The 144,179-nt window shown below is 40.9% G+C and overlaps 1 protein-coding gene and 1 long non-coding RNA gene across 4 annotated transcripts; both read left to right on the top strand.

The window, feature by feature from the left end:
- Positions 1-2,416: 2,416 nt before the first annotated feature.
- Positions 2,417-11,278, top strand: LOC117435953 (uncharacterized). Its single transcript, XR_004549486.1, has 3 exons — positions 2,417-2,527; positions 6,883-7,082; positions 9,950-11,278. It is a non-coding gene; the product is annotated as an uncharacterized lncRNA (long non-coding RNA).
- A 37,898-nt stretch (positions 11,279-49,176) lies between these two features.
- SGK1 (serum/glucocorticoid regulated kinase 1) lies at positions 49,177-124,092 on the top strand. Of its 3 annotated transcripts, XM_013130458.3 has the most exons (14): positions 49,177-49,674; positions 74,919-75,134; positions 99,671-99,746; positions 118,634-118,712; positions 119,145-119,220; positions 119,634-119,738; positions 120,188-120,271; positions 120,375-120,506; positions 120,791-120,903; positions 121,111-121,234; positions 121,579-121,674; positions 121,788-121,943; positions 122,054-122,143; positions 122,884-124,092. In XM_013130458.3, the coding sequence occupies exons 1-14, from the start codon at positions 49,606-49,608 to the stop codon at positions 123,049-123,051; spliced, it is 1,584 nt and encodes a 527-aa protein (XP_012985912.2). In that variant the 5' UTR covers positions 49,177-49,605; the 3' UTR covers positions 123,052-124,092. The 3 variants fall into 3 exon arrangements, with proteins under 3 accessions (XP_012985912.2, XP_012985913.1, XP_005154808.1); XM_013130459.3 differs by lacking the exons at positions 49,177-49,674; positions 74,919-75,134; positions 99,671-99,746 and adding an exon at positions 115,794-116,099; XM_005154751.3 differs by lacking the exons at positions 49,177-49,674; positions 74,919-75,134; positions 99,671-99,746 and adding an exon at positions 118,344-118,523.
- Positions 124,093-144,179: the final 20,087 nt, after the last annotated feature.

The following is a 144,179-nucleotide window of genomic DNA, read 5'->3' as shown; positions in this document are numbered from 1 at the left end:
AAATGCTCTTCCCACAACGTTGGTATAGTCACCTGTGCAGGGGAATGAAGTAGAGCTTTTAACAGCATGACAAAGTACTGTGAGTTTGAACGTAAACTACAGTGTCTCCGAAAACATGGGGGAATGCAGACAAAAGGAAACTAATAACTCTAAATAGAATTTGGTCAGGAAATTAGGCTGACTCACTCTTCTACTAATTATATTGTCTTCTTCTAACTTTTCCTACAAAAGATTTAAATCTAGTGGCTTACAAGATATTGTCTGGTTTTAATTGTCGTGATATGCCCTTATCAAGCAAGGAAGCTGGCATTTGAAATTACTGTGCAACACAAGGAAATATAAAATACAGAAAAAAATCCTGAAATATCTCTTTCTGTTGTGTCTGTACCTATCATCTCAGGATCAGTGCTGCTGCCACTTGATGCAGTGGCAAAAACATCTCTCATGACAACATTTCAGTGTTGGGCCCTGAGGTTTCTCTTTCCCTGTCATTCTGCTGTTGGGATGAGCATCTGCTTGAATGCTTCTGTACACAGATGTGCACAAACTACAGATAGCAATGGCAAACACCAAGGTGATTGTGTCACAAATCTCTCAAAAACTATGAATGACCTGGAGATATAGCTTACACAGTCTTCAAAGCTGTTTCCAGTACAGCACACTCTTCAATATGCCTGTGTACATTGGCTTAAATCTTCCAAGCACTGTCATTGCAATGTGATATCTATGAAAATGGCTGGATTGCTAATATAGCATTTTGTTCTGTATTGATAGAGTCCATGGCAGTGATGCGAACAGCAACCTGAAAACATATTATCTTGGTGCCTGTATCTGAATGAAGTGATTCAGTTTGTTTGTTTGGAGCAACTTTGTCACTGAGCTGTGAAACTCTGGCTGCAGCTTCTGATACATTTCAGATGTTTTAACTGCAAATCCTTTTAATGTACCAGCCCATATGCGATTCAATTCACTTTGCAATGTATCAATCTTTAAATTAAAACAGTTGTGTATAACTAGAAGAAATCGCTATATCTTTATGATGGATAACAGTGAACAAATGAAGAAATCATAACAGTTTATACAGTGTTTTAATTAAACTTCATCATCTGGATGTGTATTCTTGAAAGTAGTGCTGTCGCTAGATTGTTAATTTAATATAAAAGACTTTGTAGACAAAGACACTAAGACCATTTAAGGCAGGAAGACTGTTAATCTTAGATTTAGGAGCCCAGTCAGATTACCAGAAAGGAAATTGCTCATCCTTGCTTGTGGGGCTCTAGAAATAGCCCAGACCTGATGTAAGTGGTGCTTAAAAATAAAGCCGTTTGCATTGATTGCAAACAAATCGAGCTGTCACTAGGAAAGGAAGAACCCTTCTGAGGCATCCACTACAGTCTATACCCGGTATGACAGAGGGACTTCTATACAGAGACTGAAAAGGACACTACATGGTCCAGCTTGGCTACTGAGGAGCAGCAATGTTAGAATAAGAAACAGATAAATAAAAGTTGCATCAGTGCTATTTCTGTGCAGCACTTTTTGGGGGATGGTGGGATTATACTGAAATAGATCGGCTCCTTGCACACTTGCTGCAGAGAGGATGTTTACTATCACACACTGCTCTCCCAGGGCATGTTCCCCATCACCAGAAAAGAAGTCAGCTATTCACGTCATGTCCTTTCATACCATTTTTAATCTATTATTTAGTTAAGCAAAATATTTAATTAGAGATTTCAATATAAAAGCAATTAACAAGCTTCCTATGCATAAGCCATAATTATGATTTAGCTTAGTAACAGAAGAATGACTAATGAAAAACATTTTGTTGAAATTCTGTTTAAAGACTTTTGTGATATGTTTTAACTGCTGATTTGGTTTTGATTCCCCAGGCTTGCTTAAAAACAAACAAAATCTTCCCAATTCTCTTATTTTGGGTTGCAATTCTTCTTGCTTTGCAAATGCCAGCATGTCACTTTGAAACACAGTGACATAACAACAAAAGAGCATGTGGCAATGGCATCGCATGCCTACACCATAACACTGCAAAATAAAGTTTTTGTGAGCAAGAAAACAGTTTCCAGAATATTAAAGTGGAATTGAAGTTTCCAGGATGTGGACTTGCCTTCGTAAAATCAGGCTGATCCTTTATGAAAGCAGAGGCTTCCGCCAAAGCACTTATTTGTAGCAGCATACTTCGTAACAACAGAACCAGATAAACAGGAAACACTCTCTCTGTCATCTAAATAATAAGCATCCTCACCAGACTTCTATTTGTGTAGAAGTCTTGTAATTAATGATTTATGATTATTGGGTTCAGGTGAGAGGTAAGAAGCACTTGGTCTGACGAGTGAGAGGCAAGGGTTTGCAAAGTAAATTGAGGAAGGAGGGATGGAGCTGCTGGAGGATGGGACAGAACTAGGAGGGAGAAACAGCAAGTGTGGAGGGAGCGGCAGCTGGCATGCAGGACCTGTAAGCTGTGCATGCCTGTGGCTTCGTGTGTCACTAGGAAGGCGCAGCAAAGAAGCAGGTAAGGAATTCAGCTCTGCGTCATTTACTTTGTATCCGGTAGCATCCCAGAAAACTCTCCCCTTGGAAACAATTTCAAAAAACACTTAACAGTACTTATATGCGATATCTTAAGGCAATTACAAATACCAATTTATAAAGGAGCTAGGAGACAGTCAAAAACCCTACAGAACTCAGAGACAAATAGATGCCGGCTATCTTCATCTAAGTTCTGCCTCCAGAAATTAGGTTGTCCAACCACTACACATCATTCCAGTCTGCTCCTATGGCCGTTTTCATATTCATTTTATCCAGGGGATAGGAAAGATATGGAAAACCATTTCATTTGCTTCACATCTAAAGCAGGAAAATATTACCTGAATAAAAATTATTCAATTTCATCCATGCAATCAACAAGACTGAAGAGAGACAGAAGCTGAATGCTGTGCTCCAAGCCTCCCCCACGTTGCTGTCTCTCCACCCTTGCCTCTTTCTCTCGCACTCCTGAAACTCAGGCATCCCCAGCAAAATGTGAGAAATGGTCTCCAGTAAGGTGGTAAAAGACATAAGATGGTCACTCTGCCTTTATCTTCATAGACTTCACCACCCATAGGTACGTACCCTGGTTAAGGTAGACCAAGGTCAGCTTTACATATATCCTACCCAGTTTTCACAGCTGCCATTATAAAGTGGATTTCTAGAGAAGCTATAGACAAAGTCTGTCCTTGTGGGTTGATATTCTTTGTGCTATAAAACAAGAAACTATCAGCTTCTTCTGTTCTCAGATGCTCTTTCGTTATCACCTTCACAGAAGGGAACTAGACAAAACTGAATGTAGGTAAAGCTAAACATGTGCAGGCAGAAGAGCGAATCATTTGTGTGCCAAATGCTCATGTATTTAAGGCTTCCTATGTTTGCATGGTGCTCTTGGATGGAGTCTGCTACAGAAGAAAACAGCCATTTCTTGTGGCTCTGGGAAAGGTATGAGTGAACAGGATCACTTTACTTCAAGGAAATTATTTTCATTTCAGTGTTTTAAACAATCTGAAAGTCTGCTAGGAATAAAAAATAAATACTAAAAAATGTACCCTATTGTATCCTGCACAGAATTGGTTAGGGTATGTTTCCATTCCTGGGTAATATGCTTAAGTAAGCTTCATTTTGTTTAGAAGCATGACGAAATATCCTGGAAAAGGCAGCAGATACTCTGTGAAACTGGGCTCCTTTCACAGTTTGAGCCAAATCTCAATGAAGCCTCAGTAACATTTGGTTTAATTGGGCTCAATATCAGGGCAAATTGGTATAATTTTTTAATAAGAGATCTAACACTTAGAAATTCCTCCTAAGTTTACTGGGGAGATGGTATGTCATAGAGTTTGTATATGTCCTATAGTGCAAATCACCCTTTCCACCTTCAGCTAAGTACAAAGCTGATCTCCCCAGTTTGCCCTTAACATAAAAGACTTACAGAAATACAAGCTAGAAACAAAGACTTGTAAGGAGAGAAAAAAAGGATTTGTTTTTGAAAACTCTTAGCTCACAGGAAAAATAAATGAACCAGGGTATTAAGCAATGGCTGGCTGGTAGGTAGGCAGATTATCTGACAGGAAACTTTTGCAGTTCAAATCTATGTATCCAAATTCCAGTGAAAAAGACAGTACAAGCCTGGGAACTATGACAGACTAAGTACTATTAACAGAGAGAGTATACTCAGTGTGACTGAGAACACTGAGAAGTATGGACTAGGTAAAGAAGAACACCTTAAGATTGTGTTTAATAGAGAGGAATCTGCTGTCAAATCATTAATTTTGGGAAACTTAGCAACTTCTCAGGAAAAGAGGAGTACTGCTGTAGGGCCAAACACTGCTTCCACTGATATTAATGGCAAGAAATTTCATTATTTCAATGGGGAAAGGATCAGGACATTAGGTGAAGGGATGAAAATGTATCTACGTATTAATGAACTAGTATCAGCAAGAAGTAAAAACTGTTGTGTGGAAAGAGCTAATTGCAAATCCAAGTCCAAAAGAGATCCTGCATTTATGTTTGTAAAAAACAGGAAAGACATGAAAAACAAGTCTTTTAGCCAAAGAAAATGGGTATTAATATAGTTCCCCAGCTAGGGCACCTGTGCAAACAATACCACCCCCAGGCAGTTATAACAGAGAGCTCTGTGGCTAAAGTGTAATGTTAATTAACACCTGACCATTTCACAGGCAGAGAACAGTAGAGCTGGCAGATTTGCAAAATGAAAGGATGTCACCTAAAAAGCCATTTCACACTCAATACTTCTACAAGAACATTCTAGATTTGAATAGCTTTCCTCATCCAAAAATGGAACATGTAACTGTGTGAGGTTAGGAAAAAAGTTTTGATTTGGTAAATCTAAATATTCTAAATGAAGCTAAAACTAGAAAAATATTTTGACACAAGAATTTTAGCAGTTTAAGAACATTCTCCTAATGTTTTTATAAAGCAGAAATTTAATTAAATCAACTGATGTTCATGAGTAATTTCAATATCAACTTTTTTAAATGTTCAGTAAAAATCTTCTTATCAGATCAGCTCTGCTCCAGAAAGTTCTTGGACAAGAGGTTTAGGGTTCTTTTCCAACCCCAACTATTCTACGATTCTATACATGGTTTAGTGTGAGGTGTCCCTGCCCATGGCAAAGGGGTTGGAACTTGATGATCTTAAGGTCTTTTCCAAGCCTAACTATTCTATGATTCTATGGTTCTATGAAAATCAGTTACGAAGCCTGGAGACCTCTCTGCAGCAGATTACATTGTGCCAAGATCTTGCAGGTGGTATGTGTGGCTTCTTTGGAAGACTAAATTTGGAAGTGGCCCTTAGAAACATGTAGGAAAGTGAGACAATCTCCTCCACCACCTCTCATTTGAATATTTTATTTTATTTTATTTTATTTTATTTTATTTTAGAGCAGCAAGTTTCCTTGCCCAGGAGCAAAAACATGCTTCATTTGTGTTCGCATTCAGCTCTGGTGGTTCCACTCTGGGAGAGAAATGAACACCATGTGTTGGTTACTGGTACTAAAAAAAAAAAATCCAGTATCTAAAAAAAATAGCTGAGAGGGCTGTTCTTATCCTATTGCTAGGAAGAGTAGAGATTTGTGGGACCAGAATAGTTCCTATCTTATATTAAGGTCTGTAAATAGATTGACAGGAGTTAAAGTAATCAGAACCCTTTAGATGTTTTTAGTATCATGCATATATATCACCTACCTTCCCTCAGACTGACCTCAGTTTAAGGTAACCTGAAGTTTGTTGCAAGCTGATTTAAAAGAAAAAGAAAACCAAACCCCAAACTATTAGGTAACTGCCGACAGCTGAGCAGGGCAGCTGCCTGTCATGCAGACTGGGGCTTTTCTGAGCCTCTGACAGGCAGCTCATGCCATTCCTTGGCTGCTCGAAACAGTCTATTCACAGTCCAGCAAAACACAGACGGTTTTTATTTACAGCTTGCCAGTATCATCCAGACCAGCGGCTAATTGAGACTGTACTATTTTCATGCTTGATCTTTGCTGAGCTATAAATGATGGACCCTGAAAAAGTATTTTCCCTCATATACAGTGCACCTTAAACTTGAACTCCTCAAATTTCCAAGTAGTCACTGAAGAGCGCCAAAAGCTCATTAAAGATGGACCACTGAATCATCATGAAATGATGTTTGAGTGATCTAGGAAAGTATTTTATATAAGAAACTTTGTGGATTGAAGGGGAAGTATATAAGCAAGCCCTTTCAGCACAGGCTTGGACCTACATGTAGGACATTAAGCTTAGAGCTTGGAAACCATGGTCATTTCAATTTGTTCCAATCCCAGCTTTGCTGGGTGAGTCAGAGAAATCCTGGCAAGTAGCTGTGTGAGACTACCCTCACAGGATATAAGGATACACTAAATACCTCTATCAGTTTGGTTTTGTCACTGCTTAAAAAGAAATTGCAGTGCAAGACCCTATCCCAGCTTTTATGTGTTCTGACTTCTTGTAGGACTCTGCTGTTAATTAGGTTTGCAGAGTAGGATAGAAGAGAGAATTTATATAAGGCTGTGAATATGGAGATTGAAAAATTTGAATTGGGTCTCTGGGAGAAAGGAAAGAAAAACAGGACTGAGTAATTTTTGTGCTAGAAAAGTCACTATGTAGCTGCATACGGCTGCTTGTGGAAGATAAGAATACAAAACATGCTTAGAGTGAAATAGACACAGAAGGAACCCCCTATAGGAGGACAGAATTATTTTGCTTCATATAGGGAGAGTTCTGGGGCAAGAATTGTGCTTCTGTACCATTTGCTATCTAGATGAGAACATAAAACTCTGTTGTCCATTCTATTTACATACTTATTATTTGTGTTGTTAAGGATCAACTGGGAATGGAGATCTGTCCTAGGCACCGTGTGGGTGAGGAGAAGGAGACAGTCCACACCCTGAATTGCTTAGAGTCAAAACAGACAAGACAGCCAAAAAATAGGGAAAGGAGATGAAACACAGAAATTCCATGGCAGCAACCACGATGGTACTTTCACAGCCCTGGTTTCACTGGGGCAGGGACAGGAATGTGGTAAGTGAAAGGGAAAAAGCAAAGGAGGGAGAAAGAGAAGGAAAACAGGAAGGAGGGAGGAGAGTGGAATCATCAGGGGCAAGTCCAAGGGTAGCTGGTGATGAAGAGCCTTGGATAAGGCAGGCATCCTAGCAAACAGCTGCTTGGCACCAGCTAGTCAAAACTGTAAAAAAATATTATCAGTGTCCGTGAGGCTCATTACATGTCTTCTGTAGCTGTTGGCAGAAATGCCCAGTTACGCCCTCGATGGCCACACATTTGGAAAGGCAATAGATCCCAGTCCTACAGACAGATATGATTTTTCACTTACACTTTTCTAAATATGGAAAGAATTGGAAACCTTTTTTGTCTGTGTATGTTATTCTCCAAAAAGAGGAGGGGTTGGATCAGGCAAAATTGCATGGAAATTCCCAGGGAATTCATGAAATTGTTTCAGGTAGGGAAAAAAATAAAGGGATATGTTTATGTAAGTTCAAATGCTTTACTTTGATATTTTTAAACAAAAAAAAAATCCTGGATTTGTTTTTTAAATTAATTAAACTGTATCTTTATTTCATTGAGCTTCATATGATTTTTTTTTAATACTAATTAACTCTGAAAAGTCATTAAATAGCATCCTGGATGCAATATGAGCCTAATGCTATTTGCCAGCAAATGGAGGAATGCAATGAAAAGCTTGTGGTTGTGCTAAGCACAGCAGTCAGAATTTATCTTGAGTGCTACCTTTTAACATGTATTTTATGTTATACTTTGCTCTTCTGTTTCTTTTGATAAAATGATCTAGGCAAATGTATACCTGATCAGTTGATCCAGAAAATTCTCCTTGTTCAGCACCAGCTATGCTTGCTTACCCTGGCCTCGAAGCATGCACACTTAACTTTCAGCTTTGCAGACAACACCTTTTCCCTCAAACACTGAAGGAAACAGAACTGGCTACCTGTTATTCTGCAGGTTGGCTGGTTCAAGGTGAGAGGAAAGGGAGCTCTGGAGTTGAGATCCTTCTGTGGGAATTATCTTTCCAGAAACATTTTTTGCATAGAAAATGAGGCGTTCATATGATGCAACACTCCTCTATTTCCATGGTCTGACACAAGCAAAAACGTAGCCTTTAAGGAGCCATTTCCACATTTGGTTTAACAGTCAAAGACAATACCCTAATTTGCACCCAGGAGTGAAATCGAAACAAAGTGTAGCACAAACCGCATCCTTCATGAAAGCCTGGTCAGCTGGCTAGCAACAGCATGCACCCCAGCTGTAAGTAATCCTAAACCATAGCCAAAATATGCAGGGCCTAAACTGTGCTCTACACTTGGCACAGCAAATAGGCAATCTAATGGGCAAAGAATTTACAATCTAAATTTAGATGTGCTGCTACAATGAGAACAACCAACATGGTCATTATGTACTAAGGGACTATGAGAACCACAGTCTTCACTTCAAAAGGTAACTGCTTGAGTCTGTCGCAAATATCTTTGGACCTCATCAGAATAAAAACAAGCTTTACAGAGTGGTGGAAAGAGAGGGGGACAATACCTTTGTGAGTAAGACTTCAAGAGCCCTTCCGCTACGAAAAAGTTAGGGACAGGAAGAAGAGGTCACCCAAAATCAGATCAAGGACCCAGCTGTTGTGACATAACTGTGAACAAGCACAAGAGGCACTTGAAGTTGCAGTCTGGAGAGTTACAGAAAGTCTTTCAATCCAGTACAAGAAGTCTGAATGTGATCTGTAGGTTGTTAAGAAAAGGGTGAAGGATTTAAAGGAAAGAGAGGCTTGGATGAAAAAGACTTCTTTTTTTCCAGACCAAGAAGGAACAATGAAGAAGACCCTAGAGGAAACCACTGCAGTAATCACCCAACCACTGGTGCATTCCTACATCATATGCAGCACGGGTTCCTTGCACAGTCTAATCAGGGAGGATCCATGGCAAACATCCCTTTCCAAAAAGGGACCTGGGACATGAACTTGGCTCTTGCTGTGCTTGCTGCACAGAGGCAGCAAACATACATAACCAAAAAAAGAAAAGTGGCTTTTCCTTGCTATGAAAATTTTAACATGTTTTGTTTCTCTGCATGACAGAAGTCCAATAAAGTGACAAAAAGAGATGTCTGATGGCACTCAAACTCCAAACACACTAGCCTCATATCTTTTCATACTTGTTGCTTGAGGTGTACATATAAGCCTCTTGTTTAAGAAATATATGCATATACTTCTGCCCACCCACTTTCAAAATACAGAAGTATTTAGATCAGTCTAAAGATGCAAGTGAAAGTGAAAAACGGTTGGAGAAAATGAAAAAACTATGTACAGATACATTTAGTATTATTCTGTTCATGTTCTGTAGCTTCAGAAACTCAACTTACATTAAGCCTTTAGTTTATCTACTTCTCGGCAGGATAATGTTCAAAATGGCAGCTGAGAATGAAGTAAATTATTAAAATTATAGGAAATATAAGTCCAACATGCAAACATGTAACACACAAGATGTCATAAAATTGAAAAAGAAACAAAACATTACTTCCTGAGGTATTGCACAGTGATGTAGCTGTACTCATCTTCCATTCATGCACAGTGACAAAAAGAGTTTCTAATTATTCAAAAAGGAAAACTAGTTCTCTGGCAAAAGAATTGTGAATTACAAATATAAAATATTTGGTGGGGTTTACACAAGCTTATAAATGTGTAGAGATTCACCATGAAAAGTAAGCAACTGAAAAGCCTTTTCCAATCAAAAAGCATATTCTGTTCTTTCATTTTGCAATCTTCAGCAATAATCATGTGAGTTGAACTGCCATTGTTGGAGTTTCATGTTTTTTGGAGAAACATCTATCTTGCTTCTAGCTATAACTTTATTTCAATCTTTCTTTAGGACCAGATTTTGTCTTTCCTCTGTCAGAGCAAGAGCCCGGGGGATGAACATCTGACCTAAGCAAGATATCTACAAATGCTGTCATCTGCATCAGTTGTTTTAACTCACTTCAGAATTAATGGTGAAGAACAGGCAATTCCAGAACCTGATTTCCCTCATCCATAAGTAGACTTCTAAAAGAGGTCATCTCCACTGTCCCCTCAAAAGCAGGAAAGGGCTACTTCCTACACTGACTGAAAAAATGGAGAACACGAAGACTAGTTAAGAGATAAGAGAGGAGATAATAGTAAAGACATTAGATATTTAAATTTCAGCTATAAGACAGAGGCATGGTGTCTTGAAAAATAATTTTCTTCCATGTTTCAGAAGCAGAAATATTTTGTCCCTGACACTGTGTTGCTGTTATATTTTTTTTCCCCTGTAATATAAAATAACTCCACAGCATTAAAATAAGTCCTTTTGTTTTTCTCAGGGAGAACAACTTTTAGGATTACAAAACGGAGATGAAAAGGAATCCAAAACCTGGAGTAAATATGTCTTAATGATATAATAGGGCTTAGCAGAGAAATAACATGATCTAAAGAACACCTAATGACAATCAAATCCATGCTTGCAGCATTTTATTCATATATCTGCTTGGCTGAGAGAGAAAACACAATTGGTGAAGAATCTGAGCCCCATGAAAAACAAAAGGATTTTTTGTTTTTCATTGCCTTTTGTGGAAATTGGATTAGATTCTTGTTGCTCATAACAAAACATCTGGTTTATTAGAGTATCAGCTAATGAAAAGAGAAATACAATGTGAAGACACATACATTTGGTAAAACTGAAAGATCTTTACCCTTTTGCTTCATCCTCAGGGTCTTAATTTTGAATAACATTTAAAAATTTAAATTTAACATTTTTAAATAAGGTTTAAAAATTTTAAACTAATCTGCAAGCAATTATAATTCCCCAGGCAACTGCCATGTTGCAAGCTTTGACCACTAAATAAGTCTCAGAGGGCAGAAGAAGGGTAAAAGCAGATAACCTGAGTGAATGACCAATCTCTGCTTATTTATCAAGAATCAGAGAAAACATTTCTTGGACCATGTACATGTTGGACTTTGTGCATACTTACTACCTATCTTAATGCAGTTATTATATACAAGGTCATGATGGTATTAAATGTGAATTACTATGGTACCACACCCAGGTGATATCTCCGGCATTTAAAGGTCTGGAAATAATCTGCTGCTTATCAGAGTTTAGAGCAGGGCTGGACACTGAACTGAAGGAGGATGTGGGGAGCTGCAGGATATGAACATGAGCCAGCAGTGTGTGCTCACAGCCCAGAAAGCCAACTGTATTCTGGGCTGCATCAAAAGAAGCATGACCAGCAGGTCAAAGGAGGTGATCCTGCCCCTCTACTCTGCTCTTGTGAGACCTCACTTGGAGTATTGTGTGTAGTTCTGGTGTCCTCAACATAAAAAGGACATGGAGCTTTTAGAACAAGTCCAGAGGAGGGCCACGAGGATGATCAGGGGACTGGAGCACCTGCCGTATGAAGACAGGCTGAGAAAGTTGGGGCTGTTCAGCCTGGAGAAGAGAAGGCTGCATGGAGACCTCATAGCAGCCTTCCAATATCTGAAGGGGGCCTACAGGGTTGCTGGTGAGGGTCTATTCATCAGGGACTGTAGTGATAGGACAAGGGGTAACGGGTTGAAACTTAAGCAGCAGAGGTTTAGATTGGATATAAGGAATAAATTCTTTACTGTTAGGGTGGTGAGGCACTGGAATAGGTTGCACAGGGAGGTTTTGAATGCTCCATCCCTGGCAGTGTTCAAGGCCAGGTTGGATGAAGCCTTGGGTGATATGGTTTAGTGTGAGGTGTCCCTGCCCATGGCAGGGGTGTTGGAACTAGATGATCTTAAGTTCCTTTCCAACTCTAACTCTTCTATGATTCTATGTCTCCTGTGACCCCATGAAAGACACATTTGCCAACCGAGGCAGTGCTACTTGGATGGGAGCTACCAATTCTGAAGTCTCTGTGCCTTCCTGGTAAATCTATGCATTTTGTCACTCTACACAGGATAGAAAATGAAACTTCAGGCTACTTTTGTCAAACCTGGGCTTTGTTACCCTGTTGCAAACAGCATTTTGGTAAAACTCACTGTTTTCAGCCAAACAGACAGTGCAGTATCGTGGCAATGTGCGTTTTTTCCAGATTACATCAGCGAAGTGTGGGATACACTTCCTTAAAGCTTGGAAATGATGGGGATCAACACAAAAAATGTTTAAGTCTGAGAGTGCATCACTGTAATGCACTGAAGTACAGCCTAATAATCTGCAAGCAGGGTTGTTATAGTTTAGTGGTGATGTGAAATTTTCTAAACATTAATTAATGAAATAATATTTCTTTAAACTTCTGTGTGAATTTTCTTCTCATTTTGTGTGTGAGATTTAAAATTTTGGAAGAGAATGTTCTACTCTATGGTCACAGGCCTTTCCAAAAAGACATCTGCTTCCAGTTATTCAAATGCAATCTTTGCTTCCAACCTGTGTATTAAAGTTTGATATAGATAGAGAATAAATATGGAAAGAGAGGGTGCTTCAATCACAGTTTTTAACTGAATCACTTTGAGGATATAGTTCAGAATTTCATTTTAGTTCAGACTCAATTGGGATTAATTTTGTACAGTGTTTTATATGGTTTTGTGGTACATGAATGGATCATTCATTCTTATTTCTGGTCTGATAAGACAAGCAGTCATAAGAGATCTTGTCTTCAGATTAACAAACTGAAGTTATGTACCTTTCGTGGTTTGAATAATGCATGTCACTGAAGATGTGGGGACAAGTTCTTAGTGTCATGAAGATTTATATTGCTGCACACCACTGTCTTGACACATTGAAATCTACAGCACACAATATGTGAATGTTCTGTCTTTCACATACTGCTTATTACTTTAAAACTCTGCAAGACAATCAAGGAAGTGTGAGAAGTCATAGAGCTACCTTCTGCTCATTATACAAATTACTTTCATTTGTTTCCATGAATGGTCTATCCCTGGAGCAGTACCTCTGTAAATAAACACTTGATGGAGAAGTGAGAATTGTTTGAGAGAGTTCTGAAGTTTTTATATTTCCTGCAGATTTTTGCTGTTCAGAAAACACAAATCTGCTGTTCTACATCATGTCAGGCTTGCAGCAGGATTGAAAGGCCATCTGTTCTGTCTTATGTCATGTACTTTCCCTTCCAGTGCCCTAAGAGGAGACACTGAATGCTTTGTGGGAAGTTTCCTGAATTCCTAACACTCGCATCCTTCATGATTTTTCAGATTAAATAAATTATTAAATGAATAGTGCTCATTTTGACCATATGACTAAATTTCTCAAGCATTAGCAGAGGTATGTGTTCATCTCAATACACCTCCCTAATCAGGAATCACTGAAGTTTGAGGGTACCCCTGTGAAACACCCTGTTGTTTTGAGCAAATACTCTGAAAGCCTATCTTCTGAGTTCATGCTGAAGCCCACGTCCTCAAATGCACTGATGAGCCTAACTTCATGAAACTGGGGATTAAGGTCTAGGTGTTTATCCTGGCAGGCATTTATAGCCATAAACCAGAGGAGTGGGCACAGACAGAGAATTAGTTTCTTTTCTGCTTTTAGAAATAACCATTTGAGCTGAGGAGAGAAGCACAAGGGAGGTTCCCAAGACATTCTGAGTGTTTATCTGTTACAGAAAACCTAATGTATTTAGCCATGTTCTCAGCAAAACGCAGTCTTGGTTCTGGTCTTGTGCACTTTGGGAGTCCATGGCTTCATTTTTTTAAGCCCAGTGATCTGTCTGTATTTCTGCCTGAGGCTTCTGATGTGCTTTTGATAAGCTACAATTACAGGTGAACTGGTTAAACAAGAATTCAAGGGCATTGCTGAAATACTCGGATCAGCATCCCTTACTCCTCCCCTTCTACCACCACCTTTGTTTTTCTACATTAAGTACATAACAGCAGCTGGAATAAATTTGCAAAGACACATGCCATTGTCTGTCTACTTATCCGTAACTCATCATAGAATCTGACTACTTTCTATTTACATAAGAAAGGAAAAAAGAAAAGAATAATGCTAAAATCTGTTGAGAAATGTGAGTTAGATAACAGTGAGATTAATTCAGATAGCACAGTAATGATACCAATGGTTGGATGCATGGATGTATGGAAATGATTCTGCGTAGCATTTAGTTTCCAATGTGAAGCTTTATTTTTAACTCTAAATGTAGCCTGAAGAGTAGAAGAGGATACAAATTTTCCTGAGATAATACATTCCAGATAAGCCATAGATTTCATCATCATTTTAAGCCAGAAATGCACCAGAAAGATGCAGTCCTATCCACCCTCACATTCAATTTCTTGTTGCCACCTTCTTTCTCTTCTATTTCACCTCCACCTGTGCAGCATACACTAAACCAGGTCCCATGGGTGATATAGACTAGAACTAACTTGCAGAAAAACCGAGGGTGACACTCCCTCCCTGCTCCATCCTCCCAGTCTAGTTGGACATAGATCCATAGTGATTTTTCCAGCACAGAATGAGAGGTAGTAGTGGGCAATCAAAAGGCAAAGGAGGACAACAAAGGGAAAATGATTCTTCAAGCTATCTGCCTACATATCTGCTTACAGAAAGACCAAGGGAGGGTCCAAGCACAACTGCCACACTGTGACTTCTTTTCCAGCTCACCAGACCTCTGCAATTCTTTTTCTTACAAAACCAAAATACTTTTTGGTTTCTTTTTGTAGTTGTGTGCATATGACTATGTGTGGAAGTGCGGAAGTGTGTGTAGGAGACCCAGTATTTCAATGAGAAAGTAAACATTTGGGACCCCTACCTGGTGATAAGTTCATTCCAGTATCTCAGCAGGGTTGTTTGAGAGGTTAACTAGTCTTTTCTAGAATATGAGGGCCATTGCCAACTCCTTTGAAAGTAGGTGCTTTCCTCAGGAAAGCTGGGGTCATCATGATATCAAACTGTACAGTCATGCAGTTCTATTACACAAACATGAGGGCTCTTGTCCTTTTTTGCCACCAGCCCCTCCCTGCTTTGCACACATATTCCTTGTCATACGATGCGGCAGTCTTGTGACTGCACAGCCTTTCTTCTCCCCCACATCCACGCTCAGGTTTCACCCAGTTCTGTAACTTCCATCTTCACCAGCTTGCATAAGGTGAAAAGGATGCAAGTTCAGCTACAGTCCCAAATCAGCTCACTTGTATGATAATACAAAAATGGGAGCTTTGCAGAGCTCAGTCCATGCTGTCTCATGAATCCCAATGGAAGAGTCATTAAGGGGACCAGCTGGGTTCATTTTATTGTCACCTTTGGTGCCTTTTCATACAATCCCAGCCACAGTCAATGGGCAGGCAGTTTCTTCCAGGGAATGCCAACATCATTGTGAAGGCCTACCCTACTTAAACTACTCCTCGAAGGCTGAAAGCAAAGTATATCTGCATGCAAACACCAGGGGTGAAAGAGCTCAGATGATGCTGTCTGATTGCTTTTAGCTAAGTGATTCCAAGCAGGGTGGCCTGATAGCTTATTCTTGCTCTTCTAAGTCAGCAAAGAAAATCAGAAAGAATTTATTTTAACAGCCCTTGTCTGTGCTTGGTGTTTGAACTAATGAGAACTCTGAAAAAAAACATATTCCTGCTACAGGCAGGAATTGGCAAGGCATAAAGTGTGCTCAAAAATACCCATTCAGTGATATGAAATTTATGCAGCATTCTTGTTGCTACCTTGCTAGACAGACTGATACACCACATGAATAGGCAGGCATCTTGATAGAACAAACATTGTTGCTGATATATAAACATATGTGTATACGCATGAATCTAAACTTTTGTATTTACTGCAAACAGAGTTCTATAAATTATTTGCACTAAGGACTTTTCAATGCATATTATTATCTTCTGTTCACTGCTTTCCCATTAATGCATTTGCCATATGTTTCATGCATTCTTCAGTATTTGGACAAATGATGCCTAGTCAACACCTAAATTATGTTACTTCCTTGGAGCTGCCTGGACAAGCTATCCATTCATCCTCTAACCAAACAAGGAGCCAGACAAATCATGAGGACTCCAGATAGTAAGGTTGTCTGCAAAAGGAGACACTTCTTCAGTGCGGAGGGCCAACAGCAGTAGTAAACTCATGTTCAGCTGAAGTCATCTTCCTATTCAACCCCCTATTTAATTTACTTTCTCAAATCCAGAATCAGATAGGGCAGATATCCTCTACCTTGACACATGAGGAATCAGCCAAATTCCTTATAGCCAGGTGGGCTAGGGGAAAACTGAAGTGTAAGAAAATGAAATGTAATTTGTTAATTAAAAAAAAATCAAGCAATGACTACAGAAGAAAAAGCTTCTATTGTTTCCTCAGGTCTGTTTTCAAGTGCAGTTTCATTGATGGACTTGGTTACAGCACAAGCCACTCCCTGTACCCTTAAAGAGTGTTTAGGTCATTGCCTTGTTTGAAGTACAAGAGCTTTTTGAAGCAGTTTCCACAGCAATCTTGTTCTCTGATCAACTTGTCAGCTACATTTACAGAACTTGAGTGGCTGCAGAAACTGCCCACATGTACAGTTGTATCCCGAAAGATTAATCTGTGCTACTGAGATGACCTAAGTCAGCTTGCAATCTGTGCAGAATCTCGCCTTGCAAATAACAGAAAGAAGAGTTGTCAGTGCCTACGGTAAGAGAAAGAATACCCAGAAGTTGCTCTACAGCTGACACTGTTGGACAGGAAGTTTTCCATACAGTCCTCAGTTTACTTTCCCGCAAACGTCTCTGCAGCTAGCCCCACGAGCAGCGTGACAGACTCCCACCAAACCTTACAGCACCTCTCTCCCAACCCCAGGTCTGGTCCACAGTACACCACTGATGAGTCCTCCACCTTTCCACACATCTCTGTAATCCACTTTGTCCCAGTCCCACGAACAACCCTACAGCTCAACTCTCCTACTCCTGGAATGACTATTTCCCCTTTAGTGCATGCATGACTCTCTAAAAACCTTTTGACCATATCTCCCCAAGTCCTGTCTTATTCACTGTCTGCTCCCCAATCATGTCACTGGTAGAGCATCAGACAGGTGCCAGGATCTTGGAAGCTGTGTATCTCTGGCATTTTTTGAAGTCCACGATTCCTATGTACTTGGTTTCTGTGCAGCCAATTGAACGAGCCTCCAGTGAGTGGCCTGGGTCTGCTCAAGCAAAGCATTTAAAAGCATGCCTAGCTTCAGAAGCTGAAGTGAGGGCATTAAAGGCAACAGAACTATTCACAAACTCATAAATAAACATTTGCACCACTGCTTTGCCAGACTGGGGCTGATTCCATTCAAAAATCAGCCTTATAGATGAAACCCTTAATGTCTGAACCTTTCTCCTGCTGTTTTTAATAGAAAATGCCCTCATTTAGAAACAGGTCTTTCCCATGCACACCACAGGGGAGAGTAATTATATGTGATAGAAGTCATGACTTCTAAGAGGAGATACAAGGTATCTAATTCCCTGTCTTCTTCATAGACTTATGCTTAGATCATTGCTGGTTTAATTAACTCTTAAATTTTAATTATCTTGTGGACTATAGATCTGAATAAATGATCTGATAAGTAAAACGTGACTTTAAGGTCAGCATAGCAAAATTGTTTTTAACATTAGAGGTAGAAATTTCTCAATTTAACTAAATGTTTTCAAATCCCCATACTCTGCTTTGACCATCTGATTTCATTAAAACTCAGAGCAGCTCCCAGTGAAGCAAGGCCTATACTCAGGGTAAAGGGAGAGGCATGACTCCTTTGAGCCTTTTTGCAGTACCTGTATTGTCACACTTGGTCCCTATGTAATCATGCTGCCAACAACTGACAGGCCTTATGTGCTGAACACAAGTCTGGGAAATCAGATGTTTGCTTTTTCTCCCCTTTCCTCTCCCTTTCCTTTTCCCAAATGCTGAATACACCTGCAGAACAGTACTTTGGTACTGCAATCCCACCCATCGGGTGCAGCTGGTCAGTGGGTCACAGATCAAGTCAACCATCATGGTGATCTGAGATGTGTAAGAGATGCCCTGGCAGCTGGAGAATTACTGTCTGAGAGACCATGTGTCTCTGGGACCTTGCAGGATGTGGCAACAGCCAGCCACTGCCTGTGCTTCATGAGGTATGGCTTCACTATGCTGGGGTGATCTATGAGGCTGGATGCTTTCCCCTTTGGGTTGCTCCACAATGGAGCAGTCTTGGGCGTCTTGGGGCAGTGATATTGCCCTGATTACCCTTTCATACCAGTGTCGTCCTACTGGCCAGCGGAATAAAATCAAAAGAAGCAAGCTGCAGTCAAAGCTATTGTCTTTTCCTGTGCCATACACATTTATCTTGTCTGTATTTATTGCTATCCATAACAAGCTAAAGAGAAACAAGTGAACCACACATACTGAAGAAGAACTTCTTTACTGTGAGAGTGACAGAGCACTGGAACAGGTTGCCCAGGGGGGTTGTGGAGTCTCCTACGTTGGAGATATTCAAGGCCCGCCTGAACAAGTTCCAGTGTGATGTATTCTAGGTCACCCTGCTCTTGCAGGGGGGTTGGACTAGATGAGCTTTCGAGGTCCCTTCCAACCCTTGGGATTCTGTGATTCTGTGAATGCATGTGTGGATTTAGCAACCCAGCTTGTGTTTCCAGTGAGATTCAGTGGTACTAAACCTGCAATCATTTTGACATACCTGCCTTAAGACCTTACAAAAAAAAAGGCTGAAAACAAAATTTGAAAAACACTTTTAAATGAAGAGGAAGTATTTTTAAAAGTGTGTTTTCTTAAATGGGTTTCTCGAGCCATCTGAGGAAGAACAGCCTACATTCAGCTGATACGTGAAGGTCAGTGGCAGATACCCTGTTGAGGTAGCGGAGGCAAGGGGCATGAGGCTACATCTGGTGCCAATATAGTCACTGGGAAAGAGAAACAGGTGCAAGTGGATTTAAAGTAGAAAACTAGTGTGACTTCCTTCAGATTTGGTACGCAGAGGGTGTGCAAACCAGGACAGCTTGCACATTCAGGGACAAAGAAGTCAAGGAAAAAAGGATTTGTCAGAACAAAAAAGCAGCCTACTACACACACTTATGTCTTCTGTTTGCCTTGACCAGCATCTGCATTTTAACCATACACAAAAGCATGGTGCTACATAACACAAGGCCTGGCCAAGGGCTGAAGCCGTCATGCCTGTCCAGAATAGCTATGCCTGTGTAGGTAACCTACACACAGGACTGTGTTTCCTGTCATGATGCTGACAATTAGACAATGTTTTATGAGCCACTTCTTTCCAGGAGTACTGTCCTTGGTCAAGCTTTGATGAGTTCACAGGGAGCTGGGAGTGCTCGGTATTAATGCAAATCCATCCACTTTAGTATGAATGTTAATGCCTGTCTCAAAGAAACTCTGCTCAAAGATATGCGTAAGTTGCAGCTGTTCATTCCATTAGTCATTTTGCTGGGAAGTCAACCTAGTAGAAGATGAGAGTTAGAGCTGGGATCCTTCTTGCAGCTTTGTGCACTGGTCCTGCACATTCCTGCACACAAGAGAACCCTTCAAACTCACTTTGTCCATAAGAGACAAAAATGGGTGCCCCAAGACGTGACTCCCCTTGGCCCCAAGCAGATGTCTGCAATGGGATGAGGAGGTGCCAGCAGCCCCCCACTTGTCCCCATCCTATCCCTAGAGAGATCCTTGCAAAGGGCATATGAGCTCAGCCCTTTGTCTAACGCTTGCCATTATCTCCCACAGGGGGAGATAATGAGGAGTTTGGGCACTGCAGAAGCCCTGTGGAAGAGTGAGTAGCCCTGATGGGCCTTGAGCCGCTGCTCACTCCCTTTGCCTGAACACTTCTTTTTAATAGCTGATGTAGTTGAATACTAACTAAAATCACTGTGGCTGGAGGCAGGGATAAACACATGGCCAAGCAATTAAGTGGTTAAGACCAGAAAACAAAGCCGGGGCTGCACACTTCTGGAAAAGGCACCAGCATCCTGAAAAGCAGCTCTTCGTTCTCTGCCAGGCAGCACAGTCACAACCATGCCACAGCCATGCCACCATGTGCCGTGCTCTCTGGAAAACAAATCTCTGGCCAGGTGTTTATTACAATGTGCTGGTATTCCTATGATGGCTTTTCTTCCCCTTCCCACTTTTTGTGTTCATCCCTTCTTGCTGCACTACACCATGCAGGGACAGCACAGCATCAACAGGTAGCCCCAGCTGTCAGCCCCAGCAGCTACTAGCTTACCTGGCGGGCTGCCTGCAGCCGATGAGCAGCATGGCTCCTCACTTTCGATAAGTGCCAGCTTTTCAGCATTGCAACATTATTAGCTGTCTCTACCAGAGAAGCTTGTGACCAGTACAAGGGATACCTTTTATTGCAGCTGACTGTCCTTTACTCATTAAAACACCACCTTTTCATCTTCTTACTGTGCTGCTTGTCAAGTTGCTGGTTGGGGAGTGAAGGAAATGCCTACTTAGACATCAAGGAAGGTGACATGTCTGTCAAACATGCAGTCAATTCAAAATCATGGGGAGCCACAAAAGACAGAAAGGAGTGTGGATACATTGTGCCAAAAGTAATATTGCAGCAAGTAGGAGTGAAATGTTAAACTGATTTAAATTCAATTGTGTTCATCCCTGGAAATGCTGTACTGCCACTTCCATTCCCCTTTCTTCATACTTTGTCCCAGTTCTCATTTACTGCTGCAGCACTGAGGATCTCTGCTGAAGTTAAGGATTTCCCAGGCAGGAATACAGCATTGTGGAGCATCTGTGCAGAGTCTGATCCATCTGCTGTGTTTGTGTACTTGCTGTGCGTACTTGCTCTACAGTGAGTCAGACCTAAGCAGTAAATGCTATATATGACTACTGTGCATACATGAGATAATCTATGTTGCATGTGTGCACTTGCAGCTGTATGAAATCATCTGTGTGAAAACATACAGATATTCTTGACCCCTATCCAGATATGTAGATTACATTCACACAGCTAAGAATTGTGAAAGGACCCAGAAGAGGGAATATGAGAAAACTGTATTTGGCTTGTCTCTTTTTCCTTGCCTTAATAATGTAGAAAGCCATTAGTGTAAATGTAAATAGGGCCTGCAGAAATTTCCTCAGCAGAAGCCTAATTAGCACACTGCTATCAGACACACAGCTAGTCCTGAGCAAACACTTCATGCCTTAGTTGACATGTGTCACCCAGCTAATGTAAGTTATACGATTACCCACCAAATGGTTAACACTGAACCAATGGCTTGTACAGCAGCAGCTTTCATGGCTAATAACTGAAAATTGAATCAGACCTCACATGAGCTATTAACTGTGCACTGTAAAATTAATTTCTGTTACATAGTAGGATGGGTTATACCTACACCACAGAGCAGATACCAAACATAATTTTTGTGAAACTAAAATTACTATAATTATTTTAATTATGTTGTCTAGAAATTGAGATTTTTTTTTATTTCTGTAATTTAAAATACATATGGACACAGAAAAATTGGATAAAAAGATCAAATGTGTCATTTTTTTAATGTATGTGCATTGGCCATCATGAATGAATAAGGTCAGCAACAAGATTCTCACCTTGGAATGTTGGACATGAAACTCAATTATCACTTTGCAACCTCTTACATGTGTCTTTAATATGGGGTCAGGATATAGTAATTTCTATGCATGAAAGCATATTGCAGATATTTCTCTCCCATGCCTCTCTATGTGTTGATCAATTGACGCTTGTTGTCCTGGAACTATATTTCATCCACATGTTCCCTTCATCCTCACCCACTCTTCCCAAGAACAACAACAGAGAGCTCTGCATGGATACATTAATAGTGAGAAAGTGATGACTTGCTTACATGAGTCTGGACTTGCTCAGGCTCACAGCTGGCCAAACAAACCTCCCTGCGTGCTGTAGCCCGCTATCCTATTGATGAATCACAAGCAGCAGTTCAAGCATTTAAAAGCAATACACTAGTTTCTACTAGCCTGTGTTTCAACCTACTTTTTTAAGGGGGATATGTTGGAGTGGGTAAAGTAGCATGAGCCCTTCTCCTTTCATTAGCTGTGGCTGGTATCAGGTGGTTTGGTCATGGCTGCAGGGCTGATTAGCTTTCCCGTTTTTATCAGGGCTGCACTCTGCATACATTTTCCTTTTCAATAGGCACAGAACTTGTTGGCTGATTTGGACCAACTTTGACAACCCTCAGACATACTGTTGCTGAATAGTTCCTGCAAGGGTTGCAAAAAGAGGCAGCTATTTAAGGGGTGTGTAAGTGAGGCGCAGACTTTCAGAAACTATGGATATCTTCCACAGAAAGTAAAAGTCAGATGAAAGCAATGAGTACAAAACATGAAATCAGGTTTCTCACAGAGCTGTGTCTCTTGACTAATTTAACAGACCAATATTAAGGTTTTCTGTCCTTTCTCTAAATTCCCCTGCACTTTCTTCCAGCTTCCCTCCAGAATAATGTTCTAGCAGTAGAAACCTTTGAGGGTTCCATTCTTATCTAAGATTAATACAAACCAATGAGTAGGTTCAAAAGCTAAGGGGAAGCAGAGCTGCATATACATACAGAACACTTAGGTGTGTTTCCATTTTTAAAAAAGGCTAAAAATGTGAGTAAAATAAGCATACCAATAATTCTTGTTTCACACCAAAGATTAGATTTCTTCTTCTGCTCACAGAACAACCTAATTTGTGACAAAAGGTTTTGTAAAAACCCAAGTATTTCTCATGGGCAGCTTACAGAAGTGACCATATACTGAAAATAGTTTCAGGTTTCTTCTTCTGGTATAGCCTTTCTCTGTTTCTCTTATTTGGCTGGAAATTGCAGAAATCTTTAAGCTTCACATTCACAGAAAGACTACCATGCACAAGCTGAGTTATTTTCTAGTCCTGGGATAGGCTTTTCATACAGTGCAGTGGAGCACAGCATGCCACAGAGTGGATAAAACAAGAGAGAAGACAAGCTGATGGGGCTCTGACAACGGGCCCAGAACTCATGTATTACACTTCTCCTTGAAGGCAGGTGTCCGAGTACTTTCACTTAGTATTCCCAGGCCTTAATTTACATTAGAAAGGATTTGTCAGTGCTCATCCTTCCAATACACTGAATGGACATTACACTTGACTGATGGTGTTTACCGGCTTGTAAAATGGCCTTTTAACTAGTGTGTTCAAGGGAGTGTCAGAAGCAAAGAGTTCTTCCTCTGGAAATCTAGGGCTTAAATTCCCTCAGACAATTAAACTTGTGTCAACTGACCATAACTCAGATGGCTATGTTCACTCTTTACCATGTAAAGACCCTCTTCTTCTCCAGCTATGTTTTAAAAGCAACTGTCATTGCATTCTGAATGCAGTGTTTTCAGTATGGGATATTCTCAGAGAACCTGACAAATTAAGTTATTAAGCAGAAAGCGTTCCAATTTATTGGTCCTGATGGGGAACAGAAACGAGACAGGCTTCAAGCTGCTTATTGCTGCCATCCTGGGGGTTTTGCATGAGGAATACCAGCATTGCCAGGATGGATCAGTGGCTGAGAAGGTTTTTTTTGGGACTTTGTTTAAAATGTTAAACTTGGGTTGTCCTTTTATTGGCCTGAGAGAACTGTTTAAATTCCTGCATATCCCAAAGACTACAGTTATAGTAGAAGAAAAAGCTCTCCACCAGGTGCAAAGAGACAATCAGGTATCTACACCTTGAAGGCCTCTGGGACAATGAGGAATTCCAGCCTGCAAACTTCAATCCTTGCTGAAGATAAAAGAAAGGCCTTTTTAGGACCCCTGCCTGACTATCTTCTGGAGTAAAAAGCTTTTCCTACCCCAAATCTCACCATTGTCATGACCATGAGCATTAGAAAATGATACGCAAAGCAGAAAGATTCTGTGTGTCTTCTGTAAGTGGTCTAACCCTGACATTTCCAACTGATGACCAAGCAGAAAGTGGTAGGTGGGTAGGGAAATAATCAAAATATATCTTGGAGGCAGGCAGAAAGAATTCTTTTATAGCCTGAAGGTAATCATGTGAGGTCCTTACCGCTGATTGCAGGCTGTGATTTGAAGTTTCTCCCACCAAAGGACATTTATCAGTGATTGGATCTTGTCACGCCTTGGACAGTAAAAGTTTAAAAGCTCCCTCTTGTCAGATATCCATTCCATGTGTTAACACTTGTACAAAACACCCAAATCACCTCAGGGTTCTCTTTTTTCAGTAAACTGAATAAATTACTGTCTTTAGGTCTCCCCTCTTACAGTCAGCCTGGCAGCCCACAACCCAGCTTTGTGGCTCCCCTTTGAAATCTTTGTAGTATTTCCTCAGCCTCCACTAAGCCAGAAAAGCAAACCAGGTTGTAGCAGTGGCTAACTAACACCAAACACCCACACCTCCACTTCTGCTTTCTAAATAATTATTAAACACTTTTGACAGAGCACTTAAAGCACTCATTAAAGGTAGCAGCAATAGTGTTCCTGAAGGTAAACCTCCACTGCACTCTCAGTTACGCACCCAGGATTCAGGAGGTGATGTAGTTCAAACACTGGGTTTGGCATGTGCCTTTTGGGAAATCTTCAGAAATGAATTTGACCTTTCAGTGTTGCCATCATTCTTACCTCATCCCTGCTTCTGCAGGACATGTACAATACTTGCACTACTCTGTTTCCACCCAGTATATCTTCAGGCACATCTGCACAGATGGTAGCTCTGCCTGCACTCTGAGTCAGCCAAGTGAAAGCCTTCTACAGGCTGGAAGCTGTTTAGACATGTTACTGAAGGCTGTGCCCATGCTATTTTTCCTACTTCTCTATAGAGAAAAAAGGCATGTCAAGGAATTGAATTTACTGGTTTGAGTCTCCTCAAGTGCAAAAGTTACTGGTGCTTTCCAGCACACTGGGAGATGCAGGGCTCTGGTGCTGAAGCAGTCTTCAGTTGCACATTTCTCTTGTCCAGAATCTAATTTCTCCCAGACTGGGCTCATCCCGCTTTCCTCTTTCAGCACCTCCCCAGTCTTCCTGGACGGCTGCACCAAGATTGTGTTACAGCAGACAGATAGAGATCTCAAAACCAAATGGGCTGTCTCTAACCCCAGGTACTTAATTTCCCCCAAGAGCTGGGAACATGCTGTCCCTGTGCTGTTGTGGGGAAATGCTGTTGTGACGCGGCATCACAGTCCTTTCTGGTGACACATTCCTCATTCAGACCAAACTCTGGATCAGGTATCTTCTGCATGCCCAGCTGCCCCAAGAGTTCTCCTGAGAGTCACAGGTGTGAAACACCAAACCCCTCATATGCTGTTCCTTGCTCTGCAGTTGCAAGCCTTTACCTTGCAGTGAGTTTAGGATGAATTACTGCATATAGTCAGTCTATAAAATTACAGTTAATTACATGATCTACTTGCAGTGTTGGGGATTTATTACAGCTTAGTAAAAAAAATTATCATCTATAGGTGGAAAGAGTTTAAAAGCAATGAACCTTTTTCCTAAAGCTGTTGTTCTTACAAGTAATAAATAATGACAGTGTGAACTACAAGACTCCTTCTCCCACCATCACTATTAGTGCCGGAACAATGTTAAATGTATGTCTTTAACTTAATTAATGTCAAATGATAGCTAAGCTTCCTGAAGCACCTGATTTAAAATAGCCATAAGAGATTCATTATAATCTTTCAAAGTGTAGGTATACCCAGACACTTATACTGCACAGAAACAGAAATCATGTAACACTTCCTATGGCTTTCAGTACCTAAAGAGGGACTACAAGAAATCTGGAGAAAGACTTTTTATATAAGCAAGTAGTGATAGGACAAGGGGGAATGGCTTTAAACTGAAAGAAATTAGGTTTAGATTAGATATTCAGAAGAAATGCTTCACTGTGAGGGTGGTGAGGTGCTGGCACCGGTTGCCCAGAGTAGCTGTGGCTGCCTCATCCCTGGCAGTGTTCAAGGCCAGGCTGGATGGGACTTCGAGCAACCTGCTCTAGTGGAAGGTGTCCTGAGCCCATGGCAGGGAGTTGGAATAGATGATCTTGAAGGTCCCTTCCAACCCAAACCATTCCATGATTTGAGGATTCTACAATTTGCTGAGACTTCTCAGCATTCTGCTCGTACTCACTTCTGAGCTTGTGATAGCACTGCAACAGGGTTATGTCCCTTCAACAGTGGGGATCATAATTAAAATTGTAAACTGGCAAAGGAACATGTAAACTGGTAAAATTCTAGAGAAATGATTTTGGTATTGTTCCTGAAGCATGGCCCAAACTCATTTATTCTTTCATTTATCAATTTTGTCATTTATTTGTACTGTTAAATTTTTTAATATTTGCACAGGATTTTCTTAATTCCTCCAAGCAGTCAGCCATCAAATAATCTCTGTGATGCTTGTTGTTGTAAATATATGTCTAGACATAATTTAGATTATTTCACCGTAACAATGCTGTCAGTTTGAATATATTATAATGCAAGTGCATAATGTGCAGTTGAAATGCAAACTCTAAACAAGCTTTGCTCTGACCTGCCTGGCGTGTCTTAATATACCGTAATTATTGTAGTAGGAAAAGCAACAGGGAGCATGTTCTTCCCTCAGTTAGAAGGGAAAGCATTTAGAGTTGTGTGGAGTTCAATGGGCTCAGACCGTATATATTCAGGGACTGATCTTACAGTGTTGCATGGCTTCCCCTTTAATGACCACTGGTTGTCTTTTCAAATGGGTTATTGAGAAAAAGCAGTGAACATCTTTTGGTACTCATCTCCAACAGCTGCTCAAGATAAGTTGTCTTATTGTGCAGGTGTGACTGTCTGAGACACTTGGTCTTCGTATCCCAATCTTCAAAATTTCTTTCACCATTTAAGACTAATCCCTGGGTGCCTGGCTTGAAAACAGCATGGAGAGTGTGACAGAAGGCATCCTATCATGGTGTTTAAACATAACATTTCTGAGGTTCTTTTCTATGACACAGAAAAGTCTCTGTGTACTGTCTAACCCTCTTTACTGAACTGGTCTGAATGCATGTCTCTGAATTATTTTCTCGTTCTTCTATTATTTGACAAAAATAAGATCACAAAAGGGCAGCAAGCTGCTTTGTATCAACTCAAACCAGGGACAGGTCAGGCCCTGTGTCTGAGAAAATTACAATCTATGAAGTTTTTTATAGTACATTCTAATGATTTTGTGATGCTTCTGACAAGCTTAATGCTACAGAATGTGAGAAAGTATTATAGCATATTATGTCTGTATAGTACCCATCTAAAGAGAGTTTCATTGCCATACAACTGGAGAGTGTACATAACTGGCCACATGTGCAAGGCATTTATGACTGAACGAAAGAGACAATTAAACCCCTTTGTAGTAAGAGAGAATATGAGTTTCTAGAAGTTGTTGCCCCAGCCCAATGGCCACATGGCAAGCTATGGCCACAACTAATGCACGTAGTTTGAGACATCTCCTTGCACCTCTTGAAAGAAAACGGTAAGATGGTAAGAAAATCGTGGTCACCTTCATATAGGGTGCAAAATCAGAGCTTGTTGTGGTAAGAGTTCTCTGGAAAAGCTATCCTGGAAATGGAGGACAGGGAAAGGATTGGATGCTTTTTGCTCTGACTATACTTTTAAGGGGATAAGTTCCTTATACGTTCCCTGACAATAACAGGGATTACAAGGAAAGGAAATGTCTGATCTATATAGTCATTTTATACCCATAGCTAAAAGAACTTTGGGTGAATGTTAGCAGTTTATAAAATCATAGAATAACAGAGTTATATAGGTTTATCGGTCTAACTGGCAGATACGTGCATGTAGACAAATATATATGGATGTACATGTATCTACGTTGGCTCTATGGTATGACTTGATTCTCTGGGCTTTCCCAGAAGATGTTCAGTTTCCTCTGCTGCCATCTTGGTTAGCAGAAGATGTGGCTGCTTGCCATCTCCCAGAACCATGTCCATCCCAACTTACACCTTAGGAACTGGCAATTTGAGAGTGTGATACAAGCAGTGATGAAGTGAATCTTCCAGCCTGCTCTTGTCCATACTACAAGTCCTGTCAGCGTAAAAAGAAGTTTTAATATTCTACCTACTTGGAAGGTGGACAAATTTTACAATTTCAGAACAAATAAATCTGAGGCACATAAAAAGCTAGGTGAAAAGCTCCAGGCCACACCGGATCTCTCTGCTGGATATAGACAAAAAATTTAGGACTTAGGAATCTCGTCTTAATGCTTTGACCAATGTCCTTCAATGCTCTTTAAATTTCCTTGAAAGCATAGGGCTCAAAAGGCGTGAAGATTAAAGAAATAACAAGTGTAACTCACAACAGGAGGGCTTCTCACAGATTTCTTTGCTCTTTCCAAGAGAGATAATCTGTTCCAAATTAATTTTGAAGGCATGAAATCACTACTGGCTTTGCAGGTATGAATCTAAATAAGCAATGCATGCCAACCTTGCAGTACTGCAGACTTCTCACATGCCTGCCTACATAAAACCCTGCAGGTAAAAGAGTTACTTTACCAGAACATTTTGTAAATCATTAACCTAACTTAGCCTTGCATGAAACGTTAGTCTTACAAATGCTCTTCCCCTCATCTTTCCAACAACAAACAAATCACCCTATTAACTAGCTGCTTTTGGGTACTTCAAAAACATATTCCCCTTCCACATTTGGGTTGAACTTCTCAAAAATACTGCCTGTTTTTTGTACACTTGTCCTTAACTTTTCACTCCAATTATTCCATTAATTGTGGAACAATGAGTGTGTAGAAATTCAAAAGGAAATCAAAAAGCTGTATTATTATGTAATACTATATAATAATATATGGAGGCATCCAAAAAGACCTCGACAGGCTTAAGAAGAGCAAGCCTCATTAAGAAGAGCAAGGCCAAATACAAGGTTGTGCATGTGGGGTAGGGCCACACAGGTTGGAAGGAAAATGGATTGAGAGTAGGCCTGAGGAAAAGGACTTATGGTGCTGGTTGATGAGAAGCTCAACATGACCTGGCAGTGCGTACTTGCAGCCCAGAAAGCCAACCGTGTCCTGAGCTGCATCAAAAGGAGCATGACCAATACGTCAAAGGAGGTGATCCTCCCTTTCTACTCTGCTCTTGTGAGACCCCACCTGCAGTACTGTTGAGCTCTGGGGCCCTTGACACAAGAAGAATGTGGAACTGTTGGAGTGAGCCCAGAGGAGGCCATAAAGATAATCAGAGGGCTGGAGCACCTCTCCTATGAAGATAGGCTGAGAGTTGGGTTTGTGCATCCTGAAGAAGAGAAGGCTCAGGGGAGACCTTAGAGCAGCCTTTCAGTACCCAAAGGGCACTTATGTGAAAGCTGGAGAGTGACTTTTTACAAGGGCATGTAGAAATAGGACAAGGGGGAATGGCTTTAAACTGAAAGAGGGTAGATTTAGATTAGATATTAGGAAGAAATTCCTTACTGTGAGGGTGCTGAGACACTGGCACAGGTTACCCAGAGAAGCTTTGGTTGTTCCATCCCTGACAGTGTTCAAGGCCTGGCTGGATGGGGCTTTGAGCAACCAGGTCTAGTGGAAGGTGTCCCTGTCCCCTGGCAGGGGGTTCCTTCCAACCCAAACTATTCTATGATTCTAGGATTATGCATTATACATAAGGTGCAGGTTCAGTCTAATCAGATTACCACAGATCTATTTAATAAGTTCTTTTCTCTGTTTTTTGAGACATAGAACACTGTTACTGACTAAATCCTTTGGCTAGCACATCTAAATCCTATAGAATACTTCTGAGCAGTCTAAAACCTGTAAGTTTTCTTCATCACTTCTAAGCAATTATTTCAGATAAATACATTTTAGCATGAAATTTAAGAAAAGCCTTCATTGGGTCAAAACAGTGAATAGAGTAATTGCTGGGGATGATTGCTAACAGAAGGAGGTGAAGGGATCCATGGGATCCAGGCAGTTAGCTGTAATCAACTCATGTATTTTGTAAATGTGCAAACCTCTCTTATCAAATTCATGTTTGTAGAGAAAGAAAAGACATGGGGAAATTGCATTAAAATTAAAACTGGTTTGTTTGTTTTTTTTTATGGTATCTAGTCTTTTTAAGTTCTCAAACACATGGCAAACAGTACCAGAAGTAAAATTTTCACACAATTCCTGTCCTAGACATTTTCTTCACTAGACCAATTTTACAAACAAATGAAATAAGGCTTATAAACGCTGATCCTTCCGGTAGCTATGCAGTTGCTGAACATTAAGCTCAAAGATAATTACAACAACAGTCCTTGCCCAGTTCTTCATGTCTCTTTCTAGTGTTCTCTCACAAGGGACTTGATGGAATAATTACCAAGCATGACAGTGTATCAGATTGATACTCAGTCATCCTTTTTATGTCTCTTGGCATGCCAACTCAATAGGAAATGCTCTGGCAAGCAGCGATGGCAGAACTCTGCATGCTGGGGGTGGCCCCCGTAGACAGAGTTTGTCCCAGAACACTCCAAGAGCTAAAAGCACACAGTGATCTCTCCATACTATCACAGACAGTTAATCTTATTTAAAGGAACACATTTTGCCTGTAGACATCATAGCCTCAGGGTGTGACTGGGAGAGGGGCATGCAAAATAGAACAAGAGTGGCCGGAGGGGTTTTGCTAGTGCAGGGTACAAGGAAAATGCCTGGGAGAGAGCTGCCTGCTTACACCCCAGACAGGTTCACAGCCCACATCCAGGTAGGGAAAAGAGTACTTTACTTTGTCCCCTCATACCTCATGGCTCCCCCTTACCCTTCCACAAAGTAAGTGAAGCCATTCCCCTAGGGGAATTGCTGGGGGGAGCAGCTGTTAAAATGTCCATGGGCCTCAGTGAGAACAGGATTTCACCAGTATTTCTCAAAGAAACATAGTCTGCTACAGGGAACTTACTTTAATATCTGTTAGTAATGCTTTAGACCTCCCCACCCACCCTTCCCTGCAACCTTTCTTCTAATACAAGAGCCATGTACCCCACGATGCCTGCAAAATCAACCAAATTGTTACAGAGAGATTTCATTATCTAGGTGATTATGAAGTACTTACTAATTATAGGAACTGCATTAAAGTGTTTCAAAAGAATATATCAGCATAAAAGGAGAGATCTATTCCCAAGAAGTAACATATTAGGCCACAAGGTTTTTCATTTTTCTGCTTGCTAAGCATACTCCAGCAATATGCATTTACTCTAAAATTATTTATCTGAATACATTTGAATTGATTATTGTTGGTATACTTCCATCATGGGGAATTATGGTGCATAATTGTAACCCAAGCTGTGCTGCATGGTTGAAAGTAGTCAGACAAGATGCAGATTTTATGCCCTGAGTGAAGAATGCAAGTATTTCCATAGCAAAGCATTCATGTTTAAAGTAAAGTCTCCTTGAGTGTGGGTGTTTATAATTCCAAATTCCTTTAGAGCAAATATTTGTGTTTATAAAATTCATTTGCAAGAGATTTTACAGGATGTGTGCAGAAAATAAAGGTCAAAGCTATAAAAGTGTACTGAAAAAAATAAAAGTAAATTCTTTGGGGTATGGTGTGTGAGTGTTGGTATGCATGTGTTACAGGTATGGGCCATTTGGTAAAACATAACCATACCTGTGCGGCTGTAAACGTGCAGTTCAGAAAATAGACGCATTGTAGGTTGCTACTTCTACAGCCACAGAGAGTGTGTGTGTGCTCACATGCACGTGTGCAGAAAGGAGAAGGAAAATGAGTGGGAGAGAGATAGGTACAGAGCCAGAATCCCTTTTTTTTTTTTTTTTTTAATCTCCCATCAAGATGATTATAGTGTCCTTAGAAATGAGAGGGCTCTACTAAAGATTTTCACTTCAAAGAGAAGTTCTTACTGAAAGCTCATCCTCTCCTTCTCTCATTAGGAGGCAGATAAGTCTTTAACATAATTGATAATCTAGCATAGAAAAGTAGAGGATAGAACTTGCCTCTCAAGTCAGGCAAAACATTTCACAAGCATGTGACTGTCTGAAGTTAAAGAACAAAAAGAAACAGCAAGACTTTTAGAGGACTGTGAACACAGATGTGCGAGTATTAATGCAACTCAGAGACACTTCCGATTTCTTGTGAGTAACCTTTAGTAAGACTCCTCTGGTAGCTACCTTTCTGTTGTCAGTGTCAAGAGTCCTGTTTTCTCTACCAAATGTTTCTGGGTAGCATTTTTTTCTTAAATCCGTGTTTTGATTCCCCAAATAGACTGGCTGTGTGTGAGAGGGAAAATCTCTCTTACCTGCCTGTGTCTACATGGCTCCATGTGCTCCCTCACGTCCCAAATGCTCCTAGCCATCTGCTGAACATGCCTGCAGCTTTGGCACACTGTCTGCTGTTGCAGGTGTTCAGTGAGGCAGATCTCATGGCTGCCTGCTGCGTATCTGTGCAGTCTGCACCCTCAGTGTATAGTGAGGAAGAGGCACATCTGAGCAGTTGAAAAGAAACTCAAAAACCACTGAGCTCCCCAGCCCAGCTTATAAAATCATGTCCAGTAGCTCTCACTCCTACAGTGTTTATGAATGATTGGGTCTTATTCCAAATTAATTGAATCCATGTTGAATAAATATTATCATGATTTTAATAATCCTGCTAATTCACAGCCAAATCATAACCTAAGAGTTTCACTTTGGTCAGTACATCAGACCCTAGAGAATTTCCATAGCCTTTTGAATCATGGAATAGTTTGGGTTGGAAGACACCTTTAAGGTATATCTAGTCCAACACCCCTGCAATAAGTAGGGACATCTTCAACTAGGTAAGTTGCTCAGCCCCATCCAACCTGACCTTGAATATTTCCAGAGGCATCTACCACCTTCCTGGACAGCCTGCACCAGTGTTTCACCACCTCCATTGTACAATATTTTTTCCTTATATCTAGCCTAAATCTCCTCTCTTTCAGTTTAAAATCATTACCCCTTGTCCTATCACAGTAGGCTCTGCTAAAAGTCTGCCCCCATCTTTCTTGTAGGCCCCCTTTAGGTACTGAAAGGCTGCCATAAGGTCTTCCCAGAACCACCTCTTGTACAAAATGAACAAGCCCAACTCCCAGTCTGGCTTCATACACAAGGTGCTCCAGTCCCCAGATCATCTTCAAGGCCCTCCTCTGAAGTTGTTCCAACAGCTTCATGTCCCTCTTGTGCTGGTGGCCCCAGAGCTGGACACAGTACTCTAAATGGGTTTGGTTCAGGATACAGTTGGCTTTTTGGGCTGCTAGCACACATTGATATTTCATCCACCAGTACCCCAAGTCCTTCTTGGCAGGGCTGCTCTCAATCCCTTCAGCTCCCAGCCTGTATTGATATTGTGGGTTACCCTGACTGAGGTTCAGGACCCTGCATTTGTCCTCGTTGAACCTCACAAGGTGCCCACTTATTGAGCACTTCTTGAGAATCTTATCCAAGAGATTTCACCGGTCAAGTTTTAGTAATATCTCCAGTTGCACTTGCTCTCTTCTTTTTAATATGCTGTGCAAATGGACTTTGTGGCAGCTTTCTTTCCAGTACTGAATATTTTACAGTCCTTGGATTTAATTATCTGCATTTCCATGTTACTACACAGAGGTAAAAGCTACTATGTTGACAACAAAAATAAAGACTAAAGGAAGTAACACCCCCACTCCCCCTCCCATTTTCTTCTCCTTCAAGAAGACTCAGCTTGAAGAAAGGGGAGTTACAGGTCCTTTTACTGCCACAGCCAAAAGCACAAATCAGACACTGACATAATGAGCAATTCTGTACACATGGGAAACTGTCATTCAACTAATTTGCATTACAAAGAAGTCAGAGTTATTTAAGTGGACAAATATGAGTTGAGAGATACAAGGTCTAAGGTACTACTAATCTGTGTCAAGTATGAAATCAGCTGTCTAATACTGGACGCCAAGTTTCCCATCATAAAGCAGTGTGAATATGGAAAGACACTTTTCTCTGTTTTTCAATGTCATCACTGCGGTTGCCAAAATATATACAAACTGTAGAAATTTTATGCGCCAGAACAAAAGAATGAGGAAGGACAGGCTGATTTACTGCCTGTAGCAAGCTAGCATATGTATGGAATGAATTTTTATGAAATATAACAGGAAAATGTGACATAATTTTTCCAAAGCCACGTGTCTCGTAAACATACCATCACTCTTAACTTACACTGCTCTACCTTTTGCAGTACTTTTGTCAATAACATTGCAAAACCAAGTTGCAATTTACTAGTCGTATCTCTTTCCTATTTAGCTTCTGAAATGCTACCAGATCAAAATAATAGTGTGTTACATCTGTTTTAGTCCAAATGAAATGCTATAGAACTTGACAAAACAAAAAAATCCAATCCTGTGACTTGGACATGCTGACTGCTATTTAAGACCTTTACTGTATTTACTTTTCAGTTTGCATCACTACACAAGCTTATGCTGTAAATCCATAAACAAACAAAATTTTATTTCAGCCTGGGTGGTGTCAGGAGTCAGCTTGGCCATAGGAAAACTCTTGAGGATTCTACCATTTAAATCTAAGACTCACTGTTAGCAGTTATCTCAGCATGTTTACTGTATATTAATTTAGCTATTCTGATTTAGACTAGAAGAGGGAAATGATGCCTCTGTCCAGTCACCAGTCCCATATTGTGATAAATTTTGGACATTTGACAGTTACCAAAATATACCTTAAAGACTAATGAAATAAAATTAAAATAACAAAATATAAATAATTCTTCTGAAGTCATAAAGGACTAATAGGAAGCTATAAATATATTTCATTTCAGGCCTGTAAAACTGAATATTGGGGCTGGCAGAATCAAAAAGGATTATTTTGATAAACATACCATATCAAAGGTAGTTTTATTTGGAATTAATCCACTTTTGCAGGACTGCTATGTCTTATTTCACTTGTTACCATTTGGTAGGGTTATTTTTTGGTAGAGAACAACTGAGCACAACTGCATTTTGTCTCTGCTGCTCATAGAGTAGCTGCTCTTACTAAGCTCCCTTATTCACTCTTCTAAATGTGACCTTCTCAGGGTTCAACTCATAATTGCTTGCACTGAATTTCCATGAAGCTGGGCAATGATCAAGACTTAATTTTTCATGTAGCTCAGGGGGAGTGTCTAAAATTGGCATTGAAGCTAAGTACACTAGATTAAAAGAAACAGTCAAACCTAGTAAGTCCCAAGACACATTGTTGTAACATCAGAAAAACACTGAAAATAAGAAATCTTTCCTGAACTCTGAAGATGTTTATGGCTCAGTATTTATCATCACCAGGTGGAATTTTCATGCATAAGGACATGAAGCAGGCAGACTTCAGTATATTTCACCCATCCACATGCAGAATTTGGATTCTATTAAACATAACACAACATAGCATAACAGAATGTTTGTTCTGGATGAAACCTGAGCAGTTGCTGTTATTTTCTGCTGTTGCTTTTATGATCATTATGGCTCCTGCTTGCCCTAATGTCTGTATCTGTATCTGACACCAAACTCCCTTTTCATTATGAGGCTGATCTGGCCTTCTCTGATGCAAATTTTGGATGCCTGGTCCTGAGGCTGGTGTGATAAGATTTAACCTTTCAATACTGAGCACAACCTAATGCTAGATGGTTATCTAGCATTTACCTGAGATATACCAAAGCTTCTTACCCCTTGACCTTTTATCTCGAGGGAGACAGTACTGAGCAAAGGCCAGATCTATCCATATCAAAATTCAAGGGTAGGAGGTGGAACGGCAACTTCCAGTCAGAACCTTCTCTGCTTGTCCTCTCCAGATGGACACTCCTGGATACTGATGCATGGATGTGCACTCTAAGCCTCGGAAAGCTCCTATTCAGCTGCACACTTGAAATATTTTTCATATGTAACATGACCTCAAGGCCACAGAAAAGCTTGTGTAAAAGGAGACACCTGCGCAGAGGGCAGCTTAAGTGTAAGGACGAAAGATCCCACCACCCATAATAGCAAGTTGGCTGGCTGAGGTTGAGCCTCTGTACTACTTACGGTGAGGCCACAAAGCTGAAAACATCTGCATTTGCATTTGGTTCTTAGTATGTTGCTGCTGACTGAGGTGCTAAATTATTGACATCTTCAGCTCTGTTCTGAAGTTGCCACTGTAGCTGCATGTTGTGCTTACACTCCGTTTCATCCTATTCAGGTAAATGTCAATGTATTCCACAATTTATTTTTTGCACGATTTCCTAGCTGGGGGGACATGAAGCATCAGGACATTTTTAGCCACAAACTGGATGCTTGCAATCTGAAGAAAGCTGTTGTGGTGCCTCTTTCTAGGAAACAGTATACTGAAAGTGTGAATCTTTCTAGATAAAGTAATTTGTTTTCTGAGAAATTAAGTTGAATGAAGAATATGGTGCATTAAGAATCTGTGTGGTGTTCAGAACAGTACAGACGGGCCATCAGACAAACATACCAGACAAGGAACTGGATAATTGTTTTTCTAATGACAGATTAGGTAACTATTTATTTTCCTTCTTGCATATCCTATACAATCTATTGATTGTAGTTGAGTTATTTCTTATTTATTTTTCAGAAAAGTAAATTAAGATGGGAACTTACCTAAATTCAGCTTATCCTGAATGCTGACAGTTGGAGTCTGAGCACCCTCATTAACTTGCACATAAACAAACCCCCAAAACTATTCATCATCCCCTGCCTTATACCTGTCCATCTGCACTCAGAAGAGATGGAAAGTCACCTGTTACTGATTTTGCTAATAATTCCTATTAGCTCTTAAAGTGCCAAGAGCATTTCTCTCCCTTAGGAGTGACTTGTGGGAAGCTTTGGAAAGTTATTTAGTGGGTGGGAGTATTTTAGCCTAAATTCTACATAACCCCAATTCAAGCCTGCCCAGATTCTTCAGAAAACACAACCAGATCTGATTATTTTCACATTAATCCTGAGGTTTCCAGTATGTGTCTAGAAACAGAGACCTTGGTCAAAGTCAGAGTTAGGTTAATTCAGCTAAGTGTAGCCATCAGTAGGATGTGTTAGTGAGTGACAAGGTGACCCTTACTGGTTCTCAGCAGGGTGAAAGACTGATGATTTGAAGCCTTTGTTTCTTTCCTTGCTAGACATTTGAGAGGGTCAGATGTCAAACAAAAAAAGGACTAAAAGCACTGTCATGCAGCATTGTGGCCTCTCAACTGTCCTGTTGAACATGTGTGAGTCTTACTCCATTATTAAGTGATAGATCTGTATCAGTATGCTAATGATTCCCGGCTCTGCATGTCCATCTTTTCTGGCCCATGCCATACACCTAAATGAACGACATGATGCCTTGCACAGGTGTAGTGTCTGCCCTGCAATCAGCAGCTGGCTGAACACTCCCCTAGATAAAGCATGAATAACATTATGGGGTTGGTGGGACTAATGTTAATAGTTCCACTGCATTGCTGGTCCAGAGACACCAGCCATTTCTGTTTAGTGTCTGGTTCTTTCGAGGACTTTTGCAGCTGCTGCTGGTGAAAGGAGTACAAGCCCTCCTTGAGTCACTTCAAATGAGTCAACATGGCATATAGGGACATTGCTTTGTCTGCTCTTTGAAAAAGCCAGACACGGAAATGTGGACTCCTGGAGCTAAAAACTGAGATATATCAGTGGATAACAGGCATCTGCCAGCCAAGAGCCCTGAACGTGACTGTGCCTTGCCGGAACACACAGCAGAGGTGTGTTCAGCCTCACTCACCAGAAGTCTTAGTCACTTTGGGAGGAGGCTTTTTTCGTGCTCATGGCAAAAGCCACCCATCTGATTCCCTGAAAAATTGAAGCTGATACAGCAGATAGCTGCCTCTGACTCAAGTCTTAGTACATTGAACTAGTGCATTGACACTTAGGTTTGGTTGATGATAAGGATCTGTGTGAAGGTTAAGGTCTTGCTTTTATAAAGTAGTCCTGCATTGATTTCAGAGCTGATACTGAAGAGACATTTTCTTTTGGGGCATAACGACACTGTAGTCTTAACTAAAGACATCCAAGTAATCAGGGACTAGTTGAGAAGCTACCTGCATAGATGTTATTTTTAAAATTCTATTTGAATGTGCCCAAGCCCAGATCTGCTGTCCTTCTAAACGTGACATGAATTTTAACATTCCTCTTGGCATTTGAGAAAGCACAAGTCAAAAATTAGTATATTAAATGCTTTGCATGTGAAACACATTGATGGATCAACTGTCTATCACAGGATGATGGAGAAAGGCCTAATGTCATACAATAGCTATTTATATAATATAATAAGGTCTGGGTGGAAAGAGTGCAAAATGTTAAACATTTAAAACTTCTGTCTGAAAAGACATGCTGAAGAAAGTATGTCCCCAGATAAAGAATTTGAGGTTTTGAATAGGTTTCACAGTACTGGCATTGTCTCATGATTCCTAACTAAAACCAATGGTACAGTATACTGACATAATCAAATGCTGACATATGTGCAAAGGCTGAATGTAAAGCAGGTTTCTAATGTGAAGGAATATTCGAGATTTGGAAGATCACTCAGGACAAAGAGGGGGAAAAAAAAGAAATTGTGTGAGGTCATCATAATAAAAGAGTATCAAAATAGGGTTTTTTTCTGATAACTGATTTTTATTTTTAAAACCTTTTCCATTTTAAGGTAGTGAAAATTGTTGATAAAAAAAAATTCTCAGCAAAAAGACGTCCTTTAAAGAAGCAAAGAGAGGTATTTTGACAATTTGGAATCTAAATTATTCTGAGACATACTAAACCCAACCCTTTTCTGTGAACAGTTTCAGTTTTGATGTACGGAACTTTATAATGAAAAGTGCTTTTTCCTGGAAATGCCTGAATTAGTTTTACCTTTCTTTTCTTTCATTGCAGTGCCTGTCTTATGACATTCTAACATAATAAGAATTCTCTTTAGATTCATAAATCTCTCTTTAGATTCTGAATAATTTTCTATATATGAATTTGGTTTATAATAGATTACAATCAAATTTGCTAATTATATTTTTCCATGTCTCTGTGTGTTTGATCAAAAATGCAATTTGACATAATCTATTATGGGCTGTACCTCAGCACTAATGTTAATTGTTAATGGATATTTTTAACATTATATGAACCAAGACATTTCTTATAACTAATAAAGGAACATTTTAGCATACATGGAATTTCATGACATACTGAGAGATGCAGAAGCATTTACCATAAATTCAGTCTCTATGAATGCAGAATTAAGGAAGTAAATACAGGGTTGCTGAAAAATCTTCAGAGGAAAACACAAATCATAAGAAGAAATTTAAAGACAGATTTTTTTTATGGCACCAGATTCCCATTATGTAGAATTTCAGAAGATTGCAAATTCTGTGTAGGGATGAACAGACTTTTAGAAGTATCAGTTTCTCAGGTTAAGAACACTGAGATCTTCTGAATTAGTGACACATCTTGTTCAATGCTGTGCCCAAATATGTAGCAATGAATGCCTGTGTAACATGGATGACTTTTAACATGAGCAGTGAAACATGTTATTAGTATTTATAAAATTTAAACATAGGAAAAGATTCTAAACAATGCAGATTAAAATTATTCCACTTGACAATATAAAATATGGCAGTTTTCCCATCCAGAAGTGTGTCATACGCAAGAATTCATTAGCAATGCAAGCTAAATGTTAAAGCGTATTACTGCTGACGCCAACAACTGTTACTCAGAAAAATGCAAGTCTTATTGTGGAGGAGTGTTTAATATGAAAAGGCTGAAGTCATCTGGCAAAACAGCCTCATTTGGGGTATTACTTTTTTCATATCTTGAAAATATGTTTCATTTCCACAAAAGGATGCCCAGAAAGTGGCCTAACACATTTTCCTCATACTTTCAGACTACAGAGAATTGATTTTGAGGAAATGGAATGCTTCTCACTCCAGTGATATGAATATTCACATTTCCATCCTGGTGTCAAAGACATGAAAACAGCACCTTTTGTCTCAGCTGCAACTCACCTCCTTTAGACCACAACTCCACAGTGTTGTCAGTCACTTTATGCCCCTATCTGTCGACATTAGTTACAAATACTTCTTCCATCCCTGTACTTATATTTAATCACCTTAGAGTTTCTATGGAACTATGGGTGTTAAGTTGTTCCCCTGCCACCCGATAACTACAGGATTCCTTTGTAAGAGGAGAGGACAGAGGAAAAGTTGTAAACAAAGCACAGATGATAAACTTCAGGTTCTTAAAAGTATTGTTATGTATTATCCTATAAAGCTTTCAGGCCCATAAACACTGGACATAGAAATCCAAGAAAATCATAACCCCACTGCAGACAGTTCAGAGTCCGAAACTGTTGTCTCATCATTGCAAACACATATGAGAAATACAATAACTATAACATTCAAAGTTATGCCAATCACCACCTTGGTGGTGATCTTTGCAGATGAATTTAAAGCAAAACATGTTACAGGAGAGAGAAGGTCATGAGGAACATGATCTGTGTATTTAATTATCTTAGGAAAAAGTTCATTAAAGTCTTTCTAATGGTATTTTTTCATTCCAGATTTTCAGTGCAGACATGCACATACTTTGTAGGCAATTACTAGATACACTCTGGTAGGAAGTGGCAGAAACACCTTCTGCAAGGGAGCAGTGGTTTCTGTAAGAAGAAAAGCATTACAGGACATACCAAGTGCAGAAATCTGCTGAGTAAATTAAAAAGCATGAGCAGGTATTTCCTTTGGTATTCTGCACAGAATAGTCAGGACTTACCAGGCAACCCAAACACTGCATTTCTGTTTGCTTTTCCATCTAAAAGAGAGTATTTCCGTTGAGTTTCCCTGGATTTTGAGAATCAGGCAATATGAATCACAATTCTGGGAAAGCCTGAAGAGATGTGATGATTGCAGGATGCTAGTCAAGGAATATAAAACCTACTGCAGACACAGACACAGTCTGAAAACACAGCAGAAGCCTCTGAAAATGGAGACATTTTTCTGCCAGAGCAATTATGGTGTAATCAAAGTTTCATTATAAATGAAACTGCAATTCCCACATTGCACATATGAAACAATTAGTGACTTTAATTTGCCTTGCTATAAATGGAGGTTTGGTATAGCTGAGCTTACTGTGAAAATAAGAGTCAGGTAATTCAGTCATAGCATTACCTGGATGTTTTCAAGTTGCCTGTACTCAGGTATTTTCTGATAGAAGCCTCTTTTGTCTTTAAACAACCAAAAGCATAGTCTCCTGGAAAGGCAACTTACCCCCTTTCTCCCTAAGGATATGCTGAATGTTCATATGGACCCCACTGCTGCTCAGCCCAGGTCTTTGAAGCAAATACTAGTTGGCAGACCTGGAGATACAGTGCAAAAGTCAGACAGCACTGCCGCTCAGTTTGCCCTTTTGCAGAGCTAGATGATAATTTGGCTTATTTAGAGTGTGTGTCAGTGTCACCCTGTGCCTTGCTTACAAACACTCCTACAGAGACAGCTCATACCTTGGTTTGACTGAATGCAAGTCAGTGAAGCTACAAGTTTGGGAGAGAAGTGATGGAGGCAGGCTGGATCTTGGCTGTGTCTCCCCTGCATGACTGTAAATGAATTGCATGTGGGTTGTTGCAATTTTTAGACATTATGCACCAATATTAATAACGTATTTCTCCATGTCCCCCTCCCCAAGCAACTGAAGGAGGGAGTGAATGAGTAATCGTGACTCATCTGATACTTCTGAGGGATCAAGTTTCCTGGGAATATTTCTACATTGGTGTTGGTCCCATGAGAGACCTTCTCTCATCTCTGTATCAAAGAGTCATAAACAAGCCCTTCTGAGATGGACTACATCTGGATAGATTACTTCTCCTACAAAGACAGGCTGAAAGAAGTGGGGTTTTTCATTTTACAGAAGAGAAGGCTCCGGAGAGACATCACAACAGCCTTCCAGTACCTAACGCAGGCTACAGGAAGTCCGGAGAGGGACCTTTTACAAGGACGTATAGAGATAGGACAAGAGGTAGTGACCTTCCACTGAAAAGGGGTAAATTTAGATTAGATATAAGAAAGAAGTTCTTTACTGGGAGGGTGGTGAGACACTGGCACAGGTTGCCCAGAGAAGCTGTGACTGTCCCATCCCTGGCCAGGTTGGATGGGGCTTTGAGCAACCTGGTCTAGTGGAAGGCGTCCCTGTCCAGGGATTGGCAGGTGAATTGGAACTAGAGGATCTTTAAAGTCCCTTCCAACCCAAACAATTCTGTAGTGATTCTGTGATTATGATCACTTTGATTCTATGATAGTTACTTACTGTACTGGAGTAGCTGTAAAACTACCAATCTTGTTGATTCCTTTTCTAAATAAACAGGAAGAAAATGCTACAATACAGGGAATGTGGAGGCACTGACATAGAATACGCCATGAAGTACGCCATGAATACGCCAAAGTCCAGCTGACTAGGGAGAGGGGTTAGCAAAAGCTGAGAATGGTAGTCAGCAGGTTTCATTAGGGTAATTCAGTACAGTTCTTGCCTAATGGCTCTGTAGAGTGTGTGAAAAAGACAACAACACCCTGGGAAGTGAGCATATGAAAACACCACCTCATCTACAGACAAAACCAAAAATTCCCCCCAAAAGTGAAGGACAATGAGACCTCCACCTAACTACTGTGACAATGAGCAGAATGTTTTATGCTTGCTATAATTAATTTCTCCACCTGCTAGTCAGAATGAGATTTCCAGCATGAGAACTCCAGTATGCCAGCTGAGCCTGCTGAAGAAAATGAGCAGCATCTCCACCTAAGCAGGACCTGTGCATACCTGCCTGTAAAGCTGCCCTTGACAGCACTGGCAAATGTGGAGAAGATTATTCTTTTTTTACACAAAACGCACACTTTTAAACAAACCTGCAGTAGCAAGCTGAGACTATCAAACCCATGCTTATTTTCAGTGTCATCTAAAACCAATTAGATTCCATGGTCTGAGGTATCAGTGGTGGAAATGAAGACCAAGTCTTCTGTGATATTTGTTTTTAGCTATTGTTAATGACTTAAATCCTGTCCTGTCAAATAAATAAGGCAGCTGCTAACCCACCCCAAAACATCATGGGTTTATTGAAATCTGTCCCAGCTTGGACCTTTGTCAATGTCTGTCTGCTCAGGAGCTGCACAGGTCATAACCCCACACCCCTGCAAATGTTATGACATGGCCCTATCCTGGTAGATAGTAGAGGAAGTAAGTGTGAGTGAAACTGTCATGCTAAGACTTTTATTCACATATTAATGCTTTTTAACTTATCTTTGGACATTTATCAAGGCATTCTGGAGGGGTTTTATTCCTGGCAGGCGTCCTTCTACCTTACAAGTTCTGCCCTTTCTCTGGGGTCACACACCCAGCTGTCCCTTGCGAGCAGCTGGGAAAATCCCAGTGATGCTGGGCTGTGCCACACAACCACTGTGCTGAGCCAGGTAGTTGTGCCTGCCTGCAAGCTGCTGGTGAACAGGGGAGAGCTGCAGAGACAGTGAGCACAGAGAGCTCATTCAGCCTAGCGATGACTCTGGGCAGGCTCTGCGTGAAGATGCTGCTGGGAGGTTTCACTTTGTGAGTGGCTTCAAGGAATAAAAGAATGAGCTGGGGAAAATTATTGACTCGGCAAGGTTTCCATAATACTCCATTTTACCCTAATGCTTTTTGTCTCCCTATCTCCAAAAACCTTGCAGATCAATATACAGTTTGAAATCAAACTAAGTGCTTGCAGTGATAATGATGGCCATCCTCTATCCTGTTTTGTTGGGTTTTTTTTAATCTAGATTGGACTTCTCTGGGAAAAACAGATCTCTGGCACAAACACAGCATCTCTGTCTATTCCAGTGAAATTTTGCTTACTTTAGAACCAGATCTCTTTTGTCAATGTCAGTTTTATTTCATTTCACGGTTTTATGTATCATTTTATTTTCATCCCTCCTCTAAATAATACTTGAGGAAATGAGATGCCTGAAATAATCAAACAGCAGAAGTCAAGTATGCAAAAATTAAAACCAGCTACCCACTTAGGCTTTTTAGCTAAACCAACTGATCTTGGTCATGGAAATTTTCACAGTCTGAATTCTGCTCAGGTCAGCAGCAAGCAAAGCTTATTATTTTCTGGTGATTGTTTTGTGGCCTATAGAATATAAATGGATGTTTTCTTCCTGTGGAATAGGTTTTATATCTCCAGCTCTCTGTAGGCTAGAAATGGGAATTACATGTGGTTCCGCAGAAGGGAACTTCAGCTCACCTATGAAATACAGAACAATAGCTTCCAGGCCTGGAAGGATTTCAGACTATCAGACCTTCAAATTGCTTCTGGTATTGTGTATGAGCAAAAGCTGTTGTTGAAAGCCATTTTTAAGAAGTTGAACTGCTGAAGAGCAGCAAAATCTCCATTCCTATTCAGCCAGCATGGGCTGTGAAAGGCCTGCATAGTCAGTCAAGTCAAGAGAAGGAAGGGCTGGAGTGCTCTGGCAGAGGCCGGCCCAGTAGCCCTGGCTGTGCCATATTTCTGGGCAGCACTCTTCAGGGGGATCTTCTTTCGTCATCCATCACAGCTGAGGAAATACCCCTACACTTTTCATTCCTCCTTCCTACAATATGTGGGTATTATGCTAATTCAGGGAACTACTGTAATTTTCCTAGGGTCCCATCATGTTTAAGTTTGTCCCTAAATAAAACCAAGTTTGACTATCACAAGCCTGTCAGCACTGTGAAAAGCCCCTCAAAATACCTCTCAAATGAGAGAGTAGAAACTGAGATGATGCAGTGCTAGTTTTGAGCAAGCTTACAAAGTGCTAAACATGTTTTTCTTTCTTCACAACAGCTTTATTTATGCTAGTCTTTTATTGCTAGGCACTGTATCACCAGATTTAACTTCTGGTATGTGAACATGGTGGTTTGTATATTGGGGCTGTTACTATGTCATTCACTTCCCCATTCCTTGCAGTGACACAGAGAGCAAGGAGCAAACACAGATGAAGAACTGCAGAAAACCTGGCCAACAAGTAGCAAGCAGTCCATATGGTCTTGAAATGCATATGGTCAGGAGCAGGAGTGGAAGTGGACCACAGTGGCAAACACAAAGAGGAGCTGAGGTTCAAGTGCTCCTGCTGAGTGATACAAGAGCAAGAACACATAAGAGTCAACTTAAGGGGAGGTCCACATAAGGAGGTTACATTGTAGATGCTGACAAGGCTGGTAGCTAGAGAAGCAACTAACAAAGTGTGAAGAACTGCCCTAAGGCACAGCTGAGATGAAAGCCATATGGCGACACAATTAGTCTAATTTCTGGAGATGGAATAAGGATTGGAAGTGTATAATGCTCATTTTTCTCTCTTCAGTATTCATTCTTACTCTTTGAGCTGTTCCAATGGTACTCCGTGAAGCAAGCTGTGTCAAGATACTAGAAATGGTCTGCAGCATGCGGTTTTGTCCCATGCCAGAGTTGTAGGCAACTTTGAAAGCACATCAAAGGGAACCACATGAAGGGCTATGACACTAAAACCCAAGTCTTCACATTGAACATTCTCAGGCAAGGGAAGAAGAAAATTTAGGCTGTTAAGACTTTAGTTGACCAAACTCATCCATGTAATTTACTTTTTCCTATATATCCTGGACTGATTTACCACCAGTTACCTGTTGCATTGCACTTCTAAACATTGAAAGGCAAGGCCAATTCTTGGGATGCTGTGTTCATAAAAGGCACAGCAGAACTAGAATTCTGATCCATGCTTAGTACCCTCTGTATACTATGCTAAATTAAATTTATGCTACTCCTTCAAGAAGATCCATGATCAAAAAACCTCCATATGGGGCTGCCTCCCAGGGACTCAAATATTACCGTGTGGTTTGCAGCTCTCCAAAATTTTGCAGCTAGGGTATCTGCATTTCTTTCTTGACTGCCCTAATAAAAAACTAATTTTATCATTGGGTGAGTATATGACAGTCTAATGGAAACTGCTAAAGGCCGCTAAAGCATAAAGTACCTGTAGGACTTGTTTAAAGTGCTTGGTACATCTGGCAGGGTACCAAGTTGATGAAAGCCCTTGGTGACAGTCACAATAAAGCACTGCTAAGGGTGTTGGCTTGGCTGAAATTCTTTTTTCCCTACTCAGTTTTTATGCTTTTTGATTAAATGAGCATGGAGTTTAATGCTTATATCAGGTTTAATTATGAAGCCATGATTTTGGCACCATAATGAAGTGGAGCACTTTTTCTTCACACAATCTCTCCAGCTTTAAATCTTTGTCTGTTGGTGTAAAAACAGATATATGGTGTTTCTCTTTTGCTCCTTTTTAAGACTTTTGTTCTCTTGTGCTAGATAAAAGCTCTGCAGCCACTGAGTCTCATTTCTCTTATCTGTGGTAAAAATGTTTGCAAAAAAAAGAGTCTTTTAAGGCCACAGATACCAAAGGATTTCAGCTGAGAAGAATTCTTACTAGAATATGGATTTCCTGGAGAGGCCAGGAGTTCTCTACATGATGCAATGATAGTATCCTAGCTCATTCCCCTCGCAGTAACACACCTGCTTCAACAAACAAATCCTACAGTACTTTAAAACTTCCAGGTTACTTTAAAAACAGTTCTAGTTTTTTTCTCCATAATAGAAGTGTGCTTAACTTCAGTGTGCAGCTTGTCCAGCTGAAAAGAGGCTAGCACTTACATAAAATCAATAGCAAAAAAAGATCTGAAGGCCATGGCTCTGGCATTAGGATCCATGAGATACATTCACAAGGGCAGCCACCACCACCAGCAGTATGCAGGGTGCCAGGTCTGGAAGGCTGGAAGGAAAATGGTGTTTGAGCCAGCAGTCTAGAAGTCTTATGGAGGAGGCAGGGGCAATACAAATGCTTTCGTGAAAGAGAAGATAGTGCTGAGCCCTCAGGAGAAATATCTGAGGCTGAGAGAGATTAAAGCTGTGGCTGAATAGATCAAAGATCTCAAAAATAAATGTACGTGCTATGCATGCTGCCTGGTTTGCCTGGGTGAAAGCCATTTTTCAACAGTAGTTTCCTTGAATATCAAATTAAGTGAAAAAACACGTGGTGCCCAGAATAGAGTCCTGGTTGATGCCACCAGTACAAATTGGACACTAACCATTATCTACTTCTCCCTCTATAAGCACTAGAATATAGCTGTTTTACTAAACTAAAGCTGTAAGGTGCAGGAGAGGATTAATGAGAGGTTTTTCCCAGACAATTACAGACTGAGGGAGAGGCTGTGGGGGGAGTACTCAGCTCAGGGGGGGCTGGCTGAGGCATGTTGAGAGCTCCAGATTTTCTGGAAATCCCTTTAGTGTGCCTCTAGCTGGGCTCTCTGAGTCACTGGTCAGTTTTCAGAGGCTGGGCTGAATTGCTCCTTGATGAAATCCATTAGCCCTAGACAGAGGAGCAGAGTGGAAAATTTCCTCTCTCCTTGCTTCAGTGACAATTAGTTAATACAAAGTGAGATATTGGCTCTTCAGCCCACTGCTCCAGGCAGTCAAAATGATGTCTTTTGTGTCGCTGGATTTTGAAATTGTAGCTTCCCAAGGGAGTATTGTGATTTATGACCCAGGATGGGGCTGTACCTTTCCCCTGCAGTTTTGACCAGAACTGTTATGGGCCCAAGAAATATTTCTCTATCAAAATGTTACTGTGACTTCTTCAACTAAAGACAAAGCAGAAAGGCAGAAGAAGTACAGGACAGGACAAGGGAAAGGACAAGGTAAAGGACAGAACAAGAACAGGATAGTTTAGGGGAGGACAAGGACAAGGAGAAAGACAAGAACAAGGTCAAGGACAAGGCAAAGGACAGGAAAGGCAAAGCACAGGAAGGGCAAAAGATAGGAAAGGCAAGGCAAAGGCAAGGCAAGGCAAGGAGGTTTGAATGAACCACATGACAATAAGATAATTGTTTCTTTTAGAAATTACAACTCTGAGTGCAGCCAAATTACATTGGTTACAAACAGTTAATGAGGACTAGAAGTACAAAGTGGGGAAGAACATGTTACTGACTTGAACAAAGGTGTTAGCCTGTAAGAACCTTGACATGGGGCCTCAGTGAAGTGCACAGGTCAGGAGACCAGTGGGATTCTCTGGGGAATAGCCATAGCGGTAAGTGTAAGTTCAGTTTTACCTTTACATGCAATAAGGAGAAAAGTGGCTGGGGTAGGATATACAGCATGGGGGCTCTTATTTTAAAAAGATCTTCAAGAAAGGGATTAAAAGAATGGAGAAGATTGGCAGAATATTTTCAAGGAGTAGTAAAAATGGCTTCCCCTGAAAAATGTGAAATGCTCAGTCTGTTTGCCTAACCATAGAGGTTCTTCAGAAGTAACTGATTTACATTAGACCAGTATCCTCAAACGTAATTTGTACTACAAGACTGACCAGTCTCATAGCGAAAGGCTGGACAGGAAGCTATGGCTAGAGCTTGAAGCCAGATCAGTATTAGAAACAAGGTAATTTCTTGAAACTGAGGTTTATTAACCTGGAACATAGCATGAGAGGAAGTGATGAAGTCTCTTTTATTTTCCAGACCTTGCTGGGAAATATAGCTTAATTAAAAGATAGTTTACAGTTGAGTTAAACACATGATATTGGATTCACTGGACTTGATGAAATTTAATCCAATTGGATTTAATAAAAAGAAGGTTAAACAAGGTGTCTTTTCAAGAGCTCTTTCAGCCCTATTTTTCTGTAATGAAACATTCCTTTTAGTTTTAAAATCTAGATGTTTCTACAGAAATATCTGAGCAAATTTGTCTGTGTCTGCTTGCTTTACATTTATCTGTATCACATGTGATAAATGTATTTTATTAGGAACTGCTGGTTTCCTTTAAGCTTATTGAACTTCACAATAAAGCTTCAGTGTGCCTACAACATGTCCTGTCACACAACCCAGTGCTGCACTGATCATCAGATGGGCTTTTTTCCAAAGTACCATTGTCTAAATTGTTGCAAGGAGAGCAACGTAAGAAAACATTTTTTAATTGACATGTCCCTTGCCTTTTTACTCAGAGACTGTCCACACATAAAATGAGAGCTAGCCCCGTCACTCTCCCAAGGGAAACATATTCCCTTTCAGCACTTCTTTCCCTGAGCCTTCCTCCTATCTTTTGTATGGTTATTTGTGTTCAGCTGTTCTGCCTGTGCATCTCTCTCACTCGCTCTCTCTCTCTCTCTGCTGCTGCTGAACTGCAGCTCCCACTGGAATTTGCACAATCGAAACCAGCTCCCATCTCAAACAGCAGTGAATCACACCACCTGAAGAAGAAGAATAGCAAATTGAGCACAGCAACCTCTCTGCTTATGTAGCATGAGGAACCACTAGCACCCACAGGATGAAAGGACCTGGGTTTGTGTGAGACTCATTTAGCCTGAGGTCTGCTGCCTGTGGTCTGAAAGCTGTCACAGGATTTTGTAGGAGTGTGTGCGTTTAAGGGATGTTTTTAAGAAGCTAATAGCGTGCTGCATCTGAAAGCTGGAAAAGGCTGCTGCTTGCGGCTGCTGCTGCAGTAGCTGGTGTAAAGGACAGCTGTCTGAGCCGTGCCGGTGAGTCTCCCGTCCTGTTCTGTCTTCATTAACTGAAAGGATACAGAAGAAAGCAGATGCACTAAGAAAGTGCCACACTGGATTTATCACTGTGTACTCTTCACTGTGGAAAATGGTCAACAAAGACATGAATGGATTTCCAGTCAAGAAGTGCTCAGCCTTTCAGTTTTTTAAAAAGAGGGTAAGATTTTCCTTCAATTCTTTTTTTTTCACTTTGTGTTTGTTGTTGTTGCTATATTTGTTACTGTGCTAGAGCAGAGAGAAAGTCATTGAAGAAGCAGGGGTTTTTAATACCAGTCTCTTACTGTAATGAGCCCATGGCATGGGCAGTTCTACCAAACACCAAGGGCAATAGCACTGTAGGGGAAGGGAAGATGGGAGCGGGGACAAGGATGGGGGGACGAAAAGGCATTACGTCAGCAGTCTTTGCTCTGGAATGTGTATCTCAGTTGCAGCTGACCACAGGGCTTGATGCAATACATCCAGCTATTCAAACTGGGATAATGCACTCCAAAGCAGAGTGCAGTGCTGTTGCAGCTTGTCTCTGACTCCTCCACAACCACCTAGGGGTATGACTCCTTCCACACCTTTTATTTGCTTGCCTGAAGTGCAGCATTACCCACTTTCATTCATCATCTCCCAGAGGGGGAAAAAAAAAAGAGAACAAAGAGGTGTTTGTAAGCTCAGCAAAATATTTCACAGCTTGTAATTTGCCTGTAATTATAATTAATGCAGGAGAAAAGAATAAGACTGACATACACCTGGATTTGGTTTTCTTTTATATTCTTTAATTTAGGCAGATACATCAGGGTTTAGAAAAGATCTGCTATGTACTATATTTGACTGCTGATTTCCTTATGGAAATGTAAACGTAATGCTCTACCTCATCACTTTAATGAAATACCTTTTGTTTCTTTGACTCTTTCTTAGTGATGCTCTGTGGGCTCTTTATTTAACTTCAGCAACAAAGTCACTTCCATGTGGCAGCTGGATAGGTATTCTGAGTTTATCTGGGTAGACCTAGACAGGAGAAACAAAGCATTAGAAAAAGATTGGTATTAGGGACTCCCCTATGAAAAGGATTTCCTGAATGATTACAACGACAACCCTCTCTTTAAACAGACTGGAGTATGAACAGATAAGCTGCTCCATTCACTCCTTAGTTCATTCATTCATTTATTCATCCCCATTCATTCTCTGTCTTCATTATGCCAAGAATATGGCCAGTCCACTTAACCCTTCAGGAAAGAAAGTAAAGCCTACACCAGCTACTAATTTGAAAGCCAAGGTCAACCCTATTTGAGCACGGAAGTGCCAGATTTAAGGGCAGACCTGGAAAATACTAGCAGGATCACTCAGAGGAAAAAAATGCCGTGTTTGTTGACATTTGTTGTTTCTAAGGCTTTTTGTGGAAGCCTCAGATATATAGCCCAAACACCATATAAAGTCAGCCTATAAAAATGGTTCTCATCCAAAGCTGCTTCTCATGGAATCATAGAATCATAGAACAGTTAGGGTTGGAAAGGACCTTAAGATCATCTAGTTACAACCTCCTTGCCATGGGCAGGGACGTCATTTAAATATATTACTCTTGGCACATACAAGATTGATATTCGGCTCATCAGAAAGTTTTATCTGTTTTTCAAAATTGCTCTAAGGTTTTTAGATAAATGTATTCTTAAAGAAGAAATAAGAGCTTGCAGTTCCTGTATGAGGTCAATTATTGGCAATTGTCTTCTACCTCTGTTTATGGCTAGGACAAGTTATCTCTGGAAGGCTCTACATCATTTTGTTCTAGAAGCAGAAAAAAAGGGTTGTGGGTTTTGTTTTTTGAGGTTTTTTTCAGAGCTATACTTATAATCAGTGACTTTATCATTGGAATAGATTGTTAATTGCAGTCATATTTGAAGAAACTGGCATAGTGATATAGTCCTGGACAGTGGATCAGGACAAATAGCTATCTTCAGTTTCTAAGGGGTATCATTTTATCAGATGTTCCATTTTTGTTATTGCGATAAAAATAGATGAAATCAATAAAATCAGTTTAGAGACATAAAAGAAGGAAATTCCCTCCCTATATATTTCTGTCACTATATGTATGTATTCATTGACATTTACCCCATTATCTTCCTGCCAGAAAATCCTCTGTATTTACACATTAGCAATATTGTTCCTACATCAGTGCTTGAGACTTGTACAAACAAGAAAACCTACATTTTCATAGTGTGTTGCTGGCTCCCAGGAATGTATCTTGCATTTGCTGGACTGGTGACTTCTGCATTTAACTAACAGGGGGATGGGGGAAGATGGTTAAGGGGAGTTGATTTGGTTTCCCACCAAGGCTCCAGAAACTCTGTCTGAACAACCGTCAAAATCCTGTGCATAAAGGAGCATAGCTGCTAGGGTTCTTGATGAGTTTAGCATGTGATGTTGTTTGACAATGTCACCCCAGCATCAGCATACCATAACCAACACCAGCAACAACTACATTCATAGTGAGAGGCAGGTCTTGCCCTGCAGAGCCTAGCAGACCTGACTGCAGGGTGAAGTATTGCTGTCTCCACATTACTGACAGGTGACTAACACCCGGAGAAGGAGATTTGTTGTCTGGGTATTGCTTAGGCTTCTCAAAGATCACCAGCAGCGTCTATGACGAAACAAGGGATTGGACTCTGATCTCTCCAGTTTAAAATTACTGTGTCAGTCTCCTCGAAAAACTCACATTTCTAGCACAGGTGCTTTTCAAATCTTATACCAAAACCTCCATATCAGTCCAGATTAGAACACTCCATGTTTTGGGAAATGCTACTATTTTTCCAACTCAGTTAGATGTTTTTGGAAGAGAGTACCAGATGTTTCTTCATCGTTTTCATTTTCCATTGAGGCTTATATTTTCATCAAATTGCAGTCCTCTCTGTTGCTCTGGCCAAGAGTGCAGAAAGGACTGGTAGAGCTCTGTGTGTTTTTAGGTTAGGATGGAAGTGCATTCAAACTGGATTTCAATTTGAGAACCAGATTTTTTTAAAGCCTGGCTTGTTCTCTGATGACAAAGCAGTGCCCCTCTGGGATGCTGCCTGCTGTGTCAGATGATTCAGGGTATGGGCTAATCATGTTCAGAGCTCAGAGAATAGGAAGCAAAGGCTGAAATTCAAAGGCAGCACACTTAATTGAAATAAAAGGGAAAATAGAAAATATTGGTTTTGCAGAATACCCTGTAGCATTCACTGCCAGCAGGGTTGGAACACATAGGGACCTCATCCACTTAAAATCTGTGGAGTTTGAAAGAAAACCAAATGATGTACAATAACTATCTTTCTTTTTTTATTGAAAGAGGTGTAAAAGCTAATTATGCTTAGAATCCGGATGATATTTTAATAATTAAATATTTGTTTTTAATTAATAACAACACAAATCCAAAACGAGAAAGGGAGAGAAGGTGTGACATATATAGGCACAAGTAGAGAATCTGAGGTTACTACAACGAAGATAAATTATAAACACCATTGTTCACATAATCTTAGGTCATGGAATAAAAGGATGACTTTCTGGCAAGGCTGTGAGGTTAAAAGAGAGATAATTGTCTCATAACACGTAATTTCCTCCACTCTTGTTACCATCCCTTTCCCTGTCCACTGGTGTTGCATACTGGATATCAATATAAATAGCCCATTTACTTGGTTTGGTTACTAAAGGCTGGGAAATGTAACTTTTTCATATAGTAGCTGCATTTTGACTTTCCTAAAGTTCAGTTAAAAAGGTTTTGTTTATTGGCAGAAGTCAATTAACTCCTCTGTGAGCTCCTCTGGGGGCACACAAGTCTCATCCTGCAGAGCTGTGCAGGATTACCCACAGAACTGGGCTGTACCAATTCAGAAGTTCACTGAATGCGGTAAACCTGCAAATATATGATTGCTGTTCAGCCAATAGGATATCCCAGGGCAAAGGGGCCTTTCATTGCCATCTACTGCCATCCTTGCCAGATTCTTTGGGGAAGTTGGGGTTTATGTTATTTGCACTGCCTTCTGCTGCTGCATTTCCTTTCCTTATAAAGCTTTTGGATAACATTTTGCAATGTATGAGCTCCCTCATCTTAAAATAACATACCATGTTGCAAAATTCAATGCAACCAACATAGTTAAAGCAGGACAAATGATGAACTGTCTGTGCCACTTAAACACCAGCTGATGATAGGTTAACCTCTGTGAACACAGAAATTCATTATCTGCTTAGGTCTGGCCAAGACCAAATGCAAATTTATTCAGAATGTGAAGAAGATAAATGACTCATAAATGGGAAAAGAAATTGTTGCCTTCCATAAAAGGTAAAAAAAGAAAGAAACTGGGCATGTCTTAGAGATGAAGTTTATTGCAGGGATTAAGGATTTACTAGTCTGAAACTTGATAAGGGAAAGAATATCCATAATCGCTTTTCACTGATAAAATTTACATTAATTAGCAATTTAGGTCAAGCTAAAGTGAATGCGCAAGGAAAGAGAAAATCCCTATCTTTGTTTCTGTGCAGTTTTTCCAAATATGTAGTTTCTGGAAACCATGCCCTTTTCCATTCTAGGTTGATATTTTATGGCACTACACACCAGTAGCTTTCTCTATGTACAAGCTGAAGAGGCTAACTTATAAACATCATTGCACATGAAGATGACAGCTCAGCCTGCATTAGAACTCCAGGCAATGAGCATCTGAAGGGACTGAATTATCTGAACACCGTTTTTAGGCTTATAATAATTCAGTGATGCAGGTAGCCCTTGAAATCTGTACTTCCAGCTGACCTATAGATTATGTTCCCTCTGGTAGATTGTGCTGCAGTGGGCAGAGGGTTGTGCTCTCTGATCTGCCACTTTTGCAAATCTAGAAGTCCATTTTATGAGTGGAATTACTTTTTCTTAGGGTTATTGAGGGCTTACCTAGAAGTAAATAAGTAAGTGAGAGACAAAGCTGACTGTACCTCATAAAAACCTCACCTTCATATGGGATTACTGCTCCTTTTCTTAGATGCTTGGTCCAATGTCACAAAAGTACATAAATATTAAAGTTGGTATCCTGAGATGGGGATCCTGACTGACTGCAAATGAGACAAGAGTTCTGCTGCAGTAGAGACTTCTTTCCCATCCCAGTTCTATGGGGAGAGGTGCTGAGCATCCATGGCTTTTCTTAGCATCAACCAAGGCTGTAAGCACCCAACCTTGCCCTTTCCAAAAAGTAAGTTAACATCTTTTAGTCTCTTCTTTTAAGATAGACTTTCAATTCCCCAGTCACCCTAGCAGGCAAAGGCAGCTGTCACATTTGCTGGCCTGGAGATCTCTGGGGTTACCATAGCATATGTAATTCCTTTTTTTGCTTTTCTTTCTCATGGAGTCCACTTCACACTTCTACCTCCATCTCACTCCTCTCTTCCCACTCTGGTTTTCTTTTGCTGAACAGGTCTCCTGTGTGTCACTGGCAAATTCTATGACCACAAACCTTGGTTCTGTACCCAGCCTAGTTCCAGTACTGACCTTCCTCTTGTCAATACAGTTTTAACTATTTTCTTTCTCATGATTATTTTTGCAAGAGTATTCTTATTTTCCATTTTAACTAATCAATTCCCTTGTGTTATCGCTGTCTTACTGAGTTACCGAAGACCATATGAATTAGATTATCCACATTTGCCTCATCAAAGGAAAACATTGGGCAGGTTTGGCATCCTGGTAATGTGTTTCGTATGTTATCTCCTTTTCTACTCAACTCTTTAAAATTTGCTCTCTCTTCAGATGTGGCAAGTTTAGTTTCTGTACACATCTTCCCAGAAAGCTTTTTCTCCCATGCTGTACATCACTCTCCTCCTGGACAACACAGACCACAGAATTAATTTTAAGATTTGCTTTTTATCTCAGCCCAATCCTTCTGAGAAACACTTTTATTTTTCCCTCTCTTTTTTAATTTCAGAATCTGGCTACGTTTTACCAGACCCACTCACAGCTGTTCTACCACTTTCAGGTCCTGATTATCCACCATCACTAATGTAATAGCAGTGGGAGGAAGGTTCCTTTGAGAGCCTGCTCTAGCCCATTCCTTTGAGGATCAGATTAGATATTGCTTGAGCCTGAATAGTGCTTTAGTCTAGTGCTGCATTACATGCTTTCAGAGTTGAAGGTGGCTTCTGTTTGGGGAAGGGCCAGCCATGAGATCTCTGAGTCTTCTGCCAAGTGCATATTAAAACAGTTTTAAAGGCCACAAAGTCTGGAGTTAAATTCTTAGAGTAATCCTACCCCGAACACAACGTCATCATTGCTATCATAACTCAGCTCAGCAGCCTCAGTATCATTTACTCTCAGTCTGAGCATCCAAATTATCTGAAAAACATTGTGATGCAAGAAACCGCCAGTAAGAAGAACAGCGCAAAGAGTTTTGGATACCCTTGGCTGTGTGGGAAGAGGTAATGCAAACTGAGATACTGAGAAAGCAGACAGCTGTGTCTGCTGAAAAATCTATGTGGTTGCTCCGCCAAATGGGAAGCATGATAAATATGATCTGCAGGGGCTGTAAAGAACTAAGAATTCAAAGCAACTCAGTGTATGTGTTACCCTATCTGCTAATTAAAGACAAGATTTTGATGAGGGTTACAAGCTCAGAGGAGGTCAAGGGTTCTGTCCCTGGAGAAAGGAATCAGAGAATTGAAAGCAATAGGAAAGCTTATATCCTTTTAACAAACTGGCTGATGTAGAGAGGGAGAAATTGGAAGGACAGCAACTGTCTCTGAAGAAAAACATGTAAAGGGAGATGCTAAAGTAATGGAAAACCAAGCAAGCTCTAAAGCCACAAGAGAAGCTTGCAAAATCAAATCAATAAGGCAGAGGGTTTTTTTATAAATAGCATGTTATCACAAAATAATTGCTGGTGGTTGTTATTTACAAGTGTTACTTTTACAGCAAGATGATTGAATGTTGAGGATAAGAAAAATTTGAATAGCTCTGAGAGCAATAAATTTTACTGTTTATTGAAGACTCTGCACTGACAGATTACCAAATCAGTTTACAAGCAATTAACCAAGTCTCAAATATCCTGATGAGGTAGAAAATCATTCCCGTTTCACAGATGAGTGGACAAAGAGAAAATAGGTAACTAACTCAGTTCAACAAATTATTATAAAAGGCAGAAATTACTCTTCTTTCCTGACCTTCACTGTAGCTTTCCCTCACTAAAAGCAAAAAGATATTTCCTTTTCCTGGAACTGCAGAAGCAAATATCTGCTAAAGTGTGCTGTGGCTGGAAGTTACTCAGGACTTTAAAGCAGCTTAATGACACAGGCACAGAAAAACACATATATTTCTTTAACGGTCAGAAGAAGTGTCTGACAGTCTTAACATGTGGCAGTGGCACCAGAAGATGCTAGAGACTGCATTAATCCTGAAAAGCTGTTATTTCCAGTCTACTCAGATCATTAAGAAATTGCTGAAGAAAAAAGCATGAAAAACAGAGGTTCTTTCTGCCTTACACAAACAAGAGTGCCAAGGGGTATGTTTGTATTATCAGTGTCTTCCAGCATGGCCAAAGACTGTTCTGAAGCTGTGATGTATTGAGAAAAGCTGAAGAGGTGAAAGCCCAAGCCTGGAGCCTGCTGCGCCCTGTAACCCAGTGCTTGTTTCACTGCTCTTGTGTCACTCACAGGCAACACACCACCACTCCAAACATGCAAACTTCTGTATAACATCAGAAGCACAGACAGTGAGCTGTGCACAGGGTGAGGGCTGCTTCTTTTACTGTAGATATGTGAAGACATTTATTTGATGAGCACCACCAACATTTATTTCCCAGCACCAATGAAGGAGGAACTAAATATGCATGTGGTCAGATGAGGCAGGTCAGTAGCCAAGGATCCACGTCTTCAGACACCAACAATTTTCTTAATTGTGTTTTTCAGGGCTACATATCATAGGATCAAAGAATGGTTTGGATTGGAAGGGACTTTAAAGATCATCTAGGTGTTCCATAGGCAGGGACACCTTCCACTAGACCAGGCTGCTCAAAGCCTCATCCAACCTGGCTTTGGGCACTGCCAGAGATGGGGCAGCCACAATTTCTCTGGGCAACCTGTTTGTGTCTCACCACCCTCACAGTGAAGAATTTCTTCAGTATGCCTATTCCAAATCTACCCTCTTCCAGTTTAAAGCCATTATCCTATCCCTACATGCGCTTATAAAAAGTCACTCTCCAGCTCTTCCTCATCCAGTGGACTACACATGGTGAAAGTGCCTGCCAGTTAAGTAGTATACATCAGGACTTTCCTCAAAACATTCAAAGTCTAACCTATAAAGAGGAGGTGAAACATCTGCTGCCCCACTGACAGCTGCCTACAGATGTGATATGGGGCTGGAACATGCTTGTAAGGTCCATACTGTGGAAAGGCTCCACTCCCACCTACACACAGCAGAACTCTTCCAACATCCCAGTGCACTGGGACTTCAGGTTGGCATTTTTAAGGGACTATCTTGCACTAACACTGAGTACTCAGGAAAAAAAGACTTCTCGTTACAACTCTGAATCTGGTGTAGTCTTTGACCCTGGGAAGCGACCTTGGCTATCCTAACAAATTCCTTCAGCCAAATGTCTAGATTGCAAGCTGTTTGGGGTAGAGAAAAAGAGACTGAGTTTCTACACCACCTAAACAAGTTGCATTCAAATCTCAGTTGAAGCTTCATGAACACAAATAATATAGTGAAAATCACTGGCTATTGTTGCTATCAAAGTAACTTTTTAGATGGCTAGTTGGGTGAGAGTTAGGATTTTTTTGCAACTACAGATGGGAAAGTTATCTTCTATTTTATTTCCTGCTCTGTTTTTATTAGGTATTTGCTAGACTGTCTTGCTTCAGTCAGTTCCTATGTATGCTTTTTACTGGGGCACTTAAAGGTCTTCAAATGTATAGCAGAAATCAGTAAAAAAAGTTATTACACAAAATGCTTGAACTGCAGGTCAGCAATAAAATTCGTAGATGTATTGCAAAAAAAACCCACCACCCAATAGGCCACTAAATTGGCTTGAAATTCTTTCCATTTTATGCAATAACGGATTAGTGAAAAAAAAGATGTAGTTCTTTCACTGTCTCTTGTTTTGGTAGAAGATACCAGCATTTATGTAATGAAAGACTGTTAAATTTTAACAGCTTAACTGTAAATAGGCTGGAATTTGATTATTATAATTAGTTTCTTTCTTTAAAGTTAATGTCATTTTGAAGCACATTGTCATTGTTTGACACACTCTGATTCATGCAAAATTTTGGACCCCTCATTCCTAAAAGGCCATCTTAAGGCAGTGCTCCTTACAAGAACAGCCATTGTTAACACCGACTTTTCTGGTTGGAGTGTTGGAGTAGCCCTCTATGCTGTGACAACATAATCTCTGTGAGAATCCTCTGTGTAAAACCTTTCTGTCTAATTGCTAGGCTGTGATGCAAAGAAGACCTATAAGAAAAGGAATTTGAAGAGAGCATAATGGAAAGTAACGTTGGAGGAGATATAAAAACCTATGATATATAAAAGCCTGTGATATAAAAACCTATAATAAAGTTAACGGCTCTACTGCTGATGAAACTGTGTAGCTGGGAGAATGCCCAGTATTGGGAACTTACAACCTGCAGCTAATGATTACAAACTGTGATTAATTTCTTGTTTGAACTCTTGTAAAATTGCCTTCTATTGTTCTTCTATAAGAATCCTTTAAATTAAAGGTTATGTAGACTATTTTAATAATTAAAAAAAAGATAATTAGAGTGTAGTGCTCAAAACGTAATCTCTGCCCCACAAATAAAGTTGTATCTCCATGATCCGCAAGGATAAGTGTTCACTCAGACGAGGCCTGACGTCTTATTGGAAAATAGGTCTATGAAATGAACAAAAATATATCAGATTCTCAGGATCTTTACCTTTTGATCAGACAGGATTATAATCCACATGCTGTGATCAAGAATGAAATGTTTTTCTAGCTGTTTTTTAAAACTCATAATCCTTCATTCTATTATAGGTTACACCAAACTTGCTGTCTGTTCACATAACCAAGATATCACATTATTGTACAAGTGGGAAAGAAGCAAGATATGTCTATTTGTGTGCCTAAAATACTCAGGTACCATTATCTTGGTCTGAACTGTCTTTGGTGAGCAAGCTCAGCTGTGATACAGAACTAATTATTCTAAAGCACCATCTAGTTCAGAGCACATGTGGAGCAGAGGAAGCAATACATTATCTAATCTCTGCCAGAAGTACCTTCAGAGGTCTGTTCAAGTACGTCATCTCATATTCAATCTCAGGGCCCAAAACCAAAGCAATCTTTAGCATGACCTTTCCTTCTTATTCTGACAGACTGGAGGTGTGATGAAAAGTAAGTTCGCTGTGTCCCCGAGCTGTGTATTCAGTTTGCACCCTGGCTCTGTGTTGTCATCTCTCTTGCACCATGGACACTCTATCCCTTTCTACAGTGATATCATTGTCTTCAGCCTGATTTCTTATTTATCTAGAAAATCAAGACTTTTTATTTAGGACTATTAGTCAGGGCTGACCTTGAACTCTCAAAAAATAGACGAGCATAAATGCCGCTCAGTGCTCAACAGCTCTGTGGGTGTGCATTCTAAAGATGCAGCCTTCAACTAGAGGTGTTTACTGACCATGAGGCTCACAAGATCTGACTTGTGAGCAATTAGTCACTTCCACATTAAGGCACAATAAGCATGTGGTTGGGCCAGCATTGTCTGTACTGCTTTAAAGGCTTGGCATTTTCAGAAAACCAAACAATGCCAATATTTTCATTGCCTTTCTAAAACCAGGGCTTTTGATGCATCCGTATCTCACATTTCCATGGTCACTTTTGTCTGTTCATAATTCCTGTTCTGGTTCATTCTTCCTGGCTCTGCTTCAAATGAGACAAACAGGTTCATCAAACACATGGATTTTGCAGAACAGATCTCTGTGCGGTAAGGCAGCAAAGACCCTCCTGCTGTCCTGACATCAGGGCAATACCTGAATGTCTCCTCTGCCTGTTATCACTGCAACCAAATCCTTGTCTGCATTGGTTTGATCTAGGTGCAGCATCTCTGGCCAACACTTGCTTAAATATGTGTAGACAATGTGAAATATCTGCTCCTGCATGCAGCCTTGACCAAAGTTTTCTTCCCAATCCTGCACTGAAAGTAGAATTTGTGCATGTGTCACTTCAAAAAAAGGAGAGACCCTGCTATAAATCCCCATGCACTGACCTACAGTTCAGTCAAAGTACATGAGAAGTCTAGGAACATGTCTGCTAGATTTGGTATAGACCTGTCTTTTGACTCCCATCAAAGCAACTGAGTAGCATCCTCAGTGCTTTTCCACTGAATTTCCCCAATTAGTCTTGAAGATTTCCACATTTCCCAAAATATTTCCAGACAAAAGAACTCCCAGCTCACTGAATTTTTCAGAGGCCCATGATCTAGACCTAACCATATATGTTAATGCATATTAACATACAGCTTATGTATATACATATGTGTACATGTATCTAGGCATACATTTTTATATTGTCACTTATCTTCCTGACTCACAAAACAGGGTGAGTTTTGATGCCACACCATAAGCATTTCTATACTGTGTCTCTATTTTTATTTGAACAAGCCTATATTCTCACATAACATGCTATGGACAGGCAAGTTCTGTGGTACATCACTGTCTGACTAAATGAAAAAGAGATTCATAAGCCTCTCTTAAAATTACTCTTTGTAATGGTTGTTTCAGGTATAATATTTCATGCAGCATGTCAGACAAAACAGTCACTTAGCTCAAGGCTCTTGACACCATCAAGGCTCTTGCAGACATGGGAAGTCAAGAAGCAATGTAGTCCTCGGGAGAGATCTTACTCCATTCATTACCCTGGCCCTGACACCTCTCTTTCAGTTGCTGCATTTCAGTTTGACAGTGTCTCCCCAGTGCATAATATCAGGAGTTACAATGCTCTTGGAGGAAATGGGGGATCTATGTTTTTGATAAGGAGATTGTAGGATTTGATTCATGTTATCAGAGATGTCCATTAGTGCTCGGTTTACCTAAGCCTGTGGTTTCCATGAGTACACCCTCTCACAGCCCTTCTGTGAGAGGAAAGGGTCTCATTTCAAATTCAAAAGTTTCTGTATTGTTTATGGCTCTTCTTTTGTGCTTTGCATCTGAGTACAGCATTGAGGGAGCAAAGGTGACTGCTCTGGGATATCTTGCCTGAACTAAATAAATTCTTGCTTTCTCTATTTAAGATTAATTAAGAAATGCTGAAAGAAAAGAAGGTCAGACCTACCCTGAGATTGTTCATTCCATTCCCCAGTTATTCAGTATATATTAAGCCTGAAAGAGCTGTAATTAGATATGAGAAAAGCCTGATGAAGTTCTCTTTCTGTATAGTTCCAAGCATGCTGGCAGGCTTCCAGAAGTTAAATATATAAATAAATCTTTTCCTATTCACCAAATTTCTTCTGTTCATAATAATTCTCCCTTTTTTCCTCTCAAAAGCCTAACCCATCTGGACCTTTCCTATTTATTAGCCAGTGCACTGAATAGACCAGTACAGAGATGAGGGAAGAGATTGCTTCACCATCACAAGCTGCTAGAGGGTCCCAGTTTACCACTGTGCTTTATAAAGCTCATGAAAGAACTTGGGTGACTTTTGGAGAATCCCAGCAGCTTCTGCGCCCAAATATCTTTGTATATCTGTGCATTAATATGGGAGGCAGACACCCATGATGGGTTTCTCTGGTGCAGGTATGATACTTAAATATTAGTTCCCTTGCCCTAGAAGGCTAATTGAAGGCAGGGGTGCCACGGTCAGGTTCTCCAAACTGCCAGTAAGTGGAATGAGTCACAGGGGCTGCAAGGAGCCAAGAGTCTGGTGCATGTGCTGCTTTGGAAAATGTTGTCTTTAGCAAAGGAGTCACTGGCCAAGTCCACAACGTTAGGCTGCGGTCTGATTTCCCTTATTTCATGGTCACATTTCTAGAAAAACTATTGAGTCCTTTTAAAAACCTGGCTAACTTGTCTGTCTCAGGCATTTCCTCCTTCTACTTCCCTTCTTCAATTTCTAACTAAACGAAGGTAAATCTTCAAGCAAAGTGGTACACAGTTTAGTGGGAGCCCTGTAAGAGAATTTACGTGCCAAACAGAAACAATGTAGATCCTCCTAACTGCAAGACATTTTCAACAGTAGATACTTTTCTCTGATGTCATAGTTATTGTTTAACCGGATCAGCCTCAAACCCTCAAGAAATGTTGGCTTGCTCAGAGGAAAATGTGTTGGCTTCCAGTGGCTTTTACCCGAAATGACTTCGGAATTTTTTCTTTCTTTTTTTTTGAAAGAATTAGGCAAAACCCACACACAACCAAGCATGTGGAATAACAGACTCAAAACAATCTGCTTCAGTTACAAGCTTCCCAAAACCAACAACCTTCATATGTGGGAGACTCCAGCCCTCAAGCTGATAAGTCAATATTGCTGACTTACTTACACTTCAGCTTGTGTTTCTAAAACAAAGATCTTTATTGCTATCGTCTTGTAATAAAGTGAAGACCACAAGTAATAAAAAGTGCTGGGCAATATGCTGCTTGTGTGTGTGAGCATGGCCCTGGAAAAACACTAAGCTAAGAAGGGAAATAATGTAAACAGCAGAAAGAAAGCCTCTCTTGTGTCGTACGTCTTGAGTGTGCCTGGTTTGCATCTGTTACTACATTATTCACTGAGGAACTTTTATTTCTTTTATACATTTGAATGACAGGTTTTGACTGGCAGTTTGAAAATGTGGCTTTACTCTGATTAGCTCTACATTTTGCCTGTACTTAGCCCTTTTTAAGACCGTATTCTCATTCTCAAGCTATGTTAACATTTGAGCAAAGCCAACACATGGAACAATTTATTGAAATGCCAGGCAGGTTTGACAGGTGCAGGAGAAATTGCTTGGTTTCATGAATTGAAACAGCTGCAGTTTTATAGGTGATGAAATTGCAGTGGGATGGGGTTTCACATTTGTTAGTTCATCTTGTGTTTGCTGTTTTGTTTTTAAAGCACTGAGTCATTTCCCACTCTCCAAGGAGGATTCTAAGACCTATTCCTCAAGTGGATGAGGCATCTAATCTCCACAGAATGAGGGGAAGCTTGGTAAAAATTCAAACAAATTTCAGAGTAGACTGAAATGTAACTAGAAAATAATAGTTTTCTCCTCATGGGAATATAACAAATCGTTGTTTGCAGCTTTGGAAGCAGGAAATGCTATAAACATTAGGTCCACCTTTCACACAGATTGAGCTAGATTTCTTTTCATATCTTAAAAGAATATCATGCACACAAAGTTTCGAATCATTAACCAGCAAATGTTAACCTCATAAGAGTCTCTTATACTAGGTAGTTTTACTTTCACTCCACTCAATTGCTATGGGAAGATGTATCCTTTCTTTTCAAATTATTCAGGACTATACGTTCTATAGTGACAAGGTGTGCATTAAGTAGTCAAGCTCCCCATAAATTCATTTTAATCATCCTTGCTGGGAGGAAATAAGATAAGAAATCAATGAAAGATCTTAAAAGAACTGATCAGATTTGGCACTGGATTAATTTGTTGAAACATTAGAACCATAAAACCTTCTCCTACCTTAAATCTCCACTGAAGATAGTGAATTTTGACATAGGTTCTTCTGGTTCAGAATAAAGTAATCTTTTAAATCCTGATTTAAATGGTCTGTTCCTCACACAGCATCTTAGCTGGAATGGTATTTAAAAAAATGGCTAATTTGAGTGATCAGGGCTTTCTGTTTCTCCTCAAAAAGCATTCTTAGTAACTTGACAGCAAAAGCAAATTGGACCCTGGAAAAAGCTAGGAAGAGGAACAGTAGCTGTTTTCCTGGGAGATGTGCCTTTGAGTAATCACATCTCCTTTGACTCAGGAATGGAAAAACAAAAGCATTTCCCTTTCCTGTGTTACCCAGAGGTCTGTAAGAAGAGAGGACAACCCCAGGGCTCCTGAGTGGTCAAGTGGGGCTCATGACTGTGGCTGTGCCAGCCCTCCACATGGCACTGCCATGTCACACTGCAGTTGAGCCCACCTGGTCTGACAGACCCTGTTGCCAGGTCCCATACCAACCTTGTCTTGCAAAGGAGCTCATCCCTGAAAAAGGCGATCTCTCTCATCTAGAGCTGACTCAGGAATACTGCAGCTTCCTGAGACATATGGTCTCTCTCACAGGTCTGTGAATGTTTTGGCATATCTATCTCACAGGCCCAGAAGGACTGGGCACAGTAAATCAGCTCATCTAATGGTACTGGCTGCCAGGATAAAGTATTAGGACGATATGCAATATTATATAACAAATTACAAGGGTCACCTTCTGCCAAATCAAAAGAAGATTATTGAAGTACCATATGAGGCTCAGATTAGGAATAGGAAAGTTATTAATTTCATGCCACACAAAGTTTTCTTTGCTGCTCTGAACAGCATGATGCTTTTGACTGAATAGCTAAGGATGACTACTTGAATGGGACTTTGTGCTGTACCCAGTCATCCATTGTGTTCTGCTGCTGCAGCCGTTATTCTTACACTGCAGTTAAGCTTTGTAATGCTGTGATATTTCAGCTGAGACTACTGAAGGATGTAAAATTATTATTGCATCAGAAAACTGGAAGGAAGAAAAAGTACACTGAGATATTTTTGTTTTACCTGGGCTATTTTTGATTCACCTGCCTTTGCAACCCATCCACATTGCAGCATTCATTCCCTGGCTCCTGTGTTGGGCTCAGGTGCTCACAGTACCCTGCAGACTGCTTTGAGGCTTTGACTAATAGATGTGGGATGTGGTGTTTAAACTCAAAGCAGGACTTAAAACAAACATTGCCTAGGTTTACTGACAAATAGCTTTGCTGAAGCAAAATAGAGAATAGAGAAGAAAAGGTATGAGTGAACATCCTCAGACTATTTGGATAGGATTTGGGGTTGCATTTTTCATGTTGTTTTTATTTGACCTAGATGAAAAGCATTTTTAACTTGGTAGCCTGGAAAGATTAGACTTGCACATGCACAATAAACCCCATTTTCTTTTGTTTTCCTCTTTGACATAATACGCAGAGAGAGGGTGTTTATACACCAGCTGGGACAATGAATCTATTGTCTCATCTCCTGTAGAAACAAGTGCCATCAGTGCTTACAATTGATCCAAGAGCTCTTACCTGATTCCAGCACATCAGTTATTTATTTATTCACAGAGTAAAGAATCCCATGAGACTAACAACTGTTATCAAGGACAACGTGGGAGGAAGGAAGAGAGGAAAACCTTAAGTGGTGCCTGTTCAGTTGTTTAAATTTTTTTGTGCCACTTTTCAAACTAATCAGACAGTGAATATGAGGGCACAGCAAAAGCTTCTTTAGCTATGAATGTGAGATGTGGGTTTTACAGACTCTCCTGCACCACTGGAGTTGGCAAGAGCTTTCCCACTGACTGGAACAGGAAGTTGTCTGTGTGCTCATTAACATTCATTGTTGGCATTGCTTGGTTTGCCTAAGTTTTCTGCTGCTCTTCACGCCTTCACTTACACAGATGCAACTTGTTCTGCAGGAGTATTTAAAACCATACTTAGAGGATGCCAAATTCCTCAAGTCATTTTGGGTTTGGTGCTGGATTACAATCACTTGCTGACATATTTTGTTAAGAATCCTGCCTTTGCTGACTCGCTGGTGTGGCCTGGAGACATGTCATTTGCACTTAAGATCGTAAAAGTCTTCCTTATTTGCTTCAAGTGTTAACATGGCAAGCTGATGACAACAACACAGACACATTTACTATGCTTCCTCTTACATACATTTGATCCTTGCCAGCTGCTGTTGTGGCCAGTGAAATATTTTGGTGTGGGAAAGCGTGTGTGTATGTAAATAGCAATACTGATTAAAAATCATAACAAAAGCCCAGAGATACTCACCACAATATGATGAACCTGAGCAGAGACGTGGCACAGAACAGGTCAAATTCTCAGCATGGACCAGGAGTATACCTGCCTCTAGGAGACCCACAAACACGTCTCAGCCCTCAGACTGAGGTACATGCCCCAGTACCTGTCATATTGGAACAACTGTGTCCTCCTCCCTGTGCACTGGTTTCTATGGGAGGAAACCTGGTGATATGAGTTGAAGGGGAGCTATATGTTGAGCTTGGTGAGGTGATGGACATTTACACCAGATCAGTATGCCCAATGGGCATAAATCCATTTAGCTAGGGGCAGATGGAGATAGTAGAAGATTGTTACACATTCCAAATTAAACAAAATAGACCAAAACCCCCAAAACCACAACTACAATAGGTCAGCCCTCTAATCCAGCCCTTATAGTTCCAACAATTGCTGAGATGCCAGGAAAATCGTTAAAGTCAAGAAGTTAAGACCATCACATACACCATCTTGTGCTCTTCCTTACAATATTTATTAAAGTTACACCTACAGGCAGCCACAAAGATTTGGTAAAGAGTTTGTGATAAAACAGCAAAGGAAGAGAAGGATGGGAGGAGAAGCCAAACCCCAGAGGTCCAGCACAGACTTTCCCAGGAATTGGAGGAGTTCTTTCACAGCCAGGGTTGCATTTCCCTGTCTTGCAATACCCATGACCAGAGTGTGCAGGGGCTCCTGTAAGGAGCATCATAATTCCCTGCACCCTTCCACCCTGAGCTGTGGCTGACTCATCCTTTCCCCTCCCTCACACGTAGGCAACCTTTCTCCTGGCACACTTGAATGGCTGAACTCTCCATGAATCCAGGCAGTGTGTATCCAGGCCTGGGTGGAAACTGTGTGCTCTGTTATTGGGCCTGCTTCTTAGAGAGCAGCTTCCCAGCTCGTAGAGAATGCAGCAAATTTCGACTCTGCAGTGAGTTGCTCTTCACTTTCCTTTTTAAAATAAAATGTGATTATTAATCAACAAAGTGATGTGTTTCAGGGCTCTGGAGGGGAAATATAGCTTGAGGTGATTTGACTAACTGATTCTTTTGCTGTGCTGCTTTTCCCATGGGATGTGACAAATTAAATGTCAAAGCCAGCCAGAGAGTAGTGATATATCTCAGTCTGGACATTAATCAGCCTGCCTCTCATTTACCACTTTCCATTTAAGTAGATGACTGTATACAGTTTGAACAACGGAGCTTTTCATTCTGTAATCTCCCTAATTGTAATTTAAATAGACTTCCTGACAGTTGCCCTCAAGGCTGCGGGGGAGATGATTCGAAGAGCTCCGTGTCCACCTCGGGTTTACATAATAGACGAAAAATTCAAATCCTAGTCTGAGGTGCAATTAGATAACACCAGGAAAAGGAAAGAAGGGATCGGATGAACTGCAACCGGAGAAGGAGAAAAGTACATTTGATATCACTGGGAGGCACAACTAAAACACATGCACACGCACTGACCTAGATCACAGTCTAGGCATTTGATACTGTCTGGTAGGGAAATGAATATCCGGAGACTTTGCAATGCAACATGTAGAGTAAATAGGAGCTGACTGAGAGCCATAAAAACCCATGAACTGATGCAAACAGGGACGTTCACAAAGAATGGAAATTTAAGTACAGAAGAGTTCAAGTGCATAGAGTGGTTTATTCCAATCCCCCACAAAAATAGGGAAAATGCTGGTCCAAATTTCAGAGGCAGAAAATGCTGCCATAGAAAGCATATGGTTATACAGGCTGTCAGATTAGATTTGATACTCTTGCAGTGATGGGTGTGATGTTTCGCTGAGAACTGGTTGATACTACTGGACCTCCAAGCAGATTTCCACAGGTTCCCTTACACCATTTCAGCATTCAGTTTACCCTCAGTCCTCAGCAAATGTTTGCAATGTTAGATGGCCTACCAAAATTGTACAAATATATGCCCTCTTTTTTTCACATTAATATTTACTGCTTCAGAATATGGATCTTCACACTATGTTGCTAAATCCCACTAAAATTCATATTCTGCACAAGGTACTGGGAATTACTACAGCAGAGTAACTCTCACATCCACTAAGGACTTAAGCCTGCAAGACATTAGGTGGTTGCATAAGGTGGCTTTTCCTTGCCAATGTATTGAGCACTCTTGAGAGTCAAGCCTTCAGCTGGGAAGCCAGCAAACAAGCTTGTCAGTGTCCTGAGAAGCACTGGGCTTTCCAGAGTCTTCAAAGCCAGGCTGGATATATCAGGATGGCACTGGCCATCAGTACCTGCTTCCTTCCAGCAACAACCACATCGGCATCAGTAGCAGCCCCAGAGAACAGGCGGGATTTTCTCTCATGGAAAATATTGCTCATGATTACAGTGAAGAGGACTGGCTTATGAATACCTGATTAAAGTATAAAATGTGCTGAGTCGACTGATGCCATTGACAACTGAGCCATATGAAATTAAAAGCCATATCTGTTTGCTATTACACAAGAGGAAAAGCCAGGAATGGAAAAAAGCAAGCAAGCCCTGGAACTTGGCAAATCTCATTTAATCACATCTGGCAGTTTTCTAGTCCAAGTGATTATCACTGTTGGATATCGTGTTTTTAGAAAGTAAACCAAACGAAGGAAATGGAGCAAATAAGAATCAGAAAATAAAGAGCCTGTTTTTAAAAAATACTTATGCACCTTTCAGCAATGTTACAGGCCATGCTTGGAAAAAGGGTATTTAAAGCTATTCTCTGAGAACAGTCACATTTCAATTCAGTTTAGGATTAGTGACAGATGGCTACATGCTAAAACACTCCTTTGAACTCACCTATCTTGAAAGAATGGGGAATATTTTCACCAAATTTGTTTGCTGTAATTGCAAGAAATACAAGAAATACCAAAAAACTTTGACTGGCTGCAAAGGTCCTTTGGTGGTCCAACAAAACCAGACTCAAAAAGAAACATATTAAATGTGATAGAGTGGAGAGGTATACTTAAGTTTATTCCCAGTCATGAAGGTCTGTGTGACGTTGGCTGACTTTGTTCCAAGCAAATTTTTCTATTTCAATGCTAAAAAAAATAAAACAACATTTGATCCGAAAATGTAGTGTTTGGAAAAGTTGAAATTAGTTGCTTTAACATCTTCAAAAGTCTTTCTTTAGTAGATATATTAAAACTGATCATGTTTCACAGATAAATTTTATAACTATCTTTTTCTTGATTTTTTTTCTCTCCAAACAAGGCAAGCCAAGGGTTCCCTGAAACATTTTGAATCAACTTCTAGCTAGTAGTGGTAAGGCAACATTTGACAAATCTCAAGCCTGTCTGCATTGATGGGCATGGATGATCTCTTACTCAGCCTGAGAAAGCAGCAAGAGTGACTAGCCCTGGGTGTGATGGGATGCTGATGAGCAGCTACTGCACTATGGCTGACTGACAGCTGCTCAGCTTACACCACCAGAAAAACAGACTCATGTCCATCTGCACAGGCCTATGAGGTTGTTGTACCTTCAACAAATCAGTGTGGCAACAGTGAATCTCATAAATGCTGTTACAGCTTAGCCCAAAACTGTTGGGTACTCTACCATGGCATGTGGTAGAACCAATTTATAACAGGTATGAGTTCTTAATGAGAAAAAGGCTTAAAGAAGCCATAGTCATGATGGGGCAAGAGAAACTGAGAGCTCTTTCTTTTCTCCTAAGTCCTTTTCAGATTATTTCATACACACTTAAAGAGCCAGCTGCTTATACTCTGTAAAGGTAGATGAAATTGCCTGAGGAGTTTAAAGAACCTTGTTTTGGAAATGAAAGTACGGAAATCTTCAGAAAGAGTTCAGAACAGAATTGCTTCCCGCAGCTAGGATCAGGCTCAAGTTTATTTACTAGCAGATGGATATCATGGTAAGAATAAAAAAAAATGTACTTAAATAATCAAACCTTCCTTACATCATCATGAAAAATGATGCACCTAGCACTGTGGTATTTGAGCATCATACAATGCCCTAAATAACAAACTAACATCTGCTCCTTGTTAATCCATCAACCAAGGAAAAAACTGTATGAAATGTCTTTAAAATGTTTTTTCTTATTTTGTGTAATTTAGTGTGGGAGGTTTTTTAGTGAAATTGGATTCAAATAAAAAGGAAGGTTGGCACTTTGAAATCTTTAGTGGCATTTGAGATAGTCCAAGTCAAACAGAGCTATAGATCTAAGGCACTTCTCTAGTGTAAATGTAAATATTAAATAGGTAAAAATCTTTGAAGTTTATTAAGGTTAAATCTAGACAAAAACCTGTAGTGTAGACTTACAGTTCAAGGACTAATATATACACATAACTGAGTCACTCTGAAAAGTTATATATAATCTACGAACATCAATAGAAACCCAAGGCCTGCATAACTAAGCCCAGGGAAGTTGTTTTTCTTCAGAAGTCTGTTCTTGGCCTTGCTGCTATGAAAGTGCTGCCAATTCATACTTCCAGTTTCAAATCAATATTTTCAATGCTTTTGGATAGGGATACATAGTGAAAATCAGTGGTGAATCATTTCATTTTCCACTCAGACTTGGTAACAATTACCACACTTTCTTGTGCAAGTTCCTCTGTGCTGTCTATGGATTTCAAAAGGCACATGTAAGATTTGTCTTCAGAGGGATACTGAGTGACATTAGTCTGAATTAGCTGAAGATGTGAAACTAGAGGATATTAATTAAACGTCACTGGAGTCCTCATGGACTTCTCAATTCAGAATAAACCCTGAAATTTTAAGTTAGAGAAATGGCTACAGAATAAAGCAAGCCCATTTTAATTCTGAACCAAGCCATTCACACAAGTGTTGACTGTGTATTTACCTAATTCATGTTCAGGCCAGCGGGCATTAATCATTAATATCATCCATGTAGGCAAGTTCCAAAAATAACAAACATGACAGCTCTTGACGTAGCACGCTGGCACCCACTGAAGTGGCAGCCCCTGCTTGGCTCCCCTGGAACAGTCACTGGGCAGGTCTGTGCATGCGGGCAGGAGGCACAGAGCCCCGGCTTGGCGCCTAAGTCACAGGTAAAGACTTCAAAAAGAAGAAAAACAACTTGCCTGGCTTAGCTATGCAGGTCTTGGGTTTCCATTGACGTTTGTACATTATATATTACATTTCAGAATGAGTCAGTTAGGGTTATTGAAAAGTTATGTGTATTTCACTGAGTCAGCACGGCATCCTGGAACAAGCAGCTGCGGCTGGAGGTATATGAACCTGAACTTTGCCCGACCTAGTGAAGGAAAACTAGATTATTTTAAACTTTTTGCCTGCTAGTCCATTCGAACTGCAGGTGTGCTAATTTACCTGAACTGGTTCCAACCATTTAAAAGAAAAAATCAATAAAATTCTGCTAGTTCATTCAATCTCAGAGCTGGATGCTCCTGAAGTTTTCCCACCTTAGTTTCCTCAAAACTCTGTTGCATTAAGCAGAACAACAATAGGACCAGATCAGTGTTTATAATCTTACTTCTTTTTCAGCTCTTAGTCAGGCTGTAATGTATAAATAATATGGAACTATCACGTGAAAGCATCAGTTTAAACCAACATTTTTAAGCAGTAAAAAGTCATTCTGCCAATAAGGTGTGTACCTGCATTAAAACCAGGGGTCAGCCTGGAATAAACATTAGTAAGAAAAATTGTTCAAGTTTCACCCTGAAGTCAGGGACCCCTTGCTGATGCTGGAACCAAAAGATGCCACCTACACTCGGGTTTGTGCAGCTTCATAAAATGCATGCCCTGTTACTTTCTGTCATCAACACCATCCACACAAGTTAAAGTACTGGTGGGCAATTTTTAATTTATGATTGTTATGCTGCTGAATGTATATTTCATTGCCATTAAAAGGTATAGTTACAAGATCATTTGCTATGGACATATTTTGCTGTATCAGGAGTACCAAGGTCACATTTCAAATACTTCTTAACATACAGGCAGGCTAGAGATCTGTAAATGGAAACACAAGATAGTGAAACAGCAGGTAAAGCTACAATAGAAATTATTGATTAACCATGTCACTACAAATGCCCTGAATTTGAAATTACAAAACCAGACGTTATTGGGTCTTAATGAAACCACAGACTCAGATTGCATTTGAATTCCTGACTGACTTGATGCAGTATGGAATTGAGCATTCTCAAGTGAAAGACTGGGGCCATGTCTCTTGACTGTTCAAGAAAAACTGAACCTGCAGCTCATTGAAGCCTGGACCTCTCTGTCCTGTCAGTTTGGTTCTTCTTTTGATGAACACTTTTGCACACCATGTGAACCCATAATGATTTGACTGAAGATGCAGGGCACTAAGGATGAAAGGTGGAAGCTGGTCGGAAACACTTAACTGATAGTCAGGCCTAACTTGAAAAGGACAAAATAAACAGCCATTTATTGCTCCCAGAATCACACTAAACACATTGAAGGCTTCCCGTAATAAAACTACTCTGGAAAATCAAGCATGGTTTTTGACCAGAAATATAATGATTCTTTTCAACATACCAAGTTCTGGAATCAGATCAAGACACACAACCACGAATTTACTTGGGGAGAATAATATATTTAATGATGTGCTTAACAATCATAAAATCAATTATGCTTGGCAAAAATAAGTGTGTTTAAAATCTGCCAGAGTCAAAAGATCAGTTTCAAAATATGTTTATTGAAATTAAATCTGAAAAAAACAACCCCTCCCCCTACAACTTCAACCCACCAACCTGAAGCTAAAAGAATGTGGATAAGGAAAATGGTCAGCCAGCAATCTCTGCATGAGTAGGGAATTAATGAATTCTAAAAGAGAAGTTCAATACAAAAACCTACATCGGTTTTAACATCCCAGAAAAAAGATTCTGCAGGACTTTAATCACTTTGATTTCCATTCTGCAAAATTTGTTACAAAAGCAAACAGACATAGCACCTGCCAGCAACAGCATCCAAGAGCTATAGTGAGCAGAAGGGGTCTGACATTGTAGGGATACACCAGAGCATGGAAGTAGGGGCTAATATTATCCAGATGAACTGATGTTGCTAAAAAATGGGGAATGCAGCAGGAAGTGGTTCACTTGACTGCAGAAGGACATCTATTTTCTTGGTTTCCATAGGGAGGAAAGAGAAATTTTCCCAACCTTGAGATTTCCAGCAGGTCAGCACAGCAGGGCAGTTGTGGTGTTTTGCTCATGAAGGAGTCACCAGAAGAAGACTGATTAGATATGTTTCATTCTGTTTGTTTATCATATGTGACCCTGGTAACCAGTTGTTGCAATAGACTGCCATTGTTAATCAAACACTTGGCATTATGCTCATGACTAATGTAACATAAAATGTTTATCTTCCTGATGTAAAGCATCTTCTAATGGCAAATATCATCTCCTAAAGAAGCATGGCAAAGCTGAGATCAAGTGCTTTTTCTGACTCCTCCCTGTGGAAGTGTAAGCTGTGCACCTTAGAGTGAATCCTTGTAGCCCTGCCCCACTTCCCTTCACAGGCTGAAAGAGATTCAGTTCCTATAGAGGTGTCAATAAAAGCCTGGTTTGGCTGTCAGTTCTGACTGACTCTGGGCTAATAAAACATATCCTGATTCATGCCTATCTATCCTTCGTATTCAAACAAGAGAGTTTTGATCAGACTTAGTGCAAATATAAGATAGCTCATATAGTGAGCTCTCTGCTTTAACAGTACAAAATGACTTGGAGAAAGAGCTCAGGAAGGTCTCTGACTCTTCAATTATGCTGTTAGAAAATCCAATACTTTCGATTCATAGGGCAGAAAAGGGTCACAGAAGTGAAAGGAAGAGCAAACAAAGTGCACAAGGCTGACTCTGCACCCTGTGAGCACAGCATATTATGCTTGTAAACAGTGTCCTTCCTGCTGTAGTGAACCAGGTCCTAGCCAGGGAGCTGCAGAGACTAGAAGGTAGGGGAAAGCAGGTTAGAGGAGTCAGTGTCAAAATTTGGGGCAGGCCAACATGAGAAATTGACTCTTGAATATAGTGATGGGAGGCACAGAAAAGACTGTGATAAGTATATGAAGTCAGAGATGAAACAAAGGTACTGCTGTCAAAAAGGGCTGCAGAAAGCTCATAGTATTACAAATGTATACCTGTAAACACAGTCTGCTTTCTCTACACAGTGGGAATTAAGCTGTCTAAGCTGAGAGTACTTGCATTGGGTAGTTACCATTCTCTTCTTAGCAGCCTTACTTATATTTTAGTATCTTTATAGAGCCTGAAAATGTTTATTATAGATGAACTTCTGGCAGATTTGCACAAAGCTGCAAATGATTCTAAGCATAAAGAGCCTGGCTACACTGTGTTCACACACTCACCCTGACATGGCCTAGTCCTTTCTCCTAAAGAAAACTGGTATCTGAGTATTTTCCTCAATCTGTGCATCTGTGTGCATCAGAAACCCTGCTGTGCCATCCCAACTGCTGACATGAAAAAAAGAGAGTCCTTAACCTCTTTCTGTGTTGGCAGGTACGAAGGTGGATTAAGAGCCCAATGGTCAGCGTTGAAAAGCACCCACACACCAGCCTCAAATACTCGGGGTCCACTGTGATGCATTTACCTCCAGGGGATTCAGAGCTGGAGCCTCAGCTGTGCCAGACCTGCCTGAGTGACCACTCTTTCCAGCACGGGATTGCTCCTCAGGAAGCTGAGTCCTGCTCCTGGGAGAGCCAGAGAAGCAGCAAAGTAAGCAGCTCTTTCCTACCCAAACTTGGCTTGCATGTTTTACACTGATAATGGATCCGTACTAACAAGATTATGCTTCCATCAGAGAGGGGGAATTCTCTGAAACTCGAAACTCTGCTGAGTTGTTGTGCACATCTGTTGTACACATCTGGGCTCTGCTTTATACTTTGAACTTTGATACACGCAGACAGTCTTCACTGAAGCATTGTGATGTAGTCTCATAGTATTTGAACAGATTAGTAGCAGCACTAAGTAGAATTTTCCTGGTTTACAGAAACTGAGGTGAGCAGAGGTAACATTATCCTTCCAAGATAATGAAAAGGACCAGGACTTGCTAATTTTTTCTCTTCTGTTCCACAAGACCATTCCTCTTCCCCTCAGCCAGATCTAGCTTTCTCTTTAGATATAATAAATTAGTTCAGGGAGTTTTCCTAGGCAGTGGTGAATGATTCAGTGGGTCTTTAAAGCAGAAGGGAAACCCTGGTTTGCCTTGAATCTTGTTGATACGTTATAAATGACATCAGTCTTCATGTAGTGCTGGGTAGTTGCACACAGGTATGAAGGTGGCAAAACTGGAAGGGCTGAAATGAAATAGTCAAGAGAAGTTTTTCTGAGGCAGACTTTGGACCTTTCATTCATCGTTCAGCTCCACCTAACCCATGTGAAGAAAAGCCAGACTCAGAACAGAAAGTTTTGCTCAGAGCTCGTCATCCCTGACAGAGACATCCCTGACTGGAAACTGCGTGGAAAAATAGGAGGGAGTTGTAGAAACATAAAAGCAAACAAGAATCTTCCCAAGTACAAAGCAGAGCAAATATGACAAGGCATTTATCAGAGCCTTAGCACACTGCTCACAACAGAAACATTTTCTCATGTTACATCTGCTGCATTTTTAAACAGAGAAATTCTGGCAGTAGGTAAAAATGGAGATCCTGTGCATTTCAGAAACCCAGCAAAGGCATTTTGGCAAAACATATGTGTAGGCAGAGGAGCTACTTATTCCTCCATTTTACTTCATTAAGAAGATTAACTTTGCTCAGGCTGAAGCATTAAAAAATGAAAGCATGAAAGACAGGATTCTGCACGTCCTTTGCCTCACCGTTAAATCACATGTACTCCTGTAGGCCCTCACAACTGATTTCCATTAAGTTTTACATGCATGTGGGATAGATTTGGCTGAATGCAGATTCCCCAGTCTGTTGCTTAGTCAGCAGCTGAAGTGTGCAGCAAAAGGCATAGTTTGCAAGCTGTTTTAAAACTAACATTGTCTGGCGAAAGACTCCTTGGATAAAGCTATCCCGCGTAAGGAGTCTTTTAAGTAAGTTAAAGCACGGAGTCTTTGATGTGATTAAATGTAAGGTCACTGCTTCTTTTCCTACAATGAAACCAGGCAGGAAGCTTTTAATAATAAAAGCTGAAGGAGCTCCATGTCTGACCTTTTCCAGGTTTAAAGAGAGTTGTTGGGTGTGATTCTGTTCAGAGGTTACAAATGGCAGAAGCTTCAGAAACGTGAAATAACTCCCTTCACTTTAAACCAATGAACTTCTCCAAGGAGAAGAGAATGTGGTCTCTTTTAAATCAGCAGGGAGCCTGGAGCACACCAGCTGTCTCTCCTGGCTAATTCTTGTTTCTTCTTCCCAATTACTCTTCCTTCTGTGCTTTCCAGTACTGCAACCAGGTATTGGCATAGTGATTATAGTTCCTTTGTGCTATGCCCAACACCAACATATACAAGGGTCCTACTGACCGTGTCCTTTTGCTCAAGGGCAAATTAATTACAAAAGAAATCAGCTGTGAAATATCATTAAAAGGTTATTCTAGGCAGCAAGTTTTCTCTGACATGGCTCAGACTATTTTGGTCAGTCCGAAAAAGGTGTTATAAAACCCAACCTGATTAAAACACATCACCCAAGGGAAGGTATTCCTATTCTTATTTCCAGCACAAAGCCAAGGAAAAGAGTCATTACTGCTTGTTTACTGTCATGGCAATTGTGGAGTGGAGTCTTTAAATATTGACTTAACATAAATAAGATTATATTGAAACAGAAAGTACTTTAAATAATGAGATTTTTTTCTTATGCTATGCTTCCATTTCCACCTCCCCAGGCTTTTCTATTAAGCATGTGTCAGTTGGAGTTTATATATGATTACGGATGTAACCTCTACTAAATCTCCTCTATTATTTGTATGATAGTGTATTATCTCTGTAATTTCATGACATTTTTCCACATTGTATACAGAGGACTAGATCATTTTCAAGCATTGCCAAAAAACCACGTTAATTTTCACATGACTGACTTACAGGTATATTATTGGGTTTTGTAACCAATGTGGATTAGTTATATAGAAGCTTATATCTGCTTTACTGGTGTAACAGCTGAAGCCCTAAGGGCTTTGGACCCCTGCCAGTGTAATGATTTACAATAGCCAGTTCTTGCTTTTCCATGTCTATCTACATACTACAGGTCGCATAAAACTCACTGACTTGATGAGGAGGCTAAATTTCCTTGCAAAATAAATTGCTATGCTGTACAATGAACACCCCACATAAATAAGCTGGTTTTGATAGAGTGGGCAAACCACCTTTTAGACCTGCTTAGCAGTCTGCTAAGCAGGGAGAGGGGAACACGGTAATAATTGGGTGTCATTTAAGTCTCTCAGTAAGGGTTTATCAAGCTGGATTATTAGAGGTAAATCATACTCAACGTACACACACACACAAAACTCCTCCATGCTCTGCATGATCTGTATATGATGCTTACACTGTGTTGCTATATCCTTGTTTCAGACCTTTCTCTAAATAAGCAAAAAACTAAGACCTTGTTAGTGAGCTCAGAATATCTTCTTTTATTTACTCTTTTTTTTCCTCAAACAGAGCCAGCAGCTAGGTTCAAGGCTTGTTCTGCTCTTTCCTCTTTGTCTAAAAAACTGAAGCACTATGGACACATCTCTACTTTAGTAGACCAGAGCCCTGAGTGTTTACAGCTGTCTTTTCTTTCCAAAGCTAAACAAAAAACCTATGCTGCCCCTAGCTAGGGGATGAAAGGAGGGAAAAAAGCAAACTAAACTAATGTGTTTACCCCATTTCAGAAATGAGACTTTCAATTGTTAGGATTATCTCTGTATCTGGTGCAGCCATTGCTTGGTGACTGGGGGCTCAGGGATGCTGAGTAGTGTGCTGAGCCCTAAAAACTCCAGGAGGGATCTGTCCCCACATCAGCTGTGATATGGTGGGTCTGGCAAAGGGTTTTGGTCTCTTCAGCCTCTCTTGCCACTTCTCTGGGGCTGGCAGTTGGAAAGAGACAGAGGTTTCTGAAAGAGTTGCCCTGTCTTCCTCCACCCGTCATGGTACATCCATGCCTGGTGTCTCTTGTGAAGGCGCATCAGGAAAGTCTTGCTTAGGGCTGCAGGGAATTCAGTGCTGCCACTTTTTTGGACAAGTCCTTTCCAGCTTATTGGAAGTTAATTACTCTCAAAGACACTTTTGGATCATGCTATTAGATCAATAGCAAGAAATTATTTCACTATTAAAAACCATTCAAAGTTCTTGTGTATAGGAAAGCTTTTGATTTCAGTCAGATTTAGGCACCTCGCCATAGTTCAAGTCCTGCTTCAGAGATGAGGAATGCTGAAAAATATCTACCCAAGCTAAAGGCTGGGCACTTTGAGATAGCTCTACTTATGAATCTTTCTTATAAATAGTATACAGCTTCTAGAAACTTGAATTTTAAATAGGGTAAGAATATGTTTCAGTTTAAATAAATTGTGTAAAGAGGCATTGTAAAAATAAATACCTTTTTATGGACTAGGAAAATGTGGAGATTAGAAAAAGAAATATCTGACTAGCTTTCCATAAGGAAAGAGCTTGGTGACAGATCTAATTGGGCTTTTTAGGGAAAGATGGCTTTCTCACACATCTTGGATAAAAAACCTTCCTACATCTGATGATCTGCATTGGCAATGAGACACAGTGTTATTTACGCCCTGATAAGTGCTAGTTAATACACAAACTCATCCAGATTTGTAATAGAGGAAATGGAAATTCTGAAAGCCCAGTATGGGGCAATTAATCCTGGAACCAATATATGTGAAAAATGTTGCAATAAACATCATTTCAGAAAGAAAAGTAGGTGAAAAAAATGGAAGTTCAGGTAACAGAATAATTCAGTGAAATCAAATCTGGAGAGGACTGTGAGAAGCCCTAATAAACCTGGACAAATTAACAATCTGATAGCAGATTACACTTGAAAGAGACAGAAACACACTAATGCACTTTGATGGAATAATTAGAACTACTGAGTAAACACTGCAGGGTCTTCAATTAACTGTGATTATTCTAGGAGGCAGCCCTGAGTGCCATGGAGAGTAGTCTACTGAAGACTTTAGCTGAGGGTAGCTCAGAAGCTCAGGTCCATACCACACCCAACAAAGCAGACACTCTACCCATTCATTGAGGAGTACATCTCTTCATTCACTGAATTTACTTCTGCCCCACATGGAGCCACATGTGAAATAAATATACCTGGTGAGGACAGAGCACAGTGCCAGGGCAACAAATGCCTGGGAAAGGCCTTGCAGGCCAAAATATATCATTCCTTCCCTTCATCTATATAATGAGACCCACTTTGAATTGGCTGGTATAGGCTAAGTAGGATCCTTTGCGAAGAAATTGGCAAGAAGCAAATGACAGACAAAGAAGCCAGTGGTCCCTCAAACCTACAGTTCAGGCTGACATTCTGATGTGAGGAACCTTGTTATCTTCTGCATGCTGGAATCTTCCTGTGAAACGATTCAGAAAACATTTATGAAAATCATCTCAATGAGCTTTGGCTTCCCTTTTTTCCCTTCTTGCAACCACGAAAAGATGCTAGAAGAAAGATAATTACATTTTTTAAATAATTCCAGAAAAAAATATGACTTTTTATTCACCTCCTCCATTGCAACAATGAAATAGTAACAATAGTAGCCATAGGTCTGGAAAGCAAAAATGAAAAACAGTTGAAAGGTTTCCACTTTAGCTAACATATAGCACAGATATAATGAGAAAATCTTTTATATGGTATAAAAGATTGAACATTATAAGTAGAATTTAAACATGAGAGTTACAGGGGTCTGGAACTGTCTATCTGTCCTTGGTTAAGCAGTAGCAGTCATTTTTTCTTCTTCTTGGTAGCTGGTGCAGTGCTGTGTTTTGACTTTCAGCCTGGGAACAGTGCTGATAACACCGATGTTTTTAGTTACTGCTCAAATGTTTGGTCTGGACAAGGACTTTCTGAGTCTCATGCTCTGCCAGGGAGGAGGGGAAGCCAGGAGGAAGCAGAGGCAGGACACCTGACCCAAAGTAACCAAAGAGGTATTCCATACCATAGCATGTCATGTCCAGGATGTAAATGAGAGTTACCTGGAAGGGCTGGTGCTCTGGGGGGTTGGAGGAGGTATCGGCTGGGGCTCGGTCGGGCAGGGTGAGGTGAGGTATCGATTGGCGGGTGGTGAGGTGTCGTATTTCTTCACTTGTTATTTCCCTTATCATAATTGTTATTGGTGTTAGCAGTAGTGATTTGTGTTATACCTTAGTTATTAAACTGTTCTTATCTCAACCTGTGGGAAGCTACATTCTTTTGATTCTCTTCCCAAGCTCTCCGGGAGTTGGGGTAGGAAGACGGGAAGTTAGTGAGTGAGCTGCATGGCTAGGTTTAAATCACGACACTATTGAAATTGAAGAGTCAAATGTATTTACAGCTGGAGTTTAATATATTCATGTGTAGGATGCTCTTGCCTTTACACTTGGTTACTACAGATTTCAAAGTATATTTTGCTATGCCATCTAAAACTGGAGGATGGGGCCTTATACCACTGAGTTTGGGAAGCGCACCTTGTACTCATAAGAGTGACATACAAACTGATTATCTGTTTGGCAATCCTGTTTTAGGTGTTCCATGTTGTATTGGCAAAGATATTTCCAAAATAATCCAAATGAAGAAAATGTTAAAAGCATTAAAAGGAATATTTGTATACTACATGCAATTTAGCTTGAGAATCCACAACCACTGGAACTCCATAGCTTCTGTTTGACTATTTTTCATATACAAGTAAACCCAGTTGTCATATTCTTCTCCAGAAATGTATAACAGCACTGTCTGAAAAGGAAAAAAAAAAAACTTTTAAGAGAAACAATTGGTTCAACATGAGCAATTAGGACAGTAAAGAAGGTATTTTGTACTTCTCTGTATCCAGTAGCTTCTGGCTGCTGAAAGCCTATATTGTCTGGATCATCACAAGTGAAAGTTGTAGCTTAATGCTTCAAGTTGACAGTCTCAAATGGAGTAATCATCTCCATCAGCACACCTTACAGCTATTTATTTCCTAAATAGTTGTTTCTAGCGGACTGCACCAAAGATCTTTTAGCTATTGATATAAATGTGTCACTAATGGTTTTCTGATGGAACTTGGAATTGAGTACATTTGAATACATATCTCTGCCCATAAGCACAGGCTTATGTATCTACCAATAAGTGTCTGTACTTTAAGAACTTGATCATGTGTATATTCAAAGATCACTGACTCAAATGTGATTTTATTGCAGATCCAACACTTTTAGCAAGATCAAAAGCAATCTTAGACTTCTTTGTTGCTCAGACTTCTCAGCAGCTGTGAGAATCAGCTGTGAAAGCAGCATGCGAGTGAGGTGGGAACAGGCTTTGTTTCAGGGATTAAATCTAAATGCAGTACATACTTTCATGGTTTTGTAATGGATTGATATAGGGTTATTATGGATAATATTTATTTAGACGAGTAAAAAATGTTTAACACAAGAGCGTTTTCAAATGGAAATGGCAAAGCACAGTTTGCAAATGCACAGGCTAAAATTATGTGTAATTTCAGTGAATTGCAAAGACTGAATAGCAGACAATTGTCTGTGGGGGTTTTTATGGTCTCAACTGACAAAGAGTATGTCTATATAGCGCAGAGCATATAAATCAGTTCCATGACTCGGAGAAATTATGTGATACATCAATCATCTGCTTTACAAATATGCAGTGAGCACTCAGTCATTTGTACATCCATCACAGGTCTGTTCAAGTGCCATACATTTAGTAAATTAATTGGACAAGTCAGCATCAAAACATGTTCTCCTTTGTGAATGCTGGTTCAACACTACCGAAAATTATTAAAATATCTCCTATTTTACAGAAAATTATTGTCAAGGTTTTTCCCCAAGGACATTTGCATCTGGGAAATGATTTATTGTACTTTCAATTTCAATTATACCTGGACTGGAAATGATATCTTTTTCTCTCTCTTTTTTAAACTATTTTTATTTTTAATATGGTGTTTTTCTAACACTTTTTCCACTCAAATATCCAAATTATTCTGCTGACAGTCATAAAGATCAAAGTATTAATTTATACATTTGGTGATAGTAACCAGCAAATACCCAGCACAGTGACTGTGAGGAATTTGGACCAGGCAGGAAACCTAATTTTTATTTAGTTTTGTCATGTCATGCAGGACAGACAAGGCTAATTTCTGATTAGCAAGTGGTTGCATACATAAGGTCAAGAGATTTGCTTACTAGAATGGAGCAGTGATCTCTGTTTCTCCAGAATCCTACTTCTGACAATATTTAGTACCTAATGTCAAACAAGAAAGTGAACAAAGCCAGTCTAAAAGCACTTTGTTTGAAAATAATATCTTTTTTACAGCCTAATGCTGTGTTACATCCATTTGGTCTTCGAAGGCTATATCTAACAGGGGCAATTGGTGGTGTTCTCTCTTGGAGTCTGATTTTAATCTGTTTTTTGCCCATCTTGCAAATCTTCAGCTCATATTGAAGATAATTTGGTGTTTCATAGCAGATGACTAAAGGAATCTGTTTCATTGCGTGACAAGGTCATAAAGCAATATGACAGCAATTAATACTCCTCTCTTAAAGAGTAACAGCACTGAACATAAACCAGCTCTCACATACACGTGTGTAAAACTGTATACAGATAGCTAAAGACAAGGTCTGTAAAAAAGCTGAATATGACTTAAAACCAAATTCAAGCCTATCCATCAAGAGAGAAATAAGCCATGCCATTACAGTCAGGAAGTCTAGGGATGCATAAAGATGGGGGGGATGCTGCAGGGCCACCTCTGCCTCCTGGCCATGGCAAGGGCCATGTCACCAACAGGACTTCTTGGAGCACAGGGCTGAGCTGAAGTCTCCTTGACTTTCACACTTCTAAAGAGTTCCATCTCTGCCTATGTTGTGTCCCCTCCTTAACATCCAAGGTAATTTCATAGCCTGCCTGGACTGTGCTTTTGAGGATCAGCAAGAGTTAGTCTTGTATGTCATTCCTCTCTAAAGAAACACATCTCTGACCCACAAACGTGTTCTATAAAGAAAAGCTTCTCTTCCTCCAGATACTCTGTATGCACTGGTCTGTCTATCCCAAGAAGCCAAAGATATCACAAGAGATCCCCAGAGTCTTGGTCAGTATAAGTAACTTAGCGGGTAATTTTGTTTAATTCTTGTAATTGTAGTTGCTGCATTCCTTTGCAGTTTATAAATAAGTATCACTATTTTTCTGTCTAGAACTTCCAGATAACCTTCTATGTAGAATTTTCCTCTTTGCACAGAGGTTATAATTGATTAAAACCTCTGTAGTAAAGTCATGCATTCTGTAAATCCTATTATAATATTAGTCAATACAGTGCATGCTGCTCATTTAAGGTAAGTTAATGCAATTCCCAGATCCCAGGACTCCTCAGTGTCTCCTATCTTAATACAGTGTACTTGCTCTGTATCCAATTATGCCCTTTCCACATTGTGAAGTCTCTCCCCACCTCTGAATAGTCAGCACAGGATGTTCTAAAAGATTTTCTGTAATGCACTCTCTAGATTTGAGAGATGCGTTAAGTCGACTATTTTGACCATTTTCATTAATGGAAAGATAATTATTTCCAAAGCAGCAGTGCAGCTGTACAAAGAGATAGTATGGCCTATACTGTATCACACTATATTAACATTACCATTAAAACAGAAACCCCTGCTCATACTCATAACAATTACACCACTTCAAAATTACTTTGGAGCCTTCCTAGCAGAGCCAGCACTGGTTTTAACATCCTTTGATAGCTCTGCATCAATTGGGGAATTAATTTTGGAGGGAAAAATAGTCACATTTTCCTCATGAGAGGAGGTGTCATTTGCATCTGATGTCTCTAAAAATCACTTGAGTCTGGAAGACAGAGTCAGGCCCATGGGACTTCTACAGGGTGGAAATGACCAGTTTTAAGGAACTGAAAGGAATCCAAACCCTTCTAATTAAGAAATCCTTTAGCCATGAGCTGCCACGTGAAACCATGTGGGGTTTAGCTTTTGTGCAGCTAAGAATTTTCTTTTTTTTTTTTTGCAGATAAGTGGATTTAGAGATAGAACTAAAAGAAAAATATAAACAAAACAACATCAAACCAAGCAAACAAACAGAAAAGTAAAAAAAAAAAAAAAACAAACCCACCACCACCACAACAAAACCCCCACTAATGTGTTAATTCCAATAAACATTTTATCAGTGGTGTGATAGCACCTGGTGAGAACACCTGTTTTCTGGAGCAGAATCTATTGCCTATAGTTAAATACATTGCTTTAGAATAGTGCAAAGCAAGGGAGCAGAAAATACAAAGAGATTAGATATATTTCCCTAAACTATGGAGAAGGGTTAACATGCAAGAATGGTCTTCAAATGAATGCAGTAGGATCCATGCTTGCCCTTGGAAGATAAGACGAAGAGCTGCTAAGAGTGGGTACCTCCCACATGATATTTCTGAAAGTGTGAAGTGGAAGAGTGAGAAAAACAGTCTGCAATTTAGGTACCTTTTAAAATCTGGTAGGTAAGGGAAAAAAACCACCTCCCCATTCACAAAGCATCTTCTAACTACTACTCAGTAATAAGTTTGTTTAGGTAAAAGTGAAGGATATTGTGAATGCTTCCTTCTTCAGCTGCATTACTCTATAAGAGCACACAAAACCTGGTTGTTTACTTGAATCTTGGGTAGCCTGCCTGAACACCTTCTGGGATAGAGGATTGGCTGTGTTCACCACTGCAAGAATTATTTGTGTGTAAGGAGCTGGGGGATGAAGCACTGTTGTAGATGAAAAGGAATCTTGTCTGCTTCCCAAGGGTCTTATTAGTGAGAGTGACCAAGTTTTACCATTAGGCATTCAATTTTATTTCAGACAGCCCCATGGAAAGCAGGAGAAACATATTTGATTTCTCTAGGTTGGAAAGGCACTAAAACAAGACCTGTCATAACTGGAGCATTTGTTGTCAGGCCTGAGCTATTAGATAAAGCCAGGGATTGATATCCTTGAGACACTTTTCAAAATCTCTCTTAAAAAGGAGGAGTTACACAGCTGGTGCTAGCAGATTTACCCCTCTACTGTCAGAGTACTGGCTGTTGCTACTCTTATCATGAAGCATATAGCACTGCTGAAGAGGTATCTGCAGAGATACCTATACACCTAGAGTTACAGGTTATACCCTAGGTACATTATTAGCATTATTAAGATGATGATGATGTTTGGTTTCTTAAGGATTGGTTTTTGGGGGTGTTTTGTTTTGTTTTAATCTAGCCTACAGGAACTGAGGCTTTCTGAGAGATGAAGACATTTTGGCTTAAGAAGCGGCCCTTTCATCAAAAGAATTCCTCAAGCCCCAAGATACATCTACTGAAAGAAAAATACAGTTGCATGCAAAGCCAAATGCATACAGAAATACAACACAATCTTTTTTTTCTGCATAATAAATTACAGCTACTGAGGGAAAAGCTACAGATGAAAAGAACAAACTTGCTTTCTTTTCAAAGCACCAAAGGGAAATGCACAAAACAATGAAACTGTTGAGTAAGATTCTGTCAAGATATATATCATCTATCTCAAAAGAAAAGTATCTTTAAAATCCGATTACCATAACTGGCATTATTTCAGAAATCTGTGTACCTTACTTCAATCACCAGTTGTTTTTGTCAGAACTCACAATCCAGAATTTTTTTGTTTAGTTTTGCTTTCATATTGTCATACATCACTGAAATGCTACAAGATTTTCAGTTCCAGATGTCTCCGAAGGTGCCTTTCTTTTTTAAATTCAGTGTGCCAAGAAACTATGTGTATTATGTTACTAATGTGCCACAGTAATATTTTATACAAATATTTGAGTTGATTGTGTGTGTTGATACTGCTTAAGTTATCAGAAGTGACCAGCAATTTGAGACACTGCCTCTTGGATGCACACACACCGAGTTACTCTTTAAAAACATTGCAGAGGTAAGAAAGCCTCCTCATGTGCCAGGAATCTGTGGGGGACCTCAATCCAGGTTCTCGGACACTGGACACTCGCAGCTCGCGGTGCCTCTAGGAACTCTTGCTCTTTAAGTATCATAATTGAACCTATTCAGCTGTGACCTTCAGGGATGATGAATTTGAAAAGGAAAGGCTCTCTGTATCATCCCCTATCTATGAGGACACAAAACAATGCTATGGAAAGGGAACATGTGTTCTATACTTATTTAATTATAACTAGTTTTCACTGTCTTCTTTTGGTTCGTATTCCCTTTGGAAAATATAGCAGCTGCAGGGAGGGGAGGATTTTCAAATTTTTCAAATTTGATCACTGCAAGTTTGTCCTCAAGAGGAAATAGATACATTTCTACCAGCACTGTGTCAATCAGTGTTAATCTGCAGAGCAGAAGCCACACGCATAGACTATGTGCCAGCACACCAGAGTTTTGTACCAAATCAACTTCTGAAAGTCGCCTGAAATGGGGCTGACAACAGTTGCAGGAAACAAAGTTCTTAGGACAGGTTGTATGTCTGTTGATACATCGCACAGTCAGGATATCACTTCACATATGAACTGCAAAGTAACTTTCCACCCTGATAAACACTACTTACTACTTCCAACCTCTACTGTTTTGGGAGAGCTCTTTGAAAATAAGTATCGGGCATTAATCCCTGGAAGACATGGATACACCATAAACGGTTGCTATTCTCAGGTAGTTTATCCTTCACAAAGTGCTTTTTGAGGGATCTTGAAGTACAGGTACAACCGGAATATGAAACCCAATTGCAAACTGACCATTTCCTGAGCTAGTTACAGCCCACTCCCATGAGTTCAGGCTAGGGCTTTGTTTCTGTGTTTGGAGGGGCATTTCACACCCACTTCAAAAGATACTCTACCGACAGATCTGGCTCCTCCTCGTCTTTCCAGGCTTGCCTTTGGTGGCAATGTTTGCAATCTTTGCCTCCTTTGTCCTCTTATAGCTACAGGATTGCTACTGTAGGCTGTGAATCTGTGTTTTTTCACATTAGCACATGCTGAAGACTATGCTGAACCTACCACTTGCCACAGCCTATAACTGGAGGATCATAGGAAAAAGGCAATGTGGATGCTTTCCAAGTCTCTTGCTGCAAAATTCAGATTGTATCAGTGCCATGCATCCCATTAGCAGCCTCATTCTTCCTCACGTTTAATTCCAGCAATACTAAAAAGAGTGGAAATAAGATCTATAGGAATATTTGTAGATGTAAAAGTCTATACCAGTTTCCATAACCAGCTGTCAGCAGGTCTTTAGAAGGTTTTGTCCCTAAATTCTGCAAAGAACATCAAGGCAGGGGAAAAAGTGTCAGAATCTTCATAGAACGTTTGTCAATATTTTTTTTTCCTTCAGTGAGACTTAGTTTTTAATCTTCTGTGTCTTGGCAGGCAGCATTGTGGTGAGGCTGATGTTCAATTTGTTCAATTCTGTCACAACCTCAAAATCTGTTTGGCTCCAACTTGATTGTTGCCAAGTTCAGCTTGGTTAGGATCATATTTTATCATTTCACTAAGAATGCTGTTTTAGTTACTTTGGAGGAGAAACACAGGCTTTTCTTGGACCAAAGCCACAATTCATAAATCAATTCATTCTGCTGATGGCCACAGTAATAATGATGGAAGACTGGTTATGTTACATCTGCTCTGAAGTTTTGGGGATAGCTGAAAAGAAGACCACCTGCATGCTGTACATATTTCTTGAAGGAATGGGAAAACTGAGTCTTTCACATTCTAAGCACAGCTGGGAACTTTCATCAGAGAGATATATACTATGAAAGCGCATGCAACCAACCAGCATTCCCATTTCTGATTAGGTAACAATGAATGCAAGTGAATTCTACTGTGAAAAAAAAGGAGCAACTTCCTGCCAGGGTTGCAATAGCTGTTTACACTTATTAGTATGTTAAATATTTTCCAGTTTTTCTTGGTGCTATGACTAGAGATAAAGAGAGTTGGAAGACAAACACATCCAAAAGACCTGTTTTGCTGCTTTCGTGACTGGCAATAAGCAGTCTCTTGTTTTTTCCTTACTCCTCAAAAATCATTGCTAGAGGCAGTCCACAGCAGCAGAGGCTAAGGACAAACATACTCTCAGTAGACATTAAAGTAGTTGCATATTAAACAGTACTGAACCTTTATATTGAACTGTTGGCCACCATGTCCCAACTATCTTGTGCAAAATCAAGTCTTGTTAATAACCACACCATCAAATATCAAGCTATAAAACATTCAGAAATAAGTACCTTTGCAAATGCAAAGCCAGACTGCAAGGACCACACAGGTCCTAGTCTTGCCTCCCTTAAAGCTTGTCTTGTGGGTAGAAATTGGAGCAAAGAAATTTGATTTAAATCTGATTCAAACAAGGTTCCAGCCAAACTGGATATTGTTGCATGGCCAACCAGTGTAAACAACATCAATCCAGATAAGAACTGTAGAAATTTGTATAGAACTTTGTATCTTAAGTCTCACACTTTACTGAGGGAATATCTGCTTGACTCTCTGGTGCAGTGGACATACATTGCATACTGAGTTCATCTAACCTACATGAGTGACCCAATCACTTTTGTCTCTTCTGTCATGAGAGTTAGGAGAAACTCACTGATAAGAGCTAATCACATTCCTGATGTAGCCATAGCTTATTTGTTCAAGCCATTTTAGTGTCTGTTCCTGTTCCTAAATGACAAACAACAATCACTGCCTAATAATCAGGCCAGTATCACTCCACCTCTACCACCTCTTGCAAAATGTGGGTGTAGAATAATATGAGCTTGTGACAGTTGCATGCAATTCTATTTCAAGTTTTCCACTTGCACACCAAACAGCGATGGTATTATGTAGACATCCATTTATATATCCATCCATCCATTTATATATTGTATCCCCCCCATAAAGCTCAACTTTAATGACAGAAGTAAGGCTTTGCTTTCTTTCTTTCTCTTACCATGTATGCAACTAACATTGCAACCTTAGATGAACCCAAGTAAAAAAAGACACATTTTGCTAATTTGCTTTCTTTCTCTGCAGATGTTTGCAACAGAGGTCAGGAAGTTAAAATGTCGATTGATTTTTCACATTCTCTGTGAATGAAGCTACTGCTTGTGCCATTTAAAATGTGTCCTTTCATTTTGGTTTTTCCCAAGAGGTGAGCCATAAAGACAGAGTGAGATTTCCTGTTTTCTTAAACAGAGAACAGGATCAGTTCCTTACTATGTCATTGAACTCTCAGAAATGAATAGAAATATGATTTAAAGTATAGCACACCTAGACAGTGATTCTCAAAATACTCTTTGCTTCCAAACAGCCTCATTTCCTTTTTATTTTCAGGTCAAATAATTCCTTAGCAGGGAAAATAAAATGGAGAACAAATAGGTACTAAGAAAAAAAGGTTCAAACCTAAGTACAGTACATTAATTCATGCACAATAGATAATATTTTTCTTATAATAACATGTGTTTTACTTTGCTGTCATGACACTGAACTGCAGCATTACAAAAATATCAACACTTTAAAGTTAGGAGAATATTGAAGCTAACCATATAGCAAATCCATTTGGTTTCCTCAGGGTATGTACACCTCAAGGCAATGTAAATAGAAGTCCTGATGCAGAAGGACAGTTGATGGGTGCACCATGATGCTGGTGGGTCAAGGTACTTATCTGCTTCTTCATTGTCCTTACCTTCTGTTCTTCAATCAAGCATGTCTTCTCTTCCTATGTAAATATGTTTGTGTTTCACAGAAGATTAAAGGATGTGCTAACGAGTGTCCTTGTGCACAGGGATTGAGGTCTCTCTCTGCAGAAAGCTCCCCAGCACTGTTAGCGTAGACACTGCACAGGGCTAGGGCTGTAAAAGGGGTTAGGTTATTGAGCCATCTCGGGCCAGAACTGGAAACCTGGTCACTACCAGTCCAAGGAAGAACTATAGGACTCACAGCACTCCCCAGATAATTTGGTCCTGTTTCTTTCTACGACTGTAAATGACAGCTGGTTCAGCATGAACTCCGCACACACTTGGCATAGTTATCCTTCACCTCTTCTCACCAAGCTGCAAAGACTTTGAGCTGTGCTACAACAGAACTAATAATTTTGAAACAAATTCAGTCCTGTTTCAGAATAATTCACCCCTGTTTCTGAGCAAATCACATATTCATGATGTTTCAAGTGTTTGTTGGTCCTGTTGGCAGGATTTGAGATCCACTGCCTCTCTTAACTGTATTCTGTCTCTTTGTATCTGAATATGTGACAGAGCCACAAGCACTGAAAAAAGGTTCCCCACGTGGTTGATAATATATAAATATGCAGAAAAAAAGTTTTCTCCACTGACGTAAACCCTACTTTATGTGTAAACTGATTGTCATACTTATATAAGAATGTATTAGGGGATATCACTTCATCATGAAAATTAATTTTCGGATTGGGAACAAGAGTCTATTCCAGATTCTTTGAACTGAGATTTAAGTATGAACAAGCCTCCAAACTCTTTGTTATTTAGATTTTCTGTCTGTAAAATTGAGATAATAATTATCCAATTAATCCTTAGGCTTGGTTCTTCAAGATACTACATGTTAGCAATTTTCTCTGGCTTGTGGAAGGCATTCATCACTGCACAAGTGGTCACTTCATTTTATTTTTTCCCATGTGGTCACTTTTATTTTTTCACCATGTACAGAAAAATAGAGAACAATATAATATTGCAAATAGTTTTCTATACTAGTTGCAGTGCCTAGGACAGTGTCTAGGATACTGTCTAGAGGGTTAGTGAACTGCTGACACAGCAACCAAGTATCTGAAGCAAAACCCAGTAGCATCTTCTCCTTGGCAATACATGCTGTGTGTCTGAACAGACAGAGAACAACTGTCACTGTAGGTACGTGCTTGCTGCTGAGACATCTCATTTGCTCATCCATGGAAAAATGCTCCTTGATCAGGCCAGAAGCTGGTCAAAGCAAGCTGGGAGCACACAAGTGTCACCAATTATTTCTCACCTTGGCTTTAACACCAAGGGCAGAGAACAAGTTCAGGCAGTGAGAACTGACCCCAACCTTTGCCCATATCTTAAACCAAACCTGAAGTAAATTCAGTTAGCATTCATTTCTGTGCACTCCCTGTAGATGAGAGCAAGATAATGTACAACTGAATGATTCTTCTCAGTTAGAGGCAGCAAGGACCAGAAAGTCCAGTCTTATGACACTTTCAGATAATTCCTGGAAAAAAGGGAAATACACTGTGAGCCCTGGAAGATACCCACAGCTCTAAGGGACTCTGAATGTGTGGAAGCTCTGTCCTCTTTAATCAACATACCTCATTCACTGTGAATGTTGCATCACCTCTGTATACAGCTACATTTTTACTCCAGTGTGCTTCTTATGAATGTTAAACTGGACACTCAAAATTATCTCAGGCACAATTTATTACTTTTATTATAGGAAGTGATACATTAGCTTGTATTAAATTGTAGCCTTAGACTGATCTGCTAAAATCTACATAAAAAGAAAAAAAATAGGAATAAATCCTATTTTTGATAGCCTAGACATGAGCTCTGTTTCTGTAACACTTTGTCTCATTTCAGAAAACACAGCTAATGTCAATTAAACGATTTATTTTCTGAACTTGATTTAGAACGTAGGTACATATTATTGTGAGGCCAATGCAAAGGCTCAGCTATATAGCTCTGTTTGCTATTTTGTAGGAACCGTGTGTGTTTTTTCCTTGTGCCAAATGCAAGATTGTTTAGTCTTCAGTGGGACAGCTCTGATGACTTCATCAAAAAAGTGTCTGAGAGGCAACTTGACCGTGGCCTACAAATATCTCCCTGGTGGAGCAGCTACTTGTAACCTAAAGTGCTTCAAAGCAAAAAACATGGAAGTATTGTATGCCTGGAAGATCAAGCAAAAACAATTAATAAGAAAAAAAGTGAAAAAAAATGTTGAGCAAATAACTCCTATAAGAAAGGGAAATTCCAAACTCAAAACCAGATATGAAATTATGCCAGAGGTAAGGGGTTGAGGTAGCAATACACCTGCCAAGATTCTGTAGCCACATAATCATAGAACAGTTAGGGTTGTAAAGGACCTTAAGATCACCCAGTTCCAACCCCCCTGCCATGGGCAGGGATACCACACCCTGCAGAATATCAGGCAAACTGATTTACTGTCTACTTCTGACTCTATAGTCATTGTCACTGTAACTCCAAATTCACACATGCAACCTGAAATTCCTCTCCATGTAGCATGGTTTGGCCTCTGGATTCCTGTTTAGCCCCATGAAGCAAAACATAAGTATGAATCTGAATCCTAATTTAAATTCTTGCAAAAGCTGAGGTAAGAAGCCTTAGATATAATATTTTGGGTTTACTGAATTTTTAAACTAAGAGCTTGCTGGAGAAAAAATTGGCCTTTTTGTATTATTATTTGCTTTGCAAAGCTCTCTTATTTTCACCACTTGATCATAACTAAAACCATTTCCTACTTTATCATGAGCACTCTAAAAAGCCTTTACTGCACAAATAACATTCATATGTGTTATTTAGATTGGTGCAGTTTTATTGTAGATAAAGCACAGGTGAAATTTCATTTAAGTGTAGGGGGAAAAAATTGCCGATTTTTGCTGCTGCTGTCCTGTGACTTTGTTTATTCAAGAGAAAGGACTCTTTCAATAACAGAACCAGTGATGTAGCTACAGTGTGCTGTACATCCATAATGAATTGGTATCTGATGCAGTATTTACATTGCACTGCAAGTTTGCAGTTTCACTGTCCCTGAGTGTCTGTCCCGCGAGCTACAACACAGTCCTTCAGCATGTTACATCAGCCATCCCATTCAAACAGATCTGTTTCCCAACATTATTAAATGCAGCTCTGGTTCACACTGTTGAAGGCAATGAATCACAAAAGCTGTGATTCACGAAGTGCTGTTCAGTTATGTCCTTGAGGTTGGCTTTGGGCTGGGATACGGTCCACTTGTTTCAAAACACGTGGAAAATGTGGTTAACCCTGTCCTTCTGCAGGCAGATGCATTTTCTGTGAGTTGGCAATGGTCAAGGAAGCTCTGGAAGAGGGTTATGTTTTTGTAAGTTAGAGGGGACCTGCTCACAAACAGCTTGGACTAGTACTGATCAGCTGCAAGTTTTACAAAATCTTACGCAGTTATTAATCCTCTTATTAGATCCAAAGCCAACCTTTTCTGCTCTGTTTCAACTGAGTTTTTAGGACAACAATAGTATCTGGTTCTCTCTTCCCTAATAATCTTAGCAGAGCAAAACTCTGTCACAAATAATGTCTCCCACATTTTGACAATTGCCAAGGCAAAGCCACAATATTTATTGAAAATTAAAGTTGCAGATTGAAAAAAAAAAGATTCCTTTTGTGCATGGAGCACATTTTTTCCAATAACAAGCATCTATGCCAAAATGTGGTGGTTTTTTTTTTGTTATAGAGCACAGATGTGATAGGAAATTATTTGATTAAATCTGTAATGCAGTTGAAGAACATTGTTCTTGTCATTCTTGGTGCTTCTCCTCAGAAGAAAATCCTTCATATCCCACAGAGGTGTCTATATTGTGTCTGTTCTAGAGAAAAAAAGGATTTTGCAAAGCTAGGCAGTGCTCTTCTGAAAGATAAATAAAGCCACCTCCTGACTATACTGTTCTAGTTCAGACTTCTTCCCATCTTACTAAGGGAGCTCTTTTTCATATAGGTGCCTACAGTCTTATTTCTAAGTCTTTAAAACTTACACCTCCCATAAAAGGAAGATCAGCCTATCTGCAAAACAGTGCTGTATGAAAGAGGTTGAAGGGTGAGGGGAAGGAATGAGATTAGAATTACTGACCAAAAGAAGTGGAAAAAATAAATGCATACTCTTTTCACCCCTGGAAAAGTGCATGGATCAGTGAGGATTATGTTTTGAGTCATCCTGGTTGCAAATCTCTTCAGAAATGATGATGGTCTCCACTAGGACAGCAGGAGATGCCTGTCTGATGTTTGTGATGCAAACATGGGATAGCACAGGCTGAATCCTTCTGAGGCTCAGAAAAGAACAAAAGTGTAGACAGTCATTTTAAATAAGCATGTGTGTTGTGTGTTTACAGTAGTAATAGCCTAGAGAGCTGTGCCTGCACCTATGGATACTGAAGTCCATTGTGGCTAGGATTAGGGCCCCTTGCAGAGATGCTGAGCAAGGATGCAGAGTGCAGTGTGGAGAAACACAGAGGCTGCAGAAACAGTACTGCAGCATACAAAATGCAAGCAATGGCCTTCTCAACTTTTCAGCTCAATTATGGCCCTTCAAGTTGACTTGATGGCAGCATAATCAAACCCACTGCAAGTCATGCTTGTTTTATGGAAATCTGTATCAGTGCTTCTTCCACTCAAAGGCAGATCTCAGAGTCCTCACAGGTTTTGGAGCTCCACCTAAGTAAACCTGAATATTCTTTCACTGTCAGCCTGGAAGAACCTGCCAGTAAGAAACTACAACAGCTATGTCCTGATCTAGGCAACTTCAGATTTCTGACTCACCTGGGTTCCTGCTATGGACACCAGCACAGGGCAGTCCAGTCTACTCTCATTTCAGAAGTTGCAGATGACTCTGGTCACCAGAAGTGGTGGCAGCCTTTCCTAGGTACTAAACACGGTGATCTTTTAGCAACTGCTTAGGAACTTGGCCCAGATAATACTGCTGAGACTTCATCAGTGCTGAAGCAGTCACCAAGAGAAATATGGATGGCTCCCATTTATTTAAATGGATAACTAGCTTTAAAGCCTAATTAGAGACATTTTAACATCACCAACTTTATGAATCTTTTCTCTATGGGTGAACATTTCACTAACACAATACACAGAGCTAATATATGCTCAGCCTTGTCACGTCTTGATATTGTCTTCATTGGAAGAGACTGTCTACAGAAATTAAGCCATAAATTTTAATATGCTAAGTGTCATAAAGAATTCAGTGAATTACCTAGATAATTGAGAACCTCAAGTGAAAACAGAATATTCATTGTCATCCTAGTCACAAGAACATGCCTGATCCAAAGTCGGTCTGGGTGAATGAGGTGGATCCTCTTTAGGACTCCACAAAGCAGCACTGAAAGCAGATAAATTTAATAAATGAGCATTATTTGGTATCTGTGAGAAACATAATTTCTTTTTAATACAAAGCGGCTGTGGTATTTAGTCTGGATAATGTATTCTGTTCCCACCACTGATATTGATGTCCTTTCAAGTGAACAGAATATGCAGCCATTAATGAGCTCTTTCTGTTAAGATGCTCAGCAATGAATTAATTTACAATGTTGATGTGTAAATTAGGCTTCAGAATTTAAATTGTCTTTGCAATATTAGATAGGTCACATTTCTCTGGCTCTGGTTCAGCAGTGAGGATTGGCTAAACGCTAAACATAGCAATAGTCCCATTAAAAGAACATGCATTAGGGTCTTGGGTCATTTCTAGACTAGCAGTGTTACTTGCCTTACTAACTTCAAGAACAGCAGTCCTTTTTTATGCTGCCTTCTTTCTCCCTTTTTGGTGCGGCCTCCCACCATGGCACCTTGCTGTGTGCAGTGGAGGAACATGGGACTCAAAATACACCAATGAAGGATGCAATTCCCTCAGGTACCAGCTCCTCTGGGCTTCCACAGTGGAATGGAGGCACTTGTATGAATGTTTGGATGCCCTCAATCACACCGTTATGGATGCTATGAGGAAGAGGGCATCTCATCAAGTACTTGAATCTCAACAGCCTTTCCCATTCCCTGGCTTACACCAACCACTGCAAGATCAGGTAGCCAGTCTGCCTACCATGTCTCTTTTCCAGTCTTTCTTCAGTCAGGCTGAAGACAAACCAAGAGGTGTTGCATCTGAAGAGAACTGTTTGACTAGGTCAAAAGCAGTAGAGAAGGAAGTGATGTAGCTGCTACTTTATTAAGAATTTATAAAGACTGCTGTCATTTTATTGTTTCTAAAACAAGAAACAGCATGATCATTCAATTAATGTCATGTTTGCACAAAATATATAGAGTGCTAAATTTTAGGGAAAATCTGTATTTCAAGTCAAGTGTTGCTTGCACTGACATATGAACTTTTGACCTTTACTTCCCTTTATCTTCTCCCAGTAGGACAGAGATTGGAGTAATCCTGAAACATAGTTTTAATGCCTTTAAAATCTCCTTCAGAGATAGTTCCTCTAACATAGTTTACCTCTTGCAGATTGGAGGCTGCAGTTTTCTGCAGCTGACTCCTAGGGCAAAGCTTTCTGGAAGAAGTCCTACTCACAAGGGCAGCTGGCCTTTTGGGGTCACATTATAGGAGTATAAGAAAAGTCGGAAGGGAGAAGTTGTGATTCATAGGATGAAAGAATGTGCTGATTTCTACACCAAATCACTATCATATGAATATTGTTTTAAAATGTTTGACCTGCTAAGGTCTTATCTGCTGTGACTTAAGTGTACTCAACTAGCACAAAGATTTGGCGGCTAGCATTAAACTATTCGTCTCCTTTCCTCTCATTAACTTTAGGCTTGAGCAATGTCAGCTAGGAAACAGACTTAATACAGCATTTTACAAGCATCATGATAAGTATATTCACTGTCTCAAACAAAAAGCAAAACTCCTTCAGTGCAACTATTAGAAGTGGGGGAAATAGCTTTTAAAAAAACACCTGCAAACCTCTTTGTATTCTGTGGATATGATAGCTTTATATTTTTCTCGAATGTTAAAACATGTGAATCAACACCTATACATTTATACTTCATGTAAAATTCCAATATTCAGAGAATGGATTATTCAATTGCATAGGTAGTATGTGAAAATAATAATAATAATAATAATAAAAAAGCACGTGAAAGAAATGTCCTGCATACAATAACAAGTGGGCTTTCTTTAAGGATGCCTCGCTTTCTGAGAAACTCAATTGAAAAAGCAACATAGATATAAAAATGGAAGATATGATGAAAGTGTCACCATATACACAGATATTTGTGAAGCAATTAAAAGATAAAAAAAGCAGAAAAGCAAAATTATTGAAATGGGTGTATTTGTTAGCAACATCATGCACAATTAAAGTGGGCATACTTAGTGCTGTAGGAGCTCCACAAGCTATTTTAGACTAGATTTCCTATCTGTTTGTGCAGCTTGTGTCACTGGTGTTCTCTGTGTTTTACCTTCCCACCCCTGCTGTGAGATGCATTACCAGCTGTGGTCCTGCAGACTGGCACGCCTGGAGTGCAGTGAGGTGGCTGTCAGCTCTGCAACTTGCTGGCAGTAACCTGGAATAAGACACACAAGGATGATAATGCTGCAGTGTCAGTGCAACCCCAGGCTTCTGCTGCAGACCCTCCTGCTGTCAGCGGGTACGAATGTGCATCTTCATTCTGACCCAGCACTACTCTTGGTTGATGGATTAGCTGATATTTCAGGCACCTTGATAAAACCTCCATTGCCTTTACTTGCATATGCAGGTCATTGTGTGCATGAGATGAGGGAGGGGTGTGTGCACACCCCCTGAGTGCCACTGCTTTTAGGAACAGTGGCCTCTCTTCTGCTCCGTTCCTCTTTATACCTCTTTAGTATAAGTTTCCTTCCTTGGGATTTGATGCATGTGGCCAGTCTCTACAAATTCCCAGACCCTTACCTTTGCAGAACTTTGAGTGTAATACCTCTTGTTTCATCATAGGGTGGTTGAGCATTTCCCTTTTTACTGGACTCCATTAAGGACAGAGTTCAGGGTTTGAATCTTTCAGCATTCATGGATGCTGTGGATATTACACTTCTGACCCTGACATGATGGCTCCACCATGTATTGCATTGCATAGACATAAAGATATGCTTTTCTGCAGGGACAGATCCATGTCCACTGCTTTTTCTTAAAATGCTTTTCCCTGTGTTTTCTGAGCTTGTATTCCTCTGGGCATAATCACTGTTCTGCCTGGAATGCATCAAACTCAGCACTTTCTCTTCTTCCCTCCCCTCATCCCACACTTACTTTTTACTCCTGTGCTGCTTCTTTCCTACAGTTCCTCTGGCTCTCTAATCACACAGAACTTTACAGTAGCTAGAACAGTGGCTATCCTGAAAGCCCATTTCTTTCTCGTTATTCATCACGTGCTTAATATTCTGAATACAGAATCACAGAATCATAGAATCATAGAATGGTTTGGGCTGGAAGAGACGTTCAAGATCATCCAGTTTCAATCCCCCTGCCATGGGCAGGGAAACCTTCCACTAGACCAAGTTGCTCAAAGCCTCATCCAGCCTGGCTTTGAACACTGCCAGGGATGGGGCAGTCACAGCTTCTCTGGGCAACCTCTGCCAAGGCCTCACCACCTTCATAGTGAAGAATTTTTTCCTAATGTTTAATCTAAATCTCCCCTCTTTGACCTTAAAGGCATTTCCCCTTGTCCTGTCACTACATGCCATATAAAAAGTCCCTCTCCAGATTTCCTGTAGGCAAAGACTGTCAGAAATATGCCATCAGAAAAGTGAGCCATCATTTCAATGCTTTGCAACCTTGTGCATCCTCCAGCCAGCTTCACACAGGTTTGGAGTGTGGTGTAACAGTGGGTGAAGTTCCCATTTGGTGAAGTTGGGAATCTTTTGAGTTAAAGCATTTCTTAAACTTCAAACATAACAACATCAGGCATGGATCAGGATGAAGTGTTAATCAGGGAGGAGAATAGTCATCTGTAGCTCCCGTATTGGCAATACCCAAGGATATATAAAGGGATTAAATCTGTGCTTCACCTACCCCCAAACCTCCTCCTATTAAGGCTATCCTTGCCCTGGGTGAAAGAGTGGGCAAAGTGAGTCCCCTCAAACATCCCCATGTCAGACTACAGCCCCTCTGAGACAGTCTGCTGTTTCTTTTTCTTTCCCCTGTTTCACAGGGCCATGGCAGGAGAACAAGGCTCACCATCTGGTCCATGGGAGTAAAATCAACACACACTTGGAATAGAAAAAGGCAATTCAAAGTACAGTGAAGCATAGACCCTTTTTCTTTTCTGGAAGATCACAGTACTTGTCACCTCATAAGTTTGCCCCTGATTATAGGAACAGCTGGAGAGAGGACTTGTATTGCTGCCTGACACGTTTCCTTTGGATGGAAAATGATTTTGGTCTGAAATGTTGGAAAGCAATAACCCAGCACAATGGGAAGCTCTCATGACCTGATGTGTTCCCTCTGTTTTTCAGATAAAGGACCCCCACAGCAAAGGAGACTTGCTACCCAAACTGGAGCCCAGGCCATTCTGGGGCGGCGAGGAGGCAGGTATGGGCAGCATGCAGCAGGGTGGGCAGTGGGACCAGGGTGGCACAGGTGGCCAAGAGGGCAGAGCTCTCTGCTTCTGATGTGCCTTTATTTAGGGCTGAAGTGCTTTGTCCCCAAGCCAAGCTCAGTTGAAGGATGCTTTTCATGTCAAAACAAGACGTAGGCTCTCATCCACTGAGTGTTTGCTGGACAACAACAACAACAAATCACTTGCGTGTGGGATGGCTGCAGTGCACAATGTGCTGCACAAAGGCTCCTGAGGAATTATGCCACGGCATAATGAGGATAAAAAAAAGTATCATAGCAGATCTATTTAAGAAATTGACAGCCACATTTCAGCATTGATCTGCTATTTGAGAAGAGCTCTCATTAGCTACCAGCAAGAGTCCTGTGAATATATTTGAGGGCAAAATTGACCACTTGGTGACCCCTGGTCTGTACACAGGGGGACTGAGGACATGAGAGCTGTGGGCATGAGAAGCATCATTAGTGTATATGTCAAATTCACGTGTATTCTTCTTACTTGGTATCCTTTCTGTTTTGGGTTTTTGCTTTTGGGGGCATGTAGGGTTGCTGTTTTTGCTTTGTCTTTACTTCTCTTTGCCTTATAAGCTTTAAATTAAAAGTGTACCAGATTAACTTAAACTGCTGGTGCTGTGGTTGGATGACATGCCAGAATTGTATTTAACCCAAGGAAAAAAATGACCCCAAAATGCTGTGGCTACACTGTGGAAACGTCCCAGTAAACACAAAATGCTTTTAGCATGGCAAGTAACTGTCAGATTCTGAGGAAGATTTCACTTGAATGGTTTGAGGATTTTCTTCCTGCTTTCTTTGCCATTTTTGCAACTGTCCCCCTGGGAAACATCCCATAGGCCTCTGTCCCCATTAGGAGGAAATCTTTCACTTCCTTGCTTTGATTTTGAATGCTTAATGCTCCTGGTTAATTCCCCTGACCTATAACCAGTCTTGGCTTCTATGCATAGAGATTAAGTGCTGATCTAGATGATAAACTTTTATGAAACAAGTTTAGAAATACATTTAATTAACTAAACACTTGCACTCCTTTGTGAGATCTCACTGTGGTAAGTGAACATTGCAAGTTATGCTGACTCCTAAGGAACATTAGCAACAGTCATAATGCACTTTTTTTCTAAAATATGGAGCCCACACAGGGTAGCTCCACTGATTTAACTGATTTGCTGTTGTCCTCTCAGCTAGGTCTGAAACTGGCTACACGTGAAACCAGATCTGGGGAATGACCCTGTCAAAAATACAGTATTTAGGAACCACTTCTTGGCAGTGGTGATGGGATGGAGCTGCTGTTCTTTCTCTTACCTGGGCTGATTGGGTATCCAGGCTAGTTTCAGCTGAAGCAGAAAAATTATTCATGGTTTACTAACCTGGGACCTAGTCCCAGAGTAGCTGAAGTTTAAGGGCTCTTCTGACATGACACAACTGCCAACTGCAAAGATTACAATTTCAAGCCTGTGGCATTTCTCAGTTTAATGAAACATCAGCATTTGCTCTACTTTTCCCTCATCTTTTCCAATAAAGCTCTTTTTCCTGATACAAAAGCAAGCTCAATTAAAAATGTGATGAAACTGCTCTAAAGTCACAGCTTGAAATTCAGCTTTCCAACTTAGAGAACATAATTATTTCACATTTTATTTTTCTTTTAATGCATTCATTTATACACTACAGCATGGTAGCAGATCAAAGGTCTAATAGAGCTTAATTGCAGTTAATATATATGTCTCTCTATGTGTCATACTGAACTTGCACTGAAAAAGAAATATAACAGTCTGGGTTGAAGGCATGTGAAATCATTCCAGATTTACCTGCAGGATAGCCTTGCACTGCTCTGCAGGCACCAGTGTCAGGCAGCAAGCAGGGTTCCGTGGCAGCTTGGATGCTGCCATTTGGAAGATCCATGGTGACCACACAGTCTAAATTTGGGGGGGGGGGAAATTATGTCCCTGGTACTTGTAACAAGTTTCGAAGAATTTTCCTCAAATACAAACCAAAACCATCATCTCACCTGACTTCAGAGCTCTGCAAAGGGGGCCATGGTGTCACAGGTTGTCACTCTGTTTTTTGTGGCAATGAATGGAGAGGAACACACACCATTTTTCTGACCTAGAAGAGAACTGCTGTCTGAGGAACAGAAGAATCAGTTTCTGTCTGTGTCCCTTTCTCTCCTCTGACTATGAAGAAAGGCTAGGTGACCTGAGTTTAACTTCTACATAAAAACCTTCAGTGGTGGGGATTCCTCAGCATCCTTTCACTCCTTTCTGGTTTTGTCCAAGCATTATGTAATTGTCCTTGGAGTCCCATTTTCTTAGACATCCCATGCAGAAATAACACAGAGCTATTTATACTTTTTCACACCCCCCTCCCCTTCTTTTTTTTTTTTTTTAATTTGCTTCTTGTGATGTTGAGTTATAAATCTGGCACCTGACATACCACAGAATATGGTGGCCAGGGCACTGGAGGACTTTCTTCCAGAGTGCGGTAGTAGATAAGGTTTCTGCTACATTGATGCAGTGATGGGGATGAAGATAAAGGAGGACAAGAGGATAAGAAAGAGGCCATTGCAGTAAAGAGCAGAGTGATGAGGAGGCATATTTTCTCTTGCCCAGACATTTCCTTCACCGCCATGTATTTTCTGGCCAGTATCAAAACTGCAGCTGAGGTTCTTTTTCCCCAGCAGGGATCCACATCTTGGCTGGCAAGACCTAATGGAATACCCTTTTAGCTGGAGTCTTGCCAGTGAAAAGAACTCCAGGCCTTATAAGAGAGAGTTATATTTTTGAAGAGCAGTACAAAGGGCATCGTCTGCATCCCTCTTGTGCAGTTATGCAGCTAAGCAGTAAGTCACACAGAAGCATGGGTTGTTGCAAGATTGCTAGAGAAAATATCTAGGAAACTGGAGCACAGAAGAGGAGCTGGGTATCAGGGGTCTCCTGGTTTCTCATTTGGAATGTTTGGCTGCTGCCCAAGGGGTATTATTGCTATGCATCTTATAAACATTGAAATAAATTTAAGGAAGTGGCTTCCAAAAAAATTTAAAAAGGCCATTTTGAATGACAATCCATAAAAAAAGGAAAATCCTTAGTTGCTATAATTTTCTGAATTTTTGCTGCTTTTTCTAAAAGTGACCTTGAAATCAGGATGTGATCATGTTTCTTCCTTACAAAGAAAAAAAAAAGACTAAAAAAAAAGACAGCTTGTTTTGCTTGGGGCTTGTTTTGCAATGGTAGCACAAGGTCTCTTTGCATTATATTTTTCTGCAATACATTTTGTATTTGAGTGACCATACTCCTCAAAGGATGAGATTTGTCCAGGAAGGGGAAACCCTAACCAAGGGATGGTACCGTGTAGTGCCATGTCTGGATTCATTTACCCTTACCCTCACACAGCAGAAATGGATCCCATAAAATAACAGCCTGATTGAGGACACATTTAATTCTTTTCACACTGATGCAAATATTCTGGAGTAAATAGGATTTAGGAGAGAGAAGGGCTAACTAAGGACTGCTATGCAATATACCTTTCAAGGCCCTAGGCAGAGAGGTGGCTGTCTCCAGAATGATTGCCTTAGGAAAGAGATGAAAGTTTAGTCAGAGAAACCTACTGCTTTTCCAGTTCCTCCGCAAGAGATGGGAGGTTTCTGTTCACATGGAACACTATATTTGCAACTATATTTGAAACTTTTTCATCTAAAATGTAACAATGTCCAATGTCTAAGACTGTATTACAGCCGCAAAAACATTCACATTTCTCAGAACCCAGAGGAGTAAGGAGTGTGATCCTAGTCAATGGCACAAAAAGGGATTACTTTTAAATGATGTCAACAATCATACCACTTTTTGATACCCTCCATAGTCTGAAGAAGGTTCTTAACACCCACTTTGTCACTGTACATCTCAGAAGGCCATTTGTGAATGTGAGTTTGGTGGTTGGGGAAATGAATTCAAAACCTTTTATAATAATCAGACTTTAAAATGTTGGAACAAAATTTGCTTAGTTTACCCAAGATATGCTATCATTTTCATTTAGCCTATCACATCATTCAAACAGCATTGTCTCAGATAATTATTAAAGAAGACAAGCTCTTGTCTGCCTAAAATACAGCAGCATAAACTCATTTACTGCAAATTAAGACAGGTGGAAAATTGCTGTTGCTTTTAATATAGCTGCACAAAAAATAAGTTTGTGAGCATATCAAAAGTAACTGTAGCAAATGCAGGACTGTAGCTTACAGCCTATGTCCTAAAAGTGTTTTAAGCATCCCAGTAAGAGTAAGTGAATTTATTCATAAGAAGGTATTCCAAACTGTAGAGAAGTGCCTCTCCACAAAAACCATTGGATGCCTGTGGACAGCCCCGAAGGAAAAACAAAAATAAATTAATAAATATTTTATTCAAATAACTCAGAGAAAAGTCATAAATATTGAAACAACAAATAGATGATTGTTATTCTATAAACTCATGCATGCATCATCACATGGATGTGACTCATCCCACAAAAACTAAGGGGGCTATTTGCCTGCCTAAAACTAAATACACTGGTTTGTAGAAATGAGAGTATACATTTTAATACATATTTTAATCCCCCAGGGTCTCTACATATCATTTGAGATGAAACATAATATCATCTGTAGGACTGCTTTAGAATCAGACTGTAGCTCAGGAGCTGCCTGACAGGGGGTAGAGATGCTTCTCTGGTTGCATAAACTTTTTCCTCTTGCGTCTGTTGTTGCATGACAGATGTATCAGAACTTCAACATAGTTTTAACCACAGAAAGTATAGGTTCTGCTCTGTTGGACTCATGTTTGCTAGGCTTTCAGCACGGTGCTCTGCCTGCACATCTTACAGCACCTGCAAGAACATAGAGTTTTGAAAGGGAGAAACACTGTCTGTATGAAATACATTCAGTTTAAAGAAAGGGCTAGAGGTATTCACAAGTATTACACTTGTGAAAGATGTATGTTGGAATTACCATAACTGTTCAGGTTGTCTTAAATTATCCTCCTGGATAATAAACAAACAAATAAACAAGTAAATAAATAAATACATTTCTCCCTGTTCCGGTTCAGAAGGAACTGGTTAACTGAGGGGCAGCATGATGAAATTTATGCTGTATTTTGAGAAGACAAGTACACTACTTCACAATGTTACCGTGCTGTTTAAAGGAGTCCCATTGGCCACACATCCCACCTTGAGAACAGACTATGGCCAGCACTGGAGATGGGGCTTCCTTCCGCTCTCACAAAAGCCTGTTCCAGGCTGCACTACCCTTCTGGTGGGCATTTTATTTCCTAATGTCCAAGCTGAACACTCATCTTTCTGCCATTGGCCCCTCTTGCACCTTCTGTTACCACTGAGAAGACTTTGCCTCTGGTGTCATTGTAGTTCTTCATCATGAAGTCATAGGCTGCTGTTCAACTGCCTTTGGCCTCCTCTTCATTAGATTACACAAGCCCAGCTCTTCAGCCTCTCCTCAGTGGTCCTGTGCGTTAGACCCTGACCACCCTGGTAGCCCTCCACTTTGTCTCTCTCCAGTGTCTTGACATCCTCCTTGAAGTGGGTGGACAAAATTGTGCACAGTTTTCCTTAGTCTACTTGACTGGACCCTATGAAGTAAAAACACATGAAAGTGGTCTCTTTCACTTGAAATGATTTTGGAGATAACTTTGAACTCATGATGTTCCTCTGAAGGACTGTTGCTAAGGATGTTGCTTTCAGAGTACTAGCTTCAATGCGAAGAACAAAAGCCCTGAGGGAAAAAAAAAGTGAAATGCAGAAGCAGATTAAGGAAAAAGGATCATGCCAACGAGTAGTGGAAAGGATGGAAAGAAGAGGAAAAGCAAAGCTGAGAAAGTGTCACAACAAAGAGCAAGGAAGCAGTAAAGAAAATTATGCCCTGTCACTATTACACTGAATCCAGGATAAATGTAGACTAATATGATCTACTTAGTAAATAGGGATAGGTCATGTTTGAAATAACTTAAGGAAATAATTTTCATTCTCTGGAGAGGGGAAAGACAACGTCAGAAAGAGCCCTCAAATAAGTGCCTCGCTCTACATCTCACTGAGTATGTTGCTTAGGAGCTTTACTGTAACAGCTCTTGAAATTTATCTTTCATTTATTTCAGTCCCTCCATAGGAGCATTACATTTCTGTGTTGGAGGGGGAGGTCCAAAATACCCTTTGTCAGGGATTTTGTCTTAGGTTTCTGTGCTACCCACTTGCACCAGCATAACCAAGCATGCCTCTGCCTCTCAGCTGACTAAGGAATCACTGAATAAGGAGAACTAAATCTGGAATTTGAATTGGCCCTTCTGGAAATGCTATTTGAAGTCTTTGACAACAATGAATAAATTGTCCATATAAGGATTTCCTCTAAAAATAATTTCATTGCATTAAGGCCAGTACCCTACTCTTCCCACAACTCTGCACAGATCTGACTAACAACTTGCTCACTAGCTAATGCATAAGCAGAACTTCACTTTACACAATAAAAACTGACATAATTTTTGACTCAGATTTTAGAAAAGAATATATGATTCTAAAAAATCATGTGACAAAACCAAAGGAGCTAACAGCCCTGATATCATGCGGGTTGGCAGTGTACTCCAGACCCGCAAATGTTTATGGAAAGTCAAGGGCTAAGCTTCTCTCTTGTCAAATCTGTGCATGATAAAAAAGTGCCTTTCAAGGCAGGACCAGAAAGGGCTCCCATTGTGTTTGTACCTTGCTGTCTTGTATCCTTCCTTGGAGTTTTTGTAGCACAGATAGGACTGTATCCCAGAGGTTTTGGAGGCAAAAAATGAACCAACTTCCATGAGCAAAGACAGCCTGGAAAATAGCTTTCTCTTTTTATAGAAGTCAGAGCATTGTTTATGAGTCTTGCAGCCCAGAATGGCTCTGAAACACTGCTGTATCAGTGGGATGTGTGTCACATTGTGTTGTGCATGACCTGCCTTCCGCTGTTGTGCCGTGTTGCTATGTGCTCAGGCTGACAGCTGTTGTGTTTCACTCCCAGTTAGTGCCTGCCTTTCGCTCTGGAGTGAAGTAATACCTACGCGCAGGGCCAGATTCCAGTTTGCTATGGAAATGCCCCCAAAACAAGTGAAAATACTACCAAAACAGATGCTTTGTACCCATTTCCTGATCAGTCACACGATACTTCCTCTTTCTATATGGAGTTCCCCACTCCCACACCAGTTCCCTTTTTTTTTCTTTCCTAGCAGTCTAAACATTTCGTGTTGTGAAAAGAATTCAGCATCTCAGCAGTTCCACATTTCTTCTAAGCTGGCCTTGCAGAAGTGTCAGGATACTGAGCCATGCTCATGAATGATGGCGTACAGCCTGGAAGCCTGTTTTTCTTCCTGCGGAGCCAATTCAAAGTAAAATGTGATTTTGGAATCTATTTAAAGATCTTCCAGGAAACTGATAGTGAGTGATGAAAGAAGACCTTTTACAAGTCAATAGCTATAATATATTGATAAAATAGTTTTAAATCTGTTTAGCATTCTTAAATTGCTTTAAGAGCATTTGAATTTCCCATTTGGTCAAACTAAAGGTCCACTTGGCCCAGGATCTAATCTCCAGTAATGGTCAGTGTCAGATACCATGCAGAGGTGTTTCTCAACCTGTGACAGTACTGGTAGTCTGTTAAACATCAGATGGTGACCTGAAAAATAGTAACTTTTTTTTCCCTAAGTAATCAGTCAATCAAAAGAAACACAAAAATAATAGTAATAATACTCTTAAACACTCTTGGAAAAGGCAAATGAATGAACACACTCAAAGTTTAGCTTTGTTATAGTTGTTTGTGAGTTTAAACCTTATAACTGTGTTGTACAAGGTGGTCCATAGACAGTTTTCCAAAAGCCCAAGTCATCCCTGAATTAACAGGAATTGAGAAACACTGTTAAAGGGGAAGGCACAAGATACTCAGACACACTCAGAGAATTTATGTCCTATCCTGGCAGCCACAAATAGGCTTGTACAATAAAGTGGGACCTGATGTCTCAGTCTCATATTATTCTTCAATATTTAAAAACACCACATCTGAGAATAAAAAATGTATAAAGAAAAAAATACTAATTAAATTAATGAACTAATGTTGGTTCTCACCGTTTCTAACATCATAACAGCCTTCTCCCCAAGAACAAAACACATTTTCCTATTAAGCTCTACTTAACAAATGTGTTCACTAGTTCGTTAGTGATTACTGTACACATAAGTGTGTTCCAGTGAGCACAAATGCATGAATAGAAGTCCTTTTATATTATTCTATGACTCAGCTCACACAGCCAAAGTGACTTGGAAGTTTACTAGTTGAGGTTACAGTACCTATAGACAAATATACTTGAAATAACCAGGGTGAATGCTCAGAAGCTTGAGTGATTACAGATCTTTCATCAGTGTGACATTAGACTAGATGAAAGAGTTCTAAGCTCTGTGTATGCTGTTCAAATTAGAAAAGTTGAGCAAGATAAAATAAATATATATTCAATTAAAAATATGATCACAGCAATAAATGTATATGGATACATAATACTTCATATGACAAAAACGTGGTAGGTAAAATATACTCCAGAGTGCTATCTCCCAGCAAAGCTGAGCATACTTTACTGCCATGTACTGTCTATTTTGAAGCAGGTATAGTGAAATCAAAAAAAGGATTGTGCAGATACAGTTACTACTCATCTGAATCCAGCATATGCAACTCACTGTGTATTTTATACTTTCATATCTCAAACATTGACACAGATTTAAATTTCTTTCTGAGAAATTCCCTTTCTGTCTCTGCTCCTTGTCTACCTGTGTGACATTTCTGTAAAACTGCTAAGAATCTTAAAATTGTGGAGCAGATCAAAACAAGAGCATAGTTATTTGCAATCCTCATGGAATTTGGAGAAGACAGTATTTGATTTTATTTCAATAGCTGTGATTTAAACCACTATTTTGAGTCAGTCTGAGTCAGTCACTAAATAAGCAAAACCATTGTCAAGTTTCGCCTTGTAGGAGGTGGACTGTATGTCCAAAGAGTTGAGCACAGGATTCAAAGTCACAAGCCCTACCAAAATCTATTTCAGGCTCATCATAAGACAGTGACCCAAGTCATCCAACTTCCCCAACTTCCTCATTTCTTTGTTCTTGAAAGTGTTACTGTTAATACTTGCCTGTGTGAGGGTTTAAAAGATAAAATCATGCACAAGTGAAAATCACTGTTAAGTGAAAACCATGATTAATAGCACTAGTAACACAATTCCAAGACCAAAGGCTAAAGGTCTTTTTTTCAATCTTCTATCTCACTGGACAGTACCTCTTTCTTAAGCTTTCATCTCTTCATCAGGAACTTTAATAGTCTTGCTCAAGAGCTCCACTGTCAACAAAACACAATGTTGCCTATAGTGCAGCAGGCTGAGATGTGTTTGCAACATGCAGAGTTCCAGGAGTTCATTTTCCTGATACCCTATTAAAAATGCATGGAGATGGTTGATTCTATTTCTCCTATTTTGTTTTGTTTTGTTCTCTCTGGAGGAAAAAAAAAAAAAGAAAAAGAGTCTAAATCATTATTCAGGTTGTCTCATGTGAAAGATCAATGTATGATATTCAGCTAGGCAGAGAAGTGCTGCATTCATCTCACTGTGGGTGTAGAGATTAGTGTCACATTGAGAGTCATGTACAAGTCACACTGCATTCACTAGTAATCCAATATGATAGACCTGCTTTTCCCCATTCCTGTATGCGACTATTTTATGACAAAAACAGTGTTACAAGGTTCCGATGGGGAGCATTACAGAAGTACCAGCAACCACTTGGAGTGTGCCACACTTCCAAATCTGTACCCTTTTATTTATGAGGTTAAAATGACAATGTAGCCAATGTGTGTAAGACCAGTGGTATTACTCTTATGGCTTGCATTATATGCTGACTAGGCAGGCTGGGATACACATCTGCCTTCAGCTTCTGCTCTGCCAGCTGAAGAGGCGGTGCTCATGTGCTCGTCACCTGGCTGACTAATGCGAGCTAGTGGGAGCTCCCACATGGAGATCTTCCAGATGATTCAAGGGTTGGTAACACCCACCATGTGGGTGCCAATGAGCAGATGCACCGGAACGAGGAAGCATTCACTGAAGGCTGGAAAGGTTGTATAGGCAACAGCCTGTGGCCTATTGCATGGTTTTACATGGGTGGGTGCCTATGCTTGCCAAGACCTCCTGATTCTTATCTTTGAATTGGATGGAAAATTTAAGATAGCCAAACTTGAGTTAAGAGGAAGAGACAAGAAACCTCAGAGGTAAAGTTGTTGGACCTGATAAAAGTAGCAGCAAATGCAACTCTGTGTTACACAGACAGCCAGGGTAGCTGTTCTAGCAGCCCCTTTTGGTCCTGAAGTCTATTAAACCTGTGGCCAAAACGTTTGAGTTTGGCTGGTTGAACTTAAGCTCTTCTTTGTGAGAGAAAACAACATTTACGAAATAAAGCATTTACAAAAAAAAAAAGTAAAGGCAGCTTCTATCAAAGTAGATGAAACCCATATCAAAGGTTGCAAATACACTTTACCTGTTAAGGTGTTAAAAAAATTTGGATGAAGTGGAATACTGCAAAGAGATTCAAGCTGCAGTGAATGACTGAAAATAGCATCTGGAAGTGAAGAAAAAATGCTGCAGATGTTTGTGGCTTTTTCCTTTCTGTGTCTGCCTGTGAAACAGCTGTGGGACTTGTCTTACAGTAATATTCTTTAGGTGGTCATGTGCTGTGGGAAAAGCACTTTCCTAGCATTTCCAACATGTTGGACAGTGGCAGGTGATGCTACCAGTTGCCAGCTCAATATGGATACAGTTATACTTCCTTCCCTTCCACACAAATCTGGATTCAGGTCCTTTCTCAAATTAGAAACTTTTAGATGTCAGTGTTTCCAAGTCCCACATTTTTCACGTGATTGGTAGCTCCTGCTAGGAAAGAAACCAGGGCTATAGTAATATCAGACATATAGGTAGGATTCCACCAAGTTATAGCAGATGCCTGCAGTGCCTGCTGTTGCCATTACAAGTTGTCTGTTGACAATGCATGTAATTACACAAATGAGGTTGGCAGACACGGGACATTTATTATTTCACAGCAATCTTAGTCCAGTTATTAGAATGGGAGAAAGTTAAGTTTGCATTTAATTTTTGGTTCTGCCACAGACTTACCCCAGATGAGACACATTGTCTACCGTGTGGTTTAACCCCCACTTTTATAAAATAGAACTAATACTTTCACATCTCTCTGAGATGATATCAGGCTCCATGCAAGGCAAGATAATGTCAACTAACTTCAAGAGAGCCAGAATATCTTGTATATCCAGCGCAGTGCAGAACCACACAGTGCTACTAGCTAGAAGCCAAGATGTGTAATTCATCCTTGAGGAGCAGTATGGAGCATTATACCAATATTGCAAGTATTCTTTCAGGTCCATAGCTAGATTGGACTGAGGCAGGTCAGGGATCTCTGCATTGCTTGTGTGGTATTTAAACTTTCCCTAAGATTTTACCTTTTCATATATCAGGAAAAATATATCTAAAAAAAATCAGCTCTCTGAGGGTATTTTGACAATACGATCCTCTAAAGTAATTCCACATCTTTTACATGTAAAGCATCAGAAATCAGAGGAAAAAGAAACAAAACAATCACCTGAAATTCAAAAAGCCTCTACCTGTCTGTGGGTTTCAGGCCCAGATCCCTTCAACCAAGTATTAGACTCTGCTTAAATCAGACACACTGAGTTGCCTGCAGGGTGCCTTTGGTGACTGTATGCCTAACTCAAACACCAAAACACAGGGGTAAACTTATTATGAATGGACGAGTATTTTTACTCGATTTTGGACCACTTACCCAGGGAAAAAAAAAATAACACTTTTTCTCTCACTTCTTGGTTTAAACTAATCTACCTTTTGAAATAATTCCCTCTGTGAAAGCAATGGACCCAGATAACGGTGGCAAATATGTCCTAAAATTATAGATTACTATGGAGAAATCCCTATAGATAAAGCTCTGCTAAGCATTCCTGTTTCGCATCCTCCTGCCCAGGAAGCCTCTTATACTTCCTGAAGGAAAATCTCCTAGACATAATAATGAATATTAAAGCAGTCGACATAACGGCAAAAGTCATGGTGGTATTATCAAGAGGAAAAGCATTAAGACCTGACAGTGTAAGCCTCCCTTTAGCAGGCCTCTGTTTTCATATTCAATTCATCTCTGAGAATCCAAGTTGCTGGTTTGAGTTAGCAGCCAGCTGAAACTTTCTTTCTTTAGCAAAAAAAATCCTCTCTTTGACTAATTTGATCACTATTTACAGCATTTAGTGCCTTGACTCCAAGGTTTCTGGGGGTCTTACAGGCTTAAAGAGATCTTTCTTTTAAGATAAAAGAACTACAATGGTGATGATGGAGATTTTGTATACACATAAAAGGCTTTGAGATATCACAGTAACAAACAAAGGCCTCCTGGAATACTAGATGAAGACATAAGGAAGTGAGAGGTGACCTGATAGCTAGATTAGATAAGCTACCATTTATATTTGAGCACATATTCAAGCAAGAAGTACAGGGAAACTTGTTCAGATTGTGTCCTTGTGATAGAAAATGCCTAAATCTTTGCTATTCTCCTTCAAAAGGTAAAGTTTTGGAAAGAAAATCTGAGTGCCAGAGTCAGCAGGCAGTGCATGCTTATACTATTCATTCTGCAGCACTTATCAGCTCCTCACATTAGGCTGCCTTGTGACTAAAGACCAGTGGATCAAATTCATAGCACTGCCAAGGATCTTAATTTTTTTCTCAAAAGCCTTTGTTTATCACTTTTCTATCCTATGTTTTCACCTCCTTTACCATACTAGGACTATTCAATTCTGATAGACCAAACTGTGCAGTCACAGCATATTGAGTTCATAACAACAATAATGTGTTCAAGTATCTGACATCCATCCTAGTTTTATGACCACTGTAAACCAGAGAGGCTACAGAATATTGCAAGGATTTATACTAATCGGGCAGGGGGGCATACTCACAGAAAGGCATACATACAAATGTGCTCCTTTTGCAGCCACCCCTCTGTGACTGCTACAGGCTGAAATATGTGCAACATTTGATCATAAAGTCACAGTAACAACAACTCTGTTAGACCCAAATCGGTGTGCTGGAATTAAAATGGAAGTTAGAGCATCGTTTATCAACTATTTCAATTAGAGGTCAACGCATCTAAAGGATGCTGTAATTTTCCACTGCTTTCTACAAGGATGGGAATTACTTTTTTCCTCAGCACAGCTCTGCATCACTCTGATCCTGTGAGCATAATCCCTTGGCACTAAAGCCTCTTATTGACAATGCAGTAAACCTGCTCCACAAGCATCAGAAACAGGAAATAAAAGATGTTCCAAATTTCTGTTTGGCAAAATATGACACTGAAATCAAGTCGATGTTTTCAGATCAATAGGAATTTCTCTGTTGGAGTTGTTATTAAAGCTGTTACTCAGTTCTGCATCTATTTGCTGCAACTTGTGGTCATCATTTGTGGGGGCAGACTGAAGGTCTTGACTGAAAGTTTTGGCTGTTGCACATGAAACTTAATTACAAGGTCAGAGACAAGAACTTGTTTGTTGGGGATTTACAGGAGGCACATAAAAGCTTTTGAGATTTTGCTTCAGAAAACAGATACTGTTAGGAGTGCTGTTGCTTTCTGTATTGGGGGCTATGTCATTCCTGCAGTCAAAGGCTTGAATTCCATCTATGTTTAATTAACCCAAAAGCCGAAAATATTTGCAGAATTTGGGGAAGCTTCCTTACAGAGTCAGCCAAGTAATTCTAGGAACAGTTTAACCTGCTGCATCCTAAGGTCTTGATTCAGTAAGCAGGATTTCATTCGGTATTGAATTCATTGCCAAACTCAAGTTCAGAAGCTATCAGTGAATCTAATTTCAGAAGGATGGAGGCACTGAATTGCATTCATAAATCTTCCTCTGCAGCAGACAATGAGGACCAGGACAGAATCAGAGGAAGAGAGCTCACAAATTCCAGTTGCCATGTGGGTTGCTGAAGCCTCTGACCTTCCTAAAGGGCAAGAGGGAAAAGTTCCCGTGTGCCTCTTAAACACTGTCAGGCAGGACTAATGACAGTCTGTCTACCACAGATGAAAAAGCCTAAAGAAGTGAGACTTCTTTAGGAACACAAATTTCCACAGTCCAGCTACTGCTGAAGGTGCTTTGAACTGCCCAGGCCCATACTAGCGATGTGCTTGTGTGTGCTCTTTAAGATGAACATCCCTCCTGGCTTATGCTGGGCATGTCCCAGTCTCTGTGTCAGTGGGATCTGGGGTTACCTGTACCGGTAAGTCAGCATGTCATGCATGCTCTACCCTTATGCCCAGGTCACCCATGGTTCCCTCAGAATGTGTCTTCCTACATCTCTTACAGCCCAGTTGCAGGGCTTTTTTTTTTTGGATGCTGGCATGGTGAAGAGCTTGATGAGCATGTTTAGTTAGTGCTACTTTCAAATGGAATGTATTTGCAGACTGAAATGCTTTACATTAGGTTATCCTTCTTGTCGCCAGTAAGCAGCAGATCTTGGGATTTTGTGAGTTGGTTAAACTCTGTGACTGAAAACCAGTATCATGCCACTCAGAAGCGCAATATAAGACTATCACAATAAGGTATGGGCCCAACCCCATGTAGGTTAGTCTCAGTTACCAGCACCAGCTAGCAGTGCACTGGTAAGGAAGAGACAAGTGCAGGAAACTGTTCAGTGATTTTCCCCAAAACAGTTCTGTGTCCCAAGAATTTGTGGTCCAGGAATATTCTGGGCAAAAAAACATCACCTTCGTAGTCAAATCTTTTTTCTTTCTCCCTCCTCTTGATTTCTCCAGCCATTCTTGAATGCATCCACACTTCTGGTGTGCACATGTCCTGGGACAAGGAGTTCTGTAACTTTTGATATTCCTTGTGTTGAGTCTCCCTTTCTATTTCCAGTGCCTACCTTTTACTCTGTTTATATTCATTTTGCTTTAAAAAATCAGTCATTTATAAGTCAAGGACCATTTGTCAACATTTTAGCCTGAGGGAGAAAAGTAACATGAGTGTGAAGCATCACTATACTTGATTTTTCTCCTGTATTTACTTTTCAGCTGTGCACTCCTAACCCACTGACTGTACAAATCTTTGATGCAAACCCTTGCAATTTAATGAAATTTTCACGAAGTCTGATGCTTTTCTGTAAGACATGGATTTTGAATAAGGGGGTCTTTGGGTACCTTTTCCTTGCTTGTGCTCTCCACTGTTGTTGCTACCGTTTCAAAAAGGGAGAAGTTTTAAAAGGCAAACCTAGGGCATTCAGGCTTTTTAAAGCAAAACCCCGAGCTTCTGAGAACCCAGTCCATAGTGCAAAACGCCGCGCGAATTACAGATAATAATAATTCGTCCTTCTTTCCACATTAAAACCGCCCGTGCGGCGAAGCGGCACCTCCAGCGCGGGGCAGGGCCGATGGCCCCGCCGGCTGCATGAGCTGGCAGGTGGGTACCGGACGGACGTAGGGACGGACGGATGCACACCGGCTTTCCGTGGCGGGGGTCCTTGGCGCCGGGCCGGGCCGTGGCGGGCGGCGGGGAGCTGAGCCGCGCGGGCAGGCGGGCGTGGGGGCCGCCGCCGGGGCGCTGCCGGCGGAAGGCTCTGGGTGCCAGGTCGGAGCGGGACGCCGGTCCCGCCCCGGCGCTATCCGGCCGGTGGGGAAGCCCGGCCGGCAGCCGCAGCCCTTCGCCCCCCGCGGGCACCGGCACCCCCCGTCCCGTCGTTGCCCGTCCTGGCGGGGAGCCTTTTCTTTGGGGTGGGGGAAGCGCGGTATCCGCGCTGTGGGTGTGCATCCGGGGGAGCGTGTGTAGCGCCTGCCTCCTCGGGGCAGGGCTGGCCGCTGCCGGCAGGTCAACTGGGGCTGGAGCGGCCCCCCCCGTCCTTCCCCCGCCGCTGCCCGTGTGTGTGTGTGTGCTCGCTGATTACAGTAATTTTGAGGGCGATGTTGCAACGGGGCAGAGTGTGCGGGGCGGCCCGTGCTGAACTTTATAACGCTCCTGCATGTCAGCCGCCCTCGACCTCGCGTCCATAAACGGGTCTGCGGGACCGGCGGCCGGCCTCGCCGCCCTCGCCGCCTCCCTCCTGCCTCCGGGACGCTCGGCCAGGAAGGGGAGTTATTCGGGATTGCCGCGGCGGCCGGGAGCACAGTCGCAACCTCAGCGCTGCCGCGCCGCGCCCGGGCTACCGGAGGGGAGCAAGATGAGGGGCAAAGAAGAAAAGTCATCGCTGAAAGGTGGGCTTACGCTCTGCCAGAGCAACACCCTGCTCTGTACTGGGAATACTGCTCCCCGTGGGAGAAATGAGCCCTTGGGCATCTGGGCCACCGCGCAGCGGGGCACCGGAGGGTACAGGGGGTGCGTGCAGGGTACAGCCGGGACAGTGCTTGGCGGGGAAAGGTGACTTGGTAAGCACAGCAGAGCCCTTGCAAAAGGGCCGGTGCAGAGCGGGACGAGGCCGGCGCTGCCGCCGGCTGGAGCGGGGCCGCACCGTGGGCGCTTGAGGGCAGCGTGAGGTCCGCGGCGGAGTGGGGTAGGGAGAAGTGGGTTGCAGCCCATGTCAGGTTGTGTATAGGAGCCAAGGAGGCTGCACTGCTGCCTGGCACAGCTGGCCTGAAGCGCCGGGGGCAGCCGGGCGCCACATCCTTGCTCCCGGAGGTAGAGAGGAAGATGCCAGGGGGCAGCTGGTGGGGGATGGGAACTCCGGTTACCCTGAAAACTGTCGGGTCTCAAGTAGTTTTTAACAGCAGCACCCTGAAAGCATTCCAGAAGGGGCAGAGGAAACTGGCTACTCCTTTACCAATCTATCAAGTTTTTAGGTGATTTTTCGTGGGACTTTTTTAGTGGGGGGTTTTTTTTGGGTTTGTTTTTTTTTTTGTCTCCGCTTGCCATTGATGAGAATGGCAGCTCCTGAAACAGAGCAAGGAAATCAGCAAGTGGAAGAAGTTAAAATCCCGCCAGCTTTTCCTTGCGGCTCACTTGCCCCGGCTCCCTTGCACTCCCTGAGTCGTGTGGAGGGGCTGCGAAGGTCCCCCCCCGCTGCAGGAGGGATATCGGCGGCTCTGTGCAGAGAGGAGGGAAGCTGGCAAGCATCCGTCTTCGCTTCTTCTCTGTAAAGCTCTTGCAGTGCGTTTTAAGCGCAGTGCCCACCTCGCGGTGGGTTATCTCTTCACTCCAGGTCACTCGTCTTGCTGCTCAGGGTGAGCAGCTGCAGCCTTTGAGGGCTCCTGCCCTGCGATGCTTGTCACCTTCCCGATAGAGTACGCAGGCAGCTGCCAAGCGGTGCCACCCAGCGGCCGGCTGTGGTTAAGTGGGGAGGCAACAACAGTGAGTGCAGAGGACGAAAAAGGGCAAAATAGAAAAAAAGAAAGAAAAGGGGTCCTGGCGGGGGGAGAACGGGGCACGTTGCAGCTGGAGCCGCTGGCTTGCAGCCCAGCGCCCTTCGCTCAGGCGACAAGGTGGAACAGGCGCCTGAATAACGCCCCGTCGTGTGGAAAGTTCCACCCGCCTGCTGCGGCTGCTTCCCGCAAGGGGCCAGCGCCGGCATCGGGGGTGAACCCCGGTGGGATGGGGGGGGGGGGGGGGGGGGGCGGGGAGGCCGTGATACTCTCTGGGCGGTGGTCTCCAGCGGCATCTTTTCACGTTGTGCTTCGTGCCCCCCGATGCAACCTCAAGGAAGAGTGTGAGCAATTAAGTCATGGTGTTCCCAAGTGGCTGGGTGCAGTGGAAAAGAACTGCGGAGTGGGGTTATTCTCTCCTTTCTTAACTTTTAAAATCTTTTACTTTCTTGCACTTGTCCCAGTCTTCGGTCAGCTCCCCGCTTTTTCTAGAAACAGATCTCTGCGCTCGCCTCCAAATTCAGAGAACTGGCTTTTTTTCCCCACCCCCTCACCTTGTTTCCCTTTTTGGCATTAAGAAAAGAATTTGGTATTTGGCTTTTTTTTCCCCTTTCCTTTTCCCTTTCAGTAATGTCCCAGCCGGGATCAGGGCAGTGCACAGAAGGGACATTTGTTTGTTTTATTGAAAACCAGGCAGGAAATCTTGTTCTCCTGAGTCACTGTGGCTCCTTCAAGGAAACGTCAGCGTCCCTTATCGCCGCTCACCCGGGGCGGCGGGGCCCGGGAGCGGACGTGGGGTGGGGGAGCCACACACTTTTAGGAAGAGGTGCGCCAGGATAGAGCCAGGTTTTTAACTTCTATAACGGCAAAGAGAGAAAAAGGTAGGGAAAAAAAGGGAGGGTGGAGAGAAAGAGGGGACTGCGGGTGATGCGTTTGTCCGTGGATGCTCTGCACGGTGGGGATGCTGTGGGGGTCTCCCGGGGTTTTCGCTCAAGGTAGAGCCATGGCAAAAGTGGCGACAGCCGTCGTCGTCCTCTCCGAAGTCAGCGCCCGCCTCCAAGGACTTCAGGGGGGGAGGGGGGAGGGGGAAGAACGACGACGATTGTCGCCGCCCCGCCGCAGTCCCGCCCATCACCGTCGCCACTTAAGCACCTCCGGGTGCCTCGGCAAGGCAGTGCGGTGCTGTGAGTCGGTGATATCATATCGAGCGTTCGTTATTTATTTCTACCCCGCTTCGCTCGAAAATGACTGTGAAAGCAGCCGAGGCGTCTGGTCCTACATTGACTTACTCGAAGATGAGGGGGATGGTGGCCATCCTCATCGGTGAGCGGCGGGGGGCTTGTTTCTTCGAGGATGCTATGCGGGAGACTGTGATTTTTCTGGCAGTACGGCTTAACGATTTTGATTTTCCTTTTCCTCTTTTTACTTTATAGCTTTCATGAAGCAGAGAAGAATGGGACTAAACGACTTCATCCAGAAGATAGCCACCAACTCCTCCTATGCATGCAAGCAGTAAGTATCAGAAATTTGGCCGGATTTCGGTCACAAACATCACTCCGTATTGCGAGCTCTAGTTAAAAAACAATGTTTACTGTAATGCCTCTGGCATGACTGTTACAAAAGAGTTAATTGATCTTCTTGAGGTATTACTCACTTGGAAACAATCTTTGCTACGTAGGTTTGGGAAAAATAAATTGGATGGGATTTCTAGTGACCCGTCCTTATTTTGAACTATGCTTCCAGTATAAATACATGCCCTTGTATAACAGACTTTACTTTCTTGAGATTAATGCTACTCCTTAAATCGAAGAGATTGTTTCAGTTGCCTTCTGTACTAGCCTGAGCAAATAACCCTCTTCCGTGATACGTGCGTGCCCTCTTGCGTCAAGATCGGCGTGGTGCTTGTGGTAACTCTTCTGACTGTGCATGCTCTTGCCTTTGCAGCCCTGAAGTTCAGTCTATCTTGAAAATCTCCCAGCCTCAAGAGCCTGAACTTATGAATGCTAATCCTTCTCCTCCGGTAAGCAGATTTTACTCAGAGAAGCATTTATAGAACTTCAAATCAGCTGGTAATAGAAGTGTAGCAAAATTAGCATCATGAGTTGTTGCTTTAGTTAAGCTCATAGTACACGATATAACTGGGAACTAGAGTAATCGAGTTGACCTGAAACTCTTTTCTCAACATGGAGAAGAAACGATAATAAATAAAAAGAACTTTATTAGTTATTTCTTCATTATGGAATGTGGCCAAGACTGGAACAAGAACTAAGTAAGCTATGTCTGTTACAGTATTTAGGAAGTTTTTGGTAGGAAGAAGAGTGCTAATCCCAATTTTCAAGGTCCCTTTATTTTTTTTTTAAATAAGAGACATTGTCGAGAACTCTCACTATCAAACTCTTAATAAATGTGATTTCTGTCTGTTTATTTTTCTAGCCCAGTCCTTCACAGCAGATAAATCTTGGTCCATCATCCAACCCACATGCCAAACCATCAGACTTTCATTTCTTAAAAGTGATTGGAAAAGGCAGTTTTGGGAAGGTAAACTTAATTTTGTTGTGATTTAACTCCTCAGTTCTTATATGTAATGCCTGAGGGTTGGGTTTGTATTGGCTGCAGTAAATGGTGGTCAGTTAAACCAGTCCTGAGCACATCCTGCTGCCAAGTGCCTGGCTCCCTGTGGAGTTGTGGGGAGGGGGAGCAGGGTTCTACCTTTGAAAGAGTCATAAAAGAGCCAAGGAGTGTGGTACACTGGTGCTGGGAAGAATATTACACTTTGCTCTTGGAAGAGAAAGAAGCTAGATGTAAAAGCTTTGGGCTAGGATAATCTGCCAGAGCGCTAATAATGTTAGACATTTCCAACAAAGGGGCTTGCTCTTTGAACCAGAGGGATGTAACAATTCTCAACAGCTAAGGCTTGTTTCCAGCTGTGTTTACAGGTTGTTCTCTATTTCAGTATTGCTCAGTTTTGGGATTTTATCCTCTTTCAGGTTCTCCTTGCACGGCATAAGGCAGAAGAGCAGTTCTATGCTGTTAAAGTTCTGCAGAAAAAAGCAATCCTGAAGAAGAAGGAGGTAAGCTGCTTCCTCATGTTGCCATTGCAATGTCCATCAAATATATTTATTATGCTATTATTAAGCAAGTATACTAAACATTGATGATTTTTTACACTTGTAGGAGAAGCACATTATGTCAGAGCGCAATGTCCTGCTGAAAAATGTGAAACACCCCTTCCTGGTTGGGCTTCATTTTTCCTTCCAAACTGCAGACAAATTGTATTTTGTCCTAGACTACATTAATGGTGGAGAGGTAAGCAGTAATAACATGAAACAGTATTTCATATCATGTGCGTGGTGGTAGGGTAGACTTTTTCACCCTTCCTTTTAAATTTAAAAGGAATTGCAAGGGAAAAGTCATGGGGGAAAAGTTACTAGATTGGATATTTCCAGCCTGCCAAATTTTGAACTACCAAAGGGTTGTTAGGCCACTTCCTGCTATTGTTCTCCCTCGCTATATATGTTGAGTCTAATTAAATGCATTGTTAACAGGCTTTGGCGCCACTCACACAACTTTGTTCTTTCTGTCTCCTGTAGTTGTTTTACCATCTCCAGAGGGAGCGTTGCTTCCTGGAGCCCAGAGCCCGATTTTATGCTGCTGAAATTGCCAGTGCACTGGGCTACCTGCACTCCCTGAACATTGTTTATCGGTAAGCGACCTTGTTCTGTTTGTCAGACTGAAAAAAACACATGCGTTGTTAAATAAGCATTGAAAAGTTGATCTCAACATGAGCTCATCATTGCTTTTAATGTTTTTTTTAATGAGTTCATTAAGTTCTGTAAACCTCAAATGTTCTAAATTGTTCTAAAATGTATCTCCTCTAATGAACACTTGTCATCTTTCATGTCTTCTACAGTGACTTGAAGCCAGAGAATATCCTGCTCGATTCACAGGGGCACATTGTGTTGACTGACTTTGGACTCTGCAAAGAAAACATAGAGCACAATGGCACGACCTCTACCTTCTGTGGCACACCAGAGGTATGTCTAGTCCTCAGCCTGCCACTTTCAGAGCAGCAGTGAGTGGAGTCCTTGTCAGTAAAAACTGACATCTCCCATGTGTATTTACAGCTGTTTAGATAAGCAGGGACTGTTACAGGCCTTGTGATACCAGGCTGCTAGTGAGGGCATGTAGGACATGCAGAGCTTGTTGAACAGGAGAAAATAGCTCTTGACCCAGCTCCTTGTTTATAAAGAGCTTGTAGCTTTCTGGTGGTTTAGATATTGGTGGGATTCAGTAAGCTGTTTTCACGCAAGAATGGGGAGGCTTTCCTAATTATAAAGATCCCCGTGGCTAATGTGGCTCTTTTCCTTCTCTTTCACAGTATCTTGCTCCTGAGGTTCTTCATAAGCAGCCCTATGACCGGACTGTGGACTGGTGGTGCCTTGGAGCAGTCCTGTATGAGATGCTTTATGGCCTGGTAAGCAACAAATCCTTTGTGAGAGATCAAACAAGCATACTTGTCCTTTTCCCACAAAAGACCCCATGCTTGCCTGTCAGTCTCATTCACCTAGGACTCTCCTATTCCCACAGCCACCCTTCTACAGCAGGAACACAGCAGAAATGTATGACAACATCTTGAACAAACCCTTGCAGCTGAAGCCAAATATTACCAACTCAGCTAGGCATCTCCTGGAAGGCCTCTTGCAGAAGGATAGGACAAAGAGGCTGGGCGCCAAGGAGGACTTCGTAAGTGCAAACCAGGAGTGCCTGTAGGCAAGGCAGCACACGAGTATGACTAAGCCATACTGTTTACATTAGCTTGTGTCTTAATTAATCTATTTTCCTTTCTGTAACAGATGGAGATTAAGAGTCACATCTTCTTCTCCCCAATTAACTGGGATGATCTCATTAATAAGAAGATTACACCCCCTTTCAACCCAAATGTGGTACGTATCACTTCTAATTATAGAATGTATGGAGAGTGTCTTTTTTCCCCTCTCACCTTTGTGGGATGCCCAGGAGCCAGGGGGAATCGGCCAGGTGGCTATGTTTGGGGAGCACAGCTTTTCCTTCCCGTGTGGCTGTCCAGGCAAGGTTAAAAATAAGTGGTAGCTGACTTCTTGCTGATGGACAATCTAAATTTAGCTGGGTGGATTTTTTTTTGGCCTCTCACATGCTTAATTTGCATGGCTATTTTAAAATAATCCCTGGCATCCCCATTTTACCTAAGGGGAAGGTAAGGTATAGAAAGCAAGTGGTTTCCCAGGGGCAAACACTTGGCTTGTCACATACTAACATCTAAAGAGAGGGATCTGGTTGTGGAGGAGGTTGCGTTCTCTTTCACTTTGAGCTTTTTATAAAGTAAATTTAATAACTAGCCCAGAGATCAAAGTCCTCTGCAAGATGCTGCATGGCAGAGTGGCATGTTTGTATCTGGCCTCTGTTGCATGAGCGTAGTTGGAGGGCAGCATATTAAATTGAAACATCTTGTTTTTAGTGAGACAGTATGCAACAGAATACAAAAAAAAAGCAAACCAAATTAGAACTGGCGAAGGCAACAGTGGGCCCGAGGTGGCAACACTGAGTCTCTGCACAAGGGTGCTTGTCCCCCTTTTGAATTGAAATGTGCACTCACAAAACATTCAGGTCTAAATGATGCATCTTTCCTTTTCTGCCCTTTACGCAGAGTGGCCCGAGTGACCTGCGACACTTTGATCCAGAGTTTACAGATGAGCCAGTCCCCAACTCCATCGGCCAGTCTCCAGACAGCATCCTCATCACCGCCAGCGTCAAAGAAGCCGCTGAGGCTTTTTTGGGCTTCTCATATGCCCCACCAGTGGACTCTTTCTTGTGAACATTTTTCTTTCGTTTTTAATAATAATAACTATTATCTTTATTTTTGTTTGGCCTTCTGGTGGAACTGCCAGTTGACCAGTCATCTCGAAAGAGAATTTGCACATTTCCACCATGGCAGCTTTGCAGCCTTAATTTCAACTACACTGTTTGCTGGAAGCTTTTTTGAAGAGCACATCACTCTCTAAATGAGCTTTACAGGCTTTTCATTACCATTCGTTCTTCCCCCAAAGTGGTGCTGTCTCCTTGGGAAAGAAAAACAAGAGTGACTGCTGCCATAGACTGCTATGGCAGATCGTAGGAGTAAGAACAAGCTGTTTTGAAATCGTGCTCCGAAAAGCCTTGCCTGAAGATCTATCTGAACGTGATAAGGATTTTGTGAAATGTGCCTTTTTCTGATGAGATCTTGTGAGCTCCAAAGCTTTCCCTGTTGCAGAGTGTGTTTCACAGTTCCTTTATGTGGGTTTACTATGTGAACAAATGGTATGCGTGTGGTCTGCGTACTACAGATGGACTTAGTCTAAAGCATCAGTGTGACACTTGCAGGATACCACAATGTGGGGCATTGTTTGTTTCTTCCATATTTGGAAGATAAATTAAGTGTAATTTTGAAATTTCTTTTGTAAATCTATACAGTCAACTAAAATTATTGAAATGGGCTCACAATTACTTGTATCTGAATGCTTGAAGAAAGCATTGCTGCTATAAAAAAGATTTATATTTTTAGAAAGGGTTTTTATGGACCAAAATGCCCCAGCTGCAGTCAGTCAAAGCTGTTGGTTTTTTTTTTTTTTTCCTTTTTAGTTTAAAAGATGTCATCTGTAAAATGGGCATTATTTATGGTTTTGGGGTTTTTTCATTCCTGATTGTATGTATTGTAAAAAAGATCTGTACATTCAGTTGTAACTCTAGATGTATATTTAAACTTACAGACTTACTTGTAATGTATACCATCATTGTAATGTAATGTAATTAACATGGTTATATGTATCATATTTTTTGTGACCAAACCCATTGGTTTGCAGTAAAATCTTGAAAAATACTTGCATTAACTGTCTTTTATTTTCATACAAAGGCTTTCTCTGTGAAATATTTTGTCCAGCTTTTAAAGAAAATGAACAAATCTGAGCTGCTCATCAGCTATGATACATGTGTGATTTTGCTAAGGTGTGTGATGGTTATTCTATCAAACTGCACCCATGTCTTACCATGGATACGCCTTAGCAAAATATTTGGGTCTTCCAACTGTGGGTGTTAAAGTGGGTGTGTACCAATGTGGGTGCTCTTACATGTTATAAACGTTCATGCTTTTTCAAAATTAGTTTCTCTAGCAAAGTGAAGGCACTGCTCTCTGTGGACAAAGCATAACTGCACTTGAAAAGTTAAGTCCTGAGGTCATTTGTATTACAAAAACTTTAGCTGTTCCAGCACTGCTGCAGGCATAGGCTTAGATAAGGTTGTAAGGTTGATGAAAAGTCCAGCCTGGACTGTTGAACATTACTGCTATGATGTGGGGCAGTGTCATCCGCCTGAGTTTAGCAGTGTGCCAAAATCTGTACTGGGGTCATACATTTCACCAATTGATCCTATGCTTGCCTGGATGGGATAAAACTGACTATTAATCTAAAACTCAGCTGCTAAATACAGGTACTTATTGCTGAGGACTACTGGGTGGCATGCAAGAGGGCCTTTCAGCCAAGAATTAAGATAACCACTTCTGGGGTGATCCAATTCAATTTCTTCATGGTGATGGATGGCTTCCTTCTATGAGGGACCAGGCATCTGTACCTTATTTACAGCTCCCATTATCCACTAGTTACTGCAGTTGGTGGTCTTAGCAATTCAGAGAATCAAAATGAACAGTTGCTGAGAAAAACCTGGACAGAGTCAACTGTTGGCTGGGCCACTGTGATAACAGCAGTGTAAGTAAAGCTCTCATGGGATAATATTTCTGTTCATTATATTTCCAAGATAAAAGCATGCAGTAATTTTCCATTTTTTGTCATCTGTTGGATGTAGGAACAAAAAAACCTGTACAGCTTCAGCTATAAACTGCCTGGGAGACCACACTCAGAGCTGAAAATGCTGATTTATAGCAGCCAAGAAATCTCTTTCCTTTCGGATGTTAGTATACGAAAGAGATACAGCCACCTCCCTCTGCAACTCTAACAATCCCAAATCCATGTCTTCAATAACTCTTTGAATAGTGTACTGACAGGCCTTGCAAAGTCTTCTAAGTGCTGTAATGTGCCTGAAACATCTTTTGTGTTGATGACTTGAAGGCTAGAGATGTTAAAATATAGTGCTAATTTGCTTCTATAGAAAATATAACTGCACTTGCTAAGCAACGGAGTTTTGTGATATGCACTATCATTGCCTCACATTTCTCAGGCATTAGCAAGGTGCTATGTGCAGATATGTGAGCAGAGAACTGCAGCCCTAGGGTAGCAAAACATTAAATAGTATCTATAATTTTCAAGAAAAAAAAAACCCCAAACCACTGGAGCCATTAATAATGAAGTATGGAACTTCAGGTGTACCTTGGGTGCCTTTTGTCTTGGCAAAGATGTAGGGTATTATTTTAATGGGTTACTTTTAAAAAACAGCGTTGCATTGTAATTTTAATTGTTCTACCATGCATAGTCTCATTATGCGGCTGCTTCTTTGAGCCAAAGTCTGCAACTGCTCGCAATGAATATTCAACACATTGTGTTTTAAGTGTAGAAAAGGTGAAAAATATTACCATGTTTTTCATCTCCCTGAATTTGATGCACTACAGTCATGCTAGAAGGGAGGGATCTATGGCAGTCAGCTGTTTGGGGGTGGTTGTTGTTCTGTTTGTTTTACAGAATTCCCTGTCTGTAAGGTCTACATTCCCTTCAGAGAAAAGTCTCTGGATTGAGAAACAAAGGGATAGGACCCCTGAAATGCCAGCCTGCATAATGCTATGTGTTATTTTGACTGAGCTGGATCTGTGTTTTTAATTTCACCCATTTATAAAATGAAAGTAATCATACAAATTTCCTGCTGGTGGCAGTGTTGTAACTGCCATTAGCTTGTCCAGGTTTAACTTACATAAGCTAAAGCACTCATTGTCTTGTATTTTGTATAGTAAGCATGCTTGGGCTCTCAGACATATACTCCTTAGATGGAGTTGTATACAAACATAGACATGCAAATACAAAAATTGAGAAATTTCACATGGTTTAGTCTGTATGACTTATCTCTGTGTACCATAAGCCCCCTACTGTTTCATGAGTGCTATGAAGATAAGTGAACCTTCTTAGCGACAGTATTTTTCTTGCTCTCCCTCTATAATCAACAGGTGCTTATTTCTGGATCTTAAGCAAGTGAAGCAGGAGATGTCTGTTTCTTCCCTGAAAGGTTTTCTAGAAGTAGTCTATGGCCATCTTCTGCACTCTTCTCACAAAGATCCTGTAGAAATTAATGAAGAAAACCAAGCCTCTCATACAGCCTTGTACCTCCAGTGAAATATTTCCACAGACAGCTGAAAAAAAATGCTCAGTAAAGAGCTTTTGGTGGTGGACCTAACTGGGCATCTTACTTAAGGGTGGGCAGGATGAATCCTGGCCCATCTGTACTCTAAGTGAAACAAAATATTCCTCAACATTATTCTCCTATTTAACTGTAATATCAGCTCTACAGAGGTTTTTATGATACCATGTGGCTATAGTTAACCCAACAGAGCTAATAAGATGGCTTATAGTAAAGACAGTTTCTGACACTCCCCGTATTTATAGTTTCTGCTATGAAGACCAACATACAAAGATCAGGATAACATTTTCTATGCTGGCTGGAACTGTGAGTGGCAAGTTCCTGCAAAAATGCTTCCAAAACTACTTTCCAAAAAATGGGAGGGGGGAGGCGGGGGGGAATTTGCTATTTGAAAAGGCAACTTTAAACAGTTAATACAGATACATACTGCATTTATGTTTTGAAACAGAGACAATAAGCCTGGCTCTAAATGAAAGTCTCTTCTTTGAGAAACTGAAATTCAGTAGTTGGTGACTCTCCTGTACAGGTATGGGCACCACAGTCGGTGTCTCACTACAGGTTTCTGTTCGATCACCTGCAGCAGTGTGCAGTGAGTTTTCCAGCTTTCGCAGGCCCTGGACTGAGCACAGCTCTCGTTTACTCAAGAGTTTCCTCCTGCTCCATCTGTTGGGAGTAAATGGAAAGAGGAATAAACCAGAGCTCAGACCTCTGTGCATGGCAACAGGGCAGGTAAAACCTGGGGAACCTCGGCAGCGAGGTGCCTTCTGCTGTGCTGCCTTTGCCATGACAGGGCTGGAGAAGGGGGTCAGCATCCCCACACGGTCGATTTCTGCTCTTTCTACGTGGTTCCCCTTACCCAGCGCAGCAGTGGAAGTACTATCCTGTGTGAGGAGCCCGCCTGAGGTGTTTCACCACCAGTGTTCCTTTCCGGCTGTGGGAGCTCTGCGGTGGGAGCTGCTCGCTGCAAAAGCGAGGCCTCCAGCTCCGCCGCCATAGCGGCTCCCCTGTGTCTCATCCTGGGCCGATGGTGACACCCAGTGGTCACTGCCGGGTAGTGCTCCGCGTCGACCGGTGGAAAGCCCTGAAGTGGCCGTAAACACACAGAAACACTAGGGCACTGGAGCTCTTGCAGCTGGGAATTGGGGTCCTTCTACACCGGGATTAACAACTGGTTTAAGATGCTGTTTAAGCTAGGGGAAGGAAGGATATCACGGCTCCAGTTCCTCTTCCACACAAGTATCATCTCCTGGTGACAGAGGCCTTAAGCACAGAGAAACCCTTCCTTCTGTCAGATGCAGTCTCCTCTGCAGCATCCCTCTCTGGATAAACCTGCCTTTGAGATGCACCCAGCTGACACAAGAGCTTTCTCCAGATTATCGTTTTGGTGCACAGGCTGCTAGCTGCTGCACTCCGTGCTGCCTCCATCCTCATCCTCCAGCAGGTACCAGGGCAAGAACAACATTGCTCCATGTCCATGGGCTCCTTCAGGAGTTCATTATCTGGGAAGACTGAGCTATTTAGGATATGGGCCACAGCCTCAACCTGTTTATTCAGTAAGAGTCTGTTCACTGAATCATCTCTCCTCACCATGTGGAAGGATTTGAGGAACCTGGTACTCTGTGAATGTTCTCTTGTGCTTTGATAAAGAGAAGATAGCCCACAGTTCAGGCCATCTTTTATGTATGTAATATATGAAGCGTGCAAATAAGTGGTTTATAGGATAAGACCTAAGCCTTCTTGGCTTTACCTTTCTTAGTACTTGTAAATAAACTTCCGCATGCACTTTAGAGTCTACACTTGTGACTGTTTGCTAGTGGTTTGGTATTGAGATACACCATACTGTACAATACTAATACCATACTGTACCGTACCATACCCACTATACACTAAACACACTATATACTATATTATAATCTAACTTTTCTTTTATAATCTATAGAAATCTATCTTTACTTCTGGGAAGATGTTATCTTCATTATAGTATAATGGAAAATGGAACAGAGATCTCATGCAGACTCATATGGCTTCAGAAACATACTGTAATGATATACCATTTTTGCTTTCCCTAGGGAAATCAAATCATTAATTAAGGTAATTGCCACACTACTCTGAAGACAACTGTGCAGCTCATGTCTCCCCACGTAAAAAGTGTATGCCATTTTCCTGCTGAGAACTGTGCTGTATCAATTCAGTTATATACTCTAAAAACAGCCTTTGTATGGATTTGAACAGCAGTAATAGATACCTGGCAATTGCAGTTAATGACTGACTGTGCTGAGGCACACTGAAATAGGAAATAGAGATGTGCGTATACAGGGACCTACCTTTTCTAAAGGGACAAAATAACCCATATACTTCTTTCAGTGATGACCACAAAACAAGAAATGGGACATGCTTTAGTAACCAGTGGTAAAGAGGGTCTCAGATACAACTCAGGTTTCCAGATTCAGGAACACTCAGCTTCAGGGTTGGGATCATGTCATAGCCCGGGCTAGGTGCCACCCTGAAACTCAAGAAACAGAGGTTGATGGTGTGGATACATGCAATTCCAACCATCGGGTTTGTTATGAAGTTATAATTTACTGATGTGTTTTGAATTATGTATTTGCAGCCTTGGATTAAACTTTTTAAGAACTATTCCTGCTTAATAAGAGATTATCCAATCTCCAAGAGATTATTATTATTATTCAACCCTGAATATGCAATATCATCTCACTGAGATAGGTTGAGCCTCACTTCAGGTATCAGCCCATAGCTAAGTTAATTAAATCCTATTGCTTCATCAGTATAGGTCAGACCTGAGCCAGCCAACTAGTCTTCCTCACAGTGACTTGACAGTTTACAGAGAGAAACAGGGAGAGCAATTGATCTCACTTTTCTTGAGCAGAGATGGTAGGCGTTCTGGAGGGGATGGTTTCTTTCCATTGCCTATAAAGAGAGTTTTCACTGACTGATAAATCCAGTCAGTTAAAACAGATTCACCACTACCTCCCCAACATGATCATTCAGCATGTGCATATTTTGCTCAACATCAATGTATATTTAGCAGATCACATCATAGGCACATGGGATTGATATCAAAAGAAGTAGAACGAACTAGAAATCATGCAGCTCACCAGAGAATTGAAGTATTCTACCTTTGCAGATGCTGATAAGCCCTGCAAGCAATTAAAAATATTTAACAAAGAAAAACTATTTGTTTAAAACATCACTGCAGGCCAGTAGAAGACTTAACAGATGTGATGACTAAAATACTTCCAAACTATGGAATTTTTAAATTACAGTTTACAGCTGCCTAGTGATATACTGCTCCTTATTTTGTGGTCACTAAAAAGAAGTATTTCAGCAACTGAGAACATGGAGAGAAGTTCAAGCGGCTATAAAATGTGCTGAAGAACAAGAAATGTGACAAGAGAAAAAAAAAAGAAAAAGTTTAATCTCATTATTTCTAAAGCACTTATCACTTTGGCTATCTGCCCCAAAATATACATGATATATTAACAATCGTTAACATAACATTGCATCTCTTGGCATGTTGCCATTGTGTAAAATATTATGACAGGTAATGGCAAAGAGCTGCAAATAGATAAGATCCTGGGATACTCCATTAGAAAATAATTTCCAGCAGTTCTTGTGTGAAACGGTGCCAAAATCTACAGAGAGCTATACTAAATAATGTAAACCTGAAAGCTATTTTTTCATACAACATGAGAGCATCTTAACGGTGCCGTTTAGTTAGCATGAATCAAATCAGACATTTGATCAAGGCTTGCTACCATCTGGGTAAAAAATAATTCACCAACTGTTCATGCTAAAATACTGTGGTTAATCACTCTGAGAAAGATTATAGAGCATTCCAACACATAACATGCACAATTTATTCATTCCAGTTCTCCCTTTGGCTTCAGTGGGACTATTTAGATGAATAAACTTAACTCACTTATTAACACAAGTGAGTACCTGCTCTGCCACTGCATGTACTACAGCTCTTGCTGATGCATTCAGAGGAGCATTTTTTTGTCATAGAATCATAGGCTGGTTTGGGTTGGAAGAGACGTTAGAGATCATCCAGTTCCAACCCCCTCTCATGGGCCAGGGACACCTCCCACTAGACCAGGTTGCTCAAGGCCCCAAGTAACCTGGCCTTGAACACTGCCAGGGATGGGGCAGCCACAGCTTCTCTGGGCAACCTCTGCCAGTGCTTCACCACTCCCACAATGAAGAAGTGATGTGATTTACTGTTTTCCTTCACTGCCATTTTGCAACTTCCATTGCAACCAACAGCCAGATACACAATGTCTGTTTGTTTCCCTGCCAACTTAGTTGGCTCAACTTGGTGAGAAAGACTGGTAACCAAGCTTGTGAGTTCCTGTGCCTTAATGAGCCACTGCCCAAGAGCTGAGGTGCTTTTTGTCCCTGCCAGAGGCTGCAAAGTACAGCTTTTATGGTAAACCTACCTAAGACATGTTTTACTCCACAGCTGATGTGTTTTTTCACAGACCACTGAGCCAAACCAGCAGTTCATTTAACCAAAACAAGAAAGTTTCATAACTTCCCTTGTTTCTGTCCTCCCCTGGGGCTGGCACAGAATTAAGGGTCCAGCACTTAATGGGAAACTGTGAGAGGGAGGAGAACCTCATCATTTTGACAAAAGTGAGAATTTAATTTGGCTCAGCACTGCCACGTGTGTGTCAGAACCACTCATGGTCACTTACCTGGGCTACGGAAAATCGATCTCTTTGAGTCATGTGATTGCAATTGGAGAATATAGGTACTGATTTAAGACTGCAACTGTGTTGTTAGCTTTAGGTAACAGGATTGTTATTGATTTGCCGTATATAAACCCACATATCACAGCCCATGGCTAAGGACTGCAGCAACAAGGCTCCAGCATGCACTTGTAATATTTGTGAACTGTGCAGTGTTTTTAAAAGCTTCCTGTGTTTGACTATAGCCTTCATGTGAAGGCTCTGAGAGAAGCAGAGTCAACTTCCAGGTAAGCATAAGCTGAACCCAGATAATCTTCTCTGAATTATGCTCATGCATCTGGGTTTTTCTTTGTCCTATTATGTAGAAGGTCTCCAGTCACTCTGGAAATCCTGCTACAATAGGAAACAACTGGAAAGTGTCTGAATGCAGTTCATGCATTTTAACTTGATAAATTTCATAATCAAAATTTGCTAAAATTAGTTGTGAAAGATAACTGTGTGTGAAGTAAATAAAAACAGAGTGAGCTTAATTCTCACCTCTCTTTCTGTCAGTCTGATTTAGCCACAGCAGGGTTGATTCTGCTGAAATTAGCCTGAGCTTCTGCTGTGCAATTAAAAAAATGGAGTCCCACAACTGCTTTAAAATTACAAGCAGGTTTTTACAGTTAAAATCATTTTTGGCAATATATCCTTACCTTGTTTTCCTGTGTATTAGAGAAAGGGTGAAATTTAATGTTAGAAATAATTATATTGAAAGTTTGCAAATCAGTAGTGGGTCTTTGATTTTGCTGTTCTGTACCTTAGTTGTAATTTAGGCATGGGTGGATTTAAGAAAGTATTGTAAAACCTTATCCAAGCAGAACATACAGACTGACCAGAGGCAGCCAAGTGAAAACAAGAGAATACTGGCGTCCACATAATGGTTGGAGCCTGTCCAAAGAATGGACAGGTGAAAAGGACAGAGTGAGGAAGACTTTATCTGAGGAAGACTCCTTACTTCATCAGGACGACCACCAGAGGGGGGCTGCGCAAGCGCAGAAGAGGCTGATGTCCTAATGGACTGATGAGGCAATCCCTGATGCATACGTATTAGTTAAGGTAGCAATTTAGGTTGAATATGCATTAATTGTGAAACTTTTGATGTATAAATTGTGAACGTGATGTGACGAGGTAGAAGCTAGATTTGGGTGAGTGCCCCTGGTTTCCAGCGCTGCAATAAAGCACCTCATATAACTATTCCGGTGGTTATGCGTCTGTTCTTACACTAACATGGGGAGAGTTCTATATGGCAATTCCAAATGAGCCAAGCTGCAAATGTCTATGAACTGTGAGGAACTGCAACCATTTACTTGCATATATCCTCTGGCATCTTACGGGTGCACAGGAACCAAGCCGTGGCTATTTTTCCCACATGTAACCAACTATGTGGTCTCTATTCAGTGCTTCCATTTCTGCTAAGCTCTTTCATCTTTTGCAGCCAATGCAGCTTTGTAATGCCATGTCACCCTGTAGGTCCGCTTCAAGTAAAAATATAAATGCTGCTTTGGCTCCATAATTGCCTTTTTGAGAGACCATTTTAAAAATAGAGATCAATACCTTTCCCTAGAAGAGAATCAAGAACGCAGTTTTCAGTGCTCTTGTACTACTGGCATGGTGCTCATTGCTGATGGATGACACTTGGGTATACTGTTTTAGCCCAAACCCGTTACATGTCAAGATAAAATACACATTGCTTATAGCTTAAAATCCAGCAGCTGCCTATGTAACCACATATTAAAAATAGAATCTATTCTATCTCTCTTTTTATCTATCTCAGATTGGCAAATTGTAACTGCAGTTTGGTTTCACAAAGACAATGGCTGAAAACCTGTCACCCAGTTGCCTGTGAACCCCTCTATTTATCAGCTCTTTGTCACACCCCTGTCTGTGCCCCTATCAAATTCAGATAAGAGTATTTTCTCTTTGACCAGGAAATCTCACATCTTCTCTTTCCCCACCATAGACAGTATCTTAATTTCCTATACAAGGCACCGAAGTGCACCTTTGACAGCTTTCTTCTTGAGTCTTCTGATCCAGATTCTGCACTGATCATGGCATAGCAAGCCCCAACAGTCCGACCCAATTTCTTTAAATTGTAGACATCTGTAACAGTATGCTATCAGATCAGTAAAGTAAAGACTTGCACATCTCAGCTTTTCCTGAATCTATCATCCACTTTTTATTTCCAGGAAAGCTTTTAGCCTACCTGTTGAAGAATAATTAAATTCTGGAGGCTTTATATCCAGACAGGAATTTATTCTCATTTGAAAGGTTGCAGATTTCATTTCAGTCCTTTTTAAACTCACCAGTTTTCATAAAGTGTAACATTTAAAATAATAATAATTAAAGGAGTGGAGGAAATCTGCTGTTATTTATGCCAACAGAAGTTTTAGTAAAGCCAGAGAGTCCCATGTGTTTTCATACATACAACTGAAAGCAGAATTTGGCCACCATGGTTATTACTATTAAATAAGCAAGTCCTGCTAAAGAACTAAATAACCTGACAGTAATCAGTTCCCATGATGCTTTCCAGTTTCATTTTTAGCTTTAAATAGAGTGCTTTCTATTACCCTTCCTAAATTTAGACTGTCTTTACAGGTTTAGATTCTCCTCTTATATTCACAATAAATCGTAGTCTTTTGCAAAAGCCCTAAATAGGTAGGGTGCAAATGTCAATTACTTGCTAGGTAAGGTAAAAAGTACACTGAGTACAACACCACGATATGAAAAGGATGTTAAGAAGCTCCTGAGTTCAGACGTGGGATATCCAGGAAGCTAAATTCTCTATAAATGTGCCATTTTTAAAAATTGTTACTATTGAAATCTGCACTCTGAAAAGGCAGCTGGAAACACACCATTACTAAAATGAAGAGTCAATAGAGAAGTTAGCTGGTTACATCAAATACAAAACATACACCCCTTCCCGCCTTTGAATATAGTTTCAGCTTGCCAATATATTCCAGAGCTAGGGTTATATTTCTTTCATGCTATAAATTCTTCATTAGGAAAGCATTTTAATTCCACTTGTTTAAAATACTCTACTGATTTTACCAAAATAGGTTAATTAATGACATCTCCTTAAAGACTTGAATGACAAGCTAATTTACACTCTGAATATAACAAAGGAGAATTTTCAGACACAAACTCAGACACTGACAGCAGGTGCATCTTGAAATTAGCAGAGATATACAGTGATATTTTCTCACTCTACGTATACTACTTCTGTCTTCAGCTTTTTTACCTCTACAGTATTGAGAGCACAATAGAATACGTTTTCTACCTTCCAGGTAAGTGATATAAGAATCTTTTCCCATTTGGATTAATCTAAAACCACATGACAAATGTACCAGTTTGCCACACTGCCAATTTAGGAGGAGGCATGGTATTGCATCTCAGCAGTAAGAAATACTGTTTCCTAAACTGTTGTTCCAAACTTCCCCTGGGAGGATGTACACCATGCAACCAGAGTATGCCTGAATGAATGTACAGGCATCCTGGAACTAGATTTAAGATACCTGTTGACTGCTCTCCCAGAGGAGTCAATCTGAACATACCCAGCCCTATGTAGGTTGCTAGCAGGGAGCTTGGCTGATGATCAAACATGTATTGTACTTCTTAGCTGGGTTTGACAATCTGCATTTAGTTCTGCCACAGGAACATCGTTAGCTTGATCGATGCTTATTCTAGTTAACTCTGACAGAAGCAGCAAGCAAGTTGTGACAGCCAGGCTTTCAGTCTAGGCTCGGCAGACCCACAGGGGACATACGGTGTTTACTTCAGCAGCAAGCTCATGCAGAAACCACGCAAATGTGATGTTCTTCATTACCATTTGTATTCAAACTCACCAGATTAAGTTTCAGCTAAGTGCATTTCTCTGTCCTGTCATCACATCTTCTGGTGACAACAGACTTTCCACCTTTCCTGATATGAAGAATAGTGTCAGGTCATGCACCACAGGTCATGACTTGCCTATCAGTTCCCGCTGTGGGAGGACAGCACTGGCACTTGAATATGGCCACAGACTGTCTCTTCTCCCAGATCTGTCTTCTATCTCTCTTCTTGATGACCTAGAATTATTGTATTAAGAGGATGTTGAATGATAGTCCCTTTTCAATCTCTCCATGCTACCTATGATTTATAAGATAGTGAGCTAGAGGAGAGCAAAAACAATCATTAAGGGGTGAGCATCCACAATTTAGTGAAAGGCCAATTTTATTCCATCTCAGAGTCCTACTCAAGCTATGGACATTGGTTTTTGACCCTCAGCATGAAAGGGCAAAAGTGATGTTGGCAAGGACTGAGAGTAGAACTGGAGGAGCATTGTGCTCTTCCTAAACTACACAGACTTCATTGCAGTGATAATCTTGCTGAGAGGCGCTAGCTGCCATGGATTAAAGACAACTGATGCTTGTCAAGTGTTGTGAGGAATAAAATTGTTCACATATACAGCAGCTTAGCTGCTCCTTCCAAAATCATGGTGTGTGTAGTAGAACACTAGTAAGAGTCTGCTTCAGTTCCTTCTTCAGCTGTCCCAGATATGAGTGGCTCATAAGCAGGTGGGTTTTTTGCTGTCTCTGATATCTCTAAACCACTACTTGCTGCCAGAAACATTTGAAAGTTTTGCAGCCACCTTTTCTAGCTCTCTGCCATGCTCCCCTTACAGCTGGGCATTGCAAGGAGTGACATTTGTTGCAAACATTCAGATTGCCCAGCAGCAATATAGCAAACACATTTGGTACCTTATCATGAACAGCTGACTGCCTGACACCTCACAGGCAGAAGCTGAATTGCTCCATAGCTGACAGAGACTGAGGCAGTTCTGAGTTTAATGGATTATTTCTTGTCTCCTGACCTCATTTAGTAGAGCACTGGCAAGGTGATGCCCATAGAGGGGGTGAGGCTAGGAAGGTGGGTAGACGCAAAAGTGGGTAGAAAACAAGGAGATAACTGGGGAAAGGCTTTGCAAAGAGTTGGGGTCAGAACATGGAAGAGGAAAATATCTACAAAGGTGCATATAAACTCATTAAATGGTTTATGTAAGCCATTGGTTATGGAGCTGCACAGTGTTTGTTCATGAATCAACAACAAATGCAGCTGCCAATGCATGACTTTCTGGGAAGAGACTGTTTCCCGTTGCCTGACTCCTGACCTGGTCAGTCAGCAAAGGTGAAGTTCCAGGTGATGTGTTGGGGGCTGTGCACCACAGCTCTGGGCTATTGTGTACCTTCATCTCCTGGAGCAGTAGGATGTGTGATGGCCCTATTCCCCTCTGGAAAAGCACACTGAGGCCTGAAATTGCATTATTCACCAAAAAATGCAACTTTCCATCGACTGAACCAATATAACATAGCCTGTGACTGTTCTATGCAGCCTGATCCTTTTAAAGGATGAGGTGGCAAGGCCGTGTTCAGTCCCTGGGATAGCAGGTTAACTAAGGCTTCAGTCTGACACTTCTGCAACAGCATTGAGCTCTGGAGGAAGAAAAGTGGGCTGCAACTTTGCTATGGGGAAACAAAAGGGAAACTGAGAAACCTCAAACTACTGCAGCACAAAGGCAATTTCAGTGTTCTCTTTAGGATACTCTGGTTGCTAGATGCATGAGAGGCATTGGGCCAATTTAAGAAGTGCTGCAGCCAGGCCTGGCTCTGATAATGTATATATTGCATAGCACATCACAACAAATTTGATATTAGCCAGGTGTGAAATCACTCACAATAAAGATGTGACAACCACTTGCTAATCACAGCCTCTAAGCCCCATAGAAGAGGCAGGGTAATTGAGGTCACAGCATTGCAGGAAAAGTAGTGTCTGGCTGATTCTGTCCCTAATGAGTTAATTTGTTATTATGACCACAGACTAGATCCCTACGGTGTTGAGTGAGGAGGCAGCAGAATCAGGCAAGGGTATCTGTCAGCATATTGCCAAGTGTTAAGATAGCCACAGGGCTGCTTACAAGTCAGGGCTAATGTATCTTCCCACAAAACATCATCTCTGGTCTTCATTTACTGAACTAGACACAGGAAAGAAGGGTCAGAGAATTTAATTTTTAAATCCTTATTTTAATATGCTCTTTAATTAGTGAATATCCCACTTTTTAATTGTGGCCTCACCACTTAAAAAATAACTGCTTGATGTACTTATTTTTGTATGATGTAACTTTTGTAAGCTGTACTTTATGGTGTGAACTATGTAATACAGAATTAAAGAGATTATTTCTTTTTTCCCCAGAAAAAGGATCTGCTCCCAAAACAAAAATCTATGTGAGAATTTTCTCCAAAGTACTTTGGTACAAACAGTTATTCCAGAATGATTGGCTGGCCAAATTAATCACATAGTTAAATCCCAAGTGAAGTTCTTGAACTGAAATCCTGCTCTTTCCCGTAGACGTCTTTGTAAAACTGTTGTGCTGGTGACCTCTAGTGGAATAAAACCAGACATCTCAGTCTTTTAAGATGGCTCCTCCCCCGAAAAGATCCCCTTAAAAGCAGTGAACTTTTTTGCCCAAACTGTATTAATCTGAACCCCATAAAACAGGAGCTTATTTTACTTCTCTATGCTCAAGAAACCCAGGTCATCATTTCAATTAAGTTCGTAATTGTGACGGATTTATGTAATGGTGAATATTATGATGTCATTGTTAATGTAAAGGAGGTACGACACAGTGTAGTACATCTAATCGTGGAGTCCAAGCAAAGGGGAAGAGCCCATAATGGATAATTGCCTCCATGTCTCCTCTGAATTCCACTAAATCCCACTCTGGATCTGCTGATGTTCTTCTCTGTCACCAGAGGGTGGAGAACGTGAGGGCAGTTGGTCTCTCAAAGGTAAGACCCTCAATGGACACCCAGTAAGTGGCACTAGATAGTCACATATGTTTCCATGGTGCTTATTGTCTTACTAACTGCAAAGGCTTTGGTGAAATAAAGGGGGAAAATAGTAAAGAAGCTGTCCTGAGGTGAATATCAATAGCTGCTGCAAGCACCCATGCTGTAGCTGGCCATAGGCAGGGCTTCTGATGACTAAACACACTTCCAACCCAGTTAATATACTTAACAGAACAGTTAGGTGTTGCCTTTTCCCTTCCATTGTAAGTGTATGAGGTAATCTGAGTAGTCGCCCACGGCTACAAAAGTGTGCTACTTGGGTAAAACTGTACAACTTCACCTTGCTTTTTTGAGGTACTTCAAGTTCTGACTAATTCCTTCCATCTTTCCTTCTAGTTGAGCATCCCATCCTGGGCTCTCTGATTGCCTGCCTAGGTCCTTTTCATGTTTATGGACAGAATGGCAGGCTGGTATAACACCCAACTTGTCAAGTCCCTGCCCTCCCTTTGCCCTGGCTTTTAAAACCTCACTTCAGCCACAGCCATTGTAATCAGCAGGTGCACTTCATTTAAGATCTGCTTGCAGCAATACTTAGAGCAAACAGTATTATTTTCAGAAACAATGCTAGGAGGAAAATGTGCTTTCGACAGTGCTCAAAAACATATTTACTTTCAGAAATATTACTGCTGGAATTACTCTCCCATTCTGCCTCATACCAATTGCTTAAAACTTAGCAACCTTTGTGCCAGGAATGTATGCTTTCCTTTTCCTGCAGAAAAAAACTGTATAGGTTTGGTTAAATCAGGGGTTGGGACATGTACAGGCATGCTAGAGCTTAAAAGCTGAAGTTTCTAAAGGTACTGTGTTCAGCAAGCATGTCCTTCCAGCTCCTGGTGCTCAAGAGGAGGCAGTTTGCCCTGCTTTCTCCTTAGGAGTAGAGAGCTGCCCCCATCCAGACACTCCAGGCAACTCTGAACTGAACAGGGGCTAAAAATGTGCCCCATAGTGGAGGTGGATGAAATTTGAGTCCCAAACCCAGCCTGTGACATAGAGTTGGTACCTGATTCTTAGGAAATAATTTACACCAGACTTTCTATGGTAGTTTGTTCATTTGTAGATGCCTTGTTTGGAAAATAATTACAGTAGGAACTAAACTTTTATTCATTTCAAACATTTAACAAATGCTTTTCAAATTGGAAGCAAATCTGCTGTCACTTCCACACTGGTATGTCTGTCCTGGGTGTGCTCCCTTTTGCTCTTTCTGCTCCATCACTCACATCATTAGCTGATGTGTGTATTAAATTTGTGTGGGAGACCACAGACAGCGCCCAGGTGGGAGGGGAGCTGCAGCCATATGAGAGGACAGAAAACTCACAAGTTAGTGTAGTGAGTTGAAAAAATGTAGGCAATTATTTCATTAGTAAGGTCACAAAGGTCTACATTTAAGTAAGAGTAATTTATTACAGATCTGTGAAATGGGACCCAGTGGGCTGGCTAATAGTTCTGCAGAAAAGGAACCGGGGTTCTAGTGTACCCCAAATTATTAATGAGCAATAACATTGATGCTGTTATGAAGATATGTAAGGACCACATCTGGGACATATGAGCAGAAGCAACACATCAGAGACATAAGGAAATTTTTCTGCCTTACTCAGCACCTCTACAACCACTGCTGGTGTTTCATGGGCCATTAAGGGCAGCATTCCCCAAAGAGAGGTACAAGCCATTGAGGACTCCAGGGGCCAGTAGCCCCTGAAAAATGTCCAACATCTTCAAGAAGTTGAGAAATATGCAGTTCCTCTTGTCCCCTGTCAACAAAGCAAGGAAAGATGACTACTGGCTGTATAGAGGGTTTAGTCTAAACAGCAGTCTAACAACAAGCATAATTAAGCACTGGAAGAGCGCTGCCTCAGAAGACAGTGAAATTTCTGGGTTTAGGGGTTTTTGAGAACAGATTAAACAAGAACAGTTTAGCAATAGGGATACGCATGGAAGCATGAGATAGCTCACTTTTTCTTAGGGCAGGAGGATGGACTAGATGGTTTAGAGAGGATGCTGTCAGACTTATTTTTTTTCTCTTTGCATGAGCTGAGATCCTGAAGCTTGATTTTCAGCTGTGTTCAAGACTTGCAGGTGTGAACAAAGTTGATGGTAGCTGTTTTTACATGTATTAAGACATCTTTAATACTAAATGATATAGGCAGATTCTAGGTTTCTCAAATTGGGCATCCAAATCTAAGGGATGTTTCTGGACTTAAAATGGTACCTCAGTTCCTCAAGCCCAAATGCAGAGATAATGTTCATCTTGTTGGCTTGTTGTAAAGGTAGATTAATCCGGGCTTATGAATCTTTTATATATTACAGTACTGTCTAGGTTTAAGCCCAGCCAACAACTAAGTATCACACAGCTGTTTACTCACTCTCCCCAGGTGAGATGGGAAGGATAATCGGAGAAAATGAAAAAAGAAAAACATGGATTGAGATAAGAACAGTTTAATAATTGAAATAAAAGAAAAATATTATAAGAATAGAAGGAGTAATAATAATAAAAGGAGAGAGAGAGAGAAATGAATAAACACCACCACCATGAGATAAAAAACAAGTGATGCACGATACACTTGTTCACCACTCTCTGACTGTTGCTCAACCCAACCCCAAGCAGTGATGGACTCCTCTCAGTCAACTCCTACCAGTTTATATACTGAGCATGACATTCTATATCATAGAATATGCCTGTGGCTATTCCAGGTCAGCTGTCCTGGCTGTGCTCCCTCCTGGCTTCTTGTGCCCCTCCTCGCTGGCAGGTCATGGGAAACTCAAAAGTCCTTGACACTACTTAGCAACAACTAAAACATCAGTGTGTTATCAGCATTATTCTGAGACTGAAGCCAAAACATAGCACTGCACCAGTTACTAGGAAGAAAATTAACTCTATCCCAGACAAAACCAGAACAAGTACCATTTAGCATTTTATTGGGAAACTGCTAACCATATGTCCGTAACAGATTATCACCATTTCCAGGGTTAGGAACATAGGCTGGAACAAACCAAACAAAAGCAAGATACTGACTAGCACTATAGGTTATAAGGGCAGCAGCACTGGCTGTGGTTTAGCAGTCTGAGCTCTGAGGTAACACAGACCTCCAAATGGTTATTAACTAAACATTATCTGCACTGTGTACTGAACAAGGTGAGTGAGAGTGTACAAAATAAACTGTGCAATAAACCTATTAAACGATGTATTGTGCATATGCATCAAAGAGCCGAGTTACAGAAGCATGAATACTCTCTATTTCTGGGGTTTCCCAACTGCCACATATCTGCCTTTGCAATAGTGTTTGTATGTGACCTTGTGCGTGAGATAAACCTATGCAGTACTCAAACATGGAGAACACATGTATGTGAAGAGCCATTGAGACAGATCTGTATTGTCATCAGGAAACTCAGCTTAAACCGGAGAAGCTGTTTGCTTCCTTTCCATGCTCAGTTAAGGGGGCTGAAGCAGGGAGGCACAACACAAGTTGTTGCTGAGACAGTCATGAGCTGCTCCCACCTTCATCTTTCCCAAAACCGTGCAGCCCAGGCAGGAGCCACATTCTGGTCTCTGTCCCAGTAGGCAGCCCAGAGGTCTCTCCTCTGAAGTCACAGCAACCTAGAGCAATCAAACTTCAACTTGATCCACCAGGAAACAAAGCTGGAGGGATGGAATGATGCAGGAAGTGTCTGAAAGCAGCTATGACAAATCTGAGAGTAAATTGCCACTGTTCTGCTGTGATTGCAGCCTGTGAAGCTCCAGCAAGCTGCTAAGCCCTGCTCTGGGTGCACTGCACCCAGACAGCTGCAGTTACCATTGACAGCAATGCAATTCAGTGTAGCTCCTCTACTTTTTCTCCAAGTAGCTCCCTCCAAATCCCAGTTGCTCTATGGAACCTGTTAGGTGGGAGGAAGCAGGATCTGACAAAGAAGAGGCTGAGATTTTGATGAAGAAAGGGTCTCTGCTCTTGCCCTGAACTCCCAACACCTTCAAACAGACATAGACAGAGACCAGCACAGGGGAACACTATTACAGCTGTGTCCCCAAGCTGTCATTTCTCTAGCTTGCCACTGGCATGGGTGTCACATGGCAGGAAGGGGTTCAGGTGAATGAAGCAGTTTCTGGTTATTCTGAGGCACTCTCACTGGCAAATCGCAAAACTGACTTTCAGCAGTGTGTTGCAAAGGTACGGCACATCTGAGTACTGTCCCTGAGCTAAGTACCCACCGCTGCCCCATCCATGTCAATGGTGCAGGTGCTGGACTGTTCCAAGTATCCTGCGGTTTTAATCCTTACGGATTAAACCTAGTCATAAAATTGCTTCTCCTCAATTTTAACATTGTGTATGTTCAAGCTGAAGATAAAATGTTGAACACTTCATATGCCTTTCAGAAAACCAAAAGACTGGTTTAGAAAGCATGGCTTTTAAAAAGAAAAAATGTTGTGTTATTTACATTCATATTGTTATTCCTGAGTTTCTGTGAATGAAGATCAACTAACTCAGGCTTTCAAGTTTTTAGAACTGAGAGGCTGAGTTATGTAGACATGACTGCAGGAATTAGGCACTCTAACATAATTGCCTCTGATTTCAGTGGCACATGTCCAAGAGCTCAAGAGCTGGTCCAAGTGTATTCACTTTTAGAATTGGCAGGGGAGCCAAACCCAACACTGATAAATATGGATATATATGTCTAAACATGTTGTTAGTCACAAAACACTCTAAACCACAGGGAGAGCTGTTTCAAAGTCAGATTTCTTGCAGCAAACTTGGGCTTTCTGCAACAGGGAACAGGACTGAATTTCCCTCCTTGTTTTTTAACTGCTCTGCCCCCTTAGGTGGGCTGAGGGAGGGAGAAAACATGGTCAGAGAGCCAGGAGTGAGAAAGCATATGTGTATATGTGAAGGCATGCTCACTGAGTACAATTGAAATTTCAGAGTTTTCCATTAGGAGAGGGCAGACACCCACTGCAAAAAGCCAATGTGAAGGTTCAGGAGAGACACAGACAGGAAGGAAGAGACTTTTCTTTGTGTGGTGGAGTGTATACTCATCACTACCTAGGAAAGGGTAAGATTTCGAGAAGGTGGAGCATGAGGAAATGTTCAGAGTTCCCCTTTGGAAGGGCAGAAGTTGAAGGCAGTGGCAAAACTCAGCAGCTTCCCTGAAAGTCAGTGAGATTGGTATGAACACTCTGTGGTGAGGCTGAAGAAGGAAAATGAGTCTTTTGCTTTCCCAAAGCAGCCAGGAAGAGACTAGCAAATTCCCTTGCTCTCATAAAAGTCCCTGCAATGAAACAGCCACCCCAGTGCTGCTGCTCTGGAGTTTCTGATTACTTTCTGTGGTATGAAAAACCTCAGCCACATCAGTAACTCCTGCCTATTGACTCCACATGGGCAAAAACCTTTCTAGTGACTTATGTCCACAGTAGGAAAGTCCTTACCAAGAGCTAAATTTTGTAACAGCTAACTACGAAACTGCTTTGCCCACACTTCTTTGACAAGACTTGCTGAAGCTAAAAGCTGTAATGGAAAGCTAAAGCACTGTGTGCCCCTGTTTGCTATGAGCCTAATCTCAGGTATCCCTTCCTCGGGGGCATTCCTTCTCAGGAGCAATGTGATGGTTCTTCAGGGGACCATGAATCTCCCACACAGCACATGCTGTACTACTGACAGTCTTTTGGCCTTTGCCAATGCCTATTTCATCAGTGTAAATTTAAACAATTAATGCTTCAGCAATTAGGCTGAAACAGAGAGGTTTAAGCCAAACCAAGCAGTGTGGAGTCTGAATCTGAATGAGAAGGGGGAGAGGAGGGTGTTTGCTGAATGAAGTTGCTCATAGGCTGGCAGCGCACGCCATGGAGAAGCCAAATGAGTGCACCAGGACTTCTGTAATCTTCATAGAGGTCCAAGTCCTGACGCTAAGGGCTCTTGTTTCACAGAAGTTAGTCAGCCAAGAAGGCATGCTGGGATGGCAGGGATCTTCCTGATGGGCCGCAGCTGCCTTCTCAC

Source organism: Melopsittacus undulatus, chromosome 3 (genome assembly GCF_012275295.1).
Source record: "Melopsittacus undulatus isolate bMelUnd1 chromosome 3, bMelUnd1.mat.Z, whole genome shotgun sequence".
Taxonomy (NCBI): Eukaryota; Metazoa; Chordata; class Aves; order Psittaciformes; family Psittaculidae; genus Melopsittacus; species Melopsittacus undulatus.
This window is presented reverse-complemented; position numbering and strand designations above follow the sequence as displayed.

Excerpts from the sequence above, each read along its gene's own strand:
- SGK1 (XM_013130458.3), top strand. The coding sequence starts at position 49,606 with ATGGTCAACAAAGACATGAATGGATTTCCAGTCAAGAAGTGCTCAGCC. Across the intron at positions 75,135-99,670 it reads AGAGCCAGAGAAGCAGCAAA|ATAAAGGACCCCCACAGCAA; the intron begins GTAAGCAGCTCT and ends TCTGTTTTTCAG. Across the intron at positions 119,221-119,633 it reads ATGCTAATCCTTCTCCTCCG|CCCAGTCCTTCACAGCAGAT; the intron begins GTAAGCAGATTT and ends TTATTTTTCTAG.